The 141,554-nt window shown below is 44.1% G+C and overlaps 1 long non-coding RNA gene across 1 annotated transcript; it reads right to left on the reverse strand.

Annotated features, from left to right (window-relative positions):
• Positions 1 to 2,655: 2,655 nt before the first annotated feature.
• On the reverse strand, positions 2,656 to 66,781 carry LOC116998216. The gene is made up of 3 exons (XR_004418339.1): positions 66,711 to 66,781; positions 64,737 to 64,795; positions 2,656 to 4,390 (listed from the first exon to the last, which is right to left on the reverse strand). It is a non-coding gene; the product is annotated as an uncharacterized LOC116998216 (long non-coding RNA).
• Between the last annotated feature and the right edge of the window lie 74,773 nt (positions 66,782 to 141,554).

The raw sequence follows: 141,554 nt of genomic DNA on the forward strand, positions 1-141,554 counted from the left end.
ACATCCCCAGTGGCAGAGAGACCGGGGTAGAAAGAGTTCAGGGCATGACACCCCTATGCAAAGGAAAGAATTAAGGTTTAGTCATCTTAATAATCATTTCACTAAAGGATAGGGCAGGCAATGTATTGGGATGTTGAGTTTTTGACATATACCAGAATTTCTCTAAAATTGAGCTTTTCTTCCCAAACTTCCAAAATTTTTAGCTGAATCATGGAAATGCCAGACACTCAACGTACTAATATAGACCTCAGACATCTTCCCACTCTTTTTTGTGCTATTCCAGACCTGGAAGGAGCCAGACCATCCCAAGCCCTTGCCCCAGACCCTGCAGACAGACAGCAGTAGGGACAAAGCTGCAGTGGTACAAGGGTGGCCACCTGGCCCCAGCTTCCCTCCTGACACCCAGACCATGTCCGTGTGAGGAGTTTTCCTGGCATGAAGTGGGTATCAGAGTGCAGCTGTCTGGATTGCTTTGCACATCATCTTTTTCAAAATGGTCTTTGACAGCAAGAGCTGCATGCATTAGGCTTGCATGCGTGGGCAGTTCTTTCCTGCTAATGCATGGCTGGAGAACTAGGTCTAATTAAATGCAATGTTAAAAACTCATTTATTGAGGCACAGATAGTTAATCTCATTAAGGAAGGAGGCGACTGTTTGTCAAAGAAGCATCATAATTTTTGGAATTTCCCATATTCATAAAGACAAAGAGTATGACACAGCAAAGTCTCTGCTGCTTTGGCTTTTAAGTAGAGAGAATCTCCTTAGAGGATAGGTTATAAAACTTCTTAGAGTAGTTTTTGTGATCTTTAGAAAGTGCTTTGCTCCCTTCTGTTGTTTACATCAACCTTTGAGTGAAAGTTATTTAGCCTTAGTTATTTAGCCTAGTGATTTTTATGCTCTTTGTGTGCCACTTGACTGCACAATGGGGATGTTTCTGGCCCTTTTATGTGCACATTTGAGGCCTGACTATATACTGTGAAAACTCTTGATTTTTCTAAAAATACCTAATATGCTGCATTTTAAACTGTAGCTGTGAAAAAGCCTTTCTTCCTCCTCCTTAATGTCACCTCTTGCTCACCATGTTAAGATGCCTGAAGACTGTTTCTGTATTTTCTCCCTCCCGTTGTGAAGCTTTTATAGCACTGAAATAAAACCTGACTCAGGTTTGTGGGTACCAAAATTCAGCCCCACCTACTGTTTTCTTTGCAATGCTGCCTGAAATATCATATTAATTTCACATTAGTTGCTTGCCAAAGAGGAAGCCCAATTAAAGAGATGAAGAGGAAATCTGTTAATGGCACTTTTCATGAGGAAAACCACAGTAAGAAAGCAGTGTGCATGCAAACGCAGAAAGTGAGAGATGCTGAGCCCTACTGTGCCTGTCAGCTTGGCTGTTGTGTGCAGGGGAAAAGAGAACAAAATTTACAAGGCTGCTACTCTCTGAAGTGGTATGTGAGCTGCTGGTGAGCCCAGGAAGGAAACAAAAAGCCCATTCAAAACAATTGAAGAACAGCGTGGATGGGCTGAGAAAATAAACCCATCACATTCAAGTTTCAAAGGGTTCAAGGGTGAAATTAAATACTATTTGCTTAGATATAAGAACCATTTTTGGAATAACAACCCCATTAAAAAAATCTCACAAGAGACTACAGCCCAGCATTTCAGGTTTGATAGACTTTGCTCTTTTTTCTAACCCTCATTGCTGAGCACAGTGTTTTATTAAGGTTATAAAATCAGGCCTTTCAACAATTCTGATGAGGTATTTTTGGTATTTTATGATAATACACAAGCAGGACAAAGGATCTGTAAAGCATCAGAAAACTTTCTGAGTGTACCTGCACTGCAGGGGCCTCTCTTTTGAGGGGCTGTCCAGAAACCTGGTGAGCAGCCAGGACTGGGGTTGCCATGAAGATGAACTGTAGGTGCTGATAAAGAATTACACTCTACAAATATAAAACCTATACTGAACTATTTATTTTGTGCATTCACCTTTCACTGCAGCATGTGCTAACTGCTGAAGGGAGCAAATAGAAATTGGTTTCATCACCTGAAGCTGACAGCCAGCTTTTCAACCAGCAATCCTCCTTGTGAGATGACATGATTATGCTGCTTGATGATACCAAGAGTGCTTGATTTTCAGTAGCAGAGCTGCATTATGGCCTGCATTAATTTGCTAGGAAAACACTTTAGAAGAGCATAAAAGGTGATGTATTCAAGTTAGAGTTGTAGTACAATAAATGCCCCAAAGGTACCTTTGAAGTGGGCTGTTCCCATGAAATTCTTTAACAAAAGGAGCTGAAAATGACCTGTCTCTACATACCATACTTGGAAAAGTATGAAGATAGTTTATCAGGTCACCTGGCAGCGGATATTAAGCATTAGCCTATTTCAAATGTTATGTGTATTTACTGACAAACTGAATAGGTCAAACAGGTTTCTGGCTCACAATAAAAGATGAAATGGTGCTTAAGTCCATGTATGAATAGCTGCTCATGTAAATAGGTGTGCGTGCATGCAAGGGTTGTTGAACTATTTCATTGATGCCTCCTGTTTCTAAAGAATTTTGTGCATTGCCTAATGAAACAAACTCTGTAAAGTTTCAAGCCTTAAAACAAGATTATAATAAACAATGAGATTACCACACAGAACACACAGTTTGTGTTAGCAGAGAACAGGTTTAATAAAACAATGTTCTTACATGTTGAATTTACAAATTCATAGTGCATGAACAAGAAGCATGATCTAGTTTTTCCTCTCATCAACGACAAAAACCCAGTGCTAGCCTTCATCCATCCACAGATTGCTCTCCTAATGTACAAATAAGCCTCCCATACACCTCTTACATTGTTCAAAGTATTTGACTTTTTGCTATAAAAGGAATTCAGGGCTACCTGTGCAAGGAGTCTACCTGAACATAAAGATTAGGATAGGCCCAGTGAAACCACCATTGTCACCTTTAATATGCATTTTCAGGCTGTCCCATACTATTTCAGATCCTGACTGTCCCCTATGCCTATCTCCCTGCCAGCAATAATACATCCAGCATGGAATTTAAATAATTTTTACTGCCATCTTCACTCAGACGAGTTAGGATAATGAAGAAAGCTTTCAAAAAAACCTTCATTGGTTCTATGTTACCTGAATAGTTTCTCTCTACACTTCTCCACTCTTTGCTTTAGACATATCTAGTCTTTTATATCATACAAGGGAACAGCCAGACACACCTGACAGCACAGAGCAATCCTAAGGGGTGGGAGGAAGGGAAAACCCACCAAAGAAAACCTCATCCTGAGACCAAGTGCTTGTTTTCTGATATCAAAACTGAACAGTGTTTCAGTTTGACTTAAGGGATTGTATACCCTGACCATCAGGTGTGTGCCAACCTCCATGTACATGACCCAGATTTGGATGGAAAGCACTGCTCTGTAACCCAATCCTCTCAAACTAACATCACACTGGTGGATGTGAGGAGGAGGCAAAAAGGAGGAGGCAGAGAAGGGCCTGTTTTTAAAATCTGAAATGTTTGGCACATGTTAAAGGGTCACTTGGTTTGAGTGTGCCTACTGTCCCTCCACACCTAGGAATTTATGAGGCATTGCTTTAGCAACCTTTTCTTGATTTTAAGGACTGAAGTTGTTTGTACCACTTCTGTTTATTTTTTCTTTCATCACAACACACGTAGGGCTGGTTTAGATAGAGGCATGCTGGCAGAGGCTGACCAGGTTTTGTATCAACAGCAAGGAGCCCAACTTTTTCCTGGTAGGTACAGGACCTTTTACAGAGACTGTGCGGTTGGGTATAGAGATAGGGAGGGATCAGAACAAGTCACAGGCAAGGACCACAGATGCTACTGTGAGAGAGAACCACACATGGAGCATGCAGAGGGTTTGTTTTTTTTTTTCTGTTTTCCACAGCTTAATAAAAGCTACCTGTTTTTTGAGGCATGTGAAGGGGCAGTGACCACACTGCTGCCAGTGCTGCCCTGTGCCTGCTGAAGCTCTGCACTGCACTGCGACGCAGGGTTTCGGGGCCAGACCCACAGAGATATTTAGGGGCCTAACTTCTATTTCAGACTTCAGTGGGAGGCTGGTGCCTAAATAGGAGTTGAGCACCTGATTACCTTTGCAGGTCTGGGCTTGCATGGAAGCAGCCAGAAGGTGCTCCACATCCCTTGCCTGCCCGCAGGAGACGCTGCTCCTGTCCAGCTGGCGGTCGAAGCGTGGTGCGGTGCGACCCTGGTGTTGTGAAGTAGCCGTTCTCCGACTGGTGACGGCCTGATTCACAACACCAGCTGCTGCACAGCACCTGAGGGGCCCCTGGCCAGGCTCCCTGCCCCTGGGCTCGTGTTCTGTCCTTCTCCTCTGCAGTCCATCTTCAACACCATCAAGTGCTGGAAAGCAAAGTGACAAGGTTAGATCCATTGATCCCACCAGATATATACCCATGTCTGTTTGAAATACAAATGTGTGAAGGGTGTATGCCTCCAAGCAAAATAATAAAAAAAGAAACAGAAACAGCAAACTTGGCACTCAAGATCTAAGGCTTTGCAGAGGTGGCCATTGCAGCACAGTACTGCAAACGTATACAGCTGCACTCCTACAATTCATTCCCTGCACTCATCTCATGAGAGCTGGAGGCTGGAAGGCACAGGAAGCAACCTAGAAACTCAGCCAAGCCCTCAGAGACATGGGAGAAGCAGGCTGCTTTTTCATAGATCCCAGGATATTGTCAAAAGGAGAGCAGTGCCTGAGGGATCACTTTGCTTCCCAAGTGAACCATGGCCATGAACCTTCATGCCTGCACCCCGTCTGCTCCTCGGAGGTGGAGAGACATAGCATGTGTGTGGTCCATTCCCAGAAGCTTCCCAGAACACTGGCATTCAGGAAGGTGCTCACCACCCCACAAATCTCCCAGCTTGCAGGCCCTTCATTCCCCTCCAAGACTCCCATCCCTCAGGAGCTCTCAGGAGCTGAGGGACACAACCCACTGCTGACCAGGAAAAATCAGCTTCTTGTAAATAAAATCACAAGGGGAGTTATGAATTCTGGGACTCGAGGGAAAAAGAAATCTCCCTTGGCTAGGCAGGACTGACACTGGTGAGCACGCCAACCATCACAGCATGCACACAGCATGTCTCCCAAGCAGCACAGGGGCTCTGGGTTGCAATGCTGCATCACTACAGAATTGGTCTTGGTCTTGGGGAGGGCACAGCTCCAGGTGGTCCTGCAGCTTTTCAAGTAGACAAAAAGAGGTGGAAACAGACATGGGGTTCTTCCTGATCCCCCTCAAATTGCTGCACCAGTGGTACAATGCTTCACTTGTCAGGGCTGGCTCATTCTTAAGGGGTTACCAACAACTCGTTATTGGGTTAACTAATCTAGGCACTTGTGAAAAATAAGCAAATAATAAAATTGATCTTGTGTATTAGAGACCTTCCTCAGCAACCAATAACCAGAAGAAGGCAGAGTTTCTGGGAGTTAGTTCAGGACTATCCCTGGGATGAGGACTCAGTGAGGAAACCCTTTAGCACATTGGATAGAAAGAAAGTGATATTCAGCCTAGCACACCTCCAGGGAGAACTGCTGGTTTTTAATGCTCTCCTGAAATGGGCTGGATTAGAAAGCATCCCCTCTTCATACCCACTGCCCAAGTTAATCCAAGGGAAACTTCATGCCTTGTCTTTCCCCTGCAGAGAAGGCAGAACATGCATAATCCCTGGGCAGAGAAGGGAGTAACATATGCACTAGTAGAAAATATTCCAGAGAGCCAGGTTATGCAATCCTGTTGCTGTAGGAAATGGAACTAAATTTCTTGACACCTGTGCATGTGTGCACACTTGTAAAGTCTCAGTCATGTTGTACTAACACAGCTTAAATTTAAAGAGCATATTTATTCAAAATTGTAACATGTTGAAACAAACAAAAAATGAGTATTTACATTTTATGTGTATCTAATATTCCCATCAGCCGTCAACTCTGAAAGGAAGAATCAGAAAGCTGAACTTGTGCTCTGGCTGGTGCTGGTCAATGGTGACATGCTAATGGCGCTGGATAAAGGGGAATCATCTCACCAGAGCAGATCTTTCATTGTCTGTGGTGGCACTGAGCACACTCAGTGAACCACATTGTGTCACACACAGAGCAATGCCAAATACTTTTAGTACATTCTCTGTTCCCTGGGAACACTAAAGTCTGCCACTAGTACTGTGGGTGGGAAAAGGGAAAGCAAATGACATGAGCATTTTTCAAGGTTGTTGAAATGCTTCTGAATCCTTTAATACAATCTGTGCTGAAGCATATCAGATTACTTTAAAAAAGCACACTACCATATATGCATTGCTTGTAGTCTGAAAGAAGCAAATTTAAAGGCCTTTTCAAGTTAAAATCCAGAATTATATGCTGTACAAATGAGAAATGAATGCTTAATTTACTTTCTCTCCCCTTAACACACCAGAGATGGAGGTTGGTTTTCTGCTTCTTTACCCTCTTGGTCAAATAGTCCAATGTAGTCTTAATGCACATCTAAATTTTTTAAATTTTAGTATTTTCCCATTTTTCACTTAATATGATTTTATTTAGTCATCTACTGGCAATAGCATTCAGGTTCTTTGGCACTACATGGTCTGAAAGCTTTTTTAGGATTTCAGCTCGATTTCACAGAGGGAAACGTAGAATCTCCTGAACAGCTGAGTAACATGCAGTGAGGGAATGCATTCCCCCATGGCCAGCTGGGTCCAGAAGCCTTGAGGAAAACCACCAAACCCAAATATTTACTTTAGGATAACACTAGTGAATTAGGAGAAGAAAGTCATCTCCTATAAATAGGAAAACAAACTTTTCAGTTTGGGGGGAAAGAATCCACCAACACAAATCCACCCAGTAACACAGATAATCCCGCCTAGGAATTTGCATTTTGTGTGTGTGTGTATACATTTATATATACATATATTTAGAAACAGGAAAGAGTAATAAGCTGTGCCAATGAGCTGGCTTTTGTACACTGAGTTGCAGGCGGTGAGCAGGACTTGGGCATGGGGTCAGCACTAGACTTGGGGCGTTAACTGCAACCCCACCCTGAAAGGTTATTATCACCCTTAATATCCCATGCAAATAGATTTTCTTGCTTTGGTCACAGCAGTCTATTAATTCAGCCCTCTTGTCTGGTACATCTTTATCCTCTGCAGGTTAATCCTGCCAAATTCCCTTGCTGTAGTACATGTCACACAGCATATAATATCCAACAATGCAATTTTGCTAATCCTGTTTTATCAGCTTTGTTGCCTTGTCTGGTCAATCCAATAGCGAAAAACTGCACATAAGGTTTTTGCCAAGATCTCCCTCTCTTTTGCCCCTCCACCCCCTCCCTTTTGTATGGTTTCAATTAAATAGTTTGAGAACAGAACATAGCATTTGGATATCTGCCAATGTCCTTCAGAAGCAGAATGTCAAGGCACTTAATTATATAGGTCTCCCAATTCTTTCAGGCGCCCCACCTACCCAGTCAGCTGAATCTACTAAATGTAAGTGTAAAAAATCAGCTCAAATCTTCTTTTAAAACACTCCCCATGCATTAAGGACCTGAAGATGGCTGAATAGCGACATATTTATCGCCCATTATCTTACTAAAAGATTAAACAAATGAGTAAAGACTGTCTCATTAACAGTTCTTTGTTGTCTTGTTTACTGTTTAGTGGACTCATTAACATTAATTATTAGAAGAGGAACATCAATTATTGCAATAACCTTTGTCAAGCCAAGCAAACTGACTGCTAAACAGCAAACAGATCCTCGTTTACCAGGCAGGATTTGCATGGACAGAAAGAAGAAAAAGAAAAGAACCCCATAAAATCCTTAACATCACTCAGAAGCAGGAAGAGAGCCAGTGTCGCTTGTTAAGTCTGGCATCAGCAGCACGTCCTGCTCAAGACCTCTAGACAGAGAATAAAAGGGTGAGTAAATTCTGAGATTAACTCCACAAGACTTGCTTACCCAGCTCTAAGTGGCGAGATGTGAACAAAGGGATCCCTACTTCCTCTGGCGCTTGCCAGGCTGTATTTATTACACTAATTATTTTAACGCAGGGAACAGCCCTTTTTCTCTCTCGTCATCAGCGCAGTGCATATGCTTGTATAAATATAACGCAGACTGCAGCATCGATTTCAGGATTCTCCGTCAACACGCTGCTAGAGCTGACTGCTTCACTGCCTCAGGTGAAGGGCATTCTCACAGTTACAAGATATTATGGCCCAGCCTCTTTCCTTCTCCCTTCCCCTCTTCCTCTGATTTCTTTTTCCTTTTGAGAAAACCAATCCCAGATGGAGATCTCCTCCCCTGCCCGAGCAGAGATTCGATGTTGCAGCAGTATTTTAAAGACACCATATATTTCAGCAGCTCTGGCAGGAGTTAAATACCAGCAGTAGCACATCCATTATTTAAAATACTCTGAGGAAGAAAGCTGAGTCACACTATGCTGGATCTGTCACCTCTGACACTGCTTCTCTGCCTAAATACAAGTGCTAGCCTGTCCCCAAGAACACAACTAACCTTTGCAGAAAGACCCTGAGCCAAATCCAAACATTTAAGATTATATTGCTATACAAACAGAAACAAGGGCAGCAAAGTGCGGCACTTTCTTGCAGATGCTTCGACAGCTACACGTAGTGAGTATACCAGCCAGGTTTTGGAGAACAAACGCTTGCAATTTGTGAGCAGCGGCCCTGTGAGGGCTGCCCCACACTCGGCATCACTGGAAGCCTTCCTCCTCACCCCCGGCCCCAGCAGTGAGGTTCCCCTACACCTTCCCCTTGCTGCCCCTCCTAGCACATTGACTGTGTCTGGATCTCCCCGCTAATTAAAATGTGAAACAATTAAGCTGTTTGCTAAATGAACGATTCTGGCCCTACAGCCTCCTGGCCAGAGAGAGAGCTCCTCAGAGACAGCATAGCCTGTTACCTCGGCACGAATTTGTGCTGACAGGACAGTCCATCTGTCTTCACATCTTTGGACAGCTGTGCTTACCTAGCAGAATGTAAACATCTCTGAACTTTGCTTACTGGATAAAAGGAAGCATTAGTTTCCTATTGCATTTCCTCCTACAAGATCAATCATACACACACGGGCCAGACACAGCATCCCTGTGTTTGTAATTAATCTCGTAAAGGAAGAACATCTCCTCTCAATCGATTGCTATATTTGTATGCAGCCCTCCTGCAAGGGAGGGAGTAGAAGAAAATAAAAGCCAGTAGCAGAATAATAATCAGCTGGTTTCTTAATAAAGGTTGGTACATGCTATATATGCACAGCAAGATGCTTTCTTAGGTGAGCTGATTCTCCGTTGGAAAAATCACCTTGTAATCAATGTTGATCATTAACAATGAGGACTGCAGGATTGCCTTTGGATGTCCTGATAGTGGGAGTCTGTTTGATAACAACAAAATCCAAAAAGATTTTCTGATTTTTTTCTGATTTTTCGCTGAAACAATACACATGCAATATTTCAAAATAATCCTCCAGATGCTTTATTGTCTCTTGCTAAGTGTTACTGATTGCAGACAACCAAACTGAACACTACACAGTCTCTGTGTTCACTGCCTGGTTTGCTCATAGGAGACTCCTTCCCATCAACACATCTGCTGACAAAGGATGTCTCGTTCATGTTTTCCTTACTGTGTATGGGAATGTTTAAAATCCAGATTAAGGAAGTATTTATTAAGAAACCAACAAACACCCCCACAGCACAACCTGCTAGATCATTCTCTTCATGAAAAGTAATTTCCTGTCCTCTCAGGGAAAAAGGTGTGTGTAAAGTTACTGCCCTTCTGAGGCCGACCAAGACTCAAATTAGTGGGCAGAGGGAATCAAATGCACAGTTTTAAAAAACCCAACAAGGGTAAGTGCTTTTCAGCAGTTCTGAGGACTGAAAAGAGGCCTGCCTCTTTCTACTGTTTTAGATCCATCTGTTTCATTGCATGAAGTGCACTGAGCTCACTGACATTTACATTGGGCCAGAATATTCTTTATAATGAGAAAATAAATAGTCTCTGAGACGTGTTCAGATGAAATGTACAGTTCTGATAGGCACCATACTAGTCTAGGGTGCTGCTGCCCATTTTGATTTAAAGGAATAAGATGAAGATTTGCTTGCTGAATGCAATATTGAGACAAGTCAGCACCCTCTTCCCCATTAGGTAAACAGCAGCAGGACAGAACTGCCACCATTCATGAGAGAACTCACTCCGTGGTACTTCACACAAGCTGCTTTACAGGGTCTAATGCTTACATGATCAAGTATTCAGAAAATACTGAATTTTACAGGTCTGAGAGGAGAAAAAAAATCCATATATTTTAGGAAACTGATTTACAGCAATAGAGAACAGCATCAGTATAATCACACTTCAAATTAAAATGCAGGTGTGGTATTATTTCCCTGACTGCCAACATTGCAGCCTCATCTGCAAGGCCTGTGAAGATCTGGAAGCATCCTTCTTCCCATCAGCATCCCACCATTGCACCAAATACCAATGCAGTCCTTGCTAAATGCTCTGCTGCAGTACAGTCTCTTTCAGGCTGATCATTTGTATTTTGTGCTGCTCCTTTCTAATTTAAACATCTTTTATCTCCACAAAAATGGAAGTTTTTGCCTCAAAGGAAAAAGGACCTCAAATATCCACAAAATACCTAAGTAAGTGCACCATTTTCTTTCAGTGGACTCAAATTATGCAGTCTTCACTTGGTTATATATATACATGATTTTCATAAAGAATTGGATGCCACCACATCAAATTTTGAATTTCTTTACGGGAAAATACATCTATGTGTTAAAAAGTAGGCTTTCATCAGGGAAATCTACAGCTCATTACCTGTTCACCATTTATAGGAACAGCCAGCAAAACCAAGTTAAAAAATCATTGCTCTGAATCCTCCCACCTCCATTTATCTGCTCCCTGCACGACAGAGGGACAACCCTTGGACCAGGGGTGCTGGCATCTAACCCAAAATGATGGATACCTCGACTCTTCCTCCCTCTCAGCTGCAGCAAAGGGCATCTTACCTCACCACCAGCAAGGAGATTTCCACAGCTGTGAGGTGAGCGGAGGCTCTGACACATGCTAGGATGGCTCCTCTTTGCCCCTCCTTTACCAAGACAGTCTGGATGAAAAGTGTAAAGATGCTGTTTGCAAACACTGATCACTACAATTAAGGCATTGTTCAAACACTGTGTTTGATAAGGTGTAAAGAAGATACAGTCTGGTCACAACTCACTGGCAATGTAAAATACAAAAGAGGTACGTACTCGACTAAAGGACAAATGGGAAGCCCAGGGCTGGGTGCTGAGTGTTCACCTCTGCCTTCTCTGTGTGCCTGTTTAACAGGAGACTTCAGACACTTGGCTGACTTGGAAGTTTCCATGCCTCGCCAGTTGCCTTGAGGCTGGAAATCTTAGAAGATGAGATTTTCCTGTGGCGTTTGATTTTTCTGCCTGGAGCCCAGAGAGCTGAGGAGCAGAGAGAGTACAGGTGAAAGTAACCCACTACAAATGATAATTCACTGCATGTTCTAACTAAAATTTAAATAGAGTGCAAAAGGAAGGGAATTTTTCTATTCCCATTTCCTCCGTATCTGTGCGACTACCACTGTCCTTTGCCCTTATATGTACTGCTGTCAGGTCTGGAAGACCAGTAAATGCAAATCATTCTTCAGGAAAAGAAGACCCAAACTCCTTTAAATTCTATCTGCTGTTTGTTACACTTTTTTTCACAACTAGCTACCCTTCTGTTGCCAGGCCTAGAGAGGTTGGAGACACACATTTCTCAAAGCCGGCAGGAAAACAATAACAATTAACAGAATTATTCAGTTCTGTTGAAACCAGATAAAAACCATGATCTGCATAAGAATTCAAAATTATATCCCTAATGAAATGTAGTTTCTGGTCCCAGATATTTTTTCCTAAAAAAACTCCCAAACAAACAAAACCAACCAGCCAAACCCCAATTCCCCCAAAATACCTAAAAAAATTCCACAAACAAACAAACAAACAAACAAACAAACAAATAGAACAGCTCAAAGCAACTCCTAAGGGTAAGTATGCAAAAGCTTCCCTTTCCTTTGCAGAACCACACTACAACCTATGTTAGTGCAAGCCAGCTGCACAAAGCCACCCCCTTTTGTTATCAAACCAAGGAGAAAACATGAATCAAAGTGGAAATACTTCAGAGATTTCCCATTAAAGCTGCAAACTTGACAGAGAATCACATATGGTCAGTTGCACCACACACACAAAGTCACAGTCCTAAATCCAGCTGGTCTCCATCATCAGAACAGGATGTGTCTGTCTAGCAGTAGTCACTGAAAGAATTAAGCAATCTAGGATCTGGAAGATAGCAAGCTGGAAGGAGGATTTCAGTTTAATTAATAGCAATAGATTTTATTATCCTCTGCCTCCAGTTTTGCTCTTAGTTCTTTTCATATTTGCTCTGTATTAATGAACAAAATATAATCAGGGAACTAAGCATAAAAGAATTTAATTAAGCTTTTTTTTCTTTTTTGGGGGGGGCGAAGTCGAAACAAACCAGAACAACAAACCTGCAACAAAAAAGGCAAGACCACCATGTATTTCAGATTCTTACTGTACAATATTCAAGTCTTTATGGGGGTGTGTGTTATTATGGCACTAATTTGTTTAACACAAACAAGCGTAAACAGCTGAAGATGAAAACCTGTACCTAAAGACATGGCTGACAAAACATACTCGTATGTGCAAATAGGATGCTTGAGAATAAAGCTAAGCTGAGGTTATTTGCACAAATAAGAGGTTTTTTTACCCCTTCTCCAGCAGAGCTGACAATAAAAGTACCCCTGTCATCACCACAGCCTCCTGCAATGTTAACATTAAATTTTTCTGTGTGTGCATGTGTGCAGGCAGCTTTTGTTAGCGTTTGTCTACAAAATCATAATAGGTGTCTTTCCTTGTGCACTGGCTTGTGTGATAGCGGTTTTAGAGACAAAACCAAGCCCTGTCTTTAATATAGTGTTATCAGAGGCATCTCCCTTGGGGAGGTGTTATGGCCATCTAGCAGACACCTAGATGAGATATGTGCTTCTTTGGAGAGATATTGCTACAAAGCATTTGAGAGAAAGAATGGATGCTTAGTTAATAGATGCGCATAATTACTAATCTTCGATGCTCCTTAATGGGAGATTTTGACAGGCAGTTTTGAGAGGTATCATAAAGACGTGCAATAGTGCTGCTGAGTTTGTAACATTCCTCTGGAATCCTCCAAGCTTAATTTTTATTAGCTGTAATTTATTTTTTTTCCACCTTTATGATTATTTGGAGAACCCAGACCATTGCTGCCCTTCCCTTCCAAGGAAGCGTGTTAGAGCAGAGACCTGCATCCAGATTTCCCTCATCTGCACATGCTGGGCACAGGCACTGCGTCGCAACTGAGCAGGATCGGTTCTAGTGGAGGAGAACACTGCTCCTGTTATGAGAGAGGTTAATGTGAAGAAGCTACTACAGAAATGAAAAGGTGAGATGGGGTGTTAACACATCAACACATCTCAGGAGGCCAATCACCCTAACTCAGGCTGAAAGTATAGGGGGGACCATGTTTTGCTCTCACTATTGGGAGCTGCAAAACCGTATGTACCAGGTGAGTGTAATGGAAAAGACCTGAAGAAGCTCAGAGGCAAGTGACTGGCTGTATTTCCCTGTGCCTTCCCTCTTCATCACCGCATGCCAGCACAGCTGAGGGCAAGATTTCTGATTCTTGCTATTCCTGTCCTGGAGAGGCAGGGTGGCCTGATTCCCTGCTCAGCTGTTTTTGCTCCTGTGATTTCAGGGGATGGCCTAGATGTGCTGCAAGGAATTAACCCCTTGCCCTCCTTCCTGCACATGCCGTTTTGTTGTGAAGTGTAATATCGAAAGAAACCACTACAACATGTCTTGCTGTGCGTGAGAACGATCAGCACAAAGCACAAAAAGCCCAAGCCATGCTTGCAGACTGTTTTGAGTACTTTAAAGCAGCCTACATTTGGCTTTTTGTCCCTGTCCTTCCTTTGGAGTTGCATTGTACCTGGGCACCCTGGCAGGAGGTGATCATTCCTGCTGTAATCCCCTCATTTGCCTCACTGTCCATCCAACATCAAAGCACACCAATGCTTTGAGCAAGCAACCCAGAAGCTCCCATATTAACAGAGCAAAATGTGACTGAAAATGCTCATGAGATCATGGGTGTGACAGGTTAATGTGGGCTATTTTTGAAGGTGAAACGGAGGTGTTGAGGTCCAAGGGCAGCAAAGTGGCACGCTCCCAACCACAGTTCATGATGAAACAGGCCACCGAGTGTCTGTGGCTTTTCAGAAGCCCTGTCATGCATGGCAAACATATTTTGAAAGGTTTTATAAACAAATCCAAAGGAGGTTATTAAATTCATCATTCTGTGTGCAGAAGGCATGAAAAAATTGTTGTGAATCGGGTAAGTAAATAGAAGTCTAACAGCAAATAATAAAATGACATAAATAATACAAGAATGATGACTAGATTGCTGTATTTTGAGTGGATTTCAGACAGATGTGAAACAGGTGGTAATTATTTGCTACAGAGTAACTGCAATTTACTTGAATTTACTCCATAATACATTTTGGCCAGAAATGCTGGTATTAACACAATGTTTTCTGAACTTCTTTAGCGAAAAACATCAGTTGTGTATCAAGTTGCATTTCACCACAGCACTCGTATGTTTTTTTATCATCAATAAAATATAAACACTAAAGCAGATCTCTAAGGTCATACAAGCAGCCAGGACAGCAATGAGCAGCAGCTCTCAGCAGAAAATAGACACTAGCTCCATGCAGGAGCTCCCTTCCTGTGCATTTCATCCCAAATTCCAATAGAGGAGCACACTATGTCTCCTGCTGCTGCGCTCAGAAATTTCCTCCTGGGCAGCTCCATGGACCAAGCAATAGGCTTGCAGGGTTACTCCTGCGGCTCGGCTTCCGCCACGGACATACCTACTGCATCTCTCCTGGTTTCAGGCACGTAAACTAATTAGAATGATGTGCCAAAGGAAACTTCCTCTTGGATTTGGCACACAACTCTTTCAGCACACAATGATGAACAATCTTAATTTCCTTCAGACAATCCTGTCAGCTGTATTAATAAATTAAAACACCAAAAATAAGAATAGCAGTGTCCGAAATTCCACAGGCAAAAAAAAAGAAGAAAGAAAGAAAGGAAAGAAAGAAAGAAAGAAAGAAAGAAAGAAAGAAAGAAAGAAAGAAAGAAAGAAAGAAAGAAAGAAAGAAAGAAAGAAAGAAAGAAAGAAAGAAAGAAAGAAAGAAAGAAAGAAAGAAAGAAAGAAAGAAAGAAAGAAAGAAAGAAAAAGCATTAAGGAAAATATTAAAACTACCGTGTGAGGCACATATTTGCTATTTGCTATATTTAGCTTTTTTACCCTACAGGATGATAATCCTAAAGTGGAAGGAAAAATGTGCTGAATCACTACATATAAAAAAGAAATATTCTTCTTCAAGCAAAATGTACCAGCCATGTAACACTGAATCTGACTGCTTTTCACCCTACGTTAAAATACTTACTGAACTGAGGGAGATTAAGGAAAACCTGAGAACTTTCCAAATGCATGCTTCAGAGGAGCAGGGAATTAAATCAGAATTCATGTAGTTTGAAGTTGGTATTCAAATTGTTCTGGGAAAAGAGCGCTCTATCTGTTTTGACTGCTTGAGGACACAGGCACTGCACAAACATCAGATCCCAAACTGCCTACCTTGCTCAGGAAAAAGGGCAAGAGACCCAACCTCGGCGATGTTATTCACACATGTTACAATTTAAATCCTTCATCCAGTGGCGAGGCTGATAAAAGATCTGGGGGGGAAAAAAGTAGATCCTCGCCGTGATTTGCAAAAGTCTGGTGTATGAAACTTCTCAAATGCACGGGCAATGTGCATGAATAGAGCAAACCTCTAAAAATGTAGGCAAATGCTGAACTTTTGAAGGCATATTTTAAAATAGGAGTCATATTTTGTCAGCTAAAACATGATTTTACAGAAACTGTTCCTACCTTGCTTGAATAAGCTATGGCACCATATGGCAATTTCCACCAATGGTGGCAATAATATCTTTTTGTAAAAATAATATCCTTTTCTCCCCAACAAGCTTTACAGACGAGTATAGGAAAAAAACACACTTGAATTAAGCAGATGCTTATGATATTCCTCCTGGCCATATAATATGATTTATTGAGTTATACTGCAGTCTTCGGCTTTTTAACCAGATTAAGACTGAAAAAGAAGCCAGCAACTAAAACATTTTTCCTTTTTTATTTGTATTATATTTCGTTATGTTGTATTTTTAGTTAAATAAAGTTGTGGAAGAGTACAGAAGCTACAAGACCTAATGGCCCGGATATGTAATTAATCAGATTTGAAAAGCTAGGACCATTTATCTACATACAACAAATAGAATCTCTCCTATTAAGCTAACCCATTCAAATCACAAATCTGACTGCTGCTGGTGAGAATATTTTGCTTGGCAAAGGTCCTAAAGGTTCTAAAATTATGTATGCTATTTTTATTTCCTCCTTGGATTGGATTAGTTACTAAGCAACTGAAGTGTTCAGTTCTCTTGGTTAACAGACATACTGTATTTCATAAAATTGGTTACTGTATAGGACCTAAACACCCGTGAAGAAAAGATAGAATAGTGGTTTTTGGGGACTATTTGCTTGTGAATGGTTTTGTGTGATGGACTGTCCTGGCTTACATTTTAAATGTACATAATTGCTATCTGGGTTGCAAGTTTTTTAGAAGTTTTATGTCTAGGTTAGATTTTTAAGAAGAGAGGAATCTCCAAGTCAGCATCCTACTTGACAAGGGAATTTGATCACTTTTCATTTCCTAAAGATGCTGCTAAGGAATTGGAGGTATATCATCAGTGTAATGCTCTTTGGAGCATTAAACAGAAATAGGACACAGCTTAATAAAAAGAGAAAAAAAGGCAAAAACCGGCAGGGAATATAAAGAAGATGCCCTGAAATAGCTCTCCTTTGGAGTGAGAATGAACAAGAATTCTGGCATAGAATACTGGCAACATCTTTTAAAGAACATCCAAAGGTCCTACCTTTAGCTGATTTGTTTGTGTCCCTTGTAAGTACATATGTTCTTCACACAGTCATACTAGGGTGGATAAAGTACTTCAGGCCTCCCAGGACTGTGAATCGTGCTGCTTACTGATGCTGAAGCCCTATAAAAGCTCCATGGTGCACCAAGCTGTTCAGCTTCACAAACTATCTTCCTAGTGCCCCTTGAACAGCGTAAAATGTGGAGCTGATTGTGGTTTGGTGGTTGATTCACATGTTCTTGATTGTTTGCTTAACCCCAGATGAAACCTCTAGCACCTAGAAGGAGTGATACGCTAGCTTTTATGTACATAAAGTTACTCTAAAACAGTCCTTGGGAAAATGTGTACCACCAGACACACCCTGGAACCTTTTTTGAAATTAAAGGCCGTGCTAGACAAGTCAGCCTCCTCTTTTTCTGAGCAAGCTTATTGCCATGTTTCCACACTGATGGTATGGCTGTGGATCCCAAAGGTGCTCAGACACTCCTCAGATAAGCAGAGCCTACAGATGCTTCTGGGTCAGACACGAAGAACACACACTTGGCCCAGCTGCCACAATCAAAGATCTTCTCTGCTCCTCTGCAGCTTCGCCAGGTGAACTGCCTTTCTTTGCAGCCTCCAAGAAAATACCCTGTTAAAGCTGGCAAAACATTTCTGAGCTCAGGATGCACCAAGTGCCTAACTTGGGTTGCTTAGTTGTGGTGCAGTGAGGAAAAGCCAAGCTGATGTGAAGGGGTTGCAAAGCAGGGCATCTCTTTCCTCTGCAAATCCCTAGGAAATACCTGGTGAACAGAGGGACAAAGAGAGGTGCTGGAGTTTGTATCAGTCGCACAGCTGCCTATGCCATCCGTTTGTTCTGGGTAATGTGTTTAATAAGCTCATACACATAAATAGACTCTACTGGATGATGATAAAAGTAATTCAAAATGCTTAAAGCAGCTACTCCATAAATCATTTGCATTCACTGGGTTCCGCCTGGGCCCTCACTGTACTCTCTTTCCTCTGCTTGGCTTGACAGACAGAGCACAAAATGGGTCACTTTCTGTTCCCTTGAATATTTTATCACTAAAAAGGGAAAAGCAAAAGGTCAGTGTTCAAAGGGATTCCTTGTCCACATCTCTGTGCAACTTCAGCAATCTGGGTAATCTCAGGACCAGACCCTTCAAGATGCACACAAGACCTCTGACAAAATCACTGCCCTCATATCACAGTGCTTTCTCTTGTGTGGCTCCTTGCTGTCTCAAGGTTAATATGCACACACACAAAAAATCTAGTGGTAGGTACTAAGGCTGACCCACAGCATGTACTGCACTATTCTGGAAAGTAGTTCAGGCAATTCAGCACCTTCTTTCAACTTCAGTCTATTCTTTAAGCATCACTCTTCTATAAGTTTTAAAACAACACTTAAAAGGAACCATTAGTGATGCCTATGTAGGTACCACTGGACTGCAAGACAAAAAATGAACCTACCTTCTGCAGTACATCTGCACTCAAACTTGTTCACTTAAGGACCCACAGTCTTTGCACAAGCAAAGATCCTTGCCCGAAATCTGACAAATGAGCTATTTCAAAATCGAAGGGAAGGGAAGAAAAATCCATAGCTGTGATGACTCCCACCTCTGTTCTCTGGCCAGCTGCAGGGAGAGTGGGATTTCGATCACTTTAGTGGTCTATTTAAACCCAAAGCAGGCAGAGCTTTACCAGTGAGAGCCAACAGTACAAATGCCATCAAGAACAGTGATGCTTTTTCTCAACCAGATACTGCACCACAAGACAGCCTGCTGCATGACTCAAAATAAATGTACTTTGCGTACATTTGGGTGCAAAGCACATTTAATTTAAATTCTAGGAATGTCTCAGCTTTTCCATCAGGAATTCCTGGGGTACCATCCTGAGTCAGCTGTAAGGAGGACAGCAGGTGCAGAGGATCGTGTAGGGCTGATGCTGGGGAAGATGGAGAAGGAGGGCGAGCAGTGTCTCAGCACCTACCAAACCAGTGTCGTCGTTTTAAATGATGTTTAAATACTGGTGTTGAATAGTGACATGAATGAAATGTACTGGAAAACACGAAACATTTAAAAATCTGTGGGGAGGTGTGAGATGCTGATCTGCAGTTCCAGTAAAGGACAGTCAGCAGTGCTGGTACGCACGCTACGCTGTGGAAGCACACCAGAACCCTAACACAAAGCGAAGCACAAAGCCAGTCCTTTAGTTACCTTTTCAAGGGTCAACTTCTTTTGCTTCACCAGCCCTTTGCCTTAACATGCAGTGACACAGCAGTTCCACTCAGAGTATAATAGCTAAGCAAAGCTAACATGGTTTCAGGTATAGGTACTGTTATGCCTAAGGAGTAATATCAGAACCAATGCTTCAACACCAGAATTGCCATTCTGCAAACTACCTGTCATACTATTTCTTATAATGCCACAAGTGCAGAACAAGAAAATTCTTCAGAGATCCTTTTTATTGGATGCAATCCTGCAAAATCGTGGAGCAAAGCTGCTAGGAGGTCTTAATTTTTGCAAGTGCATGGTCCTTCTGACTTCAGCAGGACTGCTCACTTCCAGGTCTACTTGATCTACAGCTGAGCTTTCAAAACACTCCTTATTTTGAAGCAAAGAAATTAAACAAGTAGATTGAACCTTACAAAGGAAAGAATTCTAATGGAAATGCCTCACCAAGTATGAACTCTTAGACCTTCAATTTATTTTCCAATACAAGCCTATATTCCTGCAGCTTGCTCTTGTGGGGTGCAATGCACCAGTGACTTCTAGGACTTCCCTGCAGCAGGGGATTGTCATCATCTGCTTCACCCTTGCAGCTTGAGCTCTGACTGCCCACCAGCAGTAATACTCAAGCTACACTACACAGGAACTCAAATCGCTCTCCTTCCATTTCCCAAACCGCAACCATACAAGCCAGGCTGCTGATTTAAATGGGAATACAGGTTTGCAAAACCAGGTCACAGGGAGGGGGGAAAAAATCCTGTTTTGTAATGCCTGGAGAAGGTACATGTGGGAGAGATGGGGTTTCTTTTCTAGGAAAAGAAATACACAGGGAAACTCAAGTAAAGGAAAATGAAGCCTTGCTTCTGAATCGAGACAAACGGCTGTCTTCCTGGCACAAGTAAATTAAAGGTGAAAGCTTTGTCAGGAGCTGTGCTCTGTGGAAGACAGCTAGAGAAGAAGAATTTAAGATTTCTGGGACAGGAAGAGTCACAAGAGATGAACATTGTATGATTTAATTATCCAACTGGAGGGATAAATTAAGCTTTTGACTTGGAGTTGCATATAAAGAGAGCAATTAGACTTCTCTTTAAGAAAATTAGCATACGGTTTAAGAAGGGAGTAATAATTTAAAATGCTAGTATGAAATTGTTACTTATATGCAATGGTAATAGATCTGTATGCTAGACAGATTGAACTAGATGCTCCATTGTTTTATATCAGTATTCCTTTTCCAAAGCCAGCAGACCTGGAGTTGGCTTTTATTGTTAGAATATGTGCCCCAGTAAGTCCAGTTTCAGTGTGGACACAGCCTCCACCAAAACTCACAGAAGTTTTTTTTCCATTTCCAAACCAACACTGCTGCTGTGTATCTTGGATATGTATTATTCATAGATTATTAATCCCCTTAAAATAGGTCTGTGCTGTGAATCTGCTCTTGAAATGGGCTTTACATATATGCACATATGCTTAGCTTGAGTTCAAATTTTCATGACAGACTTCTGTACAACAGTAGTCTGTATGACTATTAATCCACTCTTCTTATAAGGATGCCTGTGTGTTTGCATATATCTGTACATGTGCCTCTACTCTCCAGGCTCTGTTGGCACTGCATTAAACAATTCCAGTGAGATGAAATTGTTTCAAAAAAACCCACCAAAACATCTCCATCAAGATTTAGATTTCCCAAGTGGGTAAATCAGTATCAGTCCTCTGACCAAAATCAAACCCTACCAACCTATTCTATCTAGGGAACAAGCCCTAAATAATTATAAAAATACTTAGTAATTTATTCAAAGTTTTAATTAAGTTATTTTCCACATCAGAAGGATATCTAAGCCCTTTTCCTACACTGTGTGCTAACTTGTAATAAACTATGCTCTCTGTTTGGAAACCTACCAAAAATTGTTGGGAGAGATTTCATCAGCACAGAGACGAGCACTTTTGACCCCGTGTAACATTCTGCTGTGGTATTCCTATTTGAACAAGTAACAATTCTGAGGAAGTCAATGTTTGCTCTGCTATCGTATTTCTATCTAGTAGCACTTTCCGGAGTGAAGAAATTGCTCTATCATGCGTGTAGAAGCACTTGGCTTGCACATAAAAAGTCCCCGGAGGGTTAAAAAAACAACAACCCACCACTTTTTGAAAGCCTATCAACATGCACACAAATTGCACATCAAAGAATTGGCTAGTATAAATTTGAATGCATTTAATACCAAAGTGAGGAGAAGACACTAACTCTGAAGCAACAATCCATCCTTTTTGCATACCTTACTGCCAAATAAAATGTTTAAAAGGGGATTAATTTTCTATTTATGATCTTTTACCAAGCACTTTTATGCTCAGATAATTAAATTCTCTAAAAAGAAAAAAATAATAAAAAAATGTATCAGTGCAGGTTTTAGTGCATTTAAATAAGCATACATTAGTTTAATTTTCATGTTTGAAGCCCTGGGATCTCAATAGTGAAAACCTAATGTGATTTGACCTCTTTTATACAGAAAATAGGTCAATGAAAAGAAGATATAACATCTGCAGCTCTACACATTTCCTGCATTCACCAACTTTTTATTGCTAGTAATACTGGAGGGGAAAACATCAAGAGTGAACATCCATGTGAAAGGTATCACTGTTAGTCACCAGTTAGGAACTCCATCCTGTACATAACTTCTCACTATAACACACCACCAGAAATGACTGGGATGTACATTTACAGGGAAAAATAGCAGCTCTGCCTTTTATAAATCAGATAGCGTGACTTACTCCAAGCTGTATTTCAGCTGTGAATGTTTTGGAGAGTGTAAGAGCAGGAACCATTGTGATGACTGAGGCTGCTGTGGGAAAGCTGACTTGGTTGGATGTCAACTGCTGGAGTGGCACTGGCATTAATTGATGCTGATGTGATCCTCACCTGCTCCCAGGGGACTGTTTCAGTCACCAGCAAATGTGTGTTCAGGCTGCAGCTCTCAGGGACACACCCCAAAAGCCTTGTGCCAGCGGGAAGAGACCTGTTCACACACACATTACACTGGTGTTCCCCCCAGAACAGACCACCCACTGATGGCCAGGAGCAATCTTTAGGAAAAGGAATATTTGTGCTTTTCTGTTCCTATGCCGACACTTGCTGCTTGGATAAACAATCAGGTGTTTGTTTATTTCTTCCTTTATCTGTGCAAATCCTTGAAAACACTGCCCTTTGGGAGCAGGTTTTTGGAACAGCTGCCCAAGATGACAGGTGACCATTTATCTCTCTGTGCGGTTTAGTATGTAACTACCCTTGTCTCCCACCCTGCAGGTCAAGTTCATATGGTCCAGACAGCACTTCTGAGGAAGCTGCAGAGAAATGTAGGGAGCAGGCTGGGACTGCCAGATGGCCACATTATCTATCTGTCTATCTATCTATCTATCTATCTATCTATCTATCTATCTATCTATCTATCTATCTATCTATCTATCTATCTATCTATCTATCTATCTATCTCCCAGTCCCTTGTGCCATCAGCATCAACTGTGAGCTCCAGTGGGAAATTAATTCTCCCCCCTGCTTCTTCTTACTCAGGGAAATTGCCACTCCCCATTTTAAGTTTACAACTATGCATCACGAAACAAGCCCCAGGAAAAGGGAAGACAGCCAGACTGATGTTAAATGTCTTGCTCAATGTCAAATGGCAGCCAGCAGCAGGACTGGAAACACAAGCTTGGGTTCCACATGGTGCAGACTGTAGCTATGTTTGCTAGTTTGAAGTTTGGCATACACTTCTGAAATTGAGTGCATGGTGAGGACTACACTGGAGTATTCAATGCTTTGTGTTTTCTTCTAACAACACCAGTAGCCCATACAGAAATCTACTCAGACTTACTGTTTTGAAGAGGCAAAAGATCACCTTATTCCCGGGTGAAACCGAAATTACTCCCCCACTCCTTTCTGCATTCAGGAAAACTGACTTGAGTACAAAGTACTACTGATATAATTTAGCAAATACAGGTTGTACATACGTATTTAATACAGAAATTTTATAATACACTGGCCCAAGTCTTTCTTTTGCATAACATTGTGGAATGCCACGGTCTTACAGGGAGACATGTCTCCCTGTCAATCCTCTACCTTGCTGTACATAGGAACAGTATGCCTGGATTACTGCTATGGGTGTGAAATATATTAATGCAGATCTTACAGAGGCTGGTTTTGGAGTTTTATAAAAACCTGTATATTCTATTGAACAATTAGTTCTGGCAGCAAGGCCTTTAATCCAATAAAACCTCATTATGTCAATAACAGACCCCATGCAGCATGCAAATCAGATGGCTTTAGTGTCAACTCTCTGCCTGGTCAATGTTAATGAGAAGGGCTAAGGGGGGATTTCCATGGGTTTGGACACTGCTTTGCTTCAAATGCAATTTTGTTTGATTTGTCTTTTTTTTGGCAGCAGCCTTTAAAAGCCAAAGGGCTCCATGGCATTCCCAAAGTACATTGGGACCATTTGTGTGTGATGTGTGCTCCAAAGAGATCAGAGCCAAGACCATTGCAGTGGCCACTGCCTCTGGTTGCTCCCTTGAATTTTAACACATCCAAAGCAGGACAAATCCCCTTCTCTTTTGCTTTCCAGTAGGTTCCCTCTCACCTCAAGATCACTAGACTCTCCCCTCATTGCATCAGTATCAGCCACACAGAGACAAAGACTCTAATTTGTTTTTCAGGAGCTAGGGAGAGAGGGGGAAAAAAAAAAAGGTGGGGGGGGAAGTGCAAAAGCACCAGTTATGGAGGAATTCAGTATTTTCACCACCTCTCCCCCCATCCCCAGCTTTAAGCATCAGCTCCAGTCAATTCCACACAGACAATAAAGTCATTTATCACTCAAGGACCCGCACAGGTTCAATACCTGATGTAAAGCAGATGATTGCTTCCATTGATTCAGATGAAATATCCAAGTAGAGCCGCAGCCGGCCGTGGCTAGAGCGCATGCACCATTTGTGATGGTTTAATAAGTAAACCATTGATTATAAAATGGAGCCTGATAAATCCTGACAGGGCAGATCTGCAGCTGTACCTCTCCTCTGACTCCTATAATTAATGGCTTAGTACTGTGCTACTGTTAAGTGAGGACCCGCTCATCTAGAAGCAATAGCACATGTTAGCGGCATTTATGCAAATGTGTGTAATTACTGCACCCGCACAACTGACAAGGTCACTCCTTGCCTTGGCGAGATTTTCTTGGTGGAGACCATCAGTGTTGGCTGGGGATATCTTGCAACAACACAGAACATTTCTTTGGTTGCCTGAGAACACAATAGAATGTCAGGAAGGCAGGAGATGAATTGCGCAGCAAATGGGGATACGAGCCCTCAAATCAAGCAAGCTGAGTGAGAGACATGGGAACTGCCTGGGCTTTGGATGGTCAGCAGGCTGGGAAAGGGACCATCCCACTCCTGATCACAGATTGAAAACAAGCTTGACATAAGATGCCCCTTGACAAATAGCATCTCACAAGCCTGAAAGAGAGATCTGGACAACTGTAGACAGATCCTTCTTGTAAGGAACAAAACTACTGCCTTGTTGTGAACAGTTGTTTAAATTACTTCGTTCTTTCTTGAACAACTGCTGGATTTAGAAGGACACAACCAGGAAATACTCTTCCCACCACTGTGGTGCACAACCCCAGAGTTCAGCCATGACTCAGAGGCCTTCAGCCACAGTCCCCAGCATTGCCAGCTTTTGCCTCAATCTGCATGGATGACATCAGGAGAGAAGTATTATGTCTCTCTGTAACTCATATATATCCTTCTCCAAGAATGTATTTTAGTATCAAGCCAGGCTAATACATGTGCAATTAGCAGTGGAATTGCTTCACTATTTACCCACCTATTAGACTCTCCAGTCAAAGAAAGGTTCCAACTATCAGACAAATCTCATATAATAGCTAACCATTTAAATGAGACACATTTAATTTCATAGTATTTTAACAAGGTTGCAGTGTCCTCATGACATTCTTCTACAATTTAAAGGCAAACCCCCAGATCCTTAAAAGGTAAATATATTGCAGAGGAGACTGGCAGAGAGAGACAAGGAAGAAGGTATTTGTCTTTAATTTTTATTTGACTCCTTCTTCCCTGAGTGGAGACAGGAATAGACACACGATTTAAAAAAAAAAAAACCAAAAAAACCCCCCAAAACACATACACTAGATTTTAACATGGTAAATTCTTGTAATGTAAAGGGATGACTTTGCCCATTTCAATTTAAAAGGGAAATGAGCTTTCTTTGCAAACATCTATGTGTAGATCTACATAACCCATTAAATAACATTGGGGGATTACTGAGTAGTGTCCATCAGAAAGTATTCATCTGAGTTAATTCTGTTTCCAAAATGAAATAAAGTGCAACAATAAATAATGGCTAATGCGTAATTCAATGTAAAGTCAGGATCAATCCTTTCATTAGACTTAGTACAGTATATGTGCTATGCATTTTTAATACCTTTAAATAATTTAGGAGAAATAGTGCAGAAGAAGATTGACAGGAAATAGTCTCAGCTCCTAATTTTAGGAAACAGCTATAAATTAAATTTCAGGAGGACATAACTTCTTGATTAAAGATAAATTGTTGTTGTCACACACAGAAAAAAAAAATGCAGCATTGTATCTTATTACTCCAATCTATTACATTTGCTACTTTAATTTAGGAGAGTACCACAAAGCTGACAACCAAAGAATCACAGCCTGGGACCTCAGTGTGCTGCATTCTGCCCACCCACTGCAGAATGAGCAGCAACAATCTAGAATTTGAAATCTTAAAGCAAAAAATGGCTTCTTTTATAAGCATGCATCAGCTTCTGATTTTTTGGCAGGCAGCCACAGCAAATGCATTTTTGACTCTTTCTGTTTTCTTGCTGCCTGGTTCTTCACTGTCTCTCTCCCTCCTCCCCACCTGTCACTTCTGACCCTTATTTCCTGCACGCAGTTTTCCGTCCTTCCCTTGGATCTGATGTGCCTGATAAACCAGGCATGCAGGATGCTGATTAGCGCTGTCGGCTTTAAAGTTTCCCTAACCCATTTCTCAGGTAATCTCGCACAAACGCCTATCTCCAGCCAGCACATGTGGCAGGGATGCAGTGGCTTACCTCTTATTTCAGAAACACCTGCAATAAATCAGAGAAAAGCTCTTAGCCCAGGTGTTGAAAGGCAAGAGCATAACTGAAGCTGGAACTTGAACCCAAATCCCACTGTGTGCTTGTCCCCTTCTGTGCAAGCTCATCCTGGTGAAGGTAGTGGATCCATGGAGGGAAAATCAAAGGCAAAGCGTAATACATGAGCTTAGTCAGGCAAACAGCATTGCAAATGAATAAATCTATTCACACAAGCAGTCTCCATAAATCCCAAATCATGTTTGTGTTCAAATACTTCCTCCCACGGCTGCAAAATGTGTGAAGAGACTGAGAAAGAGTCACCCATAACTACAAGGATTCACACCTCTTAAAGCCGTCCTTATTAAAAACAAACTGTATTTACCAAAACAGTACACAAGCAAACTCAGCTGTCTCCCTTCCTTCAGTCATCACAGGGAGAGCTCCAGCTCCTCCAGAGAAGACCAAGAAGGATATTCTTGGCTTTTTCAGCCAAGGGGGTTGAAACAGCTTCCACTTCCACTTGGGGGATTCACTGCAGAAACTACCTAGTTTAAATCACATTTTATAGCCTGTGTCACACAGACTAAATAATTTAACAGCTCCTTCTGGCTTTAAAATCTACCTACCTATTGCATCACAGGTGGTAAATCTTATTACCAAGAGAAGAGTAAGCTTGGCCTCGATAAACTGGGTCTTTTAAAACCAATCAACCACATCCCCATGTAAGCCAGTATGTAAGAAACTTGTCATTGTGAAAAAGATGAGTTTTGGTAAAATCTCAGAGCCTGCAACTTTTGATCAGTTTCTACTAAGCTCTAAAAGACTATGTAAAATAATGCTTCTTGCCATAAAACACTATTATATTTGAAGAGGAAATTGTATACAACGAGTATGAACTCAATTAACTCTACTATAAGCTAAAAATACCTAATTTAGCACAGTGTTTCAGAAGCTGAACCCTAAACATGATAAATCCAGCCATTACAGAGCATCCTGCCTGCAGAGACCATACCAGGTTCAGCCCGAAAAAAAACAAAGAAAGAAGATGCTGCATGCTGTTCCACTCAGTCCAATAGGAACCAGAATAATTAGAAAAGCCTAACTGCGCTTAAACTCCACTTAGAGGACTTACACAGCAGCCAGTTATAAATGAAGTAATGGATTTCCCAATTTCCGCTTGACAATGTACTTAAGCAGGATGACTTGTGTGCACAAAGACAGAAATTTAGCTATCTGTCCTTTACATTTAGAATCAGTGCCCGATATGTTATTATCCCCCGAGTTGGTGTTTGCACATGGCACCTCTCCTGAGAAGCTGGCATCTCTGAAGAGGAAGTGCTGAGCCACAGCCTCACATTTCACAGCCAAAACAGCAGCTCTGAAGCCTCCTGGCCTTTTCTCTCAAAGACAAGCAGCACAAGGCAGGTTTCCCACACAGAAATGGACACAAGATTTGGAGATATCATTGAGAAAAACACCTCTGCTCTCTAAGGAACTGTGCAATTTTGAGATGTGCAGTGCTTGGTGCTGGTTGGGTCCCAAGCACAGCACTTTCACTTGTATCTTGGAAAAGCTTTCTCTGCCTGATGGCTGCTGTTCTTATAAAGAAAAAAAAACCCAATAAAACAACGACCAGGGGAAATTTTTTTCTGTCCTCAGAAGAAGAAGCCCTTTAAAATCAAAATGAGGATAGGAAATTCAGTCAAGCAAAGAACAAATGTCCTCCTCAGTTTTCAAACAGGAGACACACTTCTGGTTTTCTTCTGCACATGCAACACCTCTCCACCAACACTGATCTAACATTTTGAATTTCTCAGCAGTTTCAAACCTAATTAAAACAAAAATCCACTTAGCAGAAAGACGTTTTCCTCTTTTTTACTGCCAAATCTTTTCACCTCGTTAATGGTTCCAGATGTAAAGTGTGCAACGCCCAGGGAACCAGTGGCAGATTTAAGAGCTAGCCCCTGATGCCCATGCAGCGTTTCAGACTAGCACTTTGGGACCAATGTGACTAACTGGGAGGTTCACAGTTTTCCAAATGAACACAGAAAAACAGCTTCTCCTTTCTCATCTGGACCCAGCAGCAGAAGGCATCCAACTTCTGGGGAGCAGTAATATAACTGCTCCCAAACAGCAGTAGTGGATATTTCTAAACAGCTTTTCCATAAACTCATACACTACATAGAGCCAAATAAATCGAGTTTTTTTAATACTCACGTAAAGTGACCTGCATAACTTTAAAAAGCGGCTTTATTATCTAATAAAACCTTCCATCATGCTGAATCACCCTGTGTGTTCACACACAGAGAAATAAAATGTGTGTGTGCACACACAGCCATATCACATATCCTCCCGTTTTGCCATCTGGCATCCTTCTAGGGATTAATAAAAAAAAAAAATTAGGTTTAAAACACCACAAATGCACCCAGGGAATGAGAACTCTTACAGAAGGTTTTAACAACCTGCATGGAGGTGCCACAAGACGGACAAGGCAAGCCAGCTAAGGCTGTGAGCGCACGTCAGGAGCAGAAAATGCACATTTATCAAATCAGCGGGCACAAAAAGTTACAACTACTTGTTTTATGTAGCATAAGTAAGCTGCAGACCAATACGACTGATCAAAGCTTGCTCGAGTCCGGAGGAATTGAAATATGACAAATGGTAATGTGACAGTGAAATGTCAAAATAGATGAGGAATTACACATGCCAGCAACTGAACAAAAACTAGCTGAGATTAAGTCAGAGACAAAGATGAAATGCCAGATTGCCTAAAGCTAATTATCTGGACAATTAATGGAATGCCTGCAACTCATTTTGATTATTAAGAGCACAGTCAGTCGGAGAAAGGACAAAGCTATTTGCAAGAGTCCATGCTGATTTCCTCGGAAGAGGATGCTGGCAATGAAGTGGAAGAAATTCGTGCCCTGGAGATCACTAAGCCAGCTGCTAAACTATGGTACAGCCATGTCACCTGGTACCAAAATGATACCAATCTTTTCCTTGGAACTCTCCCTGGTGTCAAAATTCAATGTACTTCTCATTCCCAAGCTGATAATTTGACTGGTGTACTAGATAAGGAAAAATATTTGTGTGTCTTTGATGCCACAAAACAAGACACATACCAGTAAGTAATTCTACGCCCTGACCTGCCAGAAATTAAAACCGAACTTCCTCCTGTTCTCTCTTAATTTTTTAATGCACCAGTTTTCAGGAAATTCATGCAGTCTTCTATATTTATCAACTCAAGAGCTAAATGTGGTTCCCAGATAAATACTTTATGTGATGACACTTCTAAACTGGTCACAGACCAGCCAGATGCAAATACCTATTCACTCAGCTAATATAAGGGAATATCAAGATGTTTAATAAAAATATTCACTTGCTTTTTTTTTTAAATAAAAAAAAAAAGGAAGAAAAGGGTCTAATCCCAAATACAGAGACTCTCTGTGAAGAGTTACCTCAGCCTTTTTCTGTTACTGATACAGGACTACCTTAGTATCTGGGATGAGAAACACCCGGCAGATTTCCCTTCTAAGCCCATATTCGTGTCAGTAAAAAGCACAGAGGCCACATTCTTTTGAAGACACAGTACTGCATTTTAGCTTTTTTCCTCCCCCTCTAGTGAGATCCTGGGAAATATGTATGCATTCACCACTGCCATCATTAAGCATCACATCCATCAGCTGAAAGCCACTTTACCCTAGATAGCAGAGAGTGGAAATAGATGTGACCCAGCCCTGGTGTTTCTCTGAAGGGCTCCCCTGCAGACAGTCCCTTCAAATACCAGATGTAAATTGGATATAACCACATCTCAGCTGTAGTGCAGATCCCAAGCCCCAGCTCTGCCAGCCCTGTGAGGGTGAGTGGCGTGGCCACAGCAAGACCTGCTCATCAGCCATCTCAGATCCACCAGGAAGAATCCAGGGCCTGGATTTATTCACTTGGGCTCTGGCATTGACTGACAGCTATGCTGCTTTCAGCACTTCGGTAATTCTTTTGCACACAAGTATATTCACTTTGGAGCTTTTTACATCATTTAACAGCTCAAGATGTAGGAATTTCCAGAGCTGCCTTGATTCTGAAATGAGGATGTCTTTCAGCATAGGTATCAAAAAGCCAAGCTGTTCCTGCTTCATGCTTAAGTTCAGCTTTGTTGCCTTAAAAAGCGAGAGCCTAGAAGACAGCACGTGCTAGAGAATGGACTACAATCTGCTGTGCTTCTTGGGACAGACGCTTTGTGAGGTTAACAGCAGTTTAACACCCCATGCAGAGATTAAAACTGGTTTTACAAACTCAGTTCCTGAATAGGCACCATATTTTAGCCAAGGGGAAGGCAGCCAGCTTTGCAGCAGGGAAACCAACTTCAAACAGGTGTACTAGAAGGGAGCCCATGCCTTCATGCACACTTCATCCATCCTTGGATGACAGAGGTAAGATGTTGCATTGGGAAACTGCACTTCCTATTTTATTCTCGGCACAAGGCCTGAGAAAGAGACCAACATTTAGGGTTTTAGAATTGATGTACTACCTCAGCAAAGACCTGTCTGGTGAACAAAGTCAGCTCTGCTGACTGATGGGTGAAATGGCAGCGCAGCCATCTCAATACCAGAATAAAGCAATTTTAGTAAAATCCCAGTGAGTTTTGCAAACACAAAGAACACTTTGCACATTACCCAAGTAATGCCTTTGTCCCTGCTCCCTGTGAAACCCCAACTCCCAAACTCGTCGGGAATAGCAGTCTGGAGAGGAACCCCAAGCAGGACAGATGTCCACTTCCTTTCATCTCTAACTATTGCTAGAACTCTGCCCACATGCAATTACCACCTGCAGGTAGCTACAAGCAGAAAATATTTCAAATCCACAGGCTTAAAAGGCATTTTTTCCCACTGAAAGTGAAAAAGTACCCTAAATGCTTTTTGTCATTTGTTAAATATTAGGAAGCTTTTCAAACTATTTTATCTTTCTAACAGTTAGAGGTTTTCCAGACCGTAAAAAAAAACAACAAAAAACAAACAAACAAACAAAAAAAAAAAAAAAAAAAAAAAAAAAAACCACAACAGTATTTTTTCCTTCAGATAGCCCAAATCTCCATTTTGACTGATTTACACTTCTGAGGTGGCGATTAACATCTTGGTCAGAAACATCAGAATAAACAAAATCTCTCAGCATATCAGGTCCAACCACTGTTTGAAGAAAAGGTTTATACTGTTCTCAGCTTTTATTTTGGTTTGCCAAAACAAAGAAATCAGCTGATTCCCAGGGGAGACAGGGCAGACACACTGATTTTCAAAACACAAATGTAATGGAGGCTGGTGCAAAGTCAGACAGACTCAAGGAATTCACAGCACCCTGTCCTGCAGACTGAAGTCGAGGCAATGAAGTGGGGAACAAAGCACACTACAATGTTTTGAGGGGCTCAAAAACCTGATACATCTACATCTGCCACTTGAGTAATTTTTTTCTGATCTTTGCTCGCAAAGGATGATTTAAGGATCTGAATGATTTTTTTTCTCTCAAAATAGCCTGTCAGAATAATACACGCTTCTGTTGGCCCTACGGAGACACAGGAATTGTGCCAATCCATCACACTGATACCAGAGTCCACCCAGTACCTACCATGTCTGTGCTTTTAAAAGGTAAAAAAAAACCCTCTAGGTTTTGTGATAGGATATTTTTTCCTTTACCTCAGTCTTAAAAATAGTAGGAAAATTTTACAATCCATATCCATTCTCGGAGAGGCAATGCGAGGGGAAGAATCGTTGCTGTACCCCAGATTTCTTCACAGGTTTGACAAACCCTGAGCCATTGTGAAACAGGAGTGATCAGGAGCTGAGTGCTGCCCTATGCTTTGATTCACCTTGTACCAAACAGAGCTAAAGAGACTACAGATACAGGTATTGTAGGCTCCCATACTACAATACATCCATCTCAAACACAGACGTGAAGGATCTTGCAAGAGTGAGGCTTTGGTAAAGTGACAACTCTGTATTTAAATGATGATTTGTTTGGACAAGGTTTTCAGGAGGAATCCTGCACGGCAGCTGTTCCCAAGGAGCTCAGCACGAGTCAGAGTGCTCATTTTATCCTACCTTCTCACAGTCTTCAAAAACATGGTAGCATTCTCTGATTGACTACTCTTTTCATATCTCAGGAGAGGGTTTTTTCCATTACAAAATGTGACTTGTATTCTGAATCTCACAGATCTCACCTAGAGGAAGAGATAATACACAAGCAGAGGCGTCTCCTTTTCCAAAATTCTGCCAGGGTGGACTTAAGAAACAATGAACATTTTCAGACACCTAAAATCTCCAAATGAGGGAGAACCAAGAAAGCTTAAAAAAAAAAAAATTATGCATATGCACATATTTGATGTAAATGATGAAATCCTACTCATGAAAATTAATATGTTATCTACAAAAGAGGTGGCCCATATGATAGCCCTGTTGTCCCATTAATTGTGTTTTTTCCAAAGGTCCAATAACGTTATCTTTGGCCCCAGCTTCAGTAGCCTGTAATTTAACACGAGCACCTTTTTTGGGCATGCGAATCAGGTACGAACACTGCCTCTATCAACCCCTTTTGTGCTTCTAAATTAGAAAACCCAAATGTCGTTTTTTCTTCAGATATGAAACACAGTCAGCATTGCTGTAAAATAAAAGAGCAATTAACTTTGCATGATAACTGTTGTGCAGGAGTGAAATACAGTACTTGAAAAAGTGGCTAAAACCTAAAACCCTTCCTACAAATTATATCCCTTAATCAGGCTAAAATGACAGAACGCAGCTTCAGATACTCCTGAAAATTAAAGCAAAATACAAAAAATTAAACTAGGGGAAGATATTCCTCCCACACACTAATTTGCTTGCTGGGCTTTCATTGCTGCACGGTAAGAAGTCTTGCTGCTTTAGTAGTTGGAAAACTGGCTCTGTCTCCCTGCCATCTTCCCCCTCCCCAAATGAGCCCTAAACAGATAATAAATATTAGCACAGATTTTCTCATGGTTTCCTTTATCACTCAAATGACAAAAGAAGTGTTATAAATTCTCAGAATAAAATTCAGGCTGGAGCTGTCCTAGCTAAAAAGGAAAGAAAAGCTAACATTAAGGACTTGAGGTTGATAAGTATTTTAAAATACAAAATTATCTTGGCTCTGACCCTTCTCTAAAATCAGCCAAGATTTTATAACTTGGTAAAATTAAATGCCTTATCAACACACAACTGACTGCTACCCAGCAAAGATAAATTATCTCATTAGTGGCATAGAAATCAGATGAGGCGTGCATAGTAAGTGACATATTAAATGCAATTATAAAACCCTACTGAAGTGATGTTAGTGACCTGACACATGACAAAAAACCCCAAAGAGGCAATGCAGAATCCAGGCTGGAAGATGTGCTGATATTATTTCTACACAGCAGACATCAGATACAAAACCACTACTTAGCCACCAGCAAAAATCCCATAATCAAGGAAAGGTTTAAGAAAAAATTTATACACAAAGAAGAGGACATCTCTGAGAGGAGTAGAGCTACCCACTAATGCAGTAATCTGCAATGGCTGTGATGGGGTGAGCAGGTTGGGAGAGCTGCGCTCCCACATCACTCACCTCTGTCCTCATGTGTGTGCATAGCATCCATCAGTTGCCAGACATAAGGTAGGTTCCCACTTTTCACATCTGCAGTGGTAATTTTCTAATGTTGACTATCATAAAATGAGAATGAGGGAAACACATGGCTCAAAGGAGCCATAGGGAGCCTCCTCCCATCTCCTGCCGGCAATACCAGTGAACCAAGGCCTTCCTGACCAGCATTTATCCATCTCTCCTCAAAGTCCCCTGGTGCAGGACTGCTGCAAGCAGACTCTCTGATGCTTCTCTCCCTTCTCTGCTGTGAAGTTTTTTACTAAAATCTGACCTACATTTTCCTTGCTGCAACTTACTGCTCTTTATCTGACTCACAGCAGACAGATCACAGGCTATTCCTTCTCTCCAGCAGGCATTTACGCCTTCCAGGGTCACACAGACTAGCCAAGAGACCTGATGACAACTTCCAGTATTTCAACTTGCTCTCCCACATCCTATTTCCTAAATATGTTGTCGTTCTTGTGTAACCTTTGCCCTTCCTTATACATTCCTTGAAGGGTTGTGCCCCAAAGTGGACACTCAAATGCCCCAGTTGATTCCTTCTCAGGACCAGCTACCTTAAAGATTAATCCATGTGTCATACATGCAACACTGTTCACATCCAGCAAGCTGTCATCTTGCTAGAGTATGTCACTGTCAACTACCACCTAGTTTTCAGTTCAGACTACAGAAAGACACCCCTCAGGAGTCATCCCCTGCTTGGACAGTGAACTGGGCGGCCTAAACACTACATTCTCCACCTGCCTCATGGAACTTCACCCTCCACAAAAACATCGTCTGCCAGTGGACCACAGAAAGAACACCAGAGAAAGTACAGCCACCCCACCCACTGGGACTGCTCTGAAGAGATGTTGAACTCCACATTTCACCATGAGCCTCTCACACCATCCTTGGTGCCCACTGCCAGGTACAGGTGGAAAGCAAACCACAACACCTGACCCCAACCACTGATAGGAAACAACCCAGCAAATGTCCACAACAAAGCAACTGCTTCCCATCAAACAGCTCAGCATCTCTCTAGGAACCTGAAAATGAGACCTCTGTGATTTGGTCTCTGCTTGAGGCAGAACTCTATGGAGGGCTTAGGGATAGCTCTTCCCAAAACACCATCTTGATGGCTGGCAAAAAGGACTTTCCTTTTTTCTGGGTTGTGGGTTTTTTCTTCCCTCCCCCCTTCCGACTTGCATTAGACTTTTACAGTGAATTTGAAATGCAAACTCTTCTTCAGGCCACAGAGCCAAGGGAGTCTCCTCTGCCTGGAGCCTGTAGCAAGAGTTCTCTGCTGTAGCTCCTATCTGAAACAGCACTGCTGAAAGGGCTTGAGTACCATAACATGCTAGAAAAAGTAATCAAAAACTCCGCTGAGTTTCATGAAATCAGGTCAAAGCAACATACACCTGTACCTGATACAAACACACATTTTACAGTTTTTACACTTTTGGGGATTGTTATGTCAGTGATGGAAACCTCTTTTCTACTGGGAAAAAGATAAGAAGCAGACTGCACCTTCATGTCTTCCTGCAGTCTGAATGACACAGGGCCTTGCTGCAGAACTCCCTGCTCTTTTCCATCACTCACCAACCCCACTGCATAAAAGAGGAGGAGAAAGGTTTGAAAAAAAACCCTGGTACCTCTACTTCACATTTCTAGCAAAAGAAAAACACAAACACGTACTTTTTACATGCCATTGTCAGATGATCCAGTGATTTTGTTCACCTGTTGAAATGAGTTAGCTTGAAATGCTTTCCTTAATGCAACTTTTAGCTGCCATTAGCACTTTTGTGAGGGGCATTGCTCGTGTCAGATGTAGAACAACCTCTCTATGGTGTCAGGGAGGGAGGAACCATTTTCCAAGTATGTTGTTAGATTCCACAATAAAACAAGTTATGCTGTTCACAGAATTAATTTTTATCTATCACTTTACTCAGCAAGGCAGACCAATAAATACAGTTTCTGTCCTTTTTCTTTCTCTGTACAGTTCATTTTTGTTACTCCTGGAGGTTAGGAAGCAAATTACAAATTGACTGGTTTGAATCCTCAGCACACAGAGGTGTAATACTGTTTAACTGTAGGTATGTTGCTGAAATGCAGTTCTCTATTTTAATACATTTATTTTAACCATAAAATTAATTATTGGTGACAGTAGTAAACAGCAATAACCCATAGAGATCACAACATTTTAGTTTAAGTGCATGATAACATGGAAAAATGACATACAGCAAAAACATTTGAGCATGTTTGGTTCTGTTTGTGGGCAGTGTTCAAATTCTTGGGTTTTAAATTTGAAAGGTTAAAAAGCTTAATAGGACTAATTTGGTGGTCTACTTACATTATCCAGTAGGGATATTTTGAGGCATTAGAGAATGTCTCTTGTGTTGCCCAAGATACAAGCCAATGAAATCGAGATGAAGGTTTGTTATTGGCCGGAACCAATTATTTCTGCTGGGAGAAAAGATCAATTTGTGATAAGAATTATAATGAAATAACAGGGATAAGAATTCGAGAAATTTTGACCTTAGAGTAAGTTCATATTTTCCTTGGAAAAGTTTAAATACAGCCTTTATTTAATAGTCTTTTATAAGGGAAACTAATAATAATTTTTAAAAAGGCAATTTTCATTGTCTTGATGAACAGAAAACACTAAAAAATTAATATTCTCTATTCTGGATGCCTTAGAACAAGGTTTGAACTCATCTGCCCATGTATACATAACGTCAAATATCCATTCCTCAGTTTACACAGAGTCTTGCATGCCCCAAACCCTGCTGGAAGAGAGCTCCTGCAGAAGTGCTGGTGCTTGTGCCTATCTACTCACAGGCTCACCTTTAATTGTCCTAGGAAAGAGATCAGTCAAGAGACTCACACTCAAACTCCATTAACTCTTCTGCCTCAAAGTGTTCATTACCGGCTTCTACTTTTCCCTCATTTTGTTCCAAAAAACATCATCTTTTCTTAAAGAACAACATCTATGTGCTGGTTCAGTGATGCTTAGAGCTGTTTTTAGCAAAGACTGCTGATTTCTCAGGTCCACAGCCCTCCTGCACCATGTGATTCCTACATGCCAAGGCAACAAACCATGTTTGGATTGACACATAGCACAGATCCAGCCCGAAAAGACAGCTTGGTTACTTCCTGTGAGACCCCACTGGATTCAGAACATGCAGCATTTCCTCAGCTCAATCACACACAAATTTCAATGAGATTTTAGCTTTTTATTTCCCTTCAGTCATTGTGAAGGTAGTCTGATCTTCAGTCTCACATTCTCTTTGCAGTGGTTCTGCCCCCTTTTCCAGGCTATTCAGCTTCATTGTCTCCTCGCTTGCTCCCATTTATCTTCCCTCTTCTGTTGAGAAAGTCTCCACTGCAGAGCTCCTCCAACAAGGGCTGGGACAAACACTGCATTGCTAAACTGGGGGACAGATATCAGAGTTTATGGGTGGTCACAGGGTTGGGTCAAGCCCTCACTGCTGCAACTATAAAAATTTTAATACTAATATATGCCTCCTGACTGTGTGCTAAGATAACAGAAGATGAGAACTGGATGCAAAGGGGCATTTCATCTCCAGCTGCATTTCAGTTTTGGAGAGTGATGGCAGAGTGGGATACCGTTTGCAATATCCCTGGTGGATTTAAGATAGTGAGTTTATTATAATTTTAAACATGTTTTAATTAACAAATTCTTTTGTAACCCACCGTCAGCAGCGGTTTCCATGGTTGCTGCTATCGGATATTGCAGAGCACAAAGTGGGGCTGCAGCAGCAGGGGGAGGCCACACACTGTGCTGATGGGGAAAGGGATCACTGCTGCCCACCAGGAGCCTGGCTGAAGGGGAAGAGTCCAGTAAAAACACTGGGTTTGTGGCCTTCTCCCCTTGGCAAGGATAACTTCCCCAGAAGGCATCGGGAGAATGATGCCTCCTCCATCTACCCACTGCTAGCCCCACTGGGTTCTCCTGTAGCCCCACTGGTGTGAGAGCAGATCTACACTTCCTGTGGGAGAACAGCCACATTCAGTCCTGTCCCACACCCTAGGAATGTCCCCATGGTTCTTTCATGCCAGAACGGGGACGGGCTTTAATTTGTTCATCTCCAGCGTTCAATTGAACAATCTACAGTAGGTCGACTTTCTGATGGGAACTGAAGGCGATTCTTTAATTAGATTTAAGAACTGCAACACTTGAAGTTAAATCACGCTTAGAAAGATGAAAATTGAAAAATGATAACTAATGGGATTTACAGATGATTTCCTTTAAAAGTAAAAAATTATTATTACACACATGCACCCCAAGGACCTTTCAATAGCTGTTAAAAATATTCCTCTTAACAGACAATGAGAATATATCCACTTATATGGAAAGATGAACAACAAAGCTTCTGCTAAGACATTTTTTAATAAAAGTAAAGATTCTCAATTATAGACTACAGTCTGCAGTCCCTTCCACCTCCTCCTCCATTTCAGATTCTGTATTTCTTTAGCAGCTGAAAATGATGCCACACCTAGACAATATTGGGGCCACATGTCTGGGTCCTGATCTAAGTGACATTCATGTGGCCAGCTGTAAAAAGGATCATTGAATCCTTGCTCAGTGGCATGTAAGTAAAGTGAAAACAAGATCTGAAATATTTCTCCTAGTGCAAAGTAGTATTTCAACCCAAATTTAAAGCAGTCTAAAGAATTTAGGACCTCAACACGCACTACAAAGAAACTAGGTACCACACTTTTAGATAACCCCCGCATCATTGGGATTTCTTCAAGAGTGCCAATAATGGACAGAAATCACTGCTTATAGTTTAACTGTAGGGATAATGCTCATGTCAAGTTTTCCTCTGTATACCCAGGCACTCTCTTTTGCATCACATTCATCTCTTCTGACACAGCCCCCAAGGCCAACCAACTTCAACAGGAGCAGAGAGAGACTTGGAATCTGCTTCATGGGAAAGATCCATTTGCTTAATTAAGTGTATAAAAATTGAACTTGCAAAGATATTCTAGCTGCAATCAAACACTGACCAGTGCACAGGGCTTTTTGTGCTGCTTGTTTCCCACCTCTGGCTTGTGGAAGGCCACTGCCACTGCAAGTGCTAAACCAGACAGTCAGACAAAGGAATTGAGTGCCAGCATCTACACTGGTGACAGAACTTGCAAACACTTCTACTTGAGTACGCTTTGCTGAACTTCAGGCCCTGTCCTTTTACAGGTGAGATGTTGGTGACACTGCAGGGGATGTGATGAATCAGGTAGGAATTCTTCACTAATGTACTTTATCAGCAATTTGAATAACATCTTTATATATCTGTACAATATACTATGTCTCTTATAGGGGTCCCGAAGGTGTTCTGAAAGGAAGTATTTTAAGTTTTCCTTCAAGTGCTCATAGACTAAAAACATTTATTATGAATTTTGTGGTCGTACTTGCACATTAAAGATATTAGCAGCAAATCCAAAAAGATGCAAAAATCTGTTCTGAATCCACAGACCAAAATAAAAATGTACATAAATAATGATATAACAAATAACTATATAATAAATACTCTTGCCAAGACAAAAAGACAAAAGCGCTTGTTTTTCACACAGATTATTTTAAAAAGTGTCACACAGAACTGATAAAGAAAAAAAAAACCAAACATGATGACAACTTAGCATCTTTTACCTAGCAAGGTACAATTCTTGCACAATTCATGAACCCAAAAGTCACTAGTACACACCAGAGTCTTTGGTGGTTCATTATATGCAGCAGGACGATTACTGCACTTGCAGGGCTTAGGTGGCCTCCCCTTAGAACCAGTGGCACCCTTGCCAGAGAAGCCAAAACCTGCTTGTTTGAATCCTTATCCCTTCAGTCTCTTCAGAGCATGACAAACTAGCAGAAGCTGGCATGGCTTCCCTGTCTCCTCAGTAGCAGAAGATACCAAAATTCAGGCATCTTTTTCCAGCACTACATTTATTTCCAAGAAGCTATAAATTTGATGTTGCAGCACTAGAACAAACAGTTTGCTCTAGTCAGGGTTTGCCAGGCAGGAGAAGCTGAGTATTTCAGTATTTCAGCAGCTTGCTGTTGTTGGGTCAGCTGGTAGAGGGAAAACCACTGGCTCAGGAGCCACAGAACTCTGTGGCAGCTTTTCTTTCACAGTGTGCATCTTTAAAAAAAGGTTTTGCTTGACTAGGTAAGGCAATATTTGAACACTCTGGAGAAGAGATTATTTGGAAGTTAGAATGCATATAATCATTAGAACTAGCATTGTGGTACACAATGTGCTTTACAAACTGATTTCATGGCACTGCCACTTCAGGCCCAGGAAGAATGTCTTGGTAGTTATTTGGCTCTGAGAAAAGCTTATCCATTCACTCTCCTGAAAACCCAACAATCTGCTGTGCAGCAGAGACTCTCTTGGGGTGCATCCTCTTCATTCACAGACTCTGATAGGGATGCTCTATCACTACTTTTAACTTTATCCCAAATTATGAATGCTTTCAAATCTGAACAGCATTAAGGAGCTTTCTTGCTTTTCCTGGTAGCCTGCAGTGCAAAACTGTTAACTCAAGAGTTTATTCTACAGTGGATAATAAATGACATTTAGTGACATGATGGATACATCCTGGCTTTGCAGTATATAGATGATCTCAGAATACAAGCCTTATTCCTCGTTTCCCTAATATGCACACGGATCAGTGTTGTCAGCAGTCTGTCTCCAGTATTTTGATTAATAATGTCAACATGGTGTTCTAAATTGAGTTATTGTTCACATTTCTGATCATATTTATGCTAATAGTGGGGTTTTTTTTCTTTTTAATTCAAACTTTTATGAAAGCATTATATTGTGACCAGCAGATTTACTTTCATAGGCTATGTTTTTTTCAAAATGAAGGTAAGATTATTAGGATCAAAAATTACTTTATTTTCTCTTTAACTGAGAAAATATCTTTTAGAGATTATTTTAAATCTTATCCTATTCTCCAGTCTACATGTCTGTAGTGAGGTGTTTCTTAAAATATACAAGTAAGAACTCACAGAACTCTCCTGTTGACATGAGGTCAGAGGACACACGGATTTCCCAACCAAGAACTAGTCCGGTTTTGGAGGGGTTATTTTTTGTAGTATGCTTCAAATGAAGCACTTCCAGACTAATGATACCTAATGATCTATCAGCATGCCTTGTAGCCACCACATTCTCACTCAATGCGAAAGATATGGGATTTGAAGATGGTAATTCTGAGCCTTCATGAACAAAACAGGATTAAAGGCACAAGTCAAGACAGGCTTCACAGGAGTTCAGTATGGAGACTAAAATAAGAAAACACCAAAAATGTGTTTTAGATGGGTCTATCTCATGTTAAGCATTCAAGAAACCCTAGCAACACCACACTGGTAATATCCACAGTGCTTGTTTAGCAAAGATCTGATTTCTTTCCAGTCCAAGAACTGGCTCACAGCACCTGACTGCAGTCTTCGTAAAGCCATGGTGAGGGCAGGATTACTTTCTATGCCCGCTAATTGCAGAAATTTGCTCTCCAGCTTCAGGCATCTGAAGGGCATGATTCACAGTGTCAGCAGGAAGTGATGGGGCTGTCATGCTCCTCCTGGCAGCAGGAGGAAAGATGATGCAAAAGTGAGTGAGAAGACTGAGGGCCGTGGGGATGACTCGACCATGAGGCTTTGGCACATCACAGACAATCCATATTTTTATACATACAGACAGGAAGTTCCACCCCTCACCAGCCAACACCTAAAACTGTCAAGTGTCTTAGCTGCCTCACTGAAAAAGGAGGAGAAAAATGAATTTTGGAGCTGATTTTAATAATACGTTTTCAAATCTACTTTTTTTTTTGTTTCTTCAGTCCTTAGGAACAGAACTTTTCTGGAGGGCTGCAGACCCAGGATGAACTACGTATGGAAAACCTGACATTTTTCCTCAAACACACAAAAAGGAAAGAATGCAGAAATTGTATGAAAAACCAGTCCCACTTTCTTCTCCCACTGAGCAGCAACCAACCACTCAAATCACTAAAAGAAACAATCTGCAATTTTCCTCCAGATGAAGAGCACAGTGGCTTTTGATACATATGCACCTAACTGTGGCTTTCTGTGAGCACAATTAATATCTCTAATGCAGCTAACAAAAGCAAAGCTTTTTAAAGACACAAAGCTGAAAAAAGGGATCTAAGGCTGAGCGAGCAGAGAGAGGAACAAAACGCAAAAGCAGCTCCAATGCTTAAGGCAACCTACACGCACACCATCTATAGATGAGTCTCTTGCTATGAAATGCATTTATATGGATCATTATCTTCACATGATACCTAGGCATTCCAGAGGCATTCAAGTGACCACATTATGCACGGCTCAGCACACCGCTTACGCACGCACGTGGGTGGCTTTAAAGAGTCCTGAAATTATGTCAACACAGTGGGGAAACAGGGGGCTTCCCATTGAAGGAGAGAAAGAACAGCAGAGAGTGCATGCAGAGGGGTGGGCCTGTCCTATCCTTTGTGCTGGACATAAAAAGCAAGACTCGTGGATGAAGTTAAAAACATAATTTTAACTCAATGGAGGACAGATGTCAAAAACATCAATCCTGCCCATATACAAACGATTTCATAACCACCTTTGCTGTGCAGCTCAGTTCGTACAGGGAGAAACTGGGAGAAGGCAGCAAGAAAAAAACAATTAAAAAAACTTTTGCGTAGGTGTGGGAAGGGGGAGACGGCTATACAAGCAAATTGCTTTGAAAAATCAGCTAGTGATGGGTTAGGGCTGAAACACAAATTTCTGTAAGCTCTGCAGTGCAGCAAAATCTGGGAACCACAGCAGAAAAAAAGACAGGTGGACTTTACTAGAAGTTGCCCAGTCGTGTCCCTGTGCAGCTTCTTCATGGAGCTCCCACCTGGCCCAAGAGCCAGCTGGACTTTCTTGTTACTGCCAGGCACCATATGATGGTCAGACAGGAGGCATTTTGCTACTCTAGCTGATTAGGAAATCCTAGAACTAAACTCTAAAAGCACTCTTAACTCCCATCTTACCAACCTATGCCTCCAGTGTTTTTAAACTGCATTTAATAGAACCCCTTTAGACAGGCTCCCACAGCCTGTGCCTGCATGGCACACGTCTGGGGACTGGCTCTGTGCTGTCACAGGGAACTGGTTCCTGCTTCCCGCTGATAAGGAAACACGCTATACATTAATCTCCTTTCACAATATCGTATAAAACCCTAATTACAACCTCATGCCTCCACAACAAACGCATCACACATTTAATTCATGCACAAATGTCAGCCCTCAACAAATTTTTTAATGTGGTTGAGTTTGTAATTAAGGGTTTGCTTTGTTCAGCAAGTGAGGTATTAGGGTGTGACCACGAAGCCCAGCTCTACCACTGTTTCCTGCAGGCTTTTCTCGGATATAAGCAAAACCAGGACAACTGGCCACATACATTAAGGAGATCATCTGCATGATCAGAGGTCTTACAAACCTGTTTCTGGAACAGAAAACTCTTTGTGAGCCCTGATCAATAGCAATAGGCAAAAAAAACACTTAATTTGAACACCTAGCAGATGTTCCAGTCCAGGTAACCATTAATCCACATGCTTGTCCCTCTCTTTCTTTGTGTCATTTCAAAGAGAAACAGACCTATTTCTTCTTTTTATATGTAGTTTAAAAGTCCCAAAGAAACAATTAAGCAAGATATTTGGTGGTAGTGCTTAAAAGAGACTTTTAAATTGGGTAAAAGGGACACACAGTACACTCAGCCAGCAGCAGCCTTTCATTATCCTAACACAGATCAGTCCTGAAAATAGGAACTCAAATCTTATTCAGAATTCACGAGAGTCTTCTTCTGGGTGGGTAGTCACCTCTAGATGCTCCGACAACCCAACACATTAACTTTGCTATTACCTAATGATCTTTGCTGGGAACACAGAGTCTCATGCAAAGTCCTTCAAGCCCTCAAATGACAAATATACTATGTCTACCTAACAGTACCCAACTAAACTAAAGACTCATGACCCACTGCAGTGCTAAACTCCATGAAAATCTTCCTATTCTTGGTTCTTCTTGCATGAACTGTATTCCCTTGACTTCAGGATAACAGAAAGATTTCCGGGAAGTAGCAAATTAAAACAATTCTTCCAGTCATAATGATGTTCCAAGCTTCACAGCTCTGTGGTGGAAACTGGAGAGAATAGTCTTGCATTAGCATATGGAATAAATTCACTGATTAGGCAAGAAAACATTTCAAATAAAGCAGAACAGACAGCACAGGTGCCTTTTCACCTGTGTGCAGCCACAGAACAATTTTTAAATTACAAAGTTATTGCAGTGAGTGGTCTTCTGGAATATCATGCAGCAGAAATGAAGAGACTTCACATCACACTCAAGCAGACTGACCGTGACTGTGGCTCTTGGATAATCAGCCTTTGAGCTGTAACACGTGAGATGAATGAAGAGAATGTCACTGGAGAGGCATACAACAACACATACTGCCCTTGTTAATCACATGAGATTCCACCCAGCCATATCCAAAGCACTGAGGATAAGGAGCCTCTGGAATGCTTATACAGACAATATTAAATTATGAATAAAACACTTCGCCATCAGTAATGGCAGTGAAGGAGGCAATGTTTTATGTCAGAATTTAAGGCCACAAAACCCAAGAAATTTTAAAAAGCCTCATTTTAATAAACCAAGTAATTAGATTAAACCAAATATGTAGTAAATATATCTTTAATAGATTTTATCTCATGTAATCATGAGAATGAAAGACAAGAATCTCCGATTTTTTGAAGTGACAGACTCATGACAGGCTTAGTTTCAATGAGGGCACTGGAAAATAAATACAGCAGGAACATATAGCAAAAAAATATTAGTTTGTAAATGTTCTTCATGTAAAATATGGATATGAAGTGGATATGAAGTGAAGTTATTGCATGCATGGCTGGGTACACTAAGAAAAGTGGGATCTGTGCTGTATTGCAGCACAGGTTCTGCACAGACAGCTGCACTCCTTCAAGCTGTGTGGGAGATATTGGATAAAAGTCCAGTCAATGATTGTAAGAAGGGAAGAAGAAAAGGGAAGCACAGGCAAATTTAATTAGGTTCCTACCCAGGCTTATGACATATATTACAGCAGAATTTATCGGCCAAACTGACCAAGGCTCCATTGTCCAGGAAACGGACTGAAAAAGTGCAAGCCTGTACCTCAAAGGCCTGTTAAGTTAAGAGTTATTAGATTAAGAGAACAGACTAATAAAACAGTGGATGTAGTTATTTCTAGTCAATCAGAAGAGAAAATGACAGTCCTAAACCTACTTCTCTACAATCCATGTTGCACTTCCTACAGGACAAACCAACCACAATTTCTGCATCGGATCTTTTGGGAAACAGTCACCAAAATCACAGACATCCACCAAGACTGGAAGTTAGTTTAACCATCTTTTTCATTATTGGAATTATTCTGCATCTCTCGTCTTCTACATTATTATAAAGCTAGGTTAAACAATCATTATAAAAAAACCAAATTTCACTGGAACTATTGTGATTTTCCCACAATAAAGACATTGTCTGCAGTCCCTGAGTCTTGATTAGGGGACTGACACTTTTGGAGATTGCTTTCTTAGACTGTTGGGATTTAAGCCTGCCAGGACATAAGCTCGAAGAATAGTATTGGCCTATATGATGGAGGCTAACACAACCTTCAAGATCTAAAGCAGGGCTTAGCAAAGGCAGAGAAAGTCACTCTCTATATCTGGTATCAGCCTGGGAGCCAGAGCACCACAAGCAAGGACACAGACAATGGCGAAAACTGCCCCTCTCTAGATGCCAAGTGCTTGGAACTGTTACCCTCAGAAAGCTACAACAGAATCAACGATGTGGAGCCTACTGACCAGGAGGAAAAGGAAAGGATGCTGCAGTCTTGATGCTCTTTTATCACGCACTCAGATTGCTGAAGCCACTGCCTCGTAGGCTTTGCCATTAACAAAGGTGGTCTTTTCCTTCTTCCTTGCCTCACTAAACATTACTGGTAACTAATCAAAAAACATTTCTTGAGAAACCTTTACATTCTGAATAGGTTGGCAGAAATCCATGGATTTCTGTTGACACAAATGCATACTGTCAGTGCAGGAACCCTACTGAGCAGCAGTAAGGCTCGCCATCCACACCCCTGATACCGGAGAAAAGGGACACGTCACGCTTGCCAGAAATATGTTGGTCTATGAGCATTATGCCACAGTGACAATTATAAAAGCCATGATCAACACTCTCCCCAAAAATAAGGCGATTCAAAAATGTCACTTCTGTTGTCACAGTTGATGTCACTTAAGTGTCACTTGGAGTTAATATTAGACTAATCAAACCAATTATGGAGTACTTATAGTATTTAATAGCCTCTTGGATCTGACTTTTGATACAAAAATCTGCATATTCCTTGATGTTTTATGAATTTAAACCAGTTCAAAGCTCAACTCCAACAGAGTGAGGAGCATGTAATGCAAAGTGTTGAGAAAAACCCCTCCACTGTTCAAGCAGAAAATGATGCATCCGTTTACCAGCCACAGTGGACTTTTAGCAGTGACTCAACATGAACAGCACTCTCACCACACACTTCCAGCCCCTCTGCTGAGGGCCACGGTCTTATGAAGGATTGGAATCTGCTACTTCATTTCAGAGGCAGCAAAGGCTCATGGACAAAGCGATGCAGATGGATGGAGATGCTCCAGCACAGAGACACCTCCCTCACTCAGTAGGTACCCCCAGCTCCTTGTTCAGCCACACAACCAGGACCACCTGGTAGCACACTGCAGTCTCTCTCTACATTCCCACGCTGCAGCTCATCTATCCCTGGGGATGAGGCTTGCCTGGAAACCTGTGTGCTGCCGCTCCAGAGTCAGAAGAGGTACTTCAACACTCCCACTCATCTGCTGAGGAAGCAGAACTGGGCAGAAATTTTTCTGTGACATCTATTTTCTCCTTTCTTTAGTACGGAGGCTAATGAAGAGTTTCATGTACACATAATTGTCATGCACAGCAGTTTAATCTCCCTACGCAGTGTTCGCGGTCTAAACACACAAAGAAGATACACTGATTCTCACGAAAATTAATTGTTGGGGCATAAAACAGGCAGGAGGGAGGGACAACAATGTTACTTCCTCAAGGAAGGAAACCGTACCTTTGGGATAATAGGTGCCCTTAGGGGAAGGTCAGAGCAAAGCAGCTAGTGTCAGGAAAGTGACTTTGCCTTTTAATAAAATGCAGTTTAGTAAATACAGACATGAAAGGCAAGTTGGTACAAAGTCACATTTTCTTAATTCCTTCAACCCCAAAAGGCAGCGGTCCCTGTCAGAGCACCAAGGGCAGAGGCCTTGTAAGGAATGGACACCAGAGGCTCTACCCAAAGCACTGTCTCCAACCCTTTCTCACACGCAGCCCAGTGCTCCTTTCTCCTGCAGAGCCAAAGGCTGTGCCCCACAGCCAGCCTGGAGGTCCCTGCTCTCACTCCTTCAGGTCAGGCTGCCTACAACATACCAATCATGGCCAAACTTTTTATGAGCAACAAACAGGTGAATTCACTATTTCACTGAGGAGGACGAAAAAAGTCACTACATTATTTTATTTTCAAAGGGATGGGTGTTTTGAGTATTTGCAGCCATCCTCAGGGAGACAAATGGGTTGTCCGTGGATAAAGTGGACATGGGTGTACAATACAGACATTTCTCATGCGCACGTTTATATGTGTGGTTTATAGCATAATTAATCAGTAGTTGCCTCCTATTCTGTACACAAATGCAGCCTCCTTTCTTCCCAGGCACATTTGATAACTGATTTATCTCCTTCTGTAATCCAAATAATCTTGTCCCTATGGAATAACCTGGATGAAGTAACTCAAATTCCCATGCGTGGAAATTCAAAAGGGACACTGGAAGCGCTGTCCTTGCAGATCCTTGCTACCTGCACATCGAATCCCTGCAGATTCCAAGGTGCATCCACTGCCACTCTGCCACATGTACATACAGAAATATAAGTAAGACTATGTATACATGACTTGAGCAAAAGAGAAAGAAGAGGGAAAATTGTGTCCTCACGGAATCATTGCTGCTCTTCAGCTCTCACCACCAATATTGCCTCTTTTTGTACCTGGTCCTGACTCTTAGGAGTAGGAAGCCAGTCACAGAGAACAAGCAGCCCTCCTTCTGAGGTCACTCAGAAGTCAGGAGAGACAAAACATACAATTACAAAAAAAGACAACAGACAAATCTGGGGATTTTCCCTGTGCAAAAAATCTCGCTTGTATCGAACACAGAAAAAAAGTATTCAGCGTGATGTAAGTGCCCTCTTTGTAATTATAACTTGCCACATTTTCACTATTTCTTACTCTGTATTTACTATTCTGTTTTGCTGCTGCAGAGTTTCCTCTATTGCAATCAGTGTGGGTGTCTGGAGTGTGAGCTGTTAAGATTTCTGCTCCTCCCCTCACATCAATATGCTGGCAGTTATCATAAGCAGCTACAGTACAGATCCTGGTTAGAGATTTGCAAGATCTCCCACAAAAATGTAAGAGTTGTTAGGTGGAAGAATGATTTTTCCCTTTAACAGAAAGTTTAAGGAACATGTACATACAATTTAATGGGAATAAATAAACAAAAAGAAAGTGCAAATTCTTTGTGGGTTTATAAGCCTTTTGTAAGTAAGACAATGTAGTGAAGCATCCACTGAAACATCATTCTTTAAAATTAATATAGAGAAGAACTCAAAGGACTTGGAAAAAGCAAAGAATATCTGTTATGCAGAAGTGCTACACCCATGTAAAGGAAAAATTATCCCTCGCATTTTGTATATATCCTTTCCCTTAACATAAAAAGCAAATAAAAAGGATAATTTTAAAAGAAAGAGACTTATATATTATATATATATTTGTATATACTGCTCTATATCAGCCCATAATTGACCTTGCTTTGTAGACAATCACCTACAAACAGTTAACTTCTCATGAAATTAAGAGGGCTCAGACAAAAAATAAAATTATATTTTTTTCAGCGGAAGCCAAATCACAGCTTGTCATATAAAGCAGCCCCGTATTTCCTTCTACTTTGTTCCCTTCTCGTGGATGTCTCACAAAGCACTTCCATTTTACACAAGGGCGCACCCAAAGTTCAGATAAAGAGGAATCCTGCAATTGTTCTTCTTTATTTAGAAGGCACGAAACAGGCATCAACACAACATAAAAAATTCTATATCCTTTAAGGAGCATTAAAGAGGAGCAGCGCCGGCAGCTTATGTACTTTTGTGTGTATTATAACTGCAAAATACCAGCACACAGGCATTCCTCAAAGAACTTGTGTGAATTTTATCAATGGATCATTTCCAGTTCCTCCAGCATTTCATCTGTGCCTTCAGCAACTAATGAGTTAAAGATGATAAATACCATTAACAAAGGAAAGAGGATCTTTCCTTTGTTTCCCAAAGAATGCGGAAGCCTGAATTCTGGCAATGTATTTTTATATTCAGCGAAGTTCCCTAAGCGGACAATTTTGCTTTTAGCTTTGTTTATTATTCAACCTTAAAAAAAAAAAAAAAGCTTTGATTATCCAGACTGCAATCATACTATAAAAGTAATTAAAATTTTTATTTCCTATTACTGATTGTATCTGTGTATGTATTTTCCCCTTGTAGAAAAATAAGAGGAAAATGTACACCAGCACCTCAAAATCCATATAGTCTGACTTCTTTTCATGGAGAAGGTCTTACCAGGGAAAAGGGAATTATATATAAACTCAATCATGACCAGTGATTAAATATTAAGCCACCACATATGCATCTGAACATTTCAGGCATTAAATTTGCCACTGGTAATCCAAAAGGGGCCCAAATAAACGATGGGTGCCACAAAAAAAAAAAAATAAAAAAGGTTTTAGGTTTGTTGATTTTGTGTATAAATTTTGAAACACAAAGCTTGGTCCTACTACCTCTCCTTATACTGGTTAATGTTTAGGTCTTCAATTCATTCTGAAGGGATTGTTTCACAGAGTCAGGAGAAAAGGATTCATTGGGCACTAACAGCAGTCAGCTTCACACAGCAATTTCACAAAGAAAGGTCTCAATGATACAAATATTGTATACATTCATTACAGAATTTACTGAACAGGCTGTAAGTTAGCAAAATATCAATAAAAACCATTGACTCAAGCATCTGATTAAAAACACAGAGCATTTTATTGTTCTTTTGAACCTGTCAGTTATGAGCCTTATTGACCTTTTCTGTAAAGAGGGGGCAAATGTTCTGTGTTATTCAGCAAACAAAATTTACCAGAAGTAACAGACAGCAAATTTCCCTAAGAAAAATGGCTCTGTTTGTAAAAGTTATTTGCAAACGTGCTAACATTTTAAAATTAAACCCATTTAACTAGTAAAATCTGCGCATTTATGTTTGAAGTATAAATGATATTAGCATTACACTGCAATTCTAACAGAAAGATAAAAAGAACAATCAATATATTTAAAAAAGACAACTATGTGCAAGTATAGTCTGGACTAATAAAAGTAAAATTCCTAAAGTTTCGTATAAAGCGCAGTTTCGCTTGTAAATCCTTTTCCCCCACTTCAAGTTTCACATATGTTTTAAAAAAATTTAATTTCTACCTCTTAGCCTTGGACACTGTTTGAGAAAGAAAACATTCGAGGAACAAATGTTATAAATATTTATGCTTTTAAATTATGCCATAGTCAAGTTCACAGCCCAGTTTAAGCCAGGTCTGGCCGAAACCACACGGTACCATTTTAAGTAAGGCACCTGGTCTGTCAGTGCATGTACTCAAGGGCAGTGTCTCAGTGAGGAGAAGAAAGCCATACACCAAGGGGTTTTTAAGCATGGGATAAGACAGAGGCAAATTGCATTTTAAGTTTTCAGTGAATGTAGGGGAAGAGTAAGGTCCATCCATTCCACTCGGAAGGCTGCCTGCTGAAATCCTACAAACTGGCTTACACAGCACTTCCAAAAACAACCTGCTCACACCTCTGCTATTTCCTTCCACCTGATGTACCCTTATCTTGCTGAAAAAACAGATGCAGCCTGATTCTCAGCTGAAGCCTTTACTGTAGTGTACACAGCAGACATCATGCTTCTCTATATAATATAGTGTTCCTCGCAGTCAGATACTGGTCATTTGCATATATAGTAATGGAAGAATAAAAATGACAGGGAAGTAACTGCTCAGTCTCTTTCTTTCCAAGGAGTTACACTATCCTTCTGCACATTTCTAAACTTTCAACTGGAAGAACGCAGAGGGTGGAAGCAGGTGAAAAGGATCCGGACCCGATACCAGGATTTTTTCCCTGGCATGTCTGTGACAAGCTAGCAAAAGTGCATACCTCTACATTTAAATACAAATAGGAAGACTATGTTGCAAAGGAAGTGCACACAAGGACAGATGTTCACATGTCATACTGGACTGGAGGCAAACCTAAACCTTTATGACAAGAATACATCTGACACAAAAGCAGTTATAAAGACTTTTTGTCATACACTGTGACCACTAATATTTTATCACTACTTTCGCAGAGTAATCTGCAATTGAAGAGATAGCAAAAGAATGAAATATTTTTAAATCCTTCTGATATAACCCACCCCCTGAGTTAAATGCTGACAGCTAGAGAAAGAACATGCAGAGCTGTCTATTCAGAGGCAGCACCGCAAATACATTCAATTAAAAATGCGAAGCAGCATCTTGAAAAAGGGGATACGGCAACTGCATTTCCTACCAGGAGCCAGACCTCACCTCAAGTGATACACCACATGCAAGGTGGACTACTTCTTCCTTCCCGTGACTGGGAAAAAAAATCATCTGCAGAGGAGGAAACACTTACCTTAATTTGTTTTTTGTGGGGGGGGGAAAAAAATAAAATAATCAACAAAAGAGCCCGTCTCCAGCACCTTGAACAGCACAGACGCATCTGAGAGGAGGCTGGCGAGAGCGAGCGGAGCAGCAGCGGGCGAGCGCGGCAGGGGCGGCTGCGGCCGTGCCCCCTTTCCCGGCAGCAGGAATGACAATGCGCGAACACCCCCTCCACGGCACAGCAGGCAACTGTAGCCAGGAGACAGAGGTGCTCAAATTAGAAAACCGCTGCCAGAGGAAATAAACGGGAACCACAGCGACCCCCTCGACCCCAGCAGCTATCAAATCCGGGAAGATATAGTGCACATCTGTTTTACGAGGCCCCCAGGGAGCTCCAACTCCAGCTACTTACCCTGTCTGCATTATTAATAGATGTTAATGGCGCCATTATATCGGAAAGAAGCCTCCTCCTCTTTATATTATGGAAATTCCAAAATTCCAAGTTAGGTTTGTGGGGTTTTTTAAATTTAAAAAAAAAAAAAAAAGAGAGAGAGAAAGAAGTGAAAAACCCTACACACCATGAGGCAGCAAACAGCTTCTTGGTCCTGCAAACTGCAGAGCGGCACCCTCTCCCTTCACCCTGCCTTCCTCAGTCATCCTCAATATACTGATTTGGTAGACAAAATCGATTCAAAGCAGCAAACAACTGCAATAAAGCAAACATGCAGACAAAGACTTCCTGCCATAAGGCAACTCCTGAATACACCATTTTCTTTTTAATAAGGTTCTGAAATTTTTCAGCTAGAGCGCATACATTTGTTCCCATGCAAATGATGCAGTATAAAGAACAGCATAATCCCACACCATTCAGATTTTTTTTACCTAAATACATAGCTTATTTCTTCAGCAGAAGTTACCTGTCATCTCAAAAAGTATTATTTAGACTGACTCGACGATAAAGTATCTTCTGTCAAGTCTTTGATTTAGTTAATGAATAAAGGAATGTGATCCTGAAGTATCCCTAGGCTGTGTTTTGTTAATGCCTGGATTTCCTCCGGGTCCATTCATCCTCAAGGTAGGTGTACTGCAGTCATGCACCAAAGTGTCAAAAGACCTTCCACAAAAGATATTGACCTATTTTAATCTGATCCATGTATAAATGCAATGGAGCCACCACTGGGAATAAAGTGAACCAAAGATGTATTTTTAACCCCTTTACAGCACCGTACGCAGGAGGAACAAATGCACATCAGTAACAAACATACCCTCAAAGACTGTACAAGAATGCAGTCTGCTTTAACTGGATCTCTTCCACTGGTGCTAAGTGCAATGTGAAATGTTACTTCTCAGAGAGCTCTGCACTTTAACATTGCTATCAGATAATTTTTACAAGCCTCAAAAAACAAATTTAAAAATTAAAAAAAAAACTAAAAAAAAAAAATCCAGAAATACCAAAACAGTAGGCTTCCCCAAGTCAGCTTTTACTCTGCTACACAAGATACCAATTTTAACTCAAATAAAAACACCTCAATGCCTCAAACTGCAGAGGGGAAAAAAAAAGAAAAGGCATCCTTAAGGACGGAAATACCCCAGCATTAATTGCACGATGAAATTTTTGCATATGTGGGGGTAGGCTGGAAAAAGCGGAACGTGTCAAGAATCACCTTCTTGTGCTGCAGATGCATGCTGCAGCTGTTTGCTGGCTTTCCACAAATGAATGAAAAGTGCCGCTAATTCTTCCAAGACAAATGTAACCGATTGGCTTTGTTGCCTGCTTGCCTCTGTGGCTTTTGAGACCACGCAAGTACGCTGCAGACGCAAAATCACAGGGTCTGGCTGTATTAACTGAATTACAGACAGCGCTGATGTGATCATCTTCATCTCTCTCTCGCGCTCTCTAATTATTTATCCAGATCAAGCCTGACTGCTGGAAAATTAGCTCTCTACAGGAGGTAACCGAGCTGAAAGGTTCTTTTTACCAAGAAATGATGGGCTGGCCTCTAGCAGTACATATGCCAGTGTGCAGTTGTAAGGAAATGTCACAAGATGTAAATTTGCAAGTAGATTTCTCATCCTCACAGAAAAAGAAATAACGCATTTTTAGAAAATATAAATATATATATATATCTATATTTATAAAGACATGCAAAGTAAGTAAATGCCCAAATTCCTGACCTGGAATTTAGAAGAATTTATTTAAAATGGAAAGAGAGAAGATGTATATTGGTCTCATCTTCTTTTCATTGCCTTACACAGTCAGTCCCACTTGCCTGTCTATGGCAAGTTCATAGTATTTCACTTGTGCAAGAGTTTCATTTCTTGCCAGCAAGTGCAATGAGACCAAGTTTTAGTTTCGATGCTTAGGGGGGGAAAAGACAGCGGCACTTGTCACTGAATCAAACCAACCCACAGCAGAATGAACAACACATAAAAAACCAGGATAGTAGGGGTTTTTTAAGCTCAAGATACTGTTTTAGCCTGCAGCAATCTAAAAGCAACTGTGAACGTAATTTTTTTTTTTTTGTTAAATAAATGAAAAATAAAAAGTGCTAAACCTGCGAGACAAAAAGGGTAGTTTTAAAGGAATAGCTTTGAAATTATTTTGCAATTAGCGAGACTGCCATTACAAGTCAATTTGTTGTACTGCATGCATATATGGATGCACAGGCTATTAATACACTTTAATGCACACTTTGGTCCAATTCTAGTCACATGTAGGCCAGTATAAATTTTAGTGGTAGAGAGCTTTAACTTACCATTTGAAGCATTAAACACAAAAACCATGGACATTAAAGCAATGCAGCAGTATGAAATAAACATACTGATTTTGATAGCTACAGCCTTCGGAACTTAATTGTTCGGAAAGCAAAAAAAGAAGCAAATTCCAGGCTGAATCTCTTTGCTTGCTGCACTTGCAGCAGTATGTCAAGCCTTCCTCGATCTTTTAATTGCATTGGGTGTTATGCATGCCAGGCATGGGTGAGAATAGTTGTCAACCCACCTGACTGCAGAACAAAGAGCATTTTTTCTTCCAGCATTTGTTACTGATGCTTGAGCCACACCCTGCGTCCTTACAGAACATTCTCTTTCTCACATTTTCCTTTTTCCTACCCACACAGAGAGACGATTTCTTCCCAATAATAAAATAATAGCTATTCTCTAGAATTACTACCCTGGGTTTCACCATTTTTGGAATCTCCTATGGGTTTACTTTTAAGAGACCAAGGAGGACTGCGGGTGCTGCTCCGTTTTCCAGTGTGGGGAGTCCCTTAGCTGGGATGCCTCAGCATACCACAACCTGTCTCCCCTTGCCCTACTTGAGATGATGCGCCTCACCCTGCTCACCCAGTCACAGGAGAGGGAGGGTACAGCCTCCAGAGCATTTGAGGGCAGAAAAATTAAAAAACCCCTAACCAACCAAACAAAAAAACTCCAAAACCTAATGCTACAACAAGAGGGAAACCCCTTGCCTGGCCCCCCTACCCACCAGCCCCAGGGACCTGCGCATGGGGTTGAAGTGCTCTGGGTGGCATTAACCCCTAACAGCTATTTGCCAACCATGTGCTCCCTATCACACCCCCTCAAATCCTCCAACAGCTGGTAGTTTGCAAGGTTGAACTCCTCCTGGTCTGGTTGGTCTGCTCTGTACAATGACCCTTCTGCCTTTCATTTTTTGCCTACATCCCCATTAGCACTGCAAATTGCACACACTGGTCTCTCCAGAATCAGATGGGAACAAGACTCCTTGTAGGCTGGCTACACAACACACAGAAGTTGACCATGTTTTTTGCAGGTTTGTATAAACAGGCATATTCCTGGCTGGATCTGTTTCTACAATGACCAAGCAATAAAAATCTAGATGCAGACAATGCGAAAACTGGTACAGACAAAACAACTCACGTCCCTTTTCCTGCCTGTCTGAAAAAATCTCCTCCATCACCTCAATTATCTCTTCCAAAAAGTCTGGAGGCAATCAAACACCACAGCTTCTAACATTGCCCCCACCAACCATTTCATGAGGTATAGCAACAACTTGGCTGTGGTTACCTACTAGCGGGTAGGCTCCTAAGCATCTTTAGTGTCAACAAGACAGCCCTGTCCCTCTGCATTCCCTGAGGCATCAAAGTTACACTTTTTGACTCAATAAAAGCAGCAGGAATGGTGGCTTTCACCAAGTTTCAGGGCAGGTGGAGATAAGGAATTGTATGATTTGGCCTGGATTATTTTTGCAAGCAGGAGTAGAGGGATTAGTTATTTTTTTCTTTTTTCCTGACACAGCACATGCATCCAATATGCTTTCCAATCCTAGCCCAGTTGTCCAAAACAGCTTAACGAGCAATGCTATGGTCTCTGTGAGGTTTAATGTAGGGCTTTCTTGTTTGTTTTAGAAAGAGCTTTTGTTCAGCTGTTCCTTGGTATTTGATATGTTATCACCCACTAGCTACGCACCACTGAAGAGAAGCCGCGGTGCTCTTGGGCTGTGGCTAAATTCTGCGTCAAACTGAAAACCATTTGACGCAGAATCAAAGAAGCTGTTGCCACTTGAACCTTTGAGATGCAGAAAAATAAAACCCATTTAACTTTTGATCACATGATTCTTGAATAACCAGCAAAGCCAGCTTTACAAAAAAAAAAAAAAAAAAAAAATCTGTATATCCCTGGACACATTAGACTGCCAACTGCTGAATGTTCTCGTTACTATTTTGAAATAGGGTGTGGGTGGAGGTACCTACTAAAGCTTTCTACTGCTACTGCCACCATTGCTGCTAATGGAGTAGGTGTTTCCAGAAATCCCTCCTCCTAAGGAGAAGCCTGAACTTGCGTCTGTGCCTCTGCTGGGACACACTGAAGACATGAGTTTCTTGCACCATCTGTTATTTGCATCACCACTGCATGGAGATGCCAGCCTGTGACAGCACCCAGACCTGCTGCAGGCACAGCAGAGCCAGGAAAGAGCAAGGTGAACCATGAAGGGAAGTCACCAAGACTAGGATGGCCACTGAAGAACAGGCAGGCAGCAGAGTAAGTGACTCTGATATGACTGGGCAGGATCTGCCAGTCGCCATGAAAAACTCCACACTTTCTACGAGAGAGCAGATTAGTGGCTTTTAAGGCACCTTGCTGGTGAAGACATCACAGTGTGGGAGTATGGGAGGAAGGACTCTGACCCCAGCTCCACTGTAAGTTGCCGCACTGTTCCGTCCAGCCTCATCCAAATTTAACACGCAGGGGACACACATGGCACAAAATAAGCAGCTCCTCTCTCCTCACCTGGTGGCAGTGACCAGAGGTCCTGTCTGTATTTCTGGGGCACTACAGCTACCAGACAGCAGCAGAACTTTCCCAGTGCACTCGTCCATGCAGCACACTGCACCCTGCTAGGTGCCCATTGGCACTCAGATGGAAGTGTCTTGCTGAATTTTTGTGGAACCTTCAACTTGTTTTCCTAACACTGTTGGATTATCTTTTAAACTGATCAACCCTGCTCAAGACTTAGGCAAATGGGTTTTACATAGTCACTTTATGTCACTGGAAACATATCTGAAGGAAAGCCAGGAGGTCTCCAGAGTACTGACACTGCATGAATAAATAATAAGCCCTAAAATAAAAAAAAGCATACAGGGCATCACAGTTCTCAATTTAAACAGGTATGTGAATACTCAACACCTTTCTTAGAGATGCTCATGTCAAACCTGGGCAGTTTATACACTATTTGGCATAGTAGTTGTACCTGTTGAGACCAAAAGAAGAAAACCAGCAGATTTTAATGACAGTAGAATTGAGCTAGCAAGTACCAGGACTTGATAATCCCATTACCATTTAACCTCTGCACCCCTCAAACAGGCTATTTGTTGCCCAACTGGACACCAGCCTCCTGGCACAGAGACAGCAGGAACATGCTCCCAGGTTCCCTGCACCTGGTGCACCCACAAGCCCTGATGAGTCCGCCTGCAGCACCCGAGTGATCCACCAGTTTCCTCTTCTCACATATGCTGCATCTTCCCTTCCAGAAAACTCACCTCCCATCAGCCTTCCCTGGAAGGAATCTTAATCCTTCTGACCTTTCTGAATACAAGTCCATCCACTCTTTATTTTCTTAAATAATCCCTATCTCCAGTTATGGCCAGGTACACTTATTTTTAACACTTTCCATTCTTCACGCAAATTTCAACCCTTTGTGCGAGGTTGTAAAGTTGTTGCTGTAGGTCTTTAGGAGTCTTTACCTCTCTCCCAACCTCCTTTACTTCCTCTGAAATCACTTTCCTAGTTAAAAAAGCCTGCAAGCTGTTTCTCCACCATACCAAATCCTCCCATCACTTTGTCAGGAGCACTGGACTGTCTTTTACAGTCAGAGACAGTGATGATAAATGACAGCCTCCATAATCCAGCAAGTGCTGCTGTCCAGGGGCGAAAGTCACAGGCAGATGTGGAGCCTTCCCACTGAGAACACCACAGAAGAGGGCACATCACTCACACAGTAAATCCCATCCTTGCTCTGGCTGTTCGGCTCCAAGCAGTGTCAAAGCCCCCTTTGCAAGCTACAGACCACACTGTGCTTTTGAGTCTTCTCTTGCCAGCAGACTTTGTTTTCACTTAAAACACAATACAAGGAAAAATACATCTTCCATTATCCAAAAGAAGGCTGCATGCAACCCTGTACACTCCCCATTTCAGCTGCTCTGATATTGACAGCCAGCTGGATAATGCATTCAAGCACTCTGGGGATCAAGCCCTTTATCCAGGAAATCTGTCCCTGTTTGCTAAAGGAGCCCCTGGTGAGTAGGTTTTGAGGAGTGGAGATTCAAACTGTGCTACCTCACTCCTAACCAAAGTGGGTTAGGAAGCAGGAGTGCCAGCCAGAAGCAGAAGCCCTTCTTCCCAAAGAATCATAAACAAAAGACCTTTACAAATATTAGACCTCCCAACATGCTTGGAAGACGTCGATAAACATCATTTCTACCACCTCACCCAAGTCTTTGCTGAAAAAACAATGCTAGAGGGAAGCTTATCTGTGTCCAAGGTCAGGCTTGGCATCTGTGACAGACTGAGGCATTTTAAGTCCCTGCACATCCAGCCTTCAATCCTGGAATTCGACACCAAGCAATGGCTCTAACTTTTAAAGAAGCATTGAAGAAAAAGAAAAAAAAATTACAGTCTAGCTGGAGACCCACTGGAAGACATGAAGAGCTTGTACTTCTGAAAGCAGCTGCAACACCATCCTTTCCTTTGGGAGCAAGGTTTTCCCTGCCAGTATCAGCTCCAAGCTCCTAAGGCTGTGCCCATCTTCAATGGCTCTCAGAACCAGTAACATACTGGACTGGGATGAGGGGTAAGCAGGGCATAATTCACACTAGGAGTGTGGATTTTTGTCCAGTCTTCTGTCTGGTCTTTCCTTGGCTCCCTTGGACCTGCATATCAGCCAAGAGCAGAGATGTAAAGGTACAGCCACCAGCATCTTCACCAATACCATACCTACCACAGCATGCCAAAAGGGTTTCCACTGGCTTACAATGAACCTGCAAGCCCTCAATGGTGACCTGCAAGTAGAGCTAGTGCCAAAAGCACTGGTACCTGCTCTGGCACAGCAAGGCTGAGGATTGCCTTTGAGCAACTGAGTGACATGTGTGGCATCAGTCACTGAGCGCTAGATTTTTCTTTCTTTATACTAGACTAAACCTGTTCTGGTAAACTGGCTAGCTCTGAATTGGAAAGCAGGTGGTAGGACACTCTTCTGGTGCCTTTTGCAGACTCTCCTCTCTGAGGACAATGCTGTGCCAGGGGAAAGGGATGCTCAGCCATGATGTGGCCACCAGTGGGGAATGCCTCAGCTCAACTACAGTCAATAGCACCATTCCCCCGGCAGTGCTTTTGGTCTCTGCCTTGCTAATTTTTGTTTTAAGAGGCCCTGATGAGTCAAGCTGCTCAGGATGAAAGTCCACAGCCTGTCGGCAATGTAAAACATGGAGCCTGTGCTTACAGATGATGCCAGGAGTGCAAGGTGCACCTCAGCTGAGCTAATGGGACCATGAGCCAGTAGCAATGACTTGGGGCAGAGCTCACTGCTGTAAACCCAGCCAAGAAAAATGAAGGCAGCCATTTTCCTGCAGTGCGCTCCAAAACTGCGGTATCATTGCCTTGATAGTTAACCAAAATGATAATTTACAAACTTTTTTTTCCCAGTTGTAGTCTAAATCTAGACTAGATCTGTTTTCAGAAGCATTCTAATTTAAGCTCACGCTTAAATCCTTAAAATTAACAATTTCTTATCTGTCAGCCTCCAAGACAAACATAGGTTTTCAGGAGAACAAAGAGCAGCCAAATGTGAGGTCCACAGGGGTAAGCGCGACCCATCAGAACACCAAGGAACTTGAGTCCAGCTTTGCAGCTTCCTGCATATAAAACCTGCATCTTCCTTCAGGACTTACATCCTTCACGTAAGTAAGACAGAGAAATAAAATCTATTCAGCAGGGAAAACAGTCTTTCACAAAGAGCAAAACCATATTTTTTTTCCTCATCTCTACCTTCCTTGCTTGGATTTGTCCCTTTTATATGTCAAGAAAAATTAAATTCCAAGTTTTCAAGAATTAACAGCATATTGCTGCATTACAGAGGACCACAATCACCACAGAGGATGAAAAGCACAAGTCCACAAGCACAAGAATAGCTGTGGCTTTGTATCAGCTAAAGCAGTCACCATTTATTTTTCTTTATCTTGAAATTGATGGGTTTGCTTTTAAAGTTCAAAAATATTAAAATGGGATCAGACCCTTCAGTGGAAATAAAACAACAAAATCTAAGTCTCTTGGTTTGTTTGAAAAGGCCAAACTTCTTCCAAAACACTCCTAATTTTAATTGATTTATATGCTAGGTAAACACTTTAAAAGAAAAAGGAACAGACTCCCAGCTATTTTTCTACCCAGTAAGACCTACTGGGCAAACAAACTCATATCCATTATTTACCTTGGGGCAGGACCCCAGCTCCTTAACCAGGTTAAGGGCCCCATTGTGTTAATCTTTACATTAGTCCAGTGCAATGTGCCTCATAATTAAACAAAGTAATGTCAATCCCTCTTTAGAGTAAGGGGGCTGGGACGAACGACACCGACCCCCTCCTCCCCGCGGTATAATCTGCCACCTCCTATAAATGCTGCTATTTGTCTTTCCTTTAGATGCATTGCAGGAGTATTTCCATATAAGCCTTATTATAATAAAAACGACAGTGTGACAAACAGCTTTGCAAATAGGTCTGCTGCTCCAACAAAGCACAGACAACACGCTGATTTGCAGCAATACCCCACAAAATTCAGAAGTGCTACTAGTTGATTTGAAATCCAGTAAATCTAGGTGGTTGCTTTATCTTCTTCATCACTATACCTATTTCCTCAGACAAAGCTGAAGAAGTAGAACATGTGCTCAATGCCTGCAACTGTTCCCCCAATCCCTTCCTTCTCCTCCCCTCCAATTTACATTGATTACAGGTTTCAAAGTCTTAGAGATTCATTTTTAAGTTCTGTTTAAAATGCTGATTTTTACTTGTTTTCTTTTCATCTAGATCAATAATGCTCAGATGATAAATATGTACCATTTACCATTTAGACTTCTTCATCTTATTGAATACCCCACAGCAAGCCTAAGAAAAATCAGTTCCTGGATAGCACTTACATTTCCCCTCTCTAGCCTATTCCCTGTTTTATCTATAACACAATACATGAGTCTGAGTGTGTTCTATTAATGCAGACACCCGTTATAACATTCAGACATTAAATGCAGCAGAAAGGAACTGCATCTTAAAATGTTCACTGCTCATTAAAAAGTTTGTCTAATTTTATGATGACAGTTCAGTGCATACATTATTCTCTGTGAAACAGTGCCCCAGTGTTAAGACATCACCACATCAGTTTTCTATTCAGTCTTCACCGAGAGATGAGAAGCCACCATTTTCTTTTTGATACATGCAAATTAAATTGTTTGTCTCTACAGAAAGTGTAAACCACAGAGAATTCTGCATTTCAGTGGTGAGACTGTCACCTAGCATTAAAAACAAGTATTAATTTGTAAATCAACCTCCTCAATCGTGTTCAAAGGAAGTAATTAAGCATTTAATGTACTAACAAACCAGCACAAATATTAGTTCTGTTTCCAAGGTATCTCACAACCATATAAAATTCCCCTCACGCTGATGATCTGCATCAGAACAAACTCTTGTACACCATTTTCAATACATGCAGGCTTACCAGAATCTTGCACAAGCTATACAATTTACACTGTTTCAAATTTAGCAACATATAAATAGCTGCTTACACATATCTGGGACTATTAGTCTTGATTTTACATTCTAGAGCATTAAAAATCAACAGCGTCTTGCCAGTATCCTGCTTACGAAATGCTACAAATTCTTTAATAGTCATGCAGTATTTTCAGCATTAAAAAAAAAAGCTCAAAATCATTTTTCTAGCAAGAGCATTTAGGAATGCCTTACCTCATTAAAATAAAGTTTTAAACAATGTCTACATTTAACTTACATAAGGCACTGTGTTTGCTGTAATTATCTAGTAATTCCAACTATTCAGTAATACGGGAGACTTAAAGCACAGCTTAGGAACAGGAAGATTTGTATTTTTCAGCAACCCTGTGAAACGCTGGTGAAGTTAATTCATTGCACTGACAAGAAAAGAAACCTCAAAACCAGTCAGGCAAAGTAGTTTAGCAGCTGTATACAGGGCTTTTCTTCCGCTCGAGGCTTTAATAATTTCAACAGGCACAATTTCACAAATCATCTTTCAAACTCTGAATAGCCATGCTGCGATAAGAACCAAAGCTGCAAGAGTCGTGGCTCTCCAGTAATGCACAAAAATCCCGATATACAGGGTGGCCACTGAAAGATACATTCATTAACTTTGTTTTCCTGGCTTTAAAAAGGTCAAGTGGGATGCTGATTGCCAGTCAACCACTTTGTTTCAGGCATTTTTATTAGACAAAAGGCTTACAGTTAGCACTGCATTGTGCCCCACCCAGCTGACTGAGAATTGTCATCTTCTCACTCCATTAGGCTGTAGGACTGTATCACAATTTCCTAATTAAGCATTCCCTCCGATACATGTGTCTACCTTATAAACACACTCTGTTCTCTCCCTCCCCTCCTAAATAATCTTTTGGCAGGTCGGACAGGAGGAGAAAAAAAGCAAACCCATGAATGAAACAATGAAGAACAGGATAGTACTGACCTTTTCTTGTAATAACGTCTTGCATCTCTCCCTCCCTTGCTGGTTTCTTAAACTAGGAAACCACTTCTTTAAAAATTAATTACGGGACGGAAAAAAAAAACCCCAACCCTTCTTCAAAGCACCCACTCCTCCCCAAAACCAGGCAAGCCTATATTGGTCAATTTTTAATTCTAAATATATTTAGAAAATGAGGATTTTTCCATGCATACATCCTGCATCAACCTCACTATCTGCCTATGACGTATCAAATGTAATGGGTAAAATAAAATGAAGTAAATAGTACTCTTTTCTCTCCTTGCACCATGCATATGTATTGACGCTACGCAAACGGACAGTATATGAAAAGAATACTAAAAACTTTATACTTATGAAATCCAGGTTATGAGATTTTCAATAAACACATGAATTTAACCATAAGAACATTAAATGACAAGTTTACCCTGAAAGAACGCCACATTTACTTAACTCCTATTTATGTGATTTGAGGCAGCCATACCCTTATCATTAAATACCAAGTACACACTGTGAGAGAATATTGAAGACACTGCTAGAGTACAGAAAACATTTTCTGTTTTCAAAACAATTTAAAGTAATAGAACATTCTCCCAGGTCTCTCTTCGTACACTCAGTTTAACTAAACCCCTCATCTATCTTTTAAAACGCAAGCCTGACTAACTCTGGCCAACAATATTATGCTAATACAAGTCAAAATGGAGCATCTCTTAGCTTGATGGATTAAAGGGAAAATAGTCAGCTAGGATACTGTTTTCATGCGAAGGCCCAATTCTTCCCTTCCTTCTATTTTTAAAACTTATCTTATGAGCACCCATTATTTCTTCCCTCCACCGCTTCTTTTAAAAACCTCTCTTACATCTCCAGCCAGCCATCATGCAGTAGCAAGAGTTTTCAGAAATGTGGACTTCTTTTCAAGGTAAAATGTAGGCATATTGTGAAGAAAGCTTACTTCTTGAGCTAGTATTTCCCAGCATGTATTTGACAGAGTCCTATTAACCCACAATTACTTAACCTGTGGTGAAACGCGGCCAACTCTTCCCTTCTGAACGTGCATTTAATACGTCGATGTTTCATGCTGGTAAGACAGTTTTAATTCTTATTACATTAAAAAGACTATTTCCACATTAAGTAAGTTGAACTCATTACCATACCTTGCTTTTGCTTTGCAGTTTTCATCTGTTCCTTGACTGTTGAGCGGTATTAACGGAATCCTTGGGGTACCTACCTTCCAACATTTTAATGACTCAAGCAAGGCCATAACATTGTCACAAATTATTTGAAATACACCTCATTTTTTAACAGGGTGCTGATAATGCAAGCACTGGAAACACAGGTAAATTCTTTCCTAGTTACTGTTTTTTTTTTTTTTGGTATGAAAAGCAGAGCCTTTCAGATATTACCCATGATGCCCCAGAACCAAAAACATCTGCAATATGCTACGTTCCCCGTTTGTCGCAATTGACCCACCTATTTAAAGCGGGGGGAAGGAACCATTAATCTACCAAAATACACACACACACAAAATTCATAGAAAGATCTCTTGTACTTACACGTCGCACTGAGCCGCATGCAGGAAGGTAGCTGTGTCAGTGCCAGCCATGTTGAAGACCTGCAAGACCCGGGTATTTGTGAAGATGTTATTTGATGGCTTTGTGACTTTCAACTGTAAAATATCCCCTGCTTCCCCAGAGCCACCTACAATTTTGCTAATGATGTTCTAATTTTAAATGTGGTGTGTGAGAGACAGGGTAAAGAGAAGCGTTCTAGATATTATTTTAACCTCTTGAGGCTACAGCTGTAATGCAAGAATGTTTAAGAAACACCTGAAATGCCCTTTATGAGTAACTACTTCTTTCCTGCTGAAGCAGAAAGGGGGGGGGGTGGGGGGTGGGCAGCAAGCTCTTGAGCCATGCAGTTCACACCTTCAGAGGTAAGGACCCTGCTTGGTTAGGACAAATGGTAGGACATGCAAGGTGATGTTTGAAATCAAGGTCTCCTTCTCAAATACTTTTTTCCCCTCTTCTCCCTCCAAGTAGGTCATCCCTCTGAGCTGATTTTGTGTAATTGGTCTAGTTTGTTAAAAAGCAAAAAGAACCCATCCTGCAGCATATGCTGCCAGGAGAGCTAGTGCCCTACTGCAGAGGGAGAGGGCTTGCTAAAAGCCGTTATTGTTAAAACAGAGCATCACCCACTATGGCCATTTTAGACTTTTTTCAGGTTCTGGATTTCTCAAAACCACTTCAGTAGAAGCAGCACAGCAAGGGCGTTTCCTGTGGCTCCCTGCTAATAACTGCACCGAGCCTGGTCACCAAACCACGACTGCACGAGGGCAGCCGAGCTCTCCTCATCCCAAACACGCAGTGCTCAAGCCTTAACCTGGGCATCCCCCTCCCGGGTGACAGCGAGATGTGCTGTGTCGGTGCAGAAGCCTGATTGCTCATTCCCCTCGCGCATTCCCTAGGAAGAGGTGGGTGCTCTGGGGCGCTCCCTTGCCTGGGGAACAGGCGGCACCGCTGTTCTGGAACCTTCCTGCGCATGCCAGCCCAGTGCCTGCATCCCAAAATCTGCCTGGAGAGCGACCACTCTTCCCGACACACCAGCAATCAGAGGGAGCTTTTTCATATACTGTATTTCCCAACGAAACCTTAAAGTAATTGATTGTGCTTTTGCTTGCTCCTTGTGGGGTACGTAGTAGCTAGAATGTGATGTCTGCTAAGTTTGGAGGGATTTTAACTAAATAACCCCAGACAAACCAAAACCCAATTGAGACCAAAAACACACACCCCCGACAACCGAGGTAGAGCAGTAACCCTTTTCCCCGCAGCTGCTCTCAGGGACGCGTGTCCTGCACCCCCTAGTCGTACAGCCCCGACCGCGCCGTGCCCGCAGCAGGCTCCGCATCGCCAGGCACCGCAGTTGGCCGAGGCAGCGCCACGCTGGCTCCTCCGCGCCAGCCCGCGCAGCGGTGCGGGAAGGGCAGGTCGCCAAGGCGAGCCCCCCACGCGAGCATCCTCATAGGGCGGCGGCGGCGGCGCGGCAGCCCGGTCCCCGGCATCGGGGTTTAGTTAATGCCACTTCTCATCTTAAGGAGTTCTAGAAACTTTCCGTGAAGCGCCCAGGGCGAGCCGGGGCTGCGCCCTCGGCTGCCGTAGTGCAGGCGCCCGGCCCCGACAGCGCATCCGCTCGCCCTGGGGTCGCGGTGCAGGTGCGGGCAGGACGAGACGCGACGCTCCGCTCCGCATCCCGGCCGGCCGGCTCGCTGGGGCTCCGCGGGGCTGCACCCACGGGCACGGCGGAGCCGCGGGGCTGTACCGCCGCCCCCCCCCAAGTCCGCACCCCCGCCACCGCCCACGCCCCCGGCCCCCCGAGCCCCGCAACAGGTACGACCCGGGTGAGCTCCCCGCGGCCGCCGCCCCCCGGCACCTTCCCACGGCGGCGGCGGCGCCGCTCCCCCGCCCCCCGCGGGGAGGGGAGAGGATGGGATGAGGGGGCCGGAGCCCCGCGCCCGCCGCTCGCGCACTCACCCCGCAGCAGCCCCGGTTCGGCACGGCTCGCCCACCTGCCGGGGCCCGGCCCGGCGCGGCGGCTCGCAGCCTCCCGTACTGCAGGAGGCAGGCAGGGGCGGGGGCGGTGGGGCCGTATATACCAGGCACCCCCGCCCCCGTTCGCGGGGAGGGGGGGACGGTCGGTGCGGGGGGGCGGTGCGGTGAGCGCGCGCGCGCGGCGACGGCGACGATCAGGTGACGGGGCAGCCCCCGACACTGCGGAGCCGGGCGGGACCCGCCGGGCGGCGGCCGCGGGGGGCGGCGGGGGAGCGCCGAGCCACGCCACACCGCGGGGCGGGCGGGACGTGCGCGGCTCCGGAATGCCGCGGGAAGGGGCCGGATCAGGAGCGGCTCCGTTCTGGAGCCGCGGGTCTCCGACACCCCTCCCCGCCCCGGTCCATCCCGACGCGCTCCCGGCCGGCGGGGAACCCCGCGCAGCATCGGCCGTCCCGCTCCGTCGGAGGTGCCGCTCCCGCGGGGGCTCTGCCCTGCCCTGCCCTGCCCTGCCCTGCCCTGCCCTGCCCTTCCTCCCCGGGTCCGTACCGATCGCTGGGTAGAGCCGCCGCAGTGAGTTCCCCGGTGGCGAAGGTACCCGCGGCTGGGGCGAGCGGGGGGAGCAGCGTGCCCAGGCCGTTCCGAAGTGGGCACAGGGTTGTGCAGGGGGGCACGGCGGGAGGAGCCGCCTGTGTCCCCGCACCGCGAGCTCGGCTGGCCTGGGGACAGTGCCTGCGGTCCACGCCTATGGAGGGACGAGTTTCATTAAACACACTGACCCCGGGGTTTTCTGTGCTGAAAAAGCACGATCAAGAGGGCTGCACGTTCTCATTGAAAGGGACTGTAAGCCTGCAGTAAGGGTGAGCTGACAGTTCGCTTTCACCACCAGCGTGATGCTGGCGAACCTCCGCTGCTGAAGATGAGTGTTTGGTGCAGCCTCCTGCGGGGGAACACCCGCCCTGCCGGGGTCCTTGTCTCCTGTCTGCTGCCCACGCGGAGTGCTGGAAAAGCAGCAGGCTTGGCTGACACGTGATCCCCACTGCTCCCCACCGCTGAAATCTGGTGCTTGAGAGCACTGAGTTACTTAATCCAGGCTTCTGACCCCTCTTCTGGGCAACGGGGCTTCTGCTCGTTAATGCTCACCACCCCTAACCCGCTGGAGAACACATCCCCGCATTCCACCTTCCTGTGCCTGTGCCTGAATCCCGATTTTGTGTCAAACTAGAGTTTTGGACAAATGAGAGCTGAGACGAACTTCTGGGAGCACCCGCCTGCATCAGCGGGGCACTGAAGCCCATACCAGGGCTCAGCAAGCACCTGCGGGCTGAATGACACATTCACAACTCTCTGCTTCCAGTGGGAATTTTGTCTTAAAAACAGAAAAAAGCAAAAAAGCCAATGATTCCCAAACTGCACTCCCCCTTCAAAAAACCCTCAAACACCAAACCCATCCACACGCCCTTTCTGCCAGACCAGGCAGTAAATGCCTTTACCCTGATGACATTTTGTCCTAAGGTGTTTTTGGGTCCACTAGTGCTGGGGGCAAGGAACAACTCTCGAGCGAAGCCTCATCTCTGCATTTGCCTGTTCCATTCCCATGTCCCAGACCCGTAGCCACCCTGCTCCCCTGGTTCCACTTACCCCTCTGCACTGGACGGCAGGGCTGGTGAGCAGCTCCCCGCCCTGGGTAGGCACACCCCAGCCCTTCTGCTGCCATTTCTATGTCTCTGCAATTACTATAAGCTTGATGTGCTCCCCATCTTTGCAGGGTTTGATTGTCATGTGGCTCCTCCCTGCAAATGGCACGTTTTTAGGTAGTTCTCATGGAGGGAAGTGCACTAGTACAGAGCTGCCACTCCTGTGTGGGCTTATATCCTCCTTGGGATCAGGGCCCTTTTGGTGACATAAAATATGTTTAGTCTGATGTGTATTCTTCATATCAAATCCTTAGATCAAAATGTGTCTATTTCCATGGATGTTTAAAAATTTTCTGGAAATTTTTCCTAATGTTTATATTTTATTATTATTCATTTAATTGTGCAACCTTTCCTCATTTGTGTAGTCTCTGACAGAGAGGAAGCAGCAGTGTGTGCTGAGTTGCACCTTTTTTCCCTGATGGAATAGGTACCCTTCACATTAGTGCATTAGCATCTTTTTCCTCCCAGAAAACTCTTGAAGATTTAACCTTGCAGCTTACTGCCATGTAATCATAAAGCTGTGTTTTTCCTGCTAGAAATTTCTCATAGGAACTTGTGTCTCTGACATGATCCACTTACTGTTTTTTTCTTGTCAAGTGCAGGCTTGTTTTTCAGTAAAAATAAAAGCAAAGAGCTAATTCTGAAATCCTTAGTCAGACAAAGCTTGCACTGAAATCAAGGGGAGTCTTGTCTTGGGTGTAAAGATTGCAGGTTGAGGATCAAAATCATTATAATAAAACATTGTCGCAAGAGCAACATCTCCACTTCAAAAATAAACATCTTTGCTCCAGTTAGCTATTTATGTAGCTGCAGGAGACTATTGATTTAGGAAAGCTTTCTGGTGCACAGATGCTCTAAACCCTTAGCTCTACTAAGAAGCAGCAAAGCTTGGGAGGAGCAGGTTACAAAAGAAGTGTAATATAAAACTCTGCTCTGTTCTCTTCCTAGCAGTACTCAGGTAAAGCCTCTGGCTCACCTTCACCTGAAATACCCCTCTGCCCCATTTTTGCCCCATCCCATGCTCAGATGCTCCCAGTCAGGCTGCGCAGACAATAGAATTAAACATTTCCCTGTGGTGGGGACACGGGGCTTCAGAGCCTTGCAAAGGCACTGAGGAACAGGGGCTGCATCCCTGCTTGAGTGTGATACACCTGTAGCTTCTCCCTCCTTGCCTAAGAGACTCTTGCAAGAGGGACTACAGAAATTCTGGTAATTGTTCCAAAATAAGAACCAATCTACTAATCCATCACCAGCACAGATCAAGAGGCAAGGCAGGCAGAGAGAGAGGGGGGAAACATGCACAAGCAGCCTGAGTCAAACAGAGGATTTGTCATCATTTTTGTATAAATTTCCCAAATTTCCGCAGTAATGTAATCATCCCATTATACTTATGGTAGAAGAATACTTTCAGAGTTACTTTTGAATACATTAGGTTACATTACATAAAACAGAAAATTGAAAGTCTTTAAACAGTGCTATGAAGTGTTTCCAAAGAGTCTGCCTCTAACGCCAACGAATAGCAAAGTTGCAAATAACAGAAGGAGTCGATTACTTTTGAGACTTGCGACTTACATAAAATTGCTTTTAAGGTACCTTTCTAGGAATTAGGCTGGAGGCTTAAGTGGGAAAAGAGTTGGGCTTAAAACCTGTTAAAATTATTTTTGTGGGAGAAGATGGAGTATTTCTCACTGTTTCTGCCATAGATTTTTCCTCACCAGATGTGTAAAGAATTAAGTGCTTTGTTGAGTAATGGCCACCAGAAGCCAGCCTGTTTGGCCCCACCCCAGAAGACATTGCTACTCTAACAAGATATAGATAAACTTGAGTCTACAAGCAGATTTTTATCTCAAGGGAAGGCAAGTATGGTATTTCCGCACTAATGCAAACAGATGTTAACATAAAAGAAGCTGAAACAACAAATCACTCAGAGAAAATCTAAGTTACTCAGCCTTTAATCTATTTAACATAAATAACTTCCATAACTATGGTGAATAGGGCAGTTGATCAGAAGTCCTAGTATGGAGGCTTGGAAGTCATGGTATGAAATCTATTCATCTTACATCCCACGTCTCAAAAGATGGCAATATCTGTGTCTGATGTTCTGAGAAATGCCAATACCACATAATTCCACTTAGTGGCCTATTTACATGGATCCCAGCTCTCTGCTGAAGTGAGAATACTGTTTTGGCACAGTTGGAGGATACAAAAGTAAGTTGCATGCACTTGATCTGTACATCAGCATTTAACAACCTTTTGGGGACAGGCAGATGTGGTAGTTCAGCCATCAGGCAGCCCTCACAACATGTTCAGGGCTTACCCAGACACTTCAAGGTTCTCTCAAAAAAGAGAGGTGAACCCTGATTTATTTGCAGTACATGAGAACAGGGCAGGTGCTGTATTACCCCTATCAGAAGCTGCCAAACCCCATTTACCCATTACAGTCCTGTGGACTCTTGTCTCTGAGCAGTGGAACTTAACTTGAAAAGCCTTACAAAGACAAAGGGTGAGCTTGTGATTGTGCTGGGGGCACACTTTGTAGATTTGGCTTTATTCTTGCCCTGAGCTGTTGGTAACATTGCCTTGGTCTCCTGTCAGCTGCCAGCCCTTTTCCCTGCAACAGAGAGATAATATTGCCTTGCTCTGCCATGTCTACTTAGGACCTAAACACCAGTGACCACAAAATAATCATACACAAAATGGGGCCCTGAACTTAGCTGAGAGATCAAGGCATAGCACAAATGATTTTCCCATCTAGTACCCACTCCATGCTTGGAGTAATAGCAGTGCTAGAAGCAGCAGACTGCAGCTCACACCTTCAGAGGCTTGCCAGTTTCCCATGAAGCTTGGGGAAGAGACAGCCCTCTGCATCCCTCCCTCTACTCCTGGAAGGACTTTCTTTGGACCCTCTTGCCATACATGTGGGTCTGGCAACCCTCTATGGGACAAGACCTAGGATACCCTGGGAGAGATTTCCACATATGGCTGCAAAGCTGCAGAGTGGCTCAGGGGACATCCCTTGTCCTGTTCTTAGTCCTCTGTCAGGCAATGATGGAGCTGGGCCATAGCAGACAGCCTACAAAAAATGAATTTATTATTACTGTGGGATGTTTGAGTTGAATTGACTGAATCTAAGGGGTCGATGATCATAATTTCCAGTGGGTCTGCCCATTCATTTAACAGTAGAAAATGACCAGGGAGGGATCACAATGTCCACCATCACCTTGTACTCTTTCAACCTTGTAAAACTTTGGTTTAACACATAGACGTATTCTTATGCTTTCCCATACAGTTTCACATACAATGTTTGTAAGAAAGAGTCCTTTGTATGCCACCTGCCCTTCAAAATGCAAATCCCCCACTTAAAATGAGATCAGTCGGCAGCCTGCAGACTACAGGTGACATAAACCGGAGTTCAGGAGCTCATGATATCATAAAATGGAACACAAGCTGCAATGTTTGCATTTAAATTGAGCTCTCTGAACAAATGCTTTGGAATTGTTCATAAACAAGGGGTTCCAGTAAAAATGTGACTAATACCATTAGTCATCAGAAGTGGACTTCTGTTTGCCACAACCACCAGTGGCAGAGTTCCTGTTACCTTCAGCAGGAGTAGGTTATGTTTCTAGGAGATTTACTGCCCTTACCTAGTATGTCAAAACCGTCAAGGTCCACAGTATGTGAAATGTAATGCTTAATAGCAGAAGAAAAGACTGTTTGGAGTACGAGGAAGCTGATGTGAAAGGGGCAATAAAAGAGTGCAGTAAATGATGATGCCTCTTTCAAAAGGAAATTCACAGGCATCTGGGACCATTACCTTTCATATCCCAGCAATCAGGAAATTAACCTTTAACCTTCTCTGTTGACCTCCTCTCCTTTCTCTTTTTCTGTTATTCATCCTTTTTACCTAATGACTGAAGAAGATAGATACAGTCTATGATTTATGCTTCTGAAGGCTACAGTCTGCCTCCTTCCTGTACCTTCCCAAGTGCTTCAATGTCTGTGTTCACTCAGCTCTAGAAAGAGTCAAAGCTTCACTCAGATTTACTTCCATGTTATGCTTACCAACACCTGAACTGTTGATGCTTCATTTATTCTAAACCCCGTGTTACCTAATTACCCCTGACCTAGGAATAAATCTTACTCCCATCTTTGCTGTCACCTGGAGGCAGGCAAAGCACTGGAAGTGCTGGGAGCCCCCTGCTTCAAGGAGAGGTTGGACTCTTTGGACTTGCACAGGGTGACATGCACAGGGAATACATAGAAATACACCGTGACTGTATTACAAAACCAAAATCAGGAGTAGGAGTCGCCTCTAACATCTCATCCCAAAGGAGAGGAATGATGGCATGAATGACTGTTTCATCCTCTGATCCCAGGGAGATCTGGCAGATACAGCATCAGATAATAAGCTTCAGAAAAAGTGTGACAACATCACTTCTAAGAACAGAAACAGTGACTGTAAAGCCAACAAACAGTGGTTACAACTCTTCAGGGCTATGATGACTGCATACAAAATATCTGAGATGCTGTGAGTTAGCAATATTAGCTTTATCAGGAAAAGAACTAGGAGAGTGAGACATGGTCTCTTGTCATGGAAAATGGAAATTCTGTCTGAGTAAATTCTGAGCAGCCTTTGCCTGCAGAGCAACCAAAAGTCCTGAGTCATCACACTGAATTGTAAGCTGCTGGCTGCAAATCCAGCACTGAATTCCCACCTATGTTCACTGCATGTATTGGAAAACCAATTTTGCTGACATAGCTGTGCTCCACTGCATACCAAAATGTGAGTTTCTCCTGGTTTTGTTTTCCTTGGAGATCTCCCTGCCTTGGATCCTGCCTCTTTCTGAGAGCTAAGACTGGTGTAATTGGTCCTCAGACCATTGTGCTCAGACACGTGGTGATTTGGTTCTTGCCTACACACCTGTTTTTTCCATTTTTAACCTGAAGAAACCAAAGGTCCTTCCCTTTAAGCCTTGCTAAGGTCACACTGGTGCTGTTCAGCAGCTCTGGAGTCACCCTGAAGCTGTGTGCTGATTTAGCCTTGAGGGATGGCTTTTCCTCCAGAACAAATGATGACTGCGTGGGCACTGCCTGCAGTTCCTGATGGCTGGCCCAGCTTTGCAGGGAGAATATATTGGGAAGAGGGGATTTTTTCAGGTTACTGGATAGGGGTGTGCTCAGCATGATGGAGGGTAGGAGTCCGCTTCCCCACCGGAGCTGCACCATCACTGCTTGTCCCCTGCTCTTGTGCAGACCCTGCCAGCTCACAAGGCACCTTCAATTTATTTCCTCTGGGCCCTGTCAGAGGATTTGCTGCTGTTTGCAGAGAGCTGCTCTGAAGCTTCTGGGGAGGTGTAGTTTTAGCTGGTTTACTTTGCCAGCCACATGAGGCAACTGTCTTGTCCCCTGGCTGTGGCAGCCCCTGCACACTTTGGTTTTTGGTGGGTGCTCCCATCTCCGTTGGAAGTGCAGCAGTGGCACATATGCATGGGATAAAAGGGCGCCTCCTGCTCCTGCTCTGCCTGGGACCAGGAGTACTCGAGGGACAGCCTGTCAAGAAACTGGTAATAGAAATAAATGAAGGCGAACCCCCCTTCTATTGTCCACAGAGGCTATTTTTGGTGCGACTATTTTAAGGGTTGTTCTCCTGGCATTCCACATCCTGACATCTCAGCACATTTGCCTCACCTACTATCTGCATTACTGGGTTTTCAGCTACAGATCATCCCTATCAAGCCACTGCAGTGATTTTTTTATGCCCTATCTGTGTTGTACACGCAGTGTCATCAGCACCTTTTATTTGTAAAACAATAACTCCAGGAATAAAAGGGGCGTATCCGCTCTCCCCCTGCCCCAGCATTTAAAAGCCTCAGCATCATTTTAATATTTAAGGTATGATGCCTTAGTTGAGCAAAACACACTTTGTATAGGAACTGTTTAATAAAATAAAAACATGCTCCAAAGTGACCCACATGGCAGGGGCAATTTAGTATGCTGCTCTTTGTGCTTTCTATCTTACTTTTGCTGTTTACAGATACTTTTCTCATCTGTTTGTGCAGGGAATAGATGCTGATGTTGTCCTTTTCATGAATAAATCTGTTTTTAGCATGTTGGCCAGCACAATAAAAAAACAAATTAGAGCCTGTACCTGCAACCCATTCTGATGAAAAGAAAACCTGTTTGTGGACCAGCTCCCTGGCTTACAAGGGGCTTTTTCTGGAGGAAGAGCTGCTCACGTGAGCTACACGTACAAGGTGTCAGAATTTTTGTGCTGCAGAGCTTGACTGCCAGCCAAAGCTGGAGGCGGCTCAGCAAAGGGAATAAAGGTGGTTGTCAGAGACGAGTCTCAATTCCCTCTTCCTCTGCCACCTGCTGCGTTGGAAGGACCAAAGGTTGCTGTAATTTATACCATGGCTTAAAGTCTTGGTGGAATGGTTTGTCTCCAAAGCAAGAATTATGTCTGTAGTAGCTTTTGCAGCAGGAGAAATGTTTAATGGTGCCTCCAAAATGACATGGATTGCAAAGTAGATTGATGAAGAAGTCTCCACAAAGGCTGTTAAATACAACAGCAGCAGCTGTGCCTCAGGTACCCTCTGAGCTGTCAGTGTCTGAAGGAGAGGCACTTCCCTATATTCCTCTTCGGCCGTTAGCCATGGGGACCTTCCTCTGACCTGTTGTGTCTGTCCTTGTGTTCAGAGCTAACACCAGTGGTTCCCAGCTCCTAATTACAGTGTTTTCATTTGGCTGCATCCCAGTAAGCAAATGGCAAGGAATGGTCACGACAAGGCATATATTACCCCAATTGCCATTACATTACACTTCCCTCTTCCCTCCTGCCTTCAGTGGGAGAGGTCTTGTACCCATCCTTGTGCAGGTGTTGAGGGACCAGCACAATGCAAATGCTCGTGACCTGCATCCTCACCAGCTCAGCTGGAAGTGGATACCCTGGCCAGAGCAATTTGCCTGGCTCAGAAATGCCACCCAGCTTCAGCCAGGGGATTTTGTGTCTAGATCAGGAGGTTGCAGAGGACAACAACTGAGACTCAGCAGAGCTCTGCAGCTGAGGTTGTCCCCAGCACATGCCAGCTGCCCAGACAGTTCAAGGGTCCCCAAGTGAGCTTGCAGGATGAGCAAAGTATCTTTTCCTGTTCAAGAGAGGTGCCTTCTCAGGGGTTTTAGCCCAGAGAACTTCCATGGATTGTCTGCTGCTTTGTGCCCCCCACTCTGGCACACCTTGTGCCAGGCTCCTTCTCTGCCTAGTGAGGAGCAGCTTCAGCTTTCTCAGCCTTTCAGAAGAGGAAAATTGAGCCCCCAGAGATGATTCCCAGTTCACAGGCTTGTGGCACTGACTGCCCAAAGGTGGAAATAACAGGATATGAAATGTGTGTACAAAGAACTATTTTTATCAATGGATGAATTATAGTAGATGCAATAATAAAAAATTAAAAACTGGCATGACTAACCCAGGCCCTCAGCAGCACTGGCTCCCACTGTGCTGAAAATGGTATCAGCCTGTCTTTTATGAGCTGAAGACTACCAGGTAAGCAAAACTCTGCTTGGTATCTTCCCTTGACTCCAGCAAGAATAGTCAATAAGGCCTTTGTGTTGTGCCTGGCAAGCAAACGACAAAAACAACTTCATCTTCAGCCAACAAAAGTCCTGCAAGGGTAAAGATGATAAGATTTCAACTAAGCAGCAGAAATGCACTTTGATATGAAAAACATTATAAGCTAATATGCCAATGCATGCAGGGAACTTGGTTCTGCCAGCTAGTGTTGGTTGAGTGTATCCAACAGCAGCCAGCAGCCTGTGGACACCAGTTTTGTCACATGTGGTGGTTAGGAGAGTTTTAAAGGGTAACCAAGAAAATGCCAGCAAAATCCTATGAAACAGTGCTAGTTTTACAGAACAAGGTATGCAAGATGGATTATTTAGTAGGAAAAAAAATTCCAGAAGGCAATAATTCAATCAGTGACAGCTGACTGGACTTATGTCAGAAGGGGAGGCTAATTGAAGAGACATTTCTGCAAATACCCAAGATGCAAATAAAACCAAGAGTTTCCAGCCTTCTGCAGTGCTGCCGAAGGTCTTCAGGCACAGAAGTCCAGGAGCATAGTCATCAGGGCCCCCAAGTATAAGAAATAAACAGGTCCCCAGATCTGACCACTGCCACGCAGAAAAATCTGTCTTTCTCCTCTGAAGGGGCAGTCAGGGCCCCGAAGAGCATGAAAGAGGTCAGTCATGGTGGTTGTGTCCAAGGCCAGAAGGTTACTCTCATTTCTACCTGCTTCCTCTGCCCCTTGGTGTAACACATTTAATCTGTATGAAAGATGTTCATGTTTGCCTGAAGCACATATTTCAGAAAGACTTTCGTAATTCATTGAAATACAGTAGTTTCACGAATACAAGCCGCACGGATTATAAGCCGCACCCCCGGTGCCTCGACAATGTTGCTGTCTTTGTCAATAGATAAGCCGCACCCCGAATATTAGCCGCACTTTCGTTCGTCGCGAGAATCCGTGCGCAGCTTTCACAAATTGGCCAATTAGTAAGAGGATCGCGGCATAGCGGGCTTTACTGGCTCGGGGCGGGGCCAGGCAGGCTCGGCCCGCTCATGGTTGCCGACGGGGCCGGGTGGCCCAGCTCAGCGCCACAGCTCGGCGGGGCTGGCCGGGTGGTGCTGCCGCCGCCGCCGGGCTCGCTGGCCCCCCTCTCCCGTCAGCACCGCCCCGCTGCCGCGTTCGCTCGCCCGGCTGGCAGGGCTGCCGCCGCCAGGCTCGCCGTCCGCCCCGCTGCCGCTTTCGCTCGCCCCGCGCCGCGCCGCGCCTCGCGAGCGCCGCGCCCGCCCCGCGCCGCGCCCGCCCCGCGGCGCTTTCGCGGCTCGCGGCGGCGCTTTCGCGAGCGGCGCTTTCGCGAGCACCGCTTTCGCTCGCCCCGCCGGCAGGGCTGCCGCCGCCGCCACCAGGCTCGCCGGCCGCCCCCTCCCGTCTGCACCGCCGCCGCGTTTCCTCGCCCTGGCCGGCACTGCAGGCCCCCGCACCGCCGGGCTCCCCCACGCTGCTGGCCCCGATTCTGCTGGGCTTCCCCCGCTGCCAGGCAGCCCCACCCGCCGGCCTTCCTGCTTCTGCCATGCTCCCCTGCACTGCTAGCCCCAGTTCTCCCGGGCTCCCCCGCCCTGCTGGCTCAGGCTCTGCCGCCCGCCCCCGACACTGCTGGCCCCGCCTCTGCCAGGCTTTCCCACCTCTGCCGGGGCCGGCCGGGCTCCAGCTTGGCTTGGGGCTGCCGCGGGCTCTCACTTCCGTGTTGGCAGTTTTTAGAATTTTGTTAATAGATTAGCCGCCCCGGAATATTAGACGCACTTCCGGGTTTCCACCAAAATTTTGGTCAAATTGGTGTGGCTTGTATTCGTGAAATTACTGTAATTAAGGGTGAGGAAATCCATGACTTTCTGTGGCCGTTTTCTCCCACTGCCCATTAACCCTAGTGCTAAAAATGTGTGCCATATTTTGGTCTGATCTCACCATCCAGTCTTTGATATTTGCTGCCCTTTTCCTCCATGAGGTTAAAAGAGCCCGTATATGCCAACTATTTTTCCTCCCTTAGAATGGGAAAAGCTGCTGTCTATCAAATCAGTCATCTTTCTGATGAGCTAGACAGACTGAACTTCCACCAGAGAATTGCACCCTGGTTCTCCAGTTGGTTTGGAGCTCTATTCTTTACAACTTTGCTGACTTTTTCCAAATACTTCTGGTAACATGGATATGGATGTCAGAAATACACTCACTATTCCCAGTTTACTTTCATATTTCATCACTGCTGAATACAGATGTGCTTAGTTGTTTGGGGTTTTGGGGGTTTTCTTTCTTTTTTTCTTCTTTTTTTTTTTTTTTCCCCCTAATAAATAGCTGTTTCATCCTTGGTCATCAGGGTCCTTGGATTTCTCTGAAGGACCCATCCCAGGTTGGAGACATTTTTTCTAGAAGCATTGAGCATATGCACCTCACCTGGTGCTGCTTGTTCCACAGTCACCACTTGTTTTTCAGGATACAAATCCCCCCTCCAATTTTGGAGCTGGCTCACCCGTTCATTGCTGAGTCCCATTCAATCAGTTGTCCTGGCACTTGCTTAATCTTGGCCTTTTATTTTTTAGTGTCTGTTACATTGTGAGAGCAAAGAGATTCTAGGAGTGTAGAATTAACAGCTTTTATTGATTCCCTTTCTCATACACACAACACTAACCAGCAAACATGAAGTGCAGGAATAGCCAGAGAGAAACTGAGTGCAGAGAGCATTGCACCATGCCCACATCACCCAGGGAAGAATCTCTTTCAACAAACAAGGTTTCCCAGAAATCCAAGGGGACTTTGCAGGACTTGTGAAATCAGAAACAGTTTAGGTCTTTGGGTCTTAGGGGAAAAAAATGGGAGTGGCGTTTGGGATCAGAGCTGGGAAACACAACTCTTTTCAAGAAAAGAAGAAATAATTTGCTTTGTGGATAACCACAAGAGATAATGAAGGAAAAAGTTTTGAGAAATTTTGTGCTGAAAATTTTTTGAAACCAAGACATGTCTTCCAACATCCAGGAGACAATTCGTGTGAATATATTTGTGATTACATGATCAGTGAAGGCTGTACATGAAGCAAAATCTTTGCCAGCGTTGCTAGAGATAATGGCATTAGGGAGAAATCCCAAGCAGGGATAATTACCCAGTGTTTAGCACGCCTGGTTACGCAAGCTGCCAAAAGAGCAGTGAATGTGAATACCTCCAAGGAAGGACTTTTCTTAATGATGATTTTGTTGTATCACCATCATGCATTTGTTTGCTTGCAGAGGTGGGGTGTGTGCTGTTTATTTCCCTCAGCTGATGCACAAAAGCAATAAATAAAGCTTGGCGAGCTGAAGTGAGGAAAGATGGGCAAGTCAATAAATCACAAAGTCATTAAGAGCAGGGAGCAGGTTTTTTATTGCACTGTGAAATGCACAGGAAGCACACAGGCATGAGTCCAGTTCCATGCATATTAAGAGATGAGCCATTGCATTTTGAAGATTAATATTTAGTGAGCAGGCATCATAAGACAAGACATTACAGGAGTCAAAATTAGAAGCTGTGAAGAGGCAATTGCTTGCTGTGACCACAGACTTCACAATGGAGCTGATTTCCACATGCAGTGCAGTTTGTTGTCTCTGTTGAGCCATGGTGGTTAGGAGCTGTGGAGGAGCAGAGCAGCACTGAGGGTAGCCTTGGTCACTTTGCTTGCTTTGGCTGAGTGGGACGACGTGGTGGAGAAGAGGGCAAGAGAAGTATTCATCCCTACCTGCAGAAAAAGAGAGTCCTTCACTCCCCATGCCAGATGGATTAAAGTAGGGTAGGTAAATAGGAAACAGAGTCTTCTCCCTTCTTCCCCAGTCCCCCTGCAAAGATTACAGGTACAGCGGAGCAAAGGAGGAAGGCCCAGTGGGATGAGGTGATGCCCATCCTCAGGCTGTTTAGCAGATAGGTGGGTGACCATGTCTGGTTGAGGTGTCCACCACGTGCAGCAGCAATGCAGCTTGTAGAACATCTGGGTGCTCCAAAGAAACTGGTGATGTGCAGCTTGTTAGAAGGGAACTAGAAGTGCCAGTCAAGAGGGTAAAATGCTTGCAGGTTGTCTCAAAAGGCACCGTACTACCTGGTTACAGTAAAGATATTTCCAGTTATCAGAAAATGTTTCAAAAGGAAATTAAAACAGGCAGAAGGTAAGCAGCTGGATCGACTGTCCAAGATGTCCTTAAGAAGTGTAGGTTGTGTCCACACCAGGGAAAGCAGAAGACCAAACAGTGGAAACCCATAGTAAAAGCAGCCAAAATAGATTTTTGTGGACTAATTTAATTGTTAGGCATAAAACCCAACAACAAAACAATTTCCAACTACATCAGGAAGGGGCTACTTGCCAGCCAACACATAGAGCCTAGAGATGATTGTGGGGTAATGGGAGCACTTACAGATGACAGGACTGTAAGAGCAAAGGCAGACGAGATCTCTGTGCTGGTGTTTGCTGGAAAGGAGCCTCAGGAGACCTCCCATGCCACAGCTTTTTCCAGCTGGAGATGAGCAAGAAACAGCCTCAGACTGAACTGTCAGAAGAGAAGGTTTTAGAACAAGTTGATGAAATGAATAGCAACAAATCGCTTGGTCCAGCCGGGATTCAGCCTGGGCTCCCAAGGAGACTCAATTACAAGACTGCCAAACTACTGACTAGGATGTGTAACTCCTGCCTTCCATCAGTTATGTGCCAGGAAATGGAGGTGGTAAATAGGATACTGTCTTTAAAAAAAAAGAGCTTTGGGAAACCACAGTCTTGTAGTCTTGTCTGTCTGCCTTCCCTTCCAAGAAAATTGTCAGGCAGTGTGATGAAAAAAAGACCAGACAGACAGGTTAAATTGATACCAAAGAACTGTTATAGCCCTTCAGAAGAGCTAGTATGTCTGTGGATGAGGATGGTCCTCTGGACACAGCTTATTTGGCTTCTCCAAAAGGTGATGACAGGTCTGTCACCCAAGTGTCTACTTATCGTTAAGGAAAGCACACAGATGTGTCTCTGTCGCGTTACTGTTGATGATTTGCACTGAGTTTTGCTCTCACCCTTGTGTGTGAGCTGGACCAAGCTCTAAAGGGGTTGAGGAAGAGGAAAATCACGTGCCCTGTGGCCCATGCCCCACTTGGACAAACCTCACTATGTCTTGGAGCTCCTACTGGGGATGTGGAGTCAGCAAATACCATCATCATCTTCATCACTGATGGAGTGCCTTAGCTTAACACAAACCCCATAGTGCTATGTACAGAAGCAATAATAGTGGAAAAAAATGGGTCCTTGCCCATAAATATTATAGCTACAATACATACAGTAGACTGTTTCCAAGACTGGATTTGATTCTTCTGTGAGGGACAGTTTCATGTTTTGGCTGTTCCAGAGCACACCACCAGGTCTAATGTTTGGGTCAAAAAACCCTTTCAAGCCCACATCCTTCCCTGCAGCTCTGCTGCCTGACCACCCTTTTGCTTGTACAGTGCATTATTCCTATCTTGTTCTTGTATTTATTGGATTGTGTCTGCTACTGGAGAAAAGACTTGGGTTTTCCAAGCTGATTTTGAACGCTAATCTCAACCTGCAGCCTATTTGTAAACCTATTTAGTTTGGTCTTATCTGCAAGAAAAATAAATATCTAAGTTATTCAAAGAAATATGAAGAATTCCCATTTTTGAGCTCACAGCCTGGTTCCTGTGCCCTGATTGGCATGTACTGGAAACTTGGAATGGTTCTTCTTTTTTGGGGTTTGTTCGGTCCTATTTTCTACTTAGAGTGAAAGACTATTGCTCGAGGTTATAGAATCAGGTGATAAATTTGTTTGCAGGGTTTAAAAGATTAAATCAAACAAGGAAGCTGCTGGATGTGCTTTTAAAAATGAATTTCTGGTTTTGCCTTTGAACTTGAGTAGTGGTATATAATGTGATGATTAAAATGGAGGATGAGGAAATCTGTTGCTTTGAACAATTTAATCAGTTATTTCCATAGGAGCATGTCAGGGAATCAAGGACACTTGATTTCCCTTCATTGTTCTGCATAACTGAATATATTTAGGTCATTATATCTGAATAAACAAAATAACATTCTTTAAAACAACAACATAAAGAAGAATTGTGATAGAAGCAGCAGGTTAAGCGTGGAAAATCAGATTTAACAATTTTCAGAGTCCTTTTTTCCTATTGATGAACTGGGGATTTACATGACTAATGTCTCTTAAAACACTTAAATACCCTTTGCCTCAATGGGAACTGACAATGGGAAAATAAATCCTGCCTGCAGCCCATTCTGTCATATGAATCGAGTCTAGGAGTGAGTGGTACGGTTTCTTGGTGGGGTATTGGCTGGGGTGGAAAGCACAGCCAATGTTCCTATAATAGGTTTTCATCTCTAAAGGCAAATGTCAACATCAATTTACCTCTGGGATAAGTGAGACCTCCTGAGGGATCTCAGCCTTGTGTGGAGGGGTCAGAGCACGAGTCCAATGCCCACATTTTAGCAGATGTGAGATCAGGCTGGCAGCCATGCAGGGAAAGGCTGAGGAATGTTGTGAGAGTGGGATATGGTCCAAATCAGGAATGTGGTAGAGGGAGGACCAGTGATCAGAAATCAATTTTTCTGTCCTGAGCAGCAGGGGAAATTTGTAAATAAGTTTCAGTAACTGTTTTCTCTGTTAATAAAACAAAACATATAAACACATCCTAGACAGCCATCCATCAGAGACATTTTGCATCACATACGTTTTATGAATATTAGATAATGGAGGAATGTAACAAATAGCCATTTTTGTCTCCCTCTTGAATACCAAATAACGGTTATTAGTATCTGTCAAATAAATAATGTGAATAATTTAACAAGACATCACTATTGTGCAAGAAATGATATCCCATTCTATTAAGCTTTGGAGTCAGTTATTGTGCAAAGATAATAAATACATGCAGTAGCTACAGCAATTATGCCCTAGAAATCTACTTCAAGTCTTGCACTGCTTTAAGAAAAGGAAACCATTTGGGCTCTCTGCATACCATGCAAATTACATGCCAAATCTTCTGCTTATGTCAACTGGCGTGACTCCAGCTGTTCCAGCTGTGCTCTGTATACAGTGCCCTTCTGTGACCATATATGCACACACCTTCCTATCTCCAGATCCTTGATAAAAGTGTTTGTGACCTTATCATGTCAACTTGCCCTCTCTGCTTAACATTTGAATCTTTCCCAGCAAAATCTGCCAGAGGTTTTGCAGGTAGGTTCCACAAACCTGCAGGAAAGTAGGGGACCAGGAAGGGAAGAGAGATCATGTCAACGAAGCCAGTATCTCTCCAGGCCATGCATCTGCAGGAAATCTATCCTAATGCTGTTGGTCAGAGAGCCTCAGGCTTAAAGAAAGGTGTGACATGAAATACTAGATTGAAAGGATTTCAGTGATCACTTGGAGGTGACACTCCTGAAAGGCGTTGGCCTCTCCCTCCTAAGCAGGACCACACACCTGCTCACAGGCTCAGGATTGCATATCAAATAGCTTACAACTATTTCAATGATCCTTCTGGATTCCTGCTTGTTGCTCATTATTTAATCAATCAGAATAACTTCGTAAATATTATTATTTAAAATTACTATTTAGAACTGTAGAAGCTATTCTTACAGAAGACATTGGACCATTGCCTTTTGCTGGTATTTTATGTGATAAAACATTTCTTCCTGTACATAGAAAATTGTTTGCATTATTTTATTATTGCATATATGCATACTGTTTTCTGTGCTGGATGTTTACTGCTCATTATTTTTTTCTCAAAAAGAAGCTGAGGAAAAACATGTATCTCTCAGCTGAATTTTCAAAGATTTGAGATGAGAGCTGACAATTTTTTGTGGCCAAGAGCCTCATGTCAGGACATGCTTTTAACTATCCCCATCCCAGACTTGTTTAGAGTATATGAATAAGAATATGGAAAAGCCCCCTTCATTGTGGAATGCATCTGCTTATTAACTGCTTGTCCTGCTGACCACATGGATGTTATCTGATGTCAAATGACAGGATTAATTTTTTTATATCTTTCTCAGAAAAAGGATGCAGAAGACTGCATGAAAAAGTAACTGTCTTAAAGCTAATAAAAGAAATGCCTCAAACATTGGAAGCTGCTAAAACTTCCTGACTTCCAAGACAGCCCGGACAACTGTCATTTGATTGTGGTAACTCCACAGTATCTTAGTTCTCTAAAGCACAACTGGGCTGGGGAGACTGGCACTGGGTACACCAAGGGTTTGCCTCTGGAATTGATCAGAGCTGCAAAACCAGCTCTGAGTGGTTCTCTGCATCTCATTTTTCACACCAGCAGAACATGGGCTGCACATGGCAATGTGCTATGGGCAGACAAAGGCCTGTTCCATGGCACAGCCAAATCCTCACCTGGAATCTCAACCTAGCCTTGTTTTCTGCCACAGAATCCCTTTGTGAGGGTGGAAAGGCACATGAACCAAGTTATTTAGGGATGGCAATTTGCATGTTGTGGTACCCAGCTTGAAATCCCAGGATTGGTCTTGCAGGAGTACTTGGCATGCACAGTTGCATCTGAAATCAATAGAGGCTGTTTCTGAGCCTATAAAGTGCTGTAGAAAATATGATGTACTATGAAATTATAAGCCTTAGGCATTTCAAACCCTCCATTCTGACTTAGTGGGTAGTTTGGAGTGTTTGCTCAGTGTGTCTTGGCTCTCTATCCATAACCATCTCCACTGATAATTCATCTCACCAGAAGCACCGTGAGAGTCAGTTAAATGTTTGTGAAATGCTGCTTTCAGAGCAGGGTGTGAAAAGTGTGTAATAAATAAGACAGTCATGCATTGATGATGAGGACAGGCAGGATTTTGAGGAGCAATTAGTTAGGGAGGGGTCAAGTGGAAAAAAACCTCAGTTGTATAGTGAAATAATTAAAGATGTTTTGTAACCCATGTGCCCATAAGAAGTGATAACAATTGCTCAGACAACCATGCAAAATTAAACATTCATTTAGGAGGTCTTGTGTAATACCATTCACCAGTTGCTTTGGTATTTGCAGAAGTGAGGTCTGAGCACATCCCTTGGTCTAAGAAAATATGATTGCATCCATAGTGATATTCTTATATCAGATGAAAAACTGACTCTTGTGTTTCAAAGAGCACAAGGCACAAATACTACCTCTGCTGGCAATGTTAGATGGCCTCCTGCAGCTACTATTTCATATGAATTATAATGATCAGGAAATGTGGAAAACCCAAAAACACACCCTAAAAACCTCACCAAAACTCTGTGGAAGGCTGTTGCTGTGCTATAGAGATGCTGTCTGCCTACAGATGATTTCATTGCTCAGATCCTTTTCTTCTCCTCGAACAACCTGGACTTTCATTAAATGTAAATGACAAAAAGGAAAACAAAAAGGGGGGGAAAATGGGGGAAAAAGGGAAAAAATAAGACAAAAAGAAGAAAAAGGAACACAGTATGGATGTCTTTACTGAGATATGGTGGGGCTGAGAAGCTTTGCTTCACAGCAAGAGTTTCTGGTGGATTTACCCACTCTTTTGGGAACATGAAAAAATAAGGCACATTTACAAGCTCTATCCAAATTAACATTTTCAGCTCAGTTTTCAGGGGATTAAAGTGGTTGCTGGATTAAGTTCTTCTTGCAGTAAGGTATTTATTCCATCTAGTAAAGGAGGATGCAAGCTTGGTAAGGCTGCTGAGACTGCTGATTTCCATCATTGTATCGGCTCTTGCCCCAAGTAGTGGCACGTTGCAAAAATGTTGTTCGAGAAAATTACAATAATGTTTTCTGATATCTGCTCCAAATACACAAAATGCAAATTGTTTTGAAAGAGATGAATAGTGTGTTGTGAAGCACCATGCAATTAAATAATTGGTTGTGAACATCCTTTCTCATTAAAATGAAGCAATTGTAAATAACAGAATGGTATTTAAATGAAATGGTATGTAAGACCAGTAAGAAAGATTTGCAAGAAACATTTGTAATTGCATTATCTCTAAGTAGAAAATTTATAAATTATAATGAATTGTACAAATGTATCCTGACATAAAAGGGAAATGTTCGATCAAGAGGCTGAATATATAAGGATTAAGTTCTTTTTATTGAGGAAGTTTCTCCTGCCTGTATGCAATATTCATAAAACACTTACAAGTTTGTAAACAGAATAGATATTCGTTAAAATATGAATTTAGTATGGAAGGTGTATTTTAAATATTTAATGAAACAATTATGCTGTATTAACACTATGTTCTTTATTTCTCGGATTAAAAATTCACGGGGATTTTTATTCCTTGCATCTTTATTTATCATAGACTTTATTAGAGTTATTCTCTGTACGTTTTCTGAATCAGCTGAGTACTAATAATTTTCACATACATTTTAGAATGTTCTTAAAATGTATTATAATATATAAGAAAGTGGACTCCAAGCCTGTCTCACTGCGGATCTCCTGTGTGCCTTTGGGGCAGTTAACTGAGCTTCGCTTCTGCAAAGGGGGGCTGGGATGAAGACTCAATCCCAAATATCCTCCCTGGCTGAACGTCCACGTGCTGCCAAAGCTGTATCAGTGGTGAGGCAATCCTGAAGTTTCTCACCATAAAAGTCACCCAGAAGCCACCGCACCTTTCTGTAGTACAGACACTGCTTGAAGCAAAGGGCTCTACCACTAAGTCCTGCACCATCTCAACCAGCTAACTGGATTTCAGGTGAACCAGAAAGTGAGGGATAGCAACCCATGCACAGGCACGGAGGTATAATCATAGAACAGAAAAGGAATGGTCACAAACTCCTGCTGTTTACAGCCTGGAGAATGAAATGCTGTTCTGACTGCTAATGGATGCTGATCAGAGCTGAAGCATCTCTTCTACAGAGACAGGCTGAGAGTTGCTGTTGTTCAGCCTGGAGAAGAGAAGGCTCCAGGGAGGCCTTAGAGCATTTTCCAGTACCTAAAGGGGTTACTGGAGAGTTGTAGAGGAATTTCTTACAGCAGCATGTAGCAGTAGTACAAGGGGGAACAGCCTCAAACCAAGAGAGAGTAGAGTTAGATTATTAGGAAGAAATTCTTCTCTACAAGCTTGGTGAGGCAATGGCATACGTGGCCCGGAAAAGCTGTGGATGCCCCATCCTTGGAAGTGTTCAAGGCCAGGTTGGATGGGGCTCTGAGCAACCTGGTCCACTGGGAGATGTCCCTAACCATGGCAAGGGAGCTGGAACAAGATGGTCTTTAAGGTCCCTTCCAAACCAAATAATTCTACGATTTTATGAACTCTTTTAACTTGTGGAAAGTTAGGTTGGAAACCTAATGAAAGGTAAGGATTGATACTAACAGGCCTAGCATCTTTGTGGCTTTCCCACCAATATCTCAGCAATGCTATCAAAGAAGTTAGAAATTCAGAATGGCAGTGACGTCATGCACACAAGCTTTTAGAGAAGGATTTAACACAACATCAGCCAGGACAAGCATTATTGGCAAACTTCAAGGAGGATTTGTCCAGAGGTGGTAAAAACGTCCTGTGAAACAGACAGAACTCAGTGTTCCAAGGTCAAATTTACTGATAACTGCACAAAGATGTTTCTACATTTTGCTTTGCCCAAGATATCAGTGTAATACTTGCAAGGAAACTGTTTTGGAAAATGGCTCTCTGGAGTGCTACTATGCTGCTCTGTGCTCTGGAGTGTAACAAGGCAGAACTCACATCTCATTTCAGGCAGTGTTTTTCTCGTAAGAGAACTGATCCCAGATTAGCTCTGAAGACAACAAAATGCTACCTGTAGCCATTTTATTTTTATTTGCTGTGGAATAAAAAAAAGATAAACTAAGTGGTTTAATTGATGCAAGACCCACTGCTCAAGCAGCAGGTTTTATTACATGATCAATTTAAATACGAAGAAAATCCTGCTGTAGCAGACCCTAACCTGGGAACTGATAGAGCACTGTCAGCATTTGCAGTAAAGGACTCTGCCTCTGACAACTGAATTTATTAGAAAGACGGATCTGGACTCCAATGGATTCAATCTTGATGAAAAATTCATGGATTTATAAGTCTCCTTTGAGCTTTTTGAAACATTAAAACCTATTTTTATTTGTATTACTTTTATTTTAATGATTATTCTCTTATTTGTGAACTGTGCATAAATATTGATCTTGTCAGACATCCGCTCCCTCCACTGGTGGAAGGACCCTGGCAGCTCCTTGTGCTCTGCATCATCTGCTGGGCTCAGAAGGAGTGTCTAGCTGATGTGGCTGTATTTCTGTATTTTTGCTCCATTCATACAATTAGTTTAAGAACATATTTATAGAATAATTATCTGAACATAGTGTAACTTGATGGACGAGTGCTTTCTAAAATCAGATGAGTTTAGCAAGAAATGTCATTTGTGCTAATCTGTCTGAAACTGGGTAAGTGTGAAATGTGCTGTAGGGAGGAATTATCTCTTCTGCAACATTATAGGCCAGGAAAAAAAATCTGTTTATTACACAAAATATAATGCATTTGTAACAAAATCTTAACTTATTCTCACTCATGTCTGTCTAAGTTAATGCATTATTATTTGTGCATTTTCCAATATAATTTGAGGGGGGTAGGACAAACTATCTCTAGCACTGCAGCCACTTAACGGCAACAATCACATTTTCTTTTTAACAGAGTAAGTTAATTTTTAAAGTGATCTACAGAGGAACAGATGGGGGAACGAATTCTCTGTGGGTATCTCCTGCTACACCAACACTCGGAGCACAGAGCGGTGTCTAGTGCCAGGCACATCTACCTTGCAGTTCTTCCTTCCCTTGTTCTCCTGTTATCTTATGTCTGATGACCAGAAATGGAAAAGCAGCCTCTGAAGGTAAAAATTCCTCTGGTGTTTGAGCAATCTGCTTCACAAACAAATTCCTTGCTGGGCTGCAGCATCCAGTAGCAGGATCCCATCTTAGGGATTTGTCTGTGTGTGAGTAAGTGTGACAGGCTTACAGCAGCAAGGGAGGAACGTGGCTGCCCAGTGATGGCAGTGAAAAACACAAGAATAATTAACTGCTTCCTCATCATCTATTTTGTCTGTCTGCTGACATGTGGACTCCTGCTACACAGGAAGCAAAAACCCCGCTGGCTTCAGTTAAACTGGGATTTCACTCCAGATTTCATCATGCTATTTTCTCATAAATTATTGCTCCACTAATTTATCTGTAGAAAAAAAGAGCAGAAACACATCAGCCATAAAGCAGACTTGAACTGTGGGTTTTCCATATCCTGGGATTTTGGAAGGAGGTCTTGGACAAGGGGGACTTGGAGGCTGTAGACTGCTCTAGTGGGTGGTCTGAGCAGCTCCTCATCCTCCTGCAGTGTGTCCTGTCCTCTCTTCCCCATGCACACACCCTGATGCCAGCAAAAGAGCTGGATAATAACACCTGATAGTTTTAATCCAATTTTTTTATCAGAAAGTGTGCCTCAGGTTACCAACGAGAGCATGGTGTCAGTTCAGGCACCCGGTTTAGAGCTGCTGCAGGGAATAAAAATCCCACTACTGCAGGAGGAATAGACATGGGTGGCTCAGGCTCCTTCAGGGTGCAAGATCTGCACTAGACGAGAAAGAAGAATCCTGCAACATATAGTTAAAATATCTTTATTGATAGTAATTACAGCAGAGCAGGTAGGACAGAAACTGATGAAACCCCCACCCTTCTACTGACTTATATTTTTCTTTAAAAATATTGCCTTTGTCTGCTACCCACCTCTGAACCTCAGAGAGTGTGCAAAAGCTGAACATTGGATCATGAAAGAAATGCACCCTAGCCCATAGAGCATGATGATGTGAAGCATTTTAAACCCTTCTATTAAAGTGATTTACAAGACAGATAGAGCTGATTTTGAGAAGTCTGTATTTAGACATGTAAGAGATTGAGAGGGGGAAAAATCACCTTAGTAAAAGCTAGTGCCTTTTCATTTTCAAAGAATGAAATTATTGTCTACTGTATTCATTACTGATGACAATAATGTTGTGTTTATCTTTCAAATTTAGTTCCAGGCCTTCAAAACAAGCAATGGCTTGCCCCAGAACTGTGCTGTAATTGCCCTGCATCTGCCTGAGCTCAGACAAGGAAAGGGAGTGCTGAGAACTGGTGGGAAACAGCACACCCAAGGAGGAGGCATCTGCTGCCTGGAGAAATGCCTCCTGTGATACCTGGACAGCATGTGGACACACATCATCCCTCTGCTGCTGGACAGGGGTTTGCAACATGTAGATCCCAGACGAAAGATGACAGGATGCTGTGGGGCATCAGTGACGTTTCTGGGAAGATGTCTCCAGAGACAAGTATTGGTGTGACAGCTACCAATGTGCCCAGCCCCGGCTGCCTGTGATGCCCAGCAACACAGGCACCATACAGGGGTCTGCTGGCCAGGATGCCAGCCATGCTCCTGGCTCCCTGGGCCTCCTTCCCACAAGGGATTTGCCATAAGCAGCAGCATTTCTCCAATGTGATCAGGTGCATCCCAGGCTGCTGAGAGCCACTGCTGATGCTCCTCAATGAGGTGTGCAAGCTTAATAAGGTATATTTACACATCTGGTCCTTTAGGACTGAAATCTGGAGATGAGTTGAAGACACAGCTTTAAATTAGATGCTCCAAAGTCACCTGTTTCTGTAGGGTTTGATTGAAATGTGCATTTTCCCCCCAGTGAAAGAAGTTCCATAATGCCTGTTTTGACTCTGAAACCACAAAGTCTAAGCAAAAATGAAACACCCTCTCTGGAAAAAATGCACTTATGTGAGCATTTTAGAGTTATGATAAGAATTTTAGACTCGTGCTGGGAGACTTTCAATTCCAATCGAACCTACCCCCTCTGTCCTAAACAGACACCTGTGCACTCATGCAAGTTTGATATCGCATAATCACAGAATATCCTGAGCAGGAAGGAATGCTCAAAGATCATCTTTTCCAACTTCCTGCCCTGTACAGGATACCCCTGACAATCACACCATGTGTCTGACGGTGTTGTTCAAACACTTCTTGAACTCTGTCAGGCTTGGTGCTGTGACCACTTCACTGGGGAGCCTGTTTCAGTGCCCAGCCACTCTCTGGGTGAAGAAACTTTTCCTGATATTCAATCTAAACCTCCCCTGACTTCATACCATTCCCACAGGCTGAACAATCCAAGAGACTCCAGCCACCACTCATGTGGCACCCTCGCCTCAGTTGTTTCTCTTATGGCTTTCCCAGCATGTTATTTCACGGCATGTTATCCATCTGGATGGCCCAGAAATGGTTGGGCCAGACTTCCAAGTACTTGAGATGAGCTCACCTTAAAAAATTGCATTATATTTGAGAAGACAGAGATTTTAAAGCCCAGGTTTAGTCCTAGCTATTTCTGGGCTCCTAGGGCCTCCAGCAGAGCTGGTTTGCTTTTTGGTCAAGCTGAGGAGCACTCTTAGAGGTAAAACACACTAAATGGTCAATGTCTATGTGGATTAGAAATTAATCACTCTGTCAGAAAAGGATCCTCTGAAACAATTGCAAATTGCTTAGGTGGGCATTGCATTAAATTGTGCTTTATATGTGACCAATCAATATAAGTATATATATTGTAGATTGTGTATATAAGTATGCAAAGCTGCATCAATTCCAAGCAAATGCAATATTTATGTAGGTGTGGTGTCATGGGCATCTCTCCCCATTTCACCACAGCCAGAGAAAAGTCTGCAGTAAGTGCAGGACTGGAAATCTCTTATCTTGGCTGCTCAGTGAGGATCCAAGAACAGCACAGGAAAAGACTGATGCATTCCAATTCTGATGGTTTTGTGGAAAAAGGAAAAAAGGCATCTATTCCAGCTACAGAGGTGGTTTGAATCCTGTATGAGAGCTTTCTCCAGGTTTGCAAGTGGTGGCCTTTAGCAATGGCAAAAGGAGGCTTCTTAAGTAAGGGTTCATCTCTCAGAATGAATCCTGGATAACTGTGGACAAGTCGGGCTTAGTCATTGAGTTTACCTCCCTTTTGACCCAAAACTATCGGTGGTTGTAGCACAAGTTAAGGAATGTCAATTTACACACCAAGATTGGTGTGCACAGAGGTAAATAGGAAAAAATATGCACCCCATCAGGATTTTCCCTCCATAAATCCAATTTCTTACTCTGTTATGTCATGAATCTCATGAAATGAAGGAAGGTCTAGGTCTTTTTTCACCACCTTGAGCCACTCCTCCAAAGTATCTTGAAACCATTTTTAAAATGCAATTTAGTTGGCCTGGTTCCCAACAGAAAAATAACCTATTTCAAGCCCCTACCAGTTGCATCTTGCATATCCTTCAGGAGCCAGCCAAGGGGTTTAAAGAGTCAACCCATGTTATGGGTGCCAAATCTCTTAGTTTATCATTAAGTCGATAATACACTTCAATCTCATTACTATTCTATCATTAGGATCTGAGTGGTTAGAGTGTTTGACTAAGTGGGTTTTTTTTCCTTCTCAGAGGTATATGAGATGCTGCCTCTCAGCAAGGTGTCCTGAAAACCTTTTCTTAATGAACAAGTGATTAAAAGGCTTAAGTGCAAGCAAGCATCCAAAACACAAGCTGCATTATCACAGAATGAGCCAGAAACAGGAAAACCCTCAGTGCTGCTGAGAGCACTGAGCTCCTTCACTCAGATGCTCTCAACACTCTTGTTGTCTCTCTGGCAGCTGCTGGGCAGTGTCCCACGAGCCAGCTGTGCTGTGGCCCAGGACCCACCATGGATGTCTGGCTTTGCCTCTGCTATGCACAGCAGAGCCACCCCAGGGCATAGCTGGCTTTTGCCTTGTTCCTATGCATGTCCCTGTTTCTGGTCCCAGGCAGCTCAGGAACATGCAGTGAACATCCTGCTCCTAGCCAGGCTGTGCCTTCTTTGAGTCCTTGAGGCTGCCAGGACTAGCACAGACAGGGAGTGAGAGTGAGACAAAGTCCTCAGCAGTTTGTACTTCTGTGCTGTCTTTCACAACATCAGATTTTAGTATTCTGTTTATTTAGTGTTTCATGTGGAGGTACAGTGAGATGACACCTGGACTTCAGCACCCCTTCTCAATGTGTGGAGATGACTGTCAAAGGAACACATATGCAAGGAGTGTCAGCCAAGGAAATGCAGCTTTCCCAGAGTGGAACCCTAGTCCTTCAGAAATCAGAGGAAGTTAGCCAACAGTTGCAGCACAGATCAAATGTCACCTCATTTTCTTCACTAGATGTGAGTGTTGTGCAGGCATACCAAGGATGCTGCTTCTCTGAGGGATCCCAAGGCAACCTGTGCTTGGTATCTGCTTGCTCCCCAGTTAGGTGTGAGAGGAAGAGGAAGGCTCTGGGAAAGTGATGGTGGGTATTTAACACACTATGCCAGGACCTCCAGGACCTCAGCACAGAGCCAGGCCAATGATGTGTATCCAGACAGGGTCCTTCTGGTGGCACAGGCTACTTATTATCTGAATGAGGAAAGGTGGAGAGATAAAAATAAAACCTTCTCCCTGACCTTTGTCAGAAATTTCTCTTCCATTTGTTTCTATTTCTGCCCTCTTCTCATTTTTTTCCAGTAACTGAAACAGCAGCACGAGCTGACACTATCTGTCATTACCCACATAATTTTCTGTGACACTGGTTCAATTAACTGCCCTCACAGATGTCTTCATGTTCCTGAGAAAAAAAAAAGTTTCATTTCCCTGGCCCTGGAGAACCTATCTGTAGGGATGTGGCCAACTTTGCTGCCTTTGCTGTCCCGTGGAGTTGCCTGGCTGGTGTGCTCTATGGTGGCTTCATAATTTTCTATTTCTTGCTGACCCCAGAAATTTAGGTACCAGGTGCCTGCACCATCCCCAGCATCATGTCTGAATTTCACCCTCCCAAGCAAATTAAACCTCTGACCTGGCCTTCCCAGAAGCTGCTACCCTGTGGCTCTTTTACTCTTGTTAAACAGTTGTGATTAGCTCAGAAGTGGCTCTAAGGGGCTGCCTGAGCAGGGATCCTCGCTGATGGCTGGGTCTGCTCAGGGCAGGCTCTGTGGCTGAGACCTGAGGAGCCATTCTCCTCTCTGTACCACAACTGGAGAAGAGCTGCTGTTTGCCTGTTGGCTGGTCTATTCAGGATCATCTTTCTATTGCAATTCTTTCTAGTGACCTGAAAGTAACACAGTTGGCTCTGATTTAGCTAGTAGTTTCTATACAGATAGCATCTAGGCACTTATGGCTTCCTCGTAGGTTGTCATTAAGGTCTGTGTATTAATTTCCAGAACTGCCTTTTTTCTTCCAGAGGCGCCTCTTCTCCTTCCAGTCGTTTGAGATACTGGTAGAAAAGGAACATTTTGCATTTGCACACACAGGGTTATGACCTTGCTTCAACTGAAGAAGACTTTTGACAGAGGATAAGTTAGTACAATCCAGGTTGCAATAGACTTATCTGGTTCCAGACCTCGGTTAACATCTCATTCCTCTTCTCCTGAAGAGAAGAGGCAGTACAACTTATCTAATATACCTCGCCCAGGGCTGTGAGCAGAATGCTGATTCACTGGAGAGCAGGGAATCCAGGAGAAATACTTTATTAACTTCTCGCCCTGCTGGTAGTCTAGGTGCAGGGGGGAGTGAAACGGAGGTTTAGAATTAAAAGTCTGATAATTTGCCAGGGAGATGATGACAAAAATCAAAAGGGAAAGCACATTTTATTTTGCAAAGTTCAAGAAGGGTATTACAATCAAGAGGAGGAAAGCAAATTGAAGCATTAAAAATAAAGCACTTGATAGGAGCTCTTTAAAAGGGTGGCTAAAAAGTATTTCACTAAAAGTCTCTCATGACACCACCATATTCCCCTGTTCTCTCAATTTCCCCCCCAAGTCACATCCATTATTTGGGTTACAGCTGTTTGTGATGCCAGCCCAGCCGCAGCCATGGTGTGGCTAAGCACAGGCAGTTTCAGGCTGGGCAGGAAGGATCTGCTCTGGGCAACTCTGACCACTGATCCCCAAAACCAGGTTCACAGACCCTGACTCTGTGCTGGGTGTTGCAATACGATTTGTATCACAAGACAGGATGGTTAAGTCACTAGGGAAGTCCCATTGAATATTGACTTTTAATGCCCTGATCTGTAAGGAATTGAGAACTTTGTCTCCTTCCTTTCCTTACAGGATGGGCTGACCCAAAAAAGCCCATCCTGTGCTCCTGCAGTGATGGGCACAGGCTAGACAGACCTTCTGCTTAGTCCAGCACGATGATGGGGAGTTGGCAGAGAAAAGTATAACTCCAGGTAAAGCCTGGATTTTGTGTTCACTTGTGCATACAGGGAGCTTAGGGATGCTCTACCAGAGGCCAGGAGCAGAGCTGCTGCCACCACCATTGCCACAATTCTCCTTCTCCTCCCTCCCAGCCCAGGGTCCTCTCTGAAAGCTTTAAATGGTGACATTGCAGGAGTTTCTGCTAAAAACTTGAAAGCTATTTTATCAGCTTCAAAGAAAGGGGGGAACGTCCTGTGCAAAAGGTGGGCTCTGTCTACCATGAATGCTTTTACAATTATCCACTGCCCTTTGAAGAAGATTGTGATACACACATATATAACATATATATATATATGTTTCTTTCCAATCCGTCAGGCTGCTTCTTAGGTACCACTACTGTGTACAGCTATCATGACAGTACAACACAAGGCAGAAGGGAACTTCCTGGTACAATTTTACTTAAATAGTACTCCAGCCTCATCTGTGATTTAGTTGTTAAGCCTGAAAGATCTGAGGACACGGATGCCGGGCCAGGCCAGTCTCTGTTTAGCTTGGTCTTGGAGTGGAGAACAGGAGAAGCTGTAGGAAAGAGGTGGGAACAGGGTGCATGCCACTGCTGCTCTCCCATGGCCACGAACCCACCCACACACTTCACCATCAGAGATTTGCCAGATTGCAATCTCCCTGAAACTCATCCTTTCCCACAGCAGGAAGTCAAAGAAAAGGCAGGCATTAAATAGTCAGACAAAACGTCAGTGAGACCAGTTCTTAAATGTATGCTGCTTTTCTTCAAAAGCATAGCATAAATATTTCAGCGATTCTTCTGATATTAGAATTATCCAGATGGGCTGAGATAAAACAAACACAATGCGTCAAATTGCATTGTATCAAATCGCCTGCGCTTGAGGGGTATGCACCAGAACTGCGGGAATGGCAGGTTGGATTGCATGGGCGGGGCAGGTTCTTGTGCTTTACTGAACACCTCCATTGATTTCAAAGGCCTATTAATTGTTTCAGTAATGCAAAGAGAGCTGTTGACTTAATTCTGACCAGTATTGTGGGGAATACAAAAACTGGGAGCAGGGTAGATGGAGATGGCACCGGTTGTGGTCAGGCCAGCGTTTCTTCCCTTTGGGGTTTTCAGCCTTGTGGGATGAGCAGTCAGGGACATATCGGATAAGGGAACAGGGAAAGGGGAACAACACTTCTCTCAGCCTATCACCAAAACAAATACCTAAAAAAATAAAAAAAGACATTCCTGAACTTCTCGCACAACAGAAGAAAATGTGTGAGGAAAACAAAGTCTCTGTGTCCCTGTCTTGCTGTGCAGGCTCCTGTCCTTGCCACAACACTTGTATGCCAAGGCTTTGTTGAAGTGAAGGTAAATACAATGCATGGGATTTGGGAGAGATCTGGCAGTGGAAACTAACAGCAAAGCAAGGGGAAGCTGGTACTGTGTGAGATAAAAGAAGAATGGAAGGGCTGTGGGGTGGCAGCAACCTTATCGTGTTTTTAAGCCTCAATCTAATTAAAAGAGATACATAATTAAAATGAAGTAATTAACCGTTTTTGTAATTAAATACAAAAATAATTAAGCTGAAATTGAGCACGATAACATCCAATTGTCAGGACAGGATTTGTTAGTACTTTAATCTGATGAATTATTTTCATTGTTCTACTGATTGCGTTCCTGTGGAAAGAAATTGTTCGTTTCTGTAAGGGACACAAGTTTTTATTCCATGTCCTGTGGCTTCTTGAAACCTGAACAATGATACAACGAGTGTATAAACCATGATTCCACCTTTTCACAGAAAGGGCTGCATTTTTTTCAGTGCCCTGAGAATTTCATATTATAGTCTACATTTTCCATCATACTCGTTTGCAGCTATTTGTAAATGTAAAGCACTTGGTCTAAAAACTGACTTTTTTTCTGTATAAGTGGTGATTCTGGAATTTCAAATCAGAAGAAATATGTACATGGAGGTGAAGTACATTACAGTGCAGCAAGTGAAGGAAAAAAGTTACAACCACATTTTGAGAAGCAGACCCTGAGCTATAAATGTTTATCAACCTGCTTCTCTTTCTTTGTGCTCAGGGGTAAGGTATTTGTCTACTTTGCTAGATAAGGGCAACAAAAAGTGGGGTTACAAATGCCCAGAGTGAGTATAGGTCACTTATTCTGAAGCCTTTGAATAGGTTTGAGTACATGGCTTTAGACTTCCCACCTTGAGCAGAGGATCAAAAAAATCTTTTCTTCCTCTGTGCCAAGTGACAACTCAGTATCGCTCATCTCAGAACAAGGGCATGTCTTGGTGCCTTGCTTTTCTTCCATGGAGCTGCAGTGATTTATGAAACAACTGAAGTCATCTGGGCAAAACACAACAAAAAACAGTTAGAAATACTGTAAGGATGGAGATCCATCTTTCATTTGGACATTTTCAGCTGACAAATTTCTTGCTGGTGTGGGGATTTAGGACATTGGTAGTGTCCTTCATTGCTCTTCACTTGAAGCATATTGCTATTTGTGTAGCTTTTGGTCTTCTGTGCTACAAGTCCTGTGCTTCCAACAGTGATGGAGTGAACCTTGTCCTTTGTGAATATATATTAGAAGCTTGCTGGACTCTTCCAGACTAAGCATCTATTTCAAGCAGCTGCCTGTAACTGAGGAGAATGGTGATCTGTGGACCTTTTGGCAGTCTCAGTTCTGCACTTGGAAAAAAATAATAGAAGTGTGTATTTATCTGTGAAAAGAGTCATCTCAGTTAAGATCACAGGAACTGTCAAATTTTTCAGCCTTTTTGGAGATGGGATACTAGGCAAACCTGGCTTCAGACGCCTCAAAGAAAGGCATAAGAAAACCAAGACAAGCAGATGTTCAGTCTTCTGCTCACATAGTTCTCTAATATTCAGACCAATGTAATGCACAAAAGCACAACTTAGGACCTATTCCAGAACCTGTTGTCCAATTTAAGGAGCGAAGTCGGTAGTGGTGGGTAATTAATGGGAAACCTGTACTTCAAAAAGAAACCCAGCTGTGATAAGTGATATAAAAAGTATGGTAGCGGTGAGTTGTACAGCCTAGAAAATACCTAACCTATAGTAAATGTCATCTGATTGTTCAAGAAAATGATGGTCCTCCCACACAAGGCTGAAAATATGATGCTAAATTCTCTTATAGATGCCTCAGTAATATTGGAAAGATGGCAGAAAGGGAAAAACTCATAAATGGGAAACAGAGAGAAAGTTGAACAAGCTGATTTATGGGGAAAGATTAAAGTACAGTAAATTCACGAATACAAGCCGCACTGACTATAAGCCGCATCTCTGGGTGTTGGCAAATATTTCAGTTTTTGTCCATAGATAAGCCGCACACGAATATAAGCCGCTTTGTCGTTCGCAGCGAGGACCCGTGTGCAATTATTAACAGAACCGCGGCAGGGCGGGGTTTACTGGCTGAGCTAAGGCTGTGCAGGCTCGGCCCGCTAGGGGCCGCTGACAGGGCCAGATGGCCCAGCCCGGCGCTGCAGCTCGGGGCCGGCCGCTGCTGCCACTGGGCTCGGTCACCGCGGGTCGGCGCTGCCCTGCGGTGGCAGGCAGGGACGGAGCTTCCCCTGCTCCTACGGCAGCGGCGGCGGGCGGGGACGGAGCTTTCCCGCGCCCGTGGCGCCGACGGCGGGCAGGGACGGAGTTTCCCCGCTCCTGCCGCGGCGGCGGCGGGCGGGGACAAAGCACCCCGTCGGCTCCCCGAGCCGCGGCAATGGCTGCGCGGGGCTCCTGTCGGCTCCCCGGGCCACAGCAATGGCGGCGCGCGCTTCCCCCCCCCTCCCCGGGCCACGGCAATGGCGGCGCGCGCTTCCCCCCCCCTCCCCGAGCCGCAGCAATGGTGGTGCGGGCTTCCCCCCCCCTCCCCGGGCCGCAGCAGGGGCGGCCCGGGCTTCCCCCCCCCTCCCCGGGCCGCGGCAATGGCGGCGCGGGCTTCCCCCCCCCTCCCCGGGCCGCGGTAGGGGCGGCCCGGGTCCCCCCTCTCCTCCCCGGGCCGCAGCAATGGCGGCGCCGGGCCCCCCGCCGTCTCTCCCCTGGGCTGTGGCAGAGGAGGAAAGAGAGCTCTCCCGCCTCTCTCCCCGCCCCCCGTGCTCCCTGCAGGCAGCCAGGCTCCACCCGCGGTGCAACAGAGTAGCGATTTGTAACAATCGCAAAATGCCGACTTTGCAGCTGCTCGGCTCAGCACTCTGGCAGGCACTTCTGAGGTTGTATTAGCCGCTCCTGATTATTAGCCGCATTTCCGGTTTAGGAGCAAAATCTAAGTCAAATTGGTGCGGCTTGTATTCGTGAAATTACTGTAACTAAACGCACATCACTCAGATAAATGACATCTCAGGGGAACGTAATTGCCGACTCCAAGGATTTGAAGGATTGGGCACCTAGGAATGAGAAGATTCCCCAGGGCCGTGCAAGGCTGGGAACTATATAATGGGGAGAAATGGGTGAAACTGCACAAATGAAAATTCAGGTGGAGGCATGAGAAATGGTTCCTTATGGAGACATTTAATGAACTACGAAATCCTCTCCTAAGGGGACCCATAAAACCTTGGGTTATTTAGCACTAGGCTAGAAAAGCACTTGAAAATGTACTAAAAGGCACAGATCTGCATCTGCAGTGGTTTCACTGGGTAAGTTATAATCCTTTTCCATCTCTCTGTACTGTTTGTTTGTTTGTAACAAAGCTGGGTTATTAGTCCCTCTTCTGTAGCATCTGCCTGCAACCCTTTGGTCCTCTGCATTCAGCATCTTTGGTGGCCCAAGCCCTGCTGAGCCCCATGTTCTGATGCAGCACATCCTCTGAGCTGAGTCATGCCTCGAGGGCAGCTGACGCCACACCAAGACGAGACTGACTTCTCTGCTTTGTACCCTGCCAGGATTGTCACTCGCTAATTGTGTGGCATCTCTTGACTTCCACGTAGTTCTGCTGGCAGCAGTAGCAGCAGAGGTAGCGGTCTGTTGGCGCGTGCTGCCGAGCCAGCCCAGGGTGATAGCCACTCACACATATGCAGCAGCAGGAACAAAGCGCTTGACCTTCACTTCCAAAGACATGGACCTCTGTGGAAGGACCCACCCAATTAGCTGGTGCACAGTATTTCGAGGAGTTAATGCATGCAATTCAGTAATGGATAGCAGAGTGAATAAATAAGTTTTATTACCCGTGACACCAGATTGCAGAGTCATTTTAGGTACATTGTAATACTCAGAACACAAATTGATCCAGGGCATAAAGTTTTCCAAGAGGCAATTGATTAAAAGTGTTTCAAAATAAAAACAAAATAAGGATATCAAGACTGTCTTTTGCACCAGAGAACAAATGCAGGGGGTCAGATTTTACCCCATTATTCATCTGCTTTTCTGATGGCAGCTGAGCAGAGCTCAACTGATCATCCATCTCCCAAGCAAGTTGAGACAGCGCAGAGAGAGCTTCACTGCTGATACCTGAGGAACAACCAATTCCCAAGCCCACCACATGTTCCACTAGCTGAGGGTAGGAGCTGGGGAAGGGGTTATTCTGACAAGTTAGACTGTGCCCACACTGAGATCCATCCCAGCTCTCCTACTGGGGCTGTGCTTTCTGGTACAGGTCAGGCCAGCCCCTACTTTACACTGGTGACAAGGATAGGGACAAGATGTGCCATCAGACTAAGGCAGAGGCAGCTCGCTGCTCTAACTGTTCTGTGGTTAGGAGCTGTTCATTGCTTTAATCTGCGTTAGGCAATGAAGAACAGCCAGACAGAGATTTTTGCCTCTTTGCCCTTTCTGTCTGGTTTTCCTGCTTTGGAGTTTTTTTACATGAAAAAGAGGAGATGGGGCAGAATGAGAAAGATGTCAGCATCAAAAGGATGATAATCTCTGCATAGAAGTCTATATTTTTCATTCTTACAGAGTGATGCTTGCATCAGTCGGTGTTTGCAATGCCCAAGAACACCTGTTACCAGAAGCCAGGATCCTCTTGACTGGCTGGGAAGAAAGCAGCGGCATAAATGTGTCAATGGAGCACCAGCAATTTGTCAAGCAGTTATAATGCACTAATCAGGGGGGTGGAGGGGAGAAAACTCTGCCAAGACTCACCCAGCTCAAAGGAGCTGCTGCTTGTGCAAAGTGCCAGGGGCTCTTTCATTTGTGGGCAAGCCCAATAACTTCCCAGGAGCTGATCAGTCCTGGAACTGAGGAGGTAGCCTTGGCTGCCCTGGCTTCACTGGCTGGCTTGTGGCTTCTCTGCCTCCCTGGTCCCCACACAGCTGCCCTGTGCTGAGGAGCAATGCCATGACTCCTGGGTCTCAACATCAGGAGATGGTGTCACTGAGCCTTCAAAGCTGCCCGCAGTTGTCCTCTGCCCATCTGGGATCAGTTCAGAGACCCAACACTGTCACCTACTTGAAGGTCAAGAGTTTGGCCCATTTAGAGACATGTAATTTGCCATTAAGTACCACTTAACACCTGATTTACTGAGCTTGCCAGACATAAGAAAAAACAAACCAGTCCTTATGTGGTACTCTCCTGATTTTTTTGTTAATGCAGCATATTTCAAAAAAGCATTTTAACAGCATTGACAGGCACAAATAAAAATGTAACCATGCAGAAAGGTAGCAAGGCAAGAAGTGCTGCAGTGTTGTGGAAAACTTGTGGGGGGTATTTCTTCAAATCAGCCCTCACAGTCCCTAAAGACGCTTAATCCTCCCCTGGGACTGCAAAGAAACCTTTGGAAAAAGATCTCCCCTGCATCCAGCATCGTCTGCATTCCTTTCCTCCGTGGTCAGAGCAGATAGGCGCAGTATTGATTCATTACTCCAGGATTTTTGTGGGTGGACAGGAGGCTGTGCTGCGTATTCCCCGTGCTATCTTATCATTAATGCATTAAGGAGCTGAACAAGCAATAAGGGCAAATGGACTTCAAAACACAGGGAACTGTCTGCACAAGGCTCAGGCTGATTTACGGCAATTACATCTTGGCAGCGTCGCCAGAGCCCATTAAGCCCCGCACCTGCCTGTAACTTGAACATCCTCCGGTTTGGAGGGGGCACTTGCCATTAGTCACCCTGGCACTGCCACGAGCCCTCGTGGTCCGTGATGGAAGGCAAGATGTAAAACAATGTGGGGAGGATTAAGAAAAAGTTAATAGGCTGCAGAGTGCAAATTGATCTGAACTTCAGAGTCGGATACTGTTGCAGATACCGGGATGCTCTGCTGGCCTCCTTCCAAGGTCTGAGGGGAAGGGACTGGAGACAGAGCGTGGAGACATTGCATTTGACTCAGGTTTTCCTTGTCTCTCCGCTTTGTGTTTCATTGCCAGAGGTGGACTGGCTGTTCAACTATCAATTTTCTTTCCCTGTTTTTGAATTTTTATTCCTTTTAAAAGGGTGTCTATGACACCATTACTTTGCAGGACAGCTGTGTACAAATCACCAAGCGAAAGTGTAGCACTGCTGGAACCAAGGGGATAGCTTGTGCAAACCCCACTGAGGGATGATGCTGCTTGCTCTGAGGGCTGGGGTGCAGGAAAGCTGGGTTTGCCATGTGCCTGCTGTTTGCACCGTGGAGGGAAACCAATAGCTGGGAATATCACACCAAAAATACAAAAAGAGGGGATACTTCTGCGCATTGGTCCACCAAGGATGCATAAGAAGTCTTGTGGCAGATCCCAGTGCTCAAAGAGATGAGGATAGATGAGGTTTGGGGGGGAAAGGCAGAGAAATATTTCATTCCAGATACCACCAGCACGAAAGACTTTCAGAGGAGTTAAAATTTACTCAGTGATCCAGAAGTGTTTATGGCCCACGTAAAATTTACCAGAAAAATGTCAGATGTCAGTGGATTGTATTAAATGTAAATATGACACAACTCGCAGCCTCCGTTTCTTATTGCAGCTTGGCACGTAGCTCTCGTGGATCTCCTGTTTGAAGGGGAGTCTCTGGAGGTGCTGCTGCTTGGCAGCAGGTCTGGAAAGGTTTCAGCACGGGCTGTGCTAGCCCACACCTCCCCTCGCCCCCACGAGACACTGCCAGGCCGACTGACTGACAGCTCTTGTGGCAAACGTGCCTGGTCCATCAGAGAAGCCCACCCTGATGCGTCTGTGACAGACACTGCTGCCATGCTGATGTCCATCACCCCCAAAACGGGTGTGTAAGCTGGCAGCACTCCGGCAGATGGAGGAGAGAGTAGCAGAGGATGCTCTCCTGGGTACACCATTTCTGCCTCTATTCCCACGAGGGACTGAGGTGAGCACTGGCTCTGGGCAGTGTCTCCTACAGGTGATTCAGGAAGAGAGGAGAGAGGATATGGGCATTGCTCCTTCCTTGGAAGGAGCACTGTGGTAGTGGGACCATGCAATTATTAAATCCACTTGCATTTGATAAAGGGGAAGACACTTTGTTAAACTCTCCTTGGACTTGTGCAAGTCCCACAAAGTCTGAGTGCAGGTACAATGCAGCTTGCTTCAACAACTTGTCTCCAACAAGCCTGAGAGACATCTGGCTTGCTCACAATACTGTGGGACCTCCATTCTGTTTTGCTGGCTATTTCATTAATTAAACAAATCACTTCTTTGGCCTGGCCCTGTGGATCTCAGATGCTGTGTTGTGCGCAGGATGTGACTCAGGGCTCAGTGCATTCTCTCTGCCTTGAGGAGTTGTGATGTTAAGTCACACCAAGGTGTTTCTGCAGCCAGGCCAAGCTGAGGCAAACAAGTCAGTGTAGGGCATTGCAGTTCATAGATCAGATGCTGGGAAAGGACTCCATGCCCTGGAAATGCTGTTTTGTGTTGCCCTGTTGTTCACTGTCATGGTACCAGCTCTTACAAAAAAAACCCCAAAAAACAAAAACCATACAGATGATTTTTTTTACATGCTTTCTCCTCAGAATGTGTGAAGGAAAAAATAAACAAACCTAAACACTAGTGTTACAACTTAAGCCATTTAAATCTGCAGTGGATTTCAGTGTACTTTCCCCCTAAAGGATTAACTTTGACAACATTGTTCCTGAAAATCCCTCTCCTGCAGTCTCTGGGAAGCTCACTGACACAGCACACACACACACACAAAACACAAGAACCTGGCCCATTCCTGTTGCAAGATTAAGGAGGTTCAGAGTCATATTTGTACTATAAAAACTGTAAATACAACAGGCTTTAGGAGGATCTCACGACAACTTGAGAAAACTTTCTGTGATCTATTTTACAGATAGAAAGATTTTTACCCTGTGCTTTAAGCAGTGAGTTGGCTGTGTTTAAGTCAAGAGAATGTACACTAGTATTATCTGAAATAGTTTCTGGAAAGGAATTTCAGTTCCTGCAGGCATGTAAACAGGGATGATCCCCAAATACAATTTAAATCATGTTTTTCTAATACAAGAGCCAAGACCTATTAACAGTTCATCCCTGTGTTTTTCAGGAAGTGGAGGAATCCTGTTGATATTTCAAGGAGGGAGAAATTTCCTGAATGAGCAAAATCTTTCTCTCCAGTCATTACTGCAGAGCCACATTACAGATTTGGCTTTGAGAACAGATACTTCTTGTGCAGACCAAAGAAACAAACTCGCTAAAACCGTAAAATGAGATAAGCACGTGCAATTTCTGCTGATATTCATAACAAGCCGAGTTGCCATGTGCTTATCTGAGACCTTGGCCTTCATGAGAACAGCAAAATGTTTAGTCATCTCCTCACTGCTGAGGAGCTGAAAGATGCCCCAGCAGCTCACTGCTCCTCCTGGAAGGCTTAGGCTCAAACATGTGCTGCAGTTCTGCATTTTGCCTTCCAGAAGAGTATCTGGAAAAGAAAACCCAAACAGATGTTTCCTGCTCAAGAATCCCAACTCTGGCAAAAGTCATTAAAATAATTTGAGGCATTATTCAGGTATTTTGACCTGGCTGTATGTAAGTGTGGTTGGTTATCTCCCAATAAAAACCTCTGGTGCACAGGAAGATTTCATGCAGGGTTTAGGGCTTTCAGTCTTAAAGGTATGAGAAATATGCTGGGAGCCCCCATGGACACTTTCACTTTGCTGACAGAGAAAGAGCATGTTTTTTCCTGTCTTATTTGACATATGCAATAAGAACACATTGCTTTCAATCTGTTAAAGCAAGCAATTGCAGCAGTGGTGAGAAGATCTCTTTGGATGGACACAGTTGAAAGGTTAGCAGTGTTTATTGATTTAATAATTCTCATTCCTTCTCAACAGATTATCTTTCCAGAGACAGAGCCCAGAAGTGCAGAAGAGCATCTCTGATATGTTAGGAAGGCAAAGGACAGAGGGGAAAGGTAACGAATTGCTCTGATCCTGACCTATTAAGCCCCAAGACACAGACTGGAAGATAGAATAGGAAACCCATGCACCTATTTTCTAAAGGGAACATTTATAAGGACAGCATTTATGTTTACCTTTCACACCGAGGGTGTCCACCACTTCTTGTTACATGCTGGGTAGTCAATCAGCGCTGCAGAGAGCAGGTAAGGAGAGATCTTGGCTCAGGACTTCCTTCCCCTGAGAGCTGATGAGTTCATGCTGACCAGAGAGGAGCCTGAGTCATGGTAAAGTGCTTTTCTAGAGGGAGAAGTGTGGTATTGAAGCCCCAGGGAGGAACCTGAGTAATGGTAAAGTGCTTTTCTAGAGGCAGAAGTGTGGTATTGAAGCCCCAGAGTGTGTTGGTCCTCAGCAGTAGCAACAATCACATGCCTGAAAAGGTACTGTGGACTTTGCCAAACCAGGCTCACTCAGCCCAATGAAGGGATGAACAGCCTGGCCCTACTACCCTGCTTTCCACTGCCATCTGGTTAGCATTTTGTTTCATTTTCAAAGCATCAGAGGAAATGAGTGACAGCCCTTTGTGTTCCCTTTGGCTCCTTCCAGCAAAAAAAGGGGTGGAATAACCATACACCTGGGTGCTGAGCAACCTTGTTTGGAGCAGGTTGAATGCCCAGGCTAGAAGTATATCCCACCTCTCAGGCAGTGCCAGGGACCTTGTTTTCTCACCACTGAGATCAGTCCCAATCAATGTGCTGATTTCTGTGATCTTAGAGTGTGTACTGAAAACTCCTTTTCTGAGCATCCCAACCCTCCTCTTGATGCAGATTTGTTGTTCTGCACAACAGACTGTAGCCTGTGGGTCTTCTGCACGATTTTTGAGGTCAAAGTGGGACAACTACTGAGTTGCACTCTGTACCCCCACAGACATGGGCGTGCTGAGACCTTTAATGGGTTGCTAATTGCTCTGATTACAAGTCAAGACCGAAAAGGAATTGTTGGATGATGAGCTCCCTGGCAGAAAAGAAGATACCAGTGGAACATTTTTGATGAATAATTCAGTAAGCAGGAATGGGAAATGAACAAGTCTTCTGTCTGCTAAAGGGAAGAAAAAAAAAGACCAAAGGAAAAAAGAAGAAAAGACATGTCCTTCCTGAGCAAGGCAGATCCCTCTGAGCCTGGGTTTCAGCTCACGAAGGGCAGTTCACCCTGGCATTGTAGGTGGCGGCCAAGCCTTTGCATGATTGCACCATACCCAGTTACAAAACACTTGGCATAGTGGAATCCAGCCCACCTCCCTGCGGTCATTGCTGCAACCAAGGGCGAGCTCACAGGGTCAGGTTCTCATGTGGTGCAAATCCCCCGAAGTCTATTCACCTCAAGAAACATACACCACTCACAAGCTGGCAAGCCATGGAAGCTAGGATGGAGTTTTTACTTTGGGGGAGGGCATAACAGGTTGTTTTTGCAGGTGTTTTTAGCTTTGTGTTAGTAACATTGGAAGGTCTGAGCACAAATTTAGTTCTCCAATATGGAGAGGATCTTTCTTCAAGTGTGGATCTCTTTTCCAGACCAGGGGATGATGTGTACATACAAGCCTTAGTGCAGGACAACAGCATTCACAGTGAGGGAAGCTTTTATTTCATACATCTACTTCAACGTGACAATAGCATGTGACAATAGCAGTGCAGAACTTTCTCCCCATTTGTGATGCTGGAGTTGTGATCTCTTTTTTTCTCCCTTTATAGTTTCTAATTACTCCTCTCACTTGCATTCTGCAGATACAAACTCAATCTTTTCACTATTGAAGATCTGCTCTCTTAATCCAATGGTGGCAACAGCAGCAAACAATTCAATTAAAACTGTGTTCCACAAAATAGATGTATTCATTATATTGTCTCCTTTCCTTTGCAAGAGAAGAACTAATTGGGAACAGACATGTGAAGGACTTGAATCCAGAAGTCTGCAAATAGAAATACACTGGTTACTCTTCCAGTGGGAGAGACAATGGCTTGAACTATCAAAGCAAACAGTCAGGGTGGAAAGCAGAGGAAGGGAAACCGGTGTGCCAGGAGTGAAAAGCTTCTGCCGTTTCCTCTAGCATCCCTGGATCCATCCCAGACACTTTCTCCACCCTTCTGGGAGGTTACAGTGCTCCAGAATGTGGAAGAGATTATTCACTGGGTTAACACAAAGTTGTGCTGGGTAGGTGGGTCTGTAAGGACCATCCTGGCACCTAAAGTCTCAGGTCACTTCCCCATCTGCTGCTATAGGATGCCACAAGTGGGAGCAGGGGAGAAACTTCTGGGTTAAGCTCCATTTTTTTTACCCATTCACATGTGTAACTTAGGCACTTTCTGCAGTTTGCCTTCTCCCTTGGAGTCAAATTCAGGTGCTGGTTCATTTGTACAAAACCAATATGACCTCATTTGAGACTGGAGTTACTAAACCCAGGACACAGGACTTTGCATCCAACTATCTTTTTTTCTTGGAGAAAGTAGCTCATGTGAGGGGGTTATACTAAACTCCATGTAGTTCTTCTCACAAGCAAGTGCAAAAATAATTCCTCAGCTTCATCCACAGCTATATGTAGAGAAGTCAAAAGCTTGCCAAGATGAAGATCAGACACTCATCTCCCCAGCAAAGAAAGACTTGTTTTATTTGGGAGCCTATTGAATCGGTGAATCAGACGATTAAATCCTTTGTACTGAAAATCAGCTGTGCTTGCCATGGACTACTTTCTTACCATAAAACAAACAAATGGTTGCAGCAGGATGTGTACTGAAAATCAGCTGTGCCTGCCATGGACTACTTTCTTACCATAAAACAAACAAATGGCTGCAGCAAGGTGTTGCAGTCATTCTGCTTGAGCAGAGCAGGTGGCACAGGTCTCCACCCAGGCGCCTTGCAGCAGTGTAAAGCATGAACACAGGCATAGCTTACAATGTGCAGTCATGGGGTTTTCTTTCTCTGCTCCCCTTATCCGGAGGCAGGTAGGCATCACAAACACCTTGAAAGGCTGTGGCTCAATCTACCCACTCTTTCCAGTTAGTTTTAAGCAGGTTTTTTCAATATGGTGGTAGATTTGCTACTACATGTGTCCAGTTCTTGCTAGAGCTGACCTCTGATGATACCTGGTTGGATCTTTGGAGCAATATTAAGGAGAGGATTAAAGTCCAAAGTTTTAGTGTCCACCTGCAGTAACCCAGAGTTATTAGGTGATGAAGGACTCTTACATCTGCTTTTCACCACACCAAGCACTCTCACTGTCACCCAGTCTCCTTCTTGCACACTTCTTTCCCCAGCTATTTATCATTTGAGCTTCTGTGCTGTACTCAAAGGCTCTCTTGTGACCAGTTCCCACAGCTTGACACCTGTGTACTTAGCAATGTCCATTGTGGACAAATATGACACTTAGGAGAGCAAATTTGCAGCATGGAGGTCTTGGATGCACATCCTTGGACACCCCAGTATTATTCAGGAACCTCCTTCTGCTGATGTAACCTGAGAAGAGGAGATGGATGGAATCAGCCAAATGTTGCAGTGTGGATTTGAAATCTTTCAGATTCTTCTTCATTCTCCAGAATGGTCGTTATCTCCACAACCATAGACTCAACACTTTTTACCAAATCTAATTTCAATATCTTAAACAAGAAATATTCTCGTTTTTTGAGTGGAAACACTAGAGATACCCCCTCCCCCCACCTTCAAATGAGGTGGGCCTAGTTTTCTTAAAGGTTTAAAAAAGTTTTGGATAAAAGTTTCTTTATTAATAAACCCTACCGGATATGGCTCTAAGGTTATATGTGACAGTGGCAGACCCTGACTTCAGACCCTTAAACATACAATCCTTCTTTCCTGTAGTTGCATCCTCTCTCACTAGTTCTGAATTCAGTCTCTTTTAAAAGTATGTCTGTGAGTAAAGGAGCACAAAGATGATTGTAAAGTGACAAAATATTAAGGAGGAGGCTTATGTAAAATCTAGGTGATGCCAAAGTATTCATGATGCAAATGAGCTTGCAAACACAACCCATCTGCTCCACTTCAATACTTTCCTGACAATTCAGTGCATTATTTATTTTGTTAAATAATTTCCTGACCTTCCTCTTGCCCTCCTTCCCCAAGGAAATGGCCCTGACCTTTTTTCTTTGCTGGGAAATCCTTAAGAGTGGCTTCTAAATGAAAACACATTGGAATAAGAGCAAACACCAAACATGCTATAAAGTGATTCCATATCAAGAAATGCCAAAGTCTTGCTAAGTATGACAAAGAGCACTTCTGTTCCTTAGAGAGAAGGGAGACTTTGTTCTTACAGGTGACACAAAAAGTAGTAGGAAGGATTCAGTGACAGGCTCTGCTGGTTTTGGCTAGGGTTGAGCTAATTTTCTTCACAATAGGGGCTATGAAGCTCTGTTGTGGATTTGTGCTGAACACAGAGTTGATAGATAATTCAGGGATGTTTTTGTTATTGCTGAGCAGTGCTTGCACAGAGTCAAGGCCTCTTCTGCTTCTCATACCAGTGGGTGTCTGGAAGTGCATAAGAAGTTGGGAGGGGACCCAGCTGGGACAGCTGACCCCCACTGACCAAAAGGATATTCTGTACCATATGGAGTCATGCTCAGCATGTAAAGTGGGGGAAGAAGAAGGAAGGGGAGCATGTTTGGAGGGATGGCATTTGTTTCCCCAACTAACTGTCAGCTGTGATGGAAACCTATTTTCCTGGAGGTGGCTGAACATCTGCCTGCCCATGGGAAGCAGTGAACTAGTTGTTTGTTTTGCTTTATTTGGTGCATGGCTTTTTGTTTACCTATTAAACTGGCCTTATCTCAACTCACGAGGTTTTCCTTTTCTTTCCAGTTCCTTCCCCAACCCTGCTGGTAGGGAGTGAATGCCTGTGTGGCGCTTAGCTGCTGGCCGGGGGTGAACCATGGCACAGTGGTAAATAATATGTGGTTTCAGGCAATTTCCCCCGAATCTCTGATGGGCTTTTTGTGCTAAATCAACCCAGCCACAGTAGAAATAATTCCTCAGTTGCACTAGGTAGCGAGGTATGTACTATGTGCCCTGGTTTAGGCACATCCCATGGGCTCTTCCAGGCACCCCCATGACTGGAAGCACCAAGCAGGGTGAGCGGCAGGGCCACATGTGCCCTCTGAGCAAGGCAAGGGACAGCCGTGGCAATGCTTACCTTTCACAAAGGAGGTGAGGGAAGACTTCATCACTCAAGCAGAAACATTTTCAGAATCAAGAGTATAAAAATAAAAGGGAAAAAAAAGCCAACCAAACTTTTAGAAATCTCACAGCTGCTATTGCCGATCATGCGTGTGACTCAGAGGGTAGACTGGATGCTATAAATGGAAATGGGTTACTTATAATTTGACTGATAATGTCTTAGTTTTTGTAAGAAAAATGTCTTTTGAAGAAATACTATAGTGGGGTGGCAAGCTGTACCATATGTTCTTTGCTGCAGCTGACTTTATAATACATCTCAGCTACATTTTAAACTGTATAGCACTGATTGCATTGTAACTCCTATGTCCTCTGCAGATAAAGTTATGGAAATATAATGATTGTGCTTCAGATACATGCCAGTGCTGTCTGTACTATTTCAAATCGTCAGACAAGAGAAGAACAGAACACCTGCTTGCCTAGGCTTTCCCCGCTTGTTTACTGCCTTCTGTACCACAGTGAGGGAGGCTTGCAGGTCCCCCAGGGAGAGTAAGCACCAAAAATAAAAATTCATGCTTGCTGGAGCCTTGCTCTGACTATGTAGTACTTCATGGCAAAGTGTGGATGCCTTGTGCCCTCACATAGGGTAAAATTAGTAACTACAGATTCCTGAGCCTTCAGAGGGTTAACTGGGGAGTGGTCAGCCAGGAGAAAACCTTCACCCTGAAAGAAAATAAATCTGGAAATTATGGTCATTGCATCCCAGATTAATCTCAAAATGTCTGTTGGGAAATTCCTTGGGCAATTTTCTGTTGTACCTCTGGGAAAAGCTGATGCCATTTGCCAGAGCTGTGGTCTGGCCAGCACCCTGTGATTACTGGCCTGTTAAATTTTGATACTGTGAGAAGGCTGAAGCCACCCAAGACTCTGTGGTGTGGCTGGATCAGACCTAGCAGAGCCCTGCCTTTCTCTTTCAAGATGTCTGTCTGCACTTGCAGCCTGGCTGTGTGTAGACATTTGCAGGAAAAACAATTTGTCACTGTGAAGTGTCTGTGTGAGGGGAGCTGTAGAAAACAGTTGAAAAGTAACTTTCTCTCTGACGAGTTTGATGCCATGTCTTTGGTCATGATTTTACCAGCAGGTCACCTTCACTGCTGCTTTACTTAAGATATTTTAATGAAGGGCTGGGCCAAATAGCTGTCACTCCAGAAAATCTGTCTGCATCACACAGTTGGTCTCAGTCCTGGGCTCCTCAGTTGCTTCAGGGCTTTACCATGCCTTATGGCAGGGAAATGGGAAAAGTCATGGGGGAGCAGCAGGCATCACCCCTAAGTTCCCGTGCCTTACTCTTTGTGCACTCCTACTGCCCCCATTGATGCTGCTCTGCCACGTTTTGGTGGTCCTGCCCATTGTGCCAGATCCTGGCAGCCCTTCCCCCTGCTCCCCCCAATCTCCCTGCCTTCCTGCAATACTTTTTTTCTGTAACTGCAGCTTAGGGACCGGGCTAACCTATGCCAGCCAGGAGTAACCAAAGTCCCAGGCAAGGCAAGGCCTCAGGCTATGTTTTTCCAGCAGTGGCCAAGGCAGGTTTTCCTAATTTCCCATGTGCCTCCAGACAGGGACTAGAGCAATGTCCTCTGCACGCTTGGGTATAGTGGCATTAGGCACAAATTACTTCAGGAATTCAAAAAGGGACCATTACAGGGCAGAGGGCTTGATCTTTCTGCACCCTTCTCAGCAAGGTTGCCTTGAAAGGTTATCACTTAACCCACATGCTGCTTGCAAATCTTTTTATATAAGGCCACTGGTGAAAAAAGCAGGAAAAAATGCAGTGAGAGATGGCAAGAGGTAATGGTTTATGCATTGCAACATTGCACCCCTCCTTCATATACATACATATATATATGCCTGAATGTACCGTATCTACTGAATGCTTTATGGGATAAGGAATGCATTGGCTAAAGGTTGAAAGGAAAATTTAATATCAGATTTAAATGGTGGCTTGGGGACTTGCAGAGAAATTCTTTATATGTTGGATGGGTCAGCACCAGAGTGGGAGTGAGTATGACTCAGAGGTGTGGGGAAGGCTGGTGAGGTGCAGGGAAGGGGCCAAGGCTGGGAGAGGGGCACTTTGAGGGCAGCAGGGTGGGAGGAGCAAGTCCTTGGAAAGGACTGTGGGCTGGAAGGATACTGTGGGAAGGAGCTGAAGGGTAGGTGAATGCCAGCAGCCGTAGCTGAGTGAGTGATGAGCAGATACCTTCTGTCCTCAGCTGGTAGAAGCTCTCATGAGCTCCTGTTAGCCATTTCAGAAGAAAAGCAAAAATGAAGTGTGTGTGGGAAGAGCTGTCCTGTGGAAAGAGACTTGAAAAAAATTCCCAACAAAGGGTATTGTATCTTGGTTGCATCCATATGAAGTATGGGTGAAAATGCCACATGGTGGGAGACACAGGACAGGAACAAGACCACCAGAGCTATGCCATGCCTGCAGCCTCGCAGTGGGCCATCTCTTGAGCAGTGCAATAGCATCACTCCACCTCTCTGCCTTGCCAGCAGTTTGCGGCATCGGTGAGGTAGGGAGGGGAAGGCGATGCCTTTCCAGGGTTGGACCTCTGTGAACCACAGTGTCCTGAGCACTGTCTGGGTGCTGTCGTAAGATGTAAGAACAGGAATAAGAAAAAAGGAAAGCAGGAGAGAGTCCAGACCTTGAAATGTCCTTACATATCCTGTAGGGTCAGTGCCTGAGCTCGAAATAAAAATTTCAGTAAAGTTGACCTAGAGTTGGGAGTCGGTCAGCAGGCTAGAAGTGAGAGGCTGATTGGTCCCAAATACTGCTGGAAGATGATGCCTTACCCAGCTCAGCCGCTCAAGGCTTCCCCAAGAGGCAGGTGGGAGACAGCTGGGAGTGTGACCACCCTGAGGGGATACCTACACTGCTATTGACCATGGAAAGATGTGGACTCAGGGGGACCAATGAAGGAAAATGTTCCCATGGAATACAAAGAGGAAGGAAACTGGGCAACCATCCATCCCTCTAATGCTCATATGGTCCTTGCATGGCATGGAAAGGAATGAGTGGGTGGAAATGATGACGAGGCAGAGCCTTCTGCTGCCAGGAACATGGGAAACTTGAGGAGACAGACCACTCAGCAGAGGCCAGGAGTGAGCTGTGAGGCTGCTTTCTGAGGATAGAGCTCCAGTCTCCAATGTAGATTGGTGAATATTTAACAATTGCTCTGCCTCCCAACAAGAAGGCAGGACATGGGATCTGAAGGAACGAGTAGCTGTTGGCTTTTGAAGAGAAGTCAGGAATCTGTTTATTGGAGATGTCTGTCCTTTCTGTCTCCTGTGAGCTTATTAGCTCAGTTCCACTCCTGACTTACAGCAGGTGCAATTTATTGCCATTTGCAAGAAATTAATGCCCATTACTCACTGTTCTAAGTAATTAGGTGAACACATTTGCTTTAACATACCGCCGATGAAACATGGTAGGGAAGAATAGTCCTTACATCAGCATTCACTAAATTTCATCAGTGTACTTGTACTCCTATCCTAATTTCTTTGGCAGGTACAGAGGAAACATACTGGGAAAAGAAATCCCACATGGCACTGGTGCCAGCACTGGTGTTGATGGAGCAGGAAAGGCCTGGTTCAGGTCAGCAGAGAGGTTTTGCAAACATGCTGGCAAAGGTGTTTTCCCTCCTCCTCATGCACAAAACCACAGCTGAGTCTCAAATTGACTCTTTTTGTTGTGAGCATCATCTTACAGCTACCCAGGAAACCTGGGTAGAAGCCCCCCATTCTTACCCTGGCCTATGAGCTGATCCTGCTGTCCTGTTTGACCAGAGCAACAGGAAGAGGCATGTTTGTTCCCCATCATTGAGATATCATTCACTATTCAGACACTGAGGACCAGAGACCTCAAAGGCAGCAAGGGAAGATTCAGGGTAGAGTGGCTGTCAGTTGCTTTGGTCTAATTAAATGGCTCCTGCCTCCTTGACTCGGTTCCAGTGCAGCAGAGCTTGACTTGTTAAGCATTAGGGAAGTGTCCTGCTGCTCACAGTTACTAGTGCCTCAGCTCCAAAGTGTGACTGTTTGGCTGAAATAAGCTGTAAAACCCTGTTGCTGCCTTCCCACCCCTCTTCACAGGCAGCTGGATGTCCCTGCTGCTGCGTGCCTGCACCTGGAACAGCAGGAATAGAGCACATGGAGTATGAGGCACCACACCAGGGCAGAAGGACAAGGGGCCCATGGAACCACTGCCACCCTTGAACCCTCTTTGGAGGTGTAGGTACTTTTCAGCTTCTCTACTTGCTTTTCAGAGGGGCAGTGGGAACCTGGCAGTAGAGGAGCACTTTGGAGGTGAGGACCAACCTCAGTGGGGTCTCCTCTCCATAGGCCCCCAAGACTCCCAAGCAGATCCTTTTCCCCTCTTTGTCAAGGTCACCCTGTCTCTCCTGGGGCACTTCCCTGCTTGCCCTGCCATTCTCCAAATTTTTAAATATCTGGAAATTGAGCTGAGTCCTTCACAAGTAACTCACCCAATACCCTCAGCCCATTTTTTATGCCAATGAAATAAGGAACAGGTCACGGTGCAAGTAAGTGTGTCTCTTCCCCCTCAGTCACTTGAATTATTTTTGATTTTATTATTTGTGTCTCGTTAGCAAATTGATTGGTATTAATCATCAGACCACATGCTACCCAATTGGCTCTTCACATCACACGTTATTCCCTCCCTTCCCTGATTGGATGAATCAAATTTTATTAAACAGCAGCCTTCTTTCTCTCTTGCTTGCAGATGATGGATGAGCATTTGTAGCTACTTGGCAATTCTGTTGTGAGACAATAAAAGAGCTTTTCAAAATGCCAGGAGAGGAAATATAGTGTGAATACTCTTGCAAATATTTACTTGTGCTCTTATTTGCAATATTTTATTGTGTAATGGATTTAATGATGCTATTTATCAAATAATGATGATTGCTGTCTTTAATGAATTCAAATTTAGCTAAGCAATTTCCAGAAATATCTGACAAAATTAAGAGAAAATTCCAGTGCACTAAATGCAAGAGATAGGGGAAATCATTAGAAATAATTATGGCTGTATGGTGCTTAGATATTGCACAAATGTGTGTTTCACAAGCACCTTAGAGGGAAAACAAGCAGAGTCACCTCAGATGCAATCCCAAATTAGCAAATACTGTATCTCCACCTCTTCAATTTGGCAGCACCCAGTCAGGACACAGTGGACTTTTCACTGCAAGCAGGGCTGAGCAAAGACATCCAAAGGTCTTTCTCTTCAAGACAGAGCTCTGATAGAAGCTGTAGTTTAGGAACCTGGGGTGCTTTCAGGCTTTGGGTGGTTTCACAAGCAGGGCTGCCTTATCCCAGCAGCCTTCCTGGCTCTGCCCTGGCCCCAGTGCCACCCCTTTCTGCCTCATGGGGAAAGAGGAAAGGATTTCCAGCACTAACAGGGATGTCTAAGAGTCCCTCAGGCTTAATGCATTGGCCAGCCAGTGGTCATGGAGCTGTGGCTGATGTTTATTCTGTCCAGACCAAGGAATTAGATGTGGAGACATTATTTTTCTCTACTTCTTTTCTGCTGTGCATTATATCTCTGAAGCTTCCAGTGCCCACACAGATAATTTCTTGGCAGTTGACATATATTTATTGGCAAACAAGAAGTACAGAAAATGTTGAATTTCAGATTTATTAAAGAAAACACAAAAGAATGTAGTGAAACCTTCCTGAGGTGGGCATCAGCTGTGCTTTTCATGCTTTTCTTTGAAGGACCTTCAAGGATGTGTTCCTAAAATACTGAAGACAAGGTCAGTCTCCAAGTGCAGTTGCTTTCCCTGAAAGCTGAGGGCTTGACATCTGGACATCCTGTGACAAAGACTTGAAAGGCTCTATCCATATGCCTGTTGAGTCACTAAGCTGAAAGTGGTGAGGTGCAAAAGTCCCTCAAAATCTATGGGATCTAGGCTAGGTGTATGAAAAAGAAGCAACAAGGACACATTCTTAGCCTAGTTTGAAGGAACTCCTAGTGAGTGCCAGAGAATATGACCTTCTCCAAAACACCTGAGTTTCACTGAAATCAAGCACACTGTCTGATTAAAATGGAGGCACTGCCTTTTTTCACATTACTATTTTGACTTGTTTGAATATGCAACAGCAGCTTCTATTTCCAAGAAACACAGTAAATATGGATTCTTGGAGAGCAAGATCCTCTTTACTAGTTCTGAAGCACCCAAATCTTCAAAACAAGAAATATTTCCTCCAGCTGTCCATGCATGAAGTTGATTTATGACTAGTTTTGTGTTCAAACCACTGTAATTTTGTGAAATGATAGCAGTATTGATTCCAGCAAGAGTTTCACTTTGCTGAAACTACCAGGCCAGAGGGACTAAATGGAGCCTTGGAGTGAATAATATAGCTTTCCACTTTATCAATTTCATCTGTTTTGCTCTCCACCTTCACTTAACAACCAACATCTCTTCTTTCCTTCCTTCTTTTCCCATTAAGGCACTGGTCTTTTGCTCTGGCTCACAGCTGTAAATGATTGAATGCATTTTCTTACCTGGGAACTCTGAGCAGCATCAAAATACAATCTGAGCAATGAATAGACTGCTTGACATCTCCAAGTGGTTCACGTTGCTGTGTGGGAAGCTGAATTCTGAATTTTCCAAAGTACACCGAATTCTGGAGGTGAAAGAAGAAAATTATTTTTCAATATTTTTCAGTGGGAGAAAATATTTCTAGTTTAGATTTTATTAAAATAACAAGTGATTAAATATTTAGGAGAAAAATGAAATTCCTCAGTCTGGGTTAGATTCTGCTGTCAGTTACATTGAGACAAATGAAGATAAACTTTACTGAAGAAAATGAAAATATCTTGGTGTGAAACTGGTCTGAAAACTAGTTCCAGAGAAAGACAAATCCTCACCTATGGAGAAGAGAAACAAAGGGGAGTTGGATGATATTTCTGAACCTGTAGCCTCAACAATGATCTAATTAGAAGAATAAATAAGAATGGCAGATGAATTCCATGTACATTCCATCCACACTCCCTGTGCTTCCATTTCTAATGTCAGAGTGAAAAACCCCAGAAAATACAAATGCTTTGGCGGCACTATTAATTCAGCCACAGGAACGGCGTATATGTCAGCATAAATCTTCAGTAGCCTCGCCAGCTACTGAAACTGCTGCTTCTGCATTTGCTTTCTCTGCACTCACTGACTTAAAGAAAGAAATTTCAGAAAACCAGAGGGCTTTAGAGGTGTTAGGAACAAACACCACTTAGAAAAATTAAGAAGATAAGTATCCTATTTTTCTTGGCATGCATACAGCATAGATTTATTTCTACAAACTGACCATCCAAGGCTCTGTAAGTTTGAAGACTTTGAGGCAAGCATTCAGGAAAAAAACCCAGAAAATAATGTAAATAGATTCTAGCACGATCAAATAACACTTTGGATTCTATCACAGGAAACATGGTTTAAAGCAAAGCCGAGACATGCTGCATCTCTCCCAAACACTGTACGCAGTGGTGTGTCTCCAGCACGGGGATGTCACCAGTCAGCACAGGGGGTCAGGTTTGCAGATAGAGATGGGCTGCTGCCTCCATGCTGGTGCTAAACAACCCCGTGGCAGCCATAAGAGCCTACTGTCTGCAGCCCATCCCCATGGCCCCAGGGAGAGGAAATGGCTCAGCAGCTCTGATGTGGACAAAAAAGTGCACGTCCTGATGCAGAAGGGAGAATGCTCCTGCTCGAGAACCAAGCCAAGCATGAAATTAATATTTCCTTTATAGAAAAAAAAAAGAAAAAAAAAAAAAAAAGGCTGTAACATAGGAATAAACAAAAACTTGAAAGCCTGGGGACAGGCTTTGACTGTCCTCGTGGGAAAGGGAATGCTTTGGGTGTTTCACTTCTCTCCCTGTTGAGCAGCACAGTGCTGAAGAGATCTAGGATGCAGCACAGAATTAGACTGTGATACCCAACCTGCTGCCCAGGTGAAATCCCTGTAGGTTTTGTATTCTCAATCCACTTGGGAAAACTTCACCCATGAGGCATAGGTGGGGTCTGTGTAAGTCCTCAAACCCCCAGGAATGGATTAGGATGGGACTCTTGCTGGACCACTCTCGAGCAAAAAACACTGCAGAAAGGTGGTGGGGCTTCAGAAGGGCTTTCTCTTGGAGAACATGGGAAATAGTCTTGTGCAGGGTGGTGCATCAATGGTTATTTTTGCTTCCATGGTAGGATTTCATTAAATGCATTGCATTTCTTCATCTCTCCACTTCCTTTAAGGAACTGTTCCAAAAGGTCTCATATTTGGAACCACCGGCACCGGGACTGACCAAAACTGTGCTGTGAAACTAAAGCCTGGACAACCCAAGAGGTTGTGGGGATCAAAACTGCGTCTTAATTTTCCCAGAAGAAAGTTGCTCAGGATTTTTTTTTTAATTTGTGTTTTTGCTCACCTGCCCTTTTTTTTTTTTTTTTGGCAACCACATCTCAGCAGTGCCTTACCCTTCCCTCCTGTCCAGGGTTTTTCGGGGAGGAGCTCTAGATGTGAGCCCAGCGCAGCATGGCTGGCTTGACAGAGAACCCTGAAGCTTCCCTGGCACTTCTCAGGGCAGTCAAACTCTCAGTGTTGCTGTCACCACCAAGTGCTTGAAGCAAAGCAAATGAGCAGTGGGGACTGGCAAATACCCTGGCTGTAAAGAAAGCACAGCCTCCCCCAGGGAGGAAGAGCCACATCCACCTGGAATGGGCTCATTTTGGAGGGTACTGGGGTGGGTGGTTGGTAGGTAAATACCCAGTATGTCATGCCTTTACTCCCTGAAAGGTGTGAGATGAAGGAGGAGAGATGGCTGTTATGCCTTGCAAACAAATGACCCAGTCTTGCCCATTTTTTGGCACAACACACAACCATCTAAAAGGAGGCTGTGATGAAGTGGGTGTCAGTCTCTTCTCAGGTAACAAGGGAAATGGACAAGAGGAAAGGCCTCAAGTTGCACCACAAGAGGTTTACACTGGATGCAAGGAAAAATGTTTTCACCCAAAGGGTTGTGAAGGCTTGGAACAGACTGCCCAGGGAAGTGGCTGAGTCTCCATCCCGGGAGATGTGTAGATGTGGCACTTAGGAACATGGTTTAGTGATGGACTTGGCAATGTGTGCTTAAGAGTTGGACTCAGTGGTCTTGAATGCTTCTTCCAACCTAAAGAGTTCTATGAAAAAGAGCAAAATTATGGAAAAGGTAGCAAACTATGCAGTACAAACTAATAAGCTAAATAAATTCCTATGGTTTTTCTGTTTTTGAAAAGCCTGTCTTTGAGAAATCTTCTTGAAACTAGGCTTTACCTGGTCCATTCTCCTGCTTTGCCTGGGTTGAGCTGTCACTGTTTCACAAGGTCTGACATGCAGCAATGCTACTGCTCAGTACATTGTCTTTTTCCTGCCATATGCTGAAGTTTTCGGTCACTTCAACATACTGAAGCACAGCTCTGCTTTGAAAAGCCACAATCTCCTCCTAAGTCATCACATTGCTCCTCCTCTGAGCTTCTGAAAAAGCAAAGCAATTCCCTTTTCCCCCTGCAACTGCTGTTTCAGAGACAGCCTAGCCTGTGCAGCAGGAGATGGACTCTGGTGGCTCTGCAGTATCTTCTTTTCCAAAGGAAAAGGGTCTGCCAGGAGGAAGCAGCTGGGGTAAGGAGCCATGGGATGCTTGGGATCCCACCACGCTCTGCTCCTTTTCCCTGGCAGGCTGTCGCCCTCCTCCTGCCCTCGGTGCACCCACAGGCCTTTCAATTCCACGAAAGCTCTTTGGTTCTGGACAAAACAATAATTAGAAAGAAAAAAAAAAAAAAAAAAAGAAAAAAAGCAGAGGCGGAGAGGGAAGGTCCTCCTTGATTGCTGAGGCGCTGATGGCAGGACCCCTCCTCCCCTGCCTAACCACTTAATCAGGCTGCAGCAGGTGCCCACTGAGGCGACCTCGGGAAATCGCCTCATCACCGGCAAATGGCCCTGATGATGGCTCAGCAGGGGCCCTGCGAGCCCGGCTCTTACTTAGAGAGCTCAGAGGAGCTTCTCCGGCAGCGCTGGAGCTTCCCATCTCTGCCCAATACCGGGAGCAGGGAGCCAGCTCCACCCCTTCCTTGCGCAGCATCCCTCGGGATGCTGGAGGCTCAGCCCGGAGTCCTTGAGGCGCTAGCAGTGATAGCACAGCCCAGTGCTCTCTATTTTGAGACAGAGGACTTAGAGCTCCTTGGGGGAAAAATGGCATTTCTGAGGAAAGGCGGCATCAGGGGCCACCTGTGACACAAACTGGCTTGATGGACCATTTTCCTGGCGTTGCACCTTTTTGCTTAGAGCGACATGTCGTCAGACAGACAGACAGACCCTCTCTGCTCATCCTCTGGGAAGTTGTACCTTCATGTATGGTGTCCATATGGGGCCTTATTCTGTCTGTATTACAGAAGAAAGCACAATTTTGGCACAAACTTAGCGCTTTTCCCTTGGCTTCTATACTTACCAGAAATGCCAATGTCTTTCTGTGACCCACAGCTCCCTGCCCTGGGCATTAGCAGTGTTATGTGGCTGCCCTACCAACTTTACTCGAGGTGACGTGATTACAGCCCCTGTCTCCTCTGGATAAATGTCTTCAGTTGCTGAGCAACCTCCACACCAGGATTAAATTAACTTTGATTACAATTACAGACAGCACAAATCAGCCTGCACCATCAGAAGAAAGCAGAGCATGGTTTGTTTTTTTTTCTGGAGGATTTTCTTCTCAAATACTGCTGTTGCGGGGGGAGGGTGGAATTGCATCTCACTTTCCCTCCCGTGCTTTGTGTTGAGCATGGATGCATCCCAACCCTGATGCTTTAAATGCACAGTGGAATCGAGCACAAAAAGAGTTCATTTACATGCCTGAAAATATTTGACTGTTTGGGGAAGAGAAGCAGAGAGGAAGCTCAGGTGCTGCAGACAGCTTTGCTCTTATGTCAAGACCTCAAAACTTCCTCTGGTGAAACTGATAGGCTTAAATACAGCTACTCATCACCTCCATAAGGCCTTTGCTGTCACCTCCTCCAGGTGCTCAAGTTAATAATAGCAACGTGCAGTTATTATATATGGCTTCATGGCTCCCTGGAACAGACTTTCCGTCTGGGAGGTGCAGCTCCATAAGATCTCCAGGTGATGAGGATTGCAGGCAACCAGCCCCACAGGGATCAGACCTATGGCACACAAAGTGGAAAGATTAATCACCTCTATCTGCTGCTCGTGGTCTCATGTGTCTGCACCTGGAGGAGACTTGCCAGGCTGGCAGGATGCTTTCATGGTGCCGAGCATCTTGCTGTGTGGGCTGCAGTGGGGTGACCTGGACTGGCAGGAAAGCCTGTGCCTGGGGTCTAGGAAACTGAATGTTGCTTGAAGCACTGCCCATATGCTCCCGGCCTTGGGAAGGTCAGACTGTTCTGCTCCCTGTTCTTGCACCTCTTCTCTCCACCACCTCCTTATAGCCAAAACAGAGCCTCTCTTTCCATGGCTTCCCCACTTTCCCAGCCTGTGGCTCCAGAGAGCTGATTGCAGCTGGCCACCACCAGCCTGCAGGAGACCTGCGGGCATTGCTCTGAAGGAACTACTGAACTGTGTTTCTTTGGGGAATATAGGTGTAGATAGAGTCCTCAGGTAGATGGAGAGGAAAATGGTGCAGAGTGGTGAATCAGTGTGGGAACTGGGATTGGCAACACCACTGAGAGTCAGAGAGCTTGGGTGTACATAAAATTAATGTTTGCTTTTTACTTGCCCTAATAAAGGGGCAATGTTTCTTTTCTCCCTGGGCAAAGAGGAAGAGGAGAAGGAGAAGGCAGGGCAAGGCAGCAGCTTTTGCTCCTCTCTGTGGTTCTCTGGCCAGGAGACTTCTGCCAATGCAGTAGGTAAGGACATTGGCTGCTGCAGGAATTGGCCAGCTACAAATGACTGTTCCCTAGTGGGAGTGGGGAAGGAAATGTGGAGGCTCATTACATTAAATGTAATTAATCTGGACTTAGAGCAGGGTATGTGACAAAGGAATTTGGCCTTCTCTTTTTTCCCTCCCTCTCTGCCTCAATATTCAACAGTATAAGTCTGATCATGCCAATTTGTGATCCAAAGACTGTCTTTGTAGTTCTCCTTAAACAGGGATCCCCCTGGCCTTCCACAGGTAAAAGTAACATGGCAGAACAATTTCTAAATAGGTCTAGAATTTGGCCAAGGCTGCTGCTCTGCAGAGGTCTGATGCAGGTGTTCTGCTCTGGCATCCTTTACCTGCTGCCTTCCCCGCTCCGTCAGAGAAGAGTCAAAGCTGTTTCTTGGCTTTCTGTCCATTTCCTGCACAGGAGACACTGGCCAAGAGAAAGTTCCCTTTGCCTGGGACCCACCACTGCAGCTGCACCACCTGAAAAAAAAAAAAAAAAAGAGATGGCCCAAAAGCTGTGGCAGTGTGGTCCTGCTACCTCAGGAATGCACCTCTCCTCACCTCACTGGCATTACACTTCTGTCCTCCTGTCCTGGTACGGACATCCTGGGTCCTTCCCCCCACTGACCTTCCCCCTGGGGCTCCCAAAGCTTGTCCACGCAAGCCAAGCTGGGGCCGTCTCCTGCTGGATCCTTCATGAGTTAGGCAGGTACCCAGGCTGTGGCAATGGGTGGTGACCTGCACTCTGGGAAAGCACCTCATCATGGTCTGCCACTGCTCACAGCTGTCTTTCAGTGTCTGCTTTCTCTCTGTCATGATGTGTCCTCATGTTTCCTGACACTTTCACCTTCCTCTTCCTTGTGTGCACCCAGGGGAAAGTGTTTTTGACTCACACTCCCGTTCCACCGTGACGCATTTTAGCCCTGCTGCATCCTGCTCTGACCACTGGCAGAGTGCAGCACGTCAGATGTGCCAGAGGTTGCTGGATTTGTCTTTCCAAACTGCATTTCTGATGAGGAACCTTTGCATTGACAAAGTCCACCTTCCACAGACTTAGTCAAAAAGATTACCTTGATCTTGAGATCATCTGGGAGAGGCAGGTCCATGCTCACCTTTTCCTAGTTAGACTGGACTTTCAAGTGACCTAAATGTGGCTCGCATGTGTCTCTTGCTGTGAAAAGAAAACCTGAGCTATTGCTTGGTATCTTCATCTCAAGGGCTCAAGTGAAGCCCTCAGGTAGTTGCTTCAGCAGTGGTGTTGGAGCCATCCAAAACTGGATACCCAGGTGTTCTCACTGCCCCTGCCACTCCTCTCAACACCATTCCTGGCCATGGAACCTGCACATGGTGGCCAGCAGCATCTGAAAAGGTGCTGTCTGACCTCTGTTTCCCTTTCAGGAACAAGTGTCCACAGTATCCATTTCTCCTATGCAGATAAACCCAAGTTTCAGAATATGAAGAATTTTATGTCCATTTAAATACTTATTTGCTAACACAAAAGCAAGTGCCCTCATAATTGAATATGCTTCTGGAAGTAATTGGATAGAAGTCCTTTGTTTCTTTTCCTCCTGTCATCTTGCATTTGTTTAATTTGGCTGTCGTGACATGAAGTGACAGATCCCATGCCCCATTTTTACAGATAGCAAAATCCGGGATTCTTCTTTCTGCACTGTTAGAAATTTATGTATTCTCCCCATTCACTCGTACATCACTATTGTGTCAGACTACTGACCCCCTTAAGAATAAATGCATTTTAATACAGCTGACCCAGAAACGTTCCCAGAGGGGAGATAAAGTGTAGCTCTGAGAACCAACTGAATTTGCTGTAACTTAGAGAGGAATCAGAGAAGGGTCCGAAGTGGGCAATGGCTCAGTGCCATGGTTATTTCACATTAACATGTCCACATTCCCTTCTGCTCACAGCACTCTGGTCACAGGGTTGCACCCATTCCTCTGGTTGGGACGGAGTTGCTCACACAGATTTTTCAGCAATGTTTTCCCAGAGGCGCAGATTCAAGGGAAGATCAGTCTTTATTCCTGCTCAGAGAAGGCAACAGGGATGTCCCAGAGATGGGACAGGGAACCTGATGTGAGGCACAGCAGGCAGTGAGAGCAGCAACATCCAAGGACAGGTATTCCTCAGGCACAAGCCTTGCAAGGCAGGGGACACAGCTGTCTGCAGGGGCTGGGGAGGAGCATTACAAATAATGCCTCACAGTATGTTTGCCTGCCTGGCAATGTTCCTGGCACTTCTCTTTAAAAATATTTATCAGAAGAAAGGAGAAACAGCAGGAAATTGCGGATTCAACCTTGTATGTAAATGCAAAGCTGTAGAATGCAGGAGAGGAAAATATAATCTTTCTCTTCCTGTAAATTTTTAGATATTTTCTCAAATTTCATGCAGTGAATCTTGCTCCCTGTCCATTTTAGCAAGTTATTTTACATAATTTCTGTAAAATGCATTTAAAACCTGAAGGACATGCTCAGTTCTGAAGAGTATAGGCCACTACCACTCCTCTTTCTTTGAGGTTTCTGAATCAAGTGTTTGGGTCCCTGTGGGCATCTTCGGTTCAAAGGAAATGTCTTCAGATTATAGCCATGGCGAACTGTTGGGCAGGAATTTGCGTCACCTTGGATGACTCACCCATTGTATTATTCTAACACCTTCCCTAGGCACCATAGGCCTCAGGTGCTTAATGTCTGTGCCAGAACCTACCAGTGGCCAAATGCAGACCTTTGTGGCAAAATTTCTTTTTATTTATGAGCTGTGTGTTATCCTCAAGCAGCTTATAAAGACCATGCTGTTACTATCCCTCAAATGTGGACTCTGCAGTGGCCCTGGCAAGGACCTTGTCCCATGGGAAGAGCAGATGTGGGTGAATGCTCCACACAGGAGCCTGCCCATGCATTTGGTGTGCCACCACAGCCAGCCAGGCTGTGTAGAGCATGGGTCTGTGTCCCCAGAAGGGATGGAACCTCCTGTTCATGAAATTCCCACCCCGCCCTGCTGAGGCCACAGGGAAGGTACTTCAAGCCAGCAATGTGTTTTGTGCCCTCCCTTGAAAGGAGCAAACTCTCCCATTTCCCACGCACACAGAAGGAATGAGCCTTTTTGCTGTTTCATTACTGATGTTCAGGAGTGTAGGGATGAATCAGAAAGTGGCTAAATTCATTTGCTTAATCTTTCAGGGTAGCAAAGATTGGGTAGACTCTTCTAATCCTTGTTTCCCTTCACTGAGAAGAGTATAAAAGCCAGAAGGAGAAAACAGCTGATGTTTCATATCTCAGGTTGATTTTGCAGCACAGACAAAAAAAGAAAGCAAGCGACTCCTCTTGTTTGGAGCTGAAGAACATTTGCTCTGGAAGCCCTTGAAAGAAAATAAACACCGTGCAATATGGTGTTGTTTGTACAGTCAGTTTTCTGTGAAAAAAATTCGCTTTAAATAGTTACAAAGATCTGGATAGTGGTGGTCACGTATGTGAATTTAGTAGCCAGGGTAATATTTCTACAAATGCCCAATTAGAAAACAAAGCAGCTGACACAGAAAGATGCATTTCTGAGAATTGCTCTCCTCCTCTCCAAGACAGACCCACACACATGCACATATATGCATGTATTTATATGTATATTTGTACGTATAAACACACAAGGGTTTATTTAGATCTCAGGCCCATTTAACAACCTGGCTTTAAGACTCATGATGAGATTAACTGGGTGTGGTAATTGTATGCGCTCGAAAACTGCTTAGCAATTATACTTGAAGTTACCAAGAAATTCTGTGATGAATTACCTTAGGACTTTAATTCTGAGAGAGGTAAGGACAAGGTTAACAGAGGTCTAGCTTGAAGAGACTTGAGCACCAGATAATTATCTTGCAGTATATTTACAGCATGTACCGTTGCCATGAATCTTCAGATCTGTTGCAACATAATTATTTCTGTTTTCCATAATACGATATTAATTCTGCACCATGGCTTGGGATTCCCTTCTCAAATCCATGCATATTTTTTGTCTGTGGTCCAGAGAGGAGATCTGGCTGTGCCTTAGGTCACTGCAGGTGACTTACCACAATCTCCTTTTCTTACACACAAAGACATGGATTAAGGTGCCAGATATCAGGCATCTATTTTGGAAACTTTCACGGGAAAGGATTAAAAAAGTCTGTTTTCAGAAACAAAGCATTTCAATTCTTTAAAAGAATGGTGTAAGGGGCTGTTGTCCTCTTCTGTGTCAGCTGAACTGAGGGGAAGATGGAGGATTGCACACAGAGGCAAAATTCTTTCATCTATAAACACCTACTGTGTGCATTAAAACCAAAGAAGCCATAAATTTCCTTTACTCTCCTCAGCCATCTCAGGGTGTACAAGGCCGTGGTCGTGATAGGAGCAGGATGGGGCAGGGATCTCAGTCCTACAGGGAGCTGGGGGATGGTTTTAGCAGCCAGGCTTGGCAGGCTGGGTCTGCAGTGACTGGGTGACTGTCCCCAGGCAGTGTCAGTCACTTGGTGAGAAGGCAGGGCTGGCACTCTCCTCACAGCAAATGAGAAGCAGAGCTTAGTTTGTCCTCTGCAGCATCACTGGGTCTTCAACATAGCTGCCTGAGTTGCACAGGCAAGAGATTTCATCTCCAGTGCCCTGGCAGTGGGAGTGAGTGGAGGAGAGCTGAGGTCGAATGAAATCCCTGCAGCACTTAAGTTCACAAGCAAATATCTAATTAGAGAAATGTTTGACTTCAATAATAAATGAGTAGAATATCAAGAGACACGAGTACTGGCAAAGTACACCTATGGCAAAGTCTTTACAATGGGGGCATTTTTTGGCCTGCCCTCCTAAGGTCCTCACGTAAGTGGAAAAACCATGTGTGCAGCTGCTAAGGGTAGGGCATGACTCTCCTTGCTCTTGCTCTAACAATTTGGAGGCACCCATCGGCAAACCCACCCTCATCAATTCCGCATCTTCCTGAAAATGTACTTTTAAGCACCTTAATTGCATTTCAGAGATAACCCTGCAGGCAAAGTGACAGGAAGAGAAACCATATGGAGCAGTTTGGCGGTCAGGCTCTTTGTTTTAAATCAATCAAACATCTGCGGCTAATGTAGCTTTGGGCTGCTCCTCAGGAAACATTAGCCCTATTAGTCTGGGCTGGCAGGAACACAAAATAATATATTTATGGACAAAGCACATGTGCATTACTGTTGGAGAGCGAGTGGAGGAGGAGGAGAAGATCTGTGGTCAGCACTTTGCCTCCTCAGGAGGTCAGCTCCAACAAGCAAAGAGAGGGAGCAGGGGGTCCTGTCTCCTTGCTCCAGCCCCGTGCCACCCACCTCCCTGCCTGGGAGCAGCCTCAAGACCTTCTGCCACAATCCCAGATGGCAAAGGCCACTAAAAAAGGCTGTGTGGCTCCTACCTTAAAGGAATGTGAGGCGGGACAGTGGAGTGGGATGTTGCAGTCTGCAGGGACAGTGAAGGGAGGGAAGCACCAGGTGGTGGGGCTGGCCATGGGGCTGTGTCTGGCTCCCCACAGCACTGCATCCCTACAGAGCTGGTGGAAAACAGCAGGGACAGGAGTGGCATCCCATCTCAGTTCCCTTGAAGCGGAGACAAGAACCGTGTGCAAGGGAGCTGGGTGTTACCAGGCTGGAGCCACCATTTCACACCAAGGGCTACAACACACAGAGGTGGGCTGGTTCCCTGTCTAGCTCTCCCTTTTCAATCTAGACAGACAATTCATCTCATTTTCATCTCAGGTGATGTCTACTTGCAAGCACAAGGTACAGGAAGCAGTCCCAAGGAGGAGGTGGGAGATGGAAAGGGTAAACAAGGCTTTTTCATTTACATTGTCATGCAGACAAATACAGATGCATTTGCAGGTGCATAAGTAAGTGAGAGGCTCTAGGACACACATCCACCTGACAGCACCTCTCTAGTCTGTCCATCCATACCTCAGTTGCCTGGGAAATGGGGAGCCATGACTGAGAGTGTGAAGAGCAAGAACTTTGGGACTGCTTCATAGCCAGTCACTGCCCCTGTATGTGAAGGAATTTACATTGGAGAAACCTTAAAAGGTGTGAAAATATTGTATATACCCTTAATCAACTCCATAAACCCCCTTTTAGGCTTCTTTGTTTCTATTCTCTGCAGGGAAAACCAAAAGTTTGTGGAATTGACAGGGGGAAGTTAGAGCAGCCATTTTTAGGGAAAAGTGCTTCATTGACATATTTTGATTCTGCCAAAACAAAACATTGTGAATCCTGAAAGCACAAACAATTGTTAAATTCAAGAGAAAGCCCAAACTTATTCAGAATAAGGAGTTGTATATTCGTTAGGCTGAGACAAACCTTAATGACTGAGACCTGCCCCTTAGCGTCACTGAAATAATTGCACAACTATGACAGTTCAATTAAGTTTTCATTCCAGCACTAGATGAACCTGTCTTCTAAAATATAGTCTAAGGAATCCTCTTCTATTTTTTATGATGCTAACAACACTGGGCAGAGTAAGGGATTTGGGCATACCTCAGCTGTGACTTTCCAGATTTTTAGATGTTTTATTCCAAATTTGCACCTCTACAGACTACAACAGCAGGGGCCATGGAGAAGAGGATAGCAGAATGTACAATTTGGATTTTTTTTCATCATGCATCCATGTATATATTTATTGCTAGTGTGTATGTACCTGTTTGAGGAGCTCCCACTGGTACAGTGACTGTGAATTGCAAAGAGAACACTTTTACATGCAGGAAATGTAATGACTCAAATCTGGAGAATACCAGTTCTATTTCCATATCTGGGTTTTCATGAGCATGCTCATTTGTAAGCTCTGGCTTTCCTGCAGGGATGCAGAGGAACAAAGCTGGTTTTGTGAAGCAGAGCTGCTGAAGCAGGTAACTGCACACCCTGCAGACCTCCCTGCTTCCTCTGCAGATCATGCCCCTCACATGCCCCTCATTGTCCTTCTGTCCACATCCTCTCCACATATCCCACAGCCCTTGTGCTTTTTCAAAATGTGTCAGCTCCCAGTGTTTTCAGCTGCACTAAGACTATTCCTGCCCCAGCAAACATCCCCACTTATCAGCAGATACCTATTTCCACCTTCCTCTGCTCCAAAGGGATGTATGAATTCTGCTAACTCATCAGTCCCATGCTCCCAGAAGGAAGCTCCATCTCCTATGAAATGGGACAACCCCTGGGACAGCAACTATTGCCTTTTCCTTTCCCAAAGAGTGACAAAGTTTCTCAAAGGCAGGAGAAGGACTTTCTTTGAGAGCCCATGAAAGCAACACATGTGAAACACTTTGCCCCTAAGGGAAGGCTGGAGAAACATCTCCACATTTCCTGTGGTGCATGCATGAGAAGGCACAAGCCTGAAGACTGCTACTAAGTTTGTCAAAGGATGTATTTTCCAAAGTACTTGTAACTCAGGCAGATTTTCCAATTTAATTGCAAATTATTTGAAAATACACCTCTACTCAAAAGAGTAAGGGCTGTAACTGTGCCAGGGACCTGCTGCATCAGCACCAGTCCCTTACCACCTTCTCAGAGTGCCAAAAATGATCTTAATGCTTAGTAGCATCCCCATCACGCACAATATACCAAGTTGGTTTGAATTTTCCCAGCATCACAACAAAATGTTTCCTTGAATCATCCAGAGCTGTGTGGCTTCTGGAGGAAGCCAAGGAGTAGCTCACAGAAACTGCTGCTGGTAGAGCTTCTCAGTGTGGCCCAGGTTCTTCTGGGAGGGTGGGAAGAATAAGTAACAGTTTCTGGTAGTGAAAAATGGTAGAGGGGAGTTTGCTCTGAAAATCTTGTGTACAAATATTGTGTACCTCCACCCAAAAGCAACATATCATGGCTGGGGAAATACAGGTGGTAGCTGAGGTCTTGCAGCAAACTTCTGAGCATCAGCTGCCCCATGGCTCCCTTGGTGGCTCAGCAGAGCAGGGACTTGTGTTTTGTAGATCACAGGGCAGGATGGGACCACAGGCAGCACATGGGATTCAATGGACTGAATTTCCACAGCTTCCACAAAGGATATTACAATTAGGGGTCATCCTAGTCCACACAGTCCAAGGCAATCATCAGAATAATATATTTGTAATCATCAGCTACAAGGGGAAAATTTTCCTTTCTTGAGCCATAACTCATGGAAACTCCTTATCCAAGGAAAGGATGTGGGAGTTTCTCATCAGAAATGACAGGAATTCAAAGAAAGAGTGACAGTTCTTCCCTGTGCAACTGAAGGTCTCTTGTGACCCCAAAGAGGTGAAACTGCAAAAAAGGATTCAGAGACAAGTCAGTGTGGTTCCAAGTTTAGTCAGTATTGTTACTAGCTGCTTGAAAGACTTCAGTGCGGGACCAGTGTTGGAAGTGAAGGACATGGAAAGATAATACTGCAAGGGAAAAATGAAGTCATTTGCCATGAATGTTGTTGAGGGGAGATGGAGGCTATGGCCACCCTTGTGAGGAGTGTGGTTCAAAATTAAGAGAGGTGGGAAACAATGTGGTGACCACATTGAGGATTTGAAGATGGTCTGATAAAACACTGATTCATGTCCAGGAACAGATACAAGGGAGGGATGTGACCTCATTGGGAGTTGTTTCACTCCCTTCACTTCCATTTGGATGAGATCTATGGCATCCTCACTCCCAAGGAAAAAAGATGTGCAGGGCTGTGATAGAGCCACAGCAATCATAGAATGGGTTGGAAGAGACTTTTAGAGATCATCTTGTCCGTGGCTCCTGCAATAAGCCATGATATCTTCAACTAGATCATGTTGCTCAGAGCCTCTTCCAGCCTGATCTTCAATTTTTCCACGGATGGGGCAACCACAACCTCCCTGGGTAACCTGTTCCAGCATTTCACCACCCTCACTGTAAAAAATTCTTCTTTATATCTTACATAAACCAACCCTCTTCTAAATAAAAGCTATTCCACCTTGTCTTATCACTACAGACCCTTGTAAAAAGTCGCTATCTAGCTCTTGTCTAAGCTCCTTTTAGGAAGGCTGGAAGGTCTCCCCACAGCCTTCTCTTCTTCAGGCTGAACAATCCCAGCTCTCTCCATAGGAGAGGCACTCCAGATCATCACCTTCATGGCCTCCTCTGGACTCACTCCAGCACGTTCATGTCCTTCCTGAGCTGAGGACCTCAGAGTTGGATGCAGCACTTCAGGTCGGGTCTCACCAGAGTGGAGTAAAGGGACAGAATCACCTCATCCTGCTGATCATGCTGCTTTTGATGCAGCCCAAGATGCAGTTGGTTTTCGGGGTTTTCGAGCACATGTTGTCGGGTCATGTCCAACCTTTCATCCACCAGCACCATCAAGTTCTCAGCATCATCTTTGTTAATGCCCAAGCCTGTATTGGCAGCAAGGTTTGCCCCAACCCAGGTGCAGGGTACCAAGTGATTTTTGGCCTGTGGCCTCCAGGCTGGCTCCTTTTGCCTTTTTGTCCATACTTTATTTGTTCTTTGAGGAGGTTGTACTCAGGTGGGCTGCAGCAGACCTTTACAAACAGGCAGTGAGGAGCCTTGCCCAGCCCATGTAGATAAGGTGGGCTGATAACAAACCTTTGCATCTTCACCCTGATCTGCACCACCTCTGTGAGCTTTGCAAGACCCATTGTCCAAGAACCATAACCTGTCCCTAATCTTCACCCTAGGTACCATATTAATCAAAGTTTGTTTTCTTTTGCTTTCAGCAGATTTTCTAATTATTAACTGTGCAGAGGACTTGTGGTTTAGTGCATGGGTTACTTCCTTTCACTGGGGGAAGGTGCTCTGCACAAGCCAGGGGCTTGTTTGCTCCTTAGTGCTCCTGAAAGATAAGAAAGACATTGAACAATGGGAACCCAATCATCCTCCTTTTCCCCCCATGACCATTAGTTTGATTCATGGTACTTTTTGTTTGTCACTGATGAGTAATGAGCTATTCCATCTTCACTCTAGATCTATGCAGAAATGATAGGTGCACATCACACAATGTAAAAGAAGTGAGGATTTAACCCCTTGGCCAACAATGTGCTGCTAAAAACTTGTGCCTTGGAGATAGTGTTCGGGTAGCAGAGGGGAAAAGTATTTTTTTTAAATCTACATTTGATTAGGGACATACATTTTTGGAGTGACAGCCTGCCTGAAATACAGTGTTACACAAGCTCTCATCATCTGAACCAGCATCCTGGAGCTGCTCGTTTTTCTCTCTCAAGGTCATACTGTTATTATGCAATTGCACAAGCAAGGCAGGGACTAAAGGTGTAAATAGACAAAGGAGGATTTGACTCACTCCCACGAGCACAGGGCCTTTAGGACTGCCCATTTAGGTACATATATCTGAAATATTTCCCATGTTTTCTCTCAGTTTGGCCCTTTTTTGCTGCAGCCCCTATGCAGTCTGGGGCTGAGAAGTGCCACCCGTCCCTGTATGCTGGGTGTCTTGGGGTTCCACTCTCCCTGTGCCAGGCTAGAGCTGTGCAATGAGGGTGCTGTGTCAACATTCCAACCACCTTCCCACCCATCTGGAGCACAAGGCATATGCTTCAGTCCCACTGTGAGTAGCCATAGCCAGAAAGCCCTGTGCCAGGCCAGCCTGGTGGTCCCTTGAGACCAATCCCTCCCTCCAGCAAAGCCCAGTGCAGCAAGGCCTTTTCCTCTCTAGGTTAGGAGCAGTGGCACCCCAGCTGGCAGGCAGCCTTTGCTCATGCCTCCTGACTCACCCCAAGTGCCATCAGGAGAATCCATGTGGGGGTTAATAGCAGCGCTGAAACGGAGATGGTTTTCCAGAGCCCGCCGGAGCTGACTCATAGAACAGAGCTTTGCCAGCAATGACAGGGGGATAGAAATCAGGGCCCTTATGAGCTTCTCCCTCAATTATTTATTTATTTTGTGCACCATCTTCTCCTTCTGCCTGTTGGCAATGAGAAGAATTTGTAAGTGATGGTAATAAATGCGGAATGACAGCTAATCTTAATTGACCAAAGTTTCCCTCAAAAGACTGGGTTGTGCTGGATGTAATATGCTCTAAACGTAAAAATATAAGCTGGGAAATTACACTGGTAGTTTTACATGCCTTTAATTGAATGGGTTTTATGCTGCCAAGCAACAAAATCAAGGTGGGATCCATCTGTGAGGGGGATTTTTTACCCCAAAACAGGAATTCTGCAGTTCAGTGGCCTTGCATTGCTGCTCCATCCTGCCACCTCTGCTTCCCAAACCTGCTAATTTGGGCTCCAAAGTGGCACCACTCAGTAGAGGTTTATTTTCTTCTGCCTAATCTATCTTCACCTTTCTGGGCATTCACCACACGCTCAGTGCAGCCACTGTGCTGAGACACCATCGAGATGTGCCTGAGGGGACGCCCTGTATTTTGCTGATGACATTTTACCTTGGTGGGATACTTATTTTCTGTCTAAATATAATGCACCTTGGACTGTTATTTTTTCAGAAAACATTTTTTCCTCCCAGGAAATGGGTATTGATAGCAAGATGTCCCCTTATGTTCCATCAACTCCAGCACACTTCTCTTGGAAACTGGTGTGGGAATGCCTGGGATATCTTTAGGGTTTAGGGGGATCTTTAGGGGGGAAAGAGGAGGAGGCCGGGCACAGCTATTCCCTTCAGGACAGGGAGGCAGTGCTCGGTGAACCCCTGGCAGACCTCTCCTGCGATCAGAGTGTATCCACTATTTTTCAGTGATCCAGGGAAGCAGGGTTGCAGTGGCTGCTCCCACTCCTGCCTTGGGCTTGCAGCACCCTCTCACTCCCCAGATTACTTCTCTGCATGGAGGTGTCTGGAACACTGGGTCTGGGACACGTGAAGGATGAGGGCCAAAGGAGAGGGGAAGGTTAGGAAGGAAACCTGAAGGCAGAAGCATTTTTGCATCCTGCCAGGATGCTCCTGCTTGGGGTTTCTTTCCGTACTTCCCTCTGGGGTTGGTCCTCTCCCCGGCTGTCATGCCAGCTCAGCTGGGCTCGTACTGCGGCACTTTCCTGAGAACATCCCAGAGACTTCAAAACCTCCTCCTCGTCCTGGCAGAATGACTTGCAGCTTTTCCGAAAGCTGGCAAGCAGCCTCAGTGCTTTACCATGGGAAGAAGGTTAACTCCTTCCCTCCTTTTCTCCTTCCCTCCCCTTCCCCCCAGCCCAGCGCATCATCCTGCTGCTGGTTTGCCTAGGAACTGACTGTCGGGAACGACGGAGGAGGAAATAGTTTATTTTGAAGAGCATTTAGCCCTCACAGCTTCTTGGCTCGGGGTGTCGGGAAGGCAGCCTTGCACCGACAGCCAGAGGTTTCATCCTTCTGAGGCCACGAGATAAAATCATTTGCACGTGGTTTGTGCAAAGGGCAATTATTGAGGGTTTGGGGGGGTCAGTCGTTTGCAGGATGTGGAACATTTAGAAGTGAGGACAAAAGCTTTATCCTTCAGGCACTGCAGGGAGGAGCTGGCAGCGGCTCAAAGGGTGCCCAGCCCCGAAGGAATATTTTAAGGTTTTCCTATTTTGTAGCTCTGCATAAAAGCAATCCGCAGCAATCGCGCAGCAGGACTCCTGCCTCCTCTTCCTAGCTGTGCCTTGGGCTTGCAGCCTCACCTTCTTCAAGAATACCTGTTTCCCTGGTTAATTTTCAAAAACATTCTTCCCCCCCGCCCCTACAGGAAGCTCTGCAGATACAAGAACCACGGCAGTTCAATGCACCCGGGTAAAGCATGATCCTGCGCTGATGCCTCCATTTCCCTGTGTCCATGGGCTCCTCTGAGCTCCCACCTCCCAGGGCATCCCTGGTCCTGGACACTGCTCAGGCGGGGATCACCACCTTTTGCCCCCAGCAGCGGCTGTCAGGATGGTCAGGGTGCACACTGTGGGAGAGGTGAGGGATGAGAAGAAAGAAGACCAAGACACTGCAACAGCTAAGGGGTCCAGCCCAGTAAGACAGACCTTAAACTTCTTCTCCTTTTTCAGGCTTGATTCTCACTCCTGCAATGTCAAGATTTCAGATTATTGGGAGATAAATTTAGACCAAATCTGAAAAGTAATTTAGAAATCTAAAAATACCCTGTGAGCCTGTCTATCCAATGACTGTAAAACCAGAAGGGAGGAAGAAGGAGGAAAATGACTGGGGGTCTAGGGGCAAAAAGGAATAAACAATTATGAGACCAGGCAGACATGAACAGAAAGAAATCTCTCTTGCATGTTTTCCTGATCACTGGGATCTGGAGCTGGACAGGAAGCTATCTTAACTTGTCTCTGCATACATTGAGAAAATGTGGCCAGCTATTTTGATGTTAAAATTGACAGATGCCATTTCGTGTCACAGTGGGTAGCCCTGTGTGACTGCTCACTGCTGCACCACCTGCACCCATGGCCCAGCAGGATGTGATTCCTGATAATGTCATGGGAAACACCATTTGCCATGAATGATTAACCAGATGTGGGGCTAGTGAGAATCAAATAGCAAAGGGGAATTTTCTTCAGGAGTTTTGGGAAACTGAGTAAACACAATTTGGCAAGTGATGGGGATTTGCTGCTGCAGGGTTGGACCTCGTGATCACTGACAACCCCCGGCATGGTGAGCTGGGTCCAGGGTACCACCAGGAAATCCAGCCAAGAGAAAAACAGATGAGGTTGAAAATAAGCAGTAATGTTTAAGCAAGGTGTCTGTGCCTAGGAGAAGCCACCTGCAGCACAGGACTGCAGTCCATGCTGCAGGAAGGACTAGAGGCAGGCAACATAATGCAGGCAGGGCTGGCTGCCCCAGCCAGAGTTGGTACAGGCTTCCTGGTCCCCCATGAGAAAGCAATCCAGTGGGACCAGTGTACTCAACTGCCATCACAGCACCAGAGATCCCAGGGGGAGTGTGGCAGCTCAGGAGGGCATGAGGAGGGGGCAGTGAGGGCTGCAGATGTTTCCTGCTTGCTGAACACGAGCTGCAGAGAGGATATAAATGTTGGTGCTGCGAGCTAAGCCTTGCCTCGTATCACACCTTGCTTTTATAACCTCTTCTTTTTAATATCCTGTTGAGACAAACAGCCTGTGCAAGTGTGCTGGGAGGGGGTCTGCAAAGCAGCTGAGCATTTTAAAGGATTTCAATCAGAAAGGTCCTCTAAGAAATTCAATATTTCAGGAAGTGCTGGGCTGCTAAACTGCTCCTGTGCCAACATTGAGTCCCTCAGGAGCAACAGAGAGATGTGACATGGCCACAGGGTCCGGGTCAGGCACTTTGGTTCAGTGGTAACAGACCATGGAGAGCAGATTGCCGCAGGACGGGAGATGATGCGACAAATGCTGAGATGGTTGGTGTAAGGACTCGTAGGGTGCCATGGACATCTCCCATGTGATCACCTCGAATGCAACTGGGACACTATAACACTTTTGTCTAGCTGCAACTGGCACACATGGTGATGAATATAGGCGTTGGGTAGATCAAACATGGCTTTGCATATGGTGACACTGTTGGCCACCATGAACCTGTGTCTTAAGTGCACTCCTGGTTGCAGCAATGTCACCTCTCCTTCTGTATCCCCCATCAAACAAAAGAGGTGACATTGCTGCAGGTATTTTTCCTTCCCCTCTCAGCATGTCTCTGCTTGCAGAGAGAGTTGTTAGATGTCCAGAAGCACATGGGGCTGAGGCCCACAAGGGGCAAAGCCGCTGCTTTACACAGCCATGTCCCCTGATGACTGATGCCTGGTACAGTTTTCCCTTTGAACTATAAATCATGCCCTGTTTCTGTAGTAGGTGTTTTTGGGGCAGACACATGATCATCCCTCATGCAGTCTGTCACCTTAATCCCACCTCCAACTGGAAACAGCAATGTAGATAAGGGGGATGGTGTGGGCCAAGCTCCTCTTCAGCACCCAGACTGGGAAGGTGGGTGCTCAGTACCACAATGCCCATATGGGCTTCACCATGGTCGTAAATCCTCTAAACCATGGGGTGAATTTTCAGCCTCACAGGTTAGCCTGAGCACCCCTCGGCATCCCAGCCAGACCCATGATCCTGTTGTAGTAGGGCCAAATCTTGCTCCCTGCTTTGGGCTGGTCACCATCCTGAGTGGGTTAGCTGATGGAAGGAATCTCATCTTGCCCCAGCTCCCACAGCCACCAGCCCTGCCATTAAGGTCTGGTGAACCATCCCTTCTCCTCAGAAGGAGCTGGTGCACCTCAGTTGCCCCAGTGAGCAACTGGACTGACTGGGAATGACCAGTAGGAAGAGCTCTTCCTACTCCCCTGTCCCCAGTTATCTGCATCAGGTTCTACTTCGGTGCCTGTCTCAGAAAAAGCCCCACTCTTTTACCAAAACATGTAATGAAAATATAACTCGTTTCTGTCACTTTAGGGACAACCTATTTTTTGCAGGGCACGCTCAGCTTTTTGACTGCTTTCCCCACGGGACAACAGGGGCTGGGTGTTGGATTCCCAGAGGGTGGGAATCTCCATCTCCACAGGGTGGTGCCACCCGGGGCATAGCGGGGTCTGTCCCCACCAGAGCTGCACTGTCTGGGTCGCTCTGTCCTAACAGTGACATGCAGCGGCGGCAGGCTGCAATGGAGGCTGGAGGTCTCCTTGTGCTGGTGCCAGCTGCAGCCCTTAACAGGCTTCTGTAGCCGTACCTTTATTGCTTTTTTCTAAAGGGTCAACGCTTTATCTTGGCAGTGAATTCTGCCCTGGTTTTCCACAGCATCGTTTCCTCCCAGCTGCGTTCTGTTACAGCTGTGAGTGCACACCCACAGGCCCGCCACAGCCGTGTCAGTGCAGACCTGGCTAAGCAGCAGCAAAGCTCCCATCGCTTTTCCCGGGGCACGGATAGCCAGGTGCTGCTGCTGCATTGCCGGAGCGAGAGGCGAGGCTGGCACAGACGGGGGGATTCCTGCGGGGTACATGCCTCGTGTTCCACTCGGGCCGTGCCTGGGGGTCTCACCAGGGTCTGCCCGTGACGGGATCGCTGCAGGGTGGGAGCTTCTCCCCCGCCCTCCGTTCCCCTCCGCAGGCGGGCAGGGCGCAGCACACGCCCAGCCTCGGCACATTCTCCTGCGCTGCTTACCTGCTGCTGCTTGCAGATCAAGTAGCTAATGTCCAAGCAGTCCCATTTAAACCCACAATCAAATTACAGGAACAAAATTAGAAGCCAGACTGGAGCCACTTTAAAAGTTGGCCCTTATCTAATAATTCTGTCGCAGTTATTTTTTCCTCTTATCACCATTTATTCTCATTCTGGGGCTGGTCTGTAATAATAGAGGAGGTTCATTTGTGCTCCCCCTCGTCTTTCCGATGTCTAGTCTTTGTATGTGGATTTCATTTGTGCCTTGTGTAAAGGCATTAGGATAAATAAACCAAAGATGCAGTACTACAGGGATCTGCGTTAATGGGAGGGCACCACACTCACCCCTTCCACAACCAGCCGTTTCGCATATGACAGGGCTGGAATCCCAATTTCAGACCTGCCCCGTGCCTTTAGGTATCAATCTATCAAGTGTGGAAGAAGAAATTGCAGTGCAGCTCTTTCTTTAAAGGCAGAGCCGTGCAGAAGCAGGAGCCCGAAGGAAGTGCCGGGGCCGCTCGGGAGCGCCGTGTCCCCTCTAGTGGGGTCTGCGGAGAATTGATGGAGCAAAGAAAAAGAGAGCCTCAGCTTCCCAACCGAGGGGGGAAAGGAGGGGACAGTGTCCCCCTGCCTCCTTGCTCCTGCCATCCCTGCTCCACGGGGCCAACAGTGCAGGCATGGAGATACTGGGGTGGTAGGGATGTGCAGCCCCAGCTGGGACCTGGCTTGCACTGAAGGAGCTGGGGGAAATACTGTTGTAATAATTTGCCCGTTAGTTAAAGATGTGACTTCATGAGGGGTTGGATTAATTTACCTGGACAGATTTTCATCTGTTTCCAGACATTGCTGGGATAAAAATAAATGCATTCGTTTTCTCACTAAACCTCCAGCATTTTAGCAAAAACTATTTTTAGAACCTTCATAAAACAAATCTATAGTCATCCTACAACAGGCAAACACTACTGTGTGCTTATCAGCTGCTGTCCCCCAAACTGCTGCTGAAATCTGCCTGTGTTCAAAATAGTTTATGGATCATTTTTATGACAACTACTACCTGAATTCTTGTTTTCTGTGAACAAAGCATGACCCTAACTAATGTACTCAGGCAGGCTTTGCTGTCAGGAACTCTGGCAGGCATCATACAGCCTAGAAGCTGCTTCAGGGTAATGCATGAAGTTCCCAGCGCAGCTCAATCCTGCCTGTGCAGAAGAGTTGGCTTGGGGGTTGAGGCATGGGAGATCTCCATGGAGGTAATTATTAAGGCTGGAGGCAGCTTTCAGGGTTGGAACTAGATAATCTTAGCAGCTTACTACGACCCAACCCATTCTGTGATTCTACAACTTCTGGCCAGGAAGATGTGTTCCTTTCTGAGGAACCTCCTGCATGGCCAGGCTTCTTGCTGAACACAGGGAGGGGTTGGAAGCTAGGAAGGAGTCAGTGCCAGGGGATGAGCCATAAGGCTTCTCACTTTTTTCTGTGCCTTACCTGCACCCACTTATTGCTCTGCCAAGTTCCTTTGAGGAAACAGCCACAGTGGCTTCAGCTGTGAGCAGGCTCACTGCTGGTGGAATGCTTGGACAGAGGTGTTTAAGATGCCCAAGAGGCTCAAAGGCTTCATCCTGCAGCTCAGGGAGCTGGACATGGGGAAATAAAAAATAAATTGTGAGCTGGGGGCGTGCAGCAAGCAAATCTGACAGGAGCACGATATTTAGGCCCTGCAAGCCAGGAAACAAACCAGGGTCAAGTGCTGGATGGGGCTCACCATCCAACCACTCTGAGGAATCATCATGTTCTGGACTTTCTTCCCCCATGCATGACCCCACTACCAGAGTCTGCCTTCCACTGTGTTTGAAGGCTATTTCCCTTAACTCTGTACTTATCAAAGCATCTCCTGGGGGTACTCATGAGGCAGAACTGGCCATGGAACATGATTGAACACAGGCTCAGTGTCCAGCAGGACAAGCAGTCTCACTCTTGGCAGGCACCAAGAATGTGAACCTTGGGTAACATGAGTAATAATCTCCTTTTCAGAGGGAGCCTCTAGATGGGGGATTTGCATGGACTGAGCTGTTTAGCCTCCATTTTAGTTTTGAGCTCATAGTGAATGTGAGAATCCTTAAATAAAGTCAAAGCAGAAAGGCAGGTGGGTATCAGGCAAGCATTTAAATATCACAACGCTACAAAGGAAGTGATAGCCGCACCTTGCTCCATTCACAGCTCCAGTCATTTACACATCAGGTAGGTGAATTCGAGAGTGCAGAAACAGACCTGTAAATACACCAAGATTCTGCTTTTACAGTAGTTCATTTTCAAAGCACATCTACTCCTTAGCATGCATTTGGGGTCACACTCCATTTTACAGCCCTGCCCCGCTTCCCAAAACTAACAGTTTCAGTTTGCTAGCTTTCCTCTGCAAGTGAAGCATAAAATGCAAGCAAGTTTGTAGTGTTGTCACCACTTTCATCTTGCTGCTAATTACTAATGCAAATTATGCACATACCTAAAAATGTCTTCAGTACATTCTGGCTACTTGTGTTTCTTATTTTTAAAGTGTATGTGGCAAATATTTCCATATTTTACACTTCTACATTCTACTACCCACATCCAAACCTTAAGGCAGGATATCCCTGTAATCAAAGGCAACAAGGTAAATTGGAAGAGAGCTCTTGAAAAAGATGAATTTATGATCTTTAGTGACAAGTCTTGTTATACATCTTGATTTTTCATCTTACCTCAGGCAGTCCAGTGACCTCCCATCACATGCTTTGCCATCAGCTCACTTCTGATTTGTGAAATAGTTTCTCATGATTTCTTGAGTGCTCCATGAAAGCTAATTCTTTAAGGTTCCTGTCCAAGTACCAGTCTGAGGAAATGGTGTCCAGCTTGGGAAAAAGCACTTGCATTCCAAGGA

This window comes from Catharus ustulatus, chromosome 1, assembly GCF_009819885.2.
Source record: "Catharus ustulatus isolate bCatUst1 chromosome 1, bCatUst1.pri.v2, whole genome shotgun sequence".
NCBI lineage: Eukaryota > Metazoa > Chordata > Aves > Passeriformes > Turdidae > Catharus > Catharus ustulatus.